Source organism: Malaclemys terrapin, chromosome 2, assembly GCF_027887155.1.
Source record: "Malaclemys terrapin pileata isolate rMalTer1 chromosome 2, rMalTer1.hap1, whole genome shotgun sequence".
In the NCBI taxonomy this organism is placed as follows: Eukaryota; Metazoa; Chordata; order Testudines; family Emydidae; genus Malaclemys; species Malaclemys terrapin.
In genome coordinates this window covers 223429183-223573361 of record NC_071506.1, presented here as the reverse complement: position 1 = coordinate 223573361, position 144179 = coordinate 223429183, and the positions used below count along the sequence as shown (strand labels likewise).

General features: G+C 41.9%; 2 protein-coding genes and 1 long non-coding RNA gene across 7 annotated transcripts; 1 reads left to right on the top strand and 2 right to left on the bottom strand.

Annotated features, from left to right (window-relative positions):
* The first annotated feature begins 21551 nt into the window (after positions 1 to 21551).
* Positions 21552 to 44309, top strand: LOC128832569 (uncharacterized). The gene is made up of 2 exons (XR_008444005.1): positions 21552 to 21660; positions 43818 to 44309. It is a non-coding gene; the product is annotated as an uncharacterized LOC128832569 (long non-coding RNA).
* Positions 35326 to 40786, bottom strand: TRIL (TLR4 interactor with leucine rich repeats). The gene has a single exon (XM_054020072.1). The coding sequence runs from the start codon at positions 40145 to 40147 to the stop codon at positions 37835 to 37837; it is 2313 nt and encodes a 770-aa protein (XP_053876047.1). The 5' UTR covers positions 40148 to 40786; the 3' UTR covers positions 35326 to 37834.
* Positions 44310 to 56274: 11965 nt separating the features above from the next.
* On the bottom strand, positions 56275 to 142161 carry CPVL (carboxypeptidase vitellogenic like). 5 transcript variants are annotated; one of them, XM_054020067.1, is made up of 15 exons: positions 141883 to 141990; positions 136194 to 136531; positions 127671 to 127791; positions 123627 to 123833; positions 121002 to 121120; positions 115925 to 116039; positions 111478 to 111536; positions 110778 to 110854; positions 108407 to 108473; positions 99264 to 99386; positions 98833 to 98964; positions 95448 to 95543; positions 94146 to 94319; positions 71036 to 71218; positions 56275 to 56524 (listed from the first exon to the last, which is right to left on the bottom strand). In XM_054020067.1, exons 4-15 carry the CDS (start codon positions 123814 to 123816, stop codon positions 56402 to 56404), a joined length of 1458 nt encoding a protein of 485 aa, XP_053876042.1. In that variant the 5' UTR covers positions 123817 to 123833; positions 127671 to 127791; positions 136194 to 136531; positions 141883 to 141990; the 3' UTR covers positions 56275 to 56401. The 5 variants fall into 5 exon arrangements, with proteins under 5 accessions (XP_053876042.1, XP_053876040.1, XP_053876039.1 ...); XM_054020065.1 differs by lacking the exons at positions 127671 to 127791; positions 141883 to 141990 and adding an exon at positions 142070 to 142161; XM_054020064.1 differs by lacking the exon at positions 127671 to 127791.
* Positions 142162 to 144179: the final 2018 nt, after the last annotated feature.

The following is a 144179-nucleotide window of genomic DNA, read 5'->3' as shown; positions in this document are numbered from 1 at the left end:
ATGGGCACACTGCACATATGCTGAGAGATGCTCAGAGTTTAACATCATCTTGAATGGTCAGCGGTTGGCACACAATCCAAGCCAGTGTATCTAGGGGTCACCCTAGATCATATGTTCACATACAAATACCAGCTCACTTAACAGGTTCAAGGGTGGTTTGGTTTGCTGTGCTATGACCAACCATGCCTGGGACCCCACTGTGCATCTGTGTTACTGTGAAGCGTGCTGCACACATGCTGGATGGTCGCTCTTTTTGTGTTGGGCTCCCTGGAGGTCCTATCAGTGGAATACTGCTGATTCAGAAGCCATTGACTGGCTCAAGACTATTTTGCTGGTTTTTTGTTTGTTTCTAAACCTAGCCTTGCTTGTCCTGCCCACTTCCACATTCTAGGGTGCAAACCAGACCAGTGAGAGGCTGTTACCACCTGTCCCATAATCTTGGGTGCCTCACAATGCTTTGCTGTTGTAAGCTCCCAACTTGGGTCACTCACAACTAGTATGCCAGCGTGCAGGTCACACCAAGTGTCTGTGTGCTAGATTTTTCTTGTTCAGCTGCTCTGACCCCAGCAGCCTGTCTACAGCCCCACACTGGCTTCACCAGCCATTAGTAACTGCAGGGTAACCCCCAATACAGTCCCAGTCCTGGATTTTCCCAAAAACATGTTTTCTGCAATGTCCAGCCCTCTCCTGGACAGTTCAGCTATAACGGTTCATTCCTCCTGTAATTCAACAGTTTGTTACTTTAACTGGAGTTACCAAACCATTCAGTTTAAACACAGCACTGGATTTGTTTTGATTAAAAATAAAATATGTTTATTAACAAAGAAGATAACTTGAATTCACTTCAAATCTGAAGAGATAAAGTTAGAAATAGTGACAAGCAAATAAGAGTGAAAAGGCATCTAAAAGTCTAAAACTTAATCTAGCAAATTTTGGTCAAGGCTTTGTTTAAGATGGTCTTTCTCACCCACGGTCTTCCAACAAAATGGTGACTGACCCTTTCCTTGGTCAGGATGTCTCACAGAGGCCCAAAGGTGCTGGTGCCTTTGTCTTCTTAGGTGAAAGAGATAAAGGGGCAGACATTCCAAGTTCTTTTATAGTCCAGTGAACCTTTGATGTAGATACTTCAGAAGGTTACCCCTGGAAGTTTATCCAAGCAGTGAGGAAGGTGATATGAAGTATGGTGGTGAAAGAAGCACCAGGCTCTTTCTTCCTCCACTGTGCCTTTGCTAAAATGCAAATTGTTCTGTATCCTGCCAGCATCTCCCCCTGCTGTTTTGAGGACCCTGTTTACTACTTATATGTAAATAGAGATAAACACACATTCCTTTGTTTAGGATAGGCCTGTTTAACAACTTTTGCCTAGCCAGGGCTGTCTGGTTTTGAACATGTCCTAATATCATAATACAGGGGAAATTCACAACTTTATGTATAATGTTGCTACATCATTTCACCAAGCTAGGTGAGTTTTGACCAGTGAGTTATTAGTCTTCAAAGGATACCTCAACAAGGGATATTTTATGCAAAGATTTTTACACTGGTGTGTAGGTATGAAAACAGGGGTGCTTTCAGTCACACCCACACACAATAACTATATATAAAAGATTAATTCTCTCCCATTGAAGAAACAGTCAAGTTAGTTTTCATCCTGTTTTCCTTGCAGTGATTACAATATAATCACGTTGAAGCTTTAAATGGAAATCTATTTTCTTACCAAAATTTGTTTCCCTTAAAACATATGCATACTAGTACTAGTTTGTTTTTGTAGGGTTGTTGATGGCATGCCAGCAATGAAGTTTGTTTGCTTTCAGAAATAAAGAACATCTGTTCTAAAATTTAAAAAAAACCATATACACACACACTTATAATTACATAGGATTTTAAACAAAATAGGTTATATGTGGATGAGAGGATGGCTGCAGAGATGAGCGATGTGGCTGGGTCGAGACTGAATAGATTAGGGGATGAGAGGAGGGAAAGACTGAGGGGATACTTAAGAAGAGAATAATAGTAATAGTTGAAGTGACCAGTTAAGAGGATTTGAAAAAAAGAGGGTGAGATCTATGGCTTTTTCTAAACCCCAGCCATGGGAGGTTGTGAGGGAACTGAATAACTTGTGATCTTTAAGCGGGGAAAGCAAATACAAGCTTTCAATCCTAGTGATTTGTTTGCATCAGTTACATTTTCCAAATCTATTTTTAAAAATGGCTAGACACTTACTTCTAAAAAACAAAACAAAAGCAGAGATTCTCCTTTCTATTTCTTCGCCCCACATATTAGAGAGCCTAAAAGCTGACTGCCTGGCTCCATTCTCCAATAGAGGCCTGTGGTGGATGTTTCATCGCTGTGACATAATACCTACTGGGACCAATGTGTGGGGCTAGACATCAAAGAAGCTAAAAAAGAAAGATAGGGGCTTTAAGCAAATCATTTTCTAGAAACCCTATTGGCACAGTTATTTAAGGGGCATTTTGCAAATAGTTCTAAAGGTGAAGGAATTCGGTTACTTTCTTGTGGAGGTTATCTTTAAACCTCATAGCTCCCACAGGGCTAGCACTCTGAGTATCAGGTCAAAATTTTAAGTTTTGACTCCTGTGACACACAAACCTTCTGAAAACTTAGCAAAAAAAGAAAAATGAATGAATGTAAAAGCTTTGTTGCCGAGGCACAGAAGATTCAATAGATCCTGAAAAAACAAACAAAAACATCATCATCACCATCACTCAAAATGTCATTTTACTTGTATTGTTTATATGATCAAAATCAATACCTTGCAGAGCATACACTTCATGAGATTTTGGACTAAATGGCTTCATAAAACTTCAAGGAAAATGTTTTTTTTATAAGATGAAGTAAAAACCAAGCATCTCAAACTTCCAAAGAATTCACCATTTCGAGCCTCTTTTTAGAAAGTGTTCAAGGGAAAATGTCTCATGTTGGCTCAGTGGTGCCTCTCCCCTCCGCTCTCCCACTTGTGTTTCCTAATGAGTGGAAAATTCAAATTAAATTTAAAATATTACACCACAATGGACTGGGAGGTGGTCATTGAAATTTTTAAAAAATGGAATAACTGCCTGCAGAAATGCAATACGTCTTCCAGAACTGAATATGTTAGCTCCCAAGTGACAGCTAAGGGGCGTGGATAAGTTTAAATACTTAAGACAAAATATATCACAGAGCCATTAAAAATTAGAGATGGAAAAATCCTATTAGATCATTTAGTCCACCACCCTGCTGGTGCAGGATGTTCCCTTCAGTGTGTTCTCCAGTCTTTGTTGAATTGTGTTTTAAATGACACAAAAAAAGAGAGACTTTAGTTCATCAGTCTTGAATGTTTTTACGTTTAGAATGCACTGTAATGAAGATGTTGCTGAATATATTTAATTAATTCATTTTGTATGTTACTTCTTAAGTGAAAACCATGCTTAAAATGTAATATACACTCATTGCTTATATTGTTTCCCTTTTACATTTCTCTCACCTTGCAAAATAAATAGATTAGTCAGCTTTATTTTCAGTCTGTTTCACTTCCTAGTTCTCATACACGAGCACAGCCCTGCAACAACTGCACAGGATTTTTAGTTATTTATTTCTATTGGAATTTTTAAAACGTTACATGAAAATAATTTGGTTTGTATCAGTTTTAGTAAAACTTTTTATCTTTAAAACCTAAATCTGAACCCAAATGTGAATGTAGACTGTCCTTTTAAAACAGGAAGTGGGAAAAACATGGTCCTTCTTCTGACCTGAGTCCCATGTGTCCCTGACATAAAAAAGGGAGAAATAGCGTCAGGTTGCAGGGCTCACAGTAACATCATCCACACAATGAAACTCTCCCTACAAAATAAAATATAAAGAGTATATTTCAGTCCGTGAAAAGCAGTTGCTATTGTACATGACTATTTACTGTTCTCTTTCTCTCTGCTTCTCAGGTTGGTTCAAGTTTTTTCACAGTTTTTTTTTTTTAATAACGCTTACCAAACACTATAAAACACAACATATTTAAGTATATTTTTCCTTCAATTCAAGCTTTTTGCTACAATCTGGGAAAATATGTTACAGTATCTTGCCCTTTGCAAAATTGTGCCCGTTATATTCGTAGAGGAAAAGTTGCATTTGCTGGTGGAAATGGGAATGATTTAACCTGAATGAAATTTGCAAATATCCATTAAAATTCCAAATTTGCAGATGAATGCATGTGAAAATGTCACATTTTGCATGAATGTTCAGAAAGACAAAACTCATGGTTTGACACACCTCTATACAGAAGTAGAGTGAATAATACCCTATATCTCTTTCTCTAGTCTGCTTTCACTGATTTCAGCACTGAAGAAACATTTAGCAGCTTAAGGCCTAGACTATTTCTGCTACTATATTCTTGGCAAGATTTCTCATGTGTTCTTCACTACCAAAGATAACGTCACATTATACTAAATAAATAAAAAAATCAGATTTACAAGAAAATGAGCTAAAACGTTTTTCAACACATGCAATAATTCCAAAACACACACGGTGGCACTAGCTCTCTTCAGGTGAAGTACAAACAAGGAATAAAGGATGGTCTTCCATAGCGATACTGAGGCGAAATAGCAGTAAAAAAATACTGAGTTTGCCCACAAATGAAAGGCCAGGGACCATTGTATTACTATTCACATGCTCCACCAGAGGCCAGTGTTGTAGTGGTAACTTTATACTTAGAAATACTTTATATTATGAACAGCACTTTGAGGTTTTCTGGACCATAATTTACTAGATGGTCACGGCTCATTTAGAGAACGGTGGTATATTGCACAAACAAACATTCTCTCGCTATTCACAGATCTGCTACAGTAACATAAATGTCCATTTAGTCTGCAAAGGGGCCAAAAATGGCATTGCATGGGTTCCATCTTTATTGACTTAGGTTTTGTCTACACTGGCAATTGAAGGACAAAACTTTTGTCGTTCAGAGGTTAAAAAAACATCCCACCCACAAAAGACAAAAGTTTTGTCGAGGAAAAGCGCCGCTCATTGGGGGTGGAAGTTTTTTTCTGCGAGAGAGCTCTCTCTTGCCGACAAACAGCGGCTACACTTGTGTGCTTTTTAGCGGCACGGCTGTAGCGGCATAGTGTAGACAAACCCTAAACGGTTTCCATTGTGGGGGAGGGAAGTCAGCTTGCAAGCAGGAAAAAAAAAGATTATTTTTCTAAATGCCGGCCCTGCAAACTCATCCTGGGATCTAGTAATAAAGCTGGGTCTCCTGCATCAGCACCACTTAGAGAGATTTGGCAAGACAAGTTATGCTTTCAGTTACACTTTTGCAATCTGGGTGTCATACCTGTGCAACCTCAGTGAAGCTAACAGCGTTGCACAAGTGTAACTAAGAGCACATTATAGCTTGCAGAAGCCTCATTACTGGTGATGTATGAGCCAGAAAGAACCTAGCTTCAAACTCAGAGCACAGGCTCAGTTTTTCAGGGCTATAAGTTACAAAAGGCATCTGGATAGACTGTATTTACTAGTAAACTGATCAAACGTGCTATTGAACCATTGAAACACAATAGATATGGAGCTTGTCTGTGTCTCCATTTAAACCCTTTAAAACAAGCAAACATTTATATTAACAGATTTCAAGGACAGAAGGGACCGTTGTGATCATCTAGTCTGATCTGTATAACATAAAACTTCCCCCAAAATAATTCCTAGAGCATCTTTTAGAAACACATCCAACCTTGATTTAAAAGTTGTCAGTGATAGAGAATCCACCACAGCCCTTGGTAAACTGCTCCAATGGCTAATTACCCTCACTGTCAAAAATGTACGCATTACTTCAACAGAAATTGTATCCCTATTAGTAATATTACCGCACAATCCTGAGATGTGCTGAGTACCGTTAATCCCTATGGAAGTGGATGGGTATTGAGAGTACCCAGAACTTTGCAGGATCAAGGACACTGATCTCAAGAGAAGGTGTAGTCCTTTTACAAAACATTGCTTTAACTATGTGAGCTTTCTAAGCCTGTAAACTCCAGACACCTGCAGGCTTTGGCTACACTGCAGAATGCATCCACTCTGCACAAAGCAGTCTGCTATGCGCACACGAAACCTGTGATCATCTCTCTGCCTCTGGCTCCCTGTTCATCTCAGAACATTAGTGATAATCTTCAAATACCTACATGTTTTGGGAGCTGGTTATTTAAAAGCCATGCCTTGTCCCGTATCCCCTCTCAGCAGCGTAGCCTGGCTGGGAGACACTAGCTGTCAGTAACAGTGCTTGAAATATCTAGGGCCAGCAGCAGGCTCTCTCTCTTCTCTTGAGTTACTACCAGAGCTAGAGCTGGTGGAGTTTCAGGACATGATTTAAGATGCATGTATGTGATTTGGCTTCTCTTTGATTGTTTTGTTCCCTGACAAAAGGACAGCAGCAGAGCTATAATTAATGCTACCCTCTGTGGGTATCTTTATTTAATTAGTACTGTTAAATTTTATAGCTAAGGGGCAACCCCGTTATCCCCTGTTTCATGCGTACAAAATGTCCCATACACAGTAGAAGTATTACTGAGAGGCAGGCTTTGAGCGTACACAGGGTCGTGCATCCCCCTTTAAACCACAGAGACCAGCTCCATAGGGGCTCTTTATGACTGCACACAGAGGTTCTTTGGAGCCAGGACTAGTGGATCCATCCCTTTATGGAATCAATGTCTATTGGTCCTTGGAGAGTAGGTCCATGAGAGCTAAAGACAGTTCTCCAACTCTTATGCTGGAGTACCAGCTCCAGAGCAGATTCCCTGCCTGGAATAGAGGATTCCTTCTGCTCCTACCCCTTCCACCCAGAATGATCCCCAGAGCTCAGTCTGGGGACTGGGAAGAGGACAAGTGCCCAATCAGCATGGTAACACAAGCTCCATGGATCATTAAAATAAACAGTAAATAAGTTTTTGGCATATGTTAAGCTTCCAAAGTGTATAATCTCCCCATTCAGTGTGGCCTCAGTAACACAGTAGCCTCTGTAAGAATGCATGGCATCAGTGTTGTCAGACAAAGCTCAGTGCCAGAATAAAATGGGGAAATAAATAAATGCTTTCTTAAAAGTTAATTAGAGATGTTGGCTATTTTATCACTTCAGTTTCCTTTACATCAAGCCAACTTTCTCTAAAAGGTATTTATTCTGCTCTGGTTGAAAACCACAGATTCTGCTCAAGCACACCAATTCCTTTTATTCTAAAACAAAATGCTACAATGCAAGACTTAAAATAAAGGGGTAGTGCTTCTCCATCTGGCAGATGATCCTCTGAACTGGAAAAGAAGATGTGCAAGCTTATGCTATTAAACTTTCAAGTTCAAATGAAATCCAGCTGGTTAGGATCCATGAGCACTCTTGCAGTTTTACTGCTCTCACTATGTATACTTCTAATCCCTTTATTTTTGTTTTCTTTAATTGTTGGGGCCTGAGATCATAAACGCCTTAGTGTTTCAAATCTGAAGCGTAGCTCTTGGTAATTTGTTCTAATCAACTGTAGTAAGAAATGTCTGCTCCATAACCTTGAATGCTTTTTTTATTCCCCTGACAACAGAAAATACTCCTTGCAAAAAATAAACATCTGGTTTGAATTGAACATCAAATTGCAGTTACTTTAAGTGCCAACTATTAAGTTACCTCAAATGTTTTATGTTTTAACATGATTTTTCAAGACAGCTAAATTTTTAACTGAAGCACAAATGTACATTTAAAATTACTTTAGAATGTTAATTCCCTGGAGGACACTTCTCCCCCCGCCCCTCCCATGCAGTACAACTTGGTCACTTTTTCCAGGCCTCAACTTGCAAAAAATGATTATTCACAAAGGTTTATTAACATATCTAAATACACACTAAGTTACTCACAGAAGAAAACTGTCATCTAAAACTCACTTGGGCCCTGATTCTGCTGTGTCTGTGTGGAATCCCATTGACTTAAGTCTGCATGTTACAAGTGGCAGCACTGGAGCCTAGATTTTGACCATAAAGATAAACGCTAAAACTCAAATTCAAGAATTTCCCTCAACATAAACAGTCACCCCCAACTCCTTCCCTAGTGAGGTCTTCTGGGCTGGAGAGCTATGGTGCAATTTTCATTACGATGATACCAACTCTTGCAATTTTATCAAAATCTCACAATATTTGGTGTTTTTAGAAGATCCAGTTCCTGGAGTCATAGGATTATGTAATAATCTTAGAGTTTTTTTTGTTTTTTTTAGTATGTTTCTAGGCTTCATGTTTTCAAACATCTCTCAGCAACCAGGAACTGAGAAGACTCAAAAAAAAATAGAAGGCAAATAAAGAGAACCCCAAATCTGTTATTTGTTTTTTTTTAAAATGTCATTGTCTTTAGACCTCCCCAGATTATGAGATTGGTTTAACTCGTGATTTTTGAATACTTGGGATTGGCAATACTGCTAAATCTTCAGAGGACTTAAAATGGATGTCTCACTCACTGCCAGAGGATTATAAAAAGGCTTTATTGTAAATAAGAACCAGGCCCCAGAGTCCTTCTATCTCCCTCACTCCTACATATAGAGGAACCACTTTACTCACCAATACAACCACTTCTAACGTTAAATAGGGCAACTAAAAACACTTAACAATACTATACAACAGTTTGGGAAAGGAAGTGACAAAGAATCCAAGTGAAACTGCACAGGAAATTGAGTAATAAAAGCAGTTATGACTACAGGTGGGCAAATTATTTGCAGTGTATTGGTGACTTCTAAGTAGGATGCTCCTTGGAGGTTTTATACAAATAAGCATTCCCAGAAAGTGAACATAGATTTTGCAATTATAAAAAAAAATTAGTTCAGGGAAGAAGCAGTAGTCCATAAGGTTAGGTCATCCAATCAAGGAACAAAAAATCCCATCTGATTTTAATGCTAACACTTGAATCTTGAATCATGAATACAGCGATATAGCAACCAATCTGTGAGCACTCCACGGGCTGAAATTTGGCTACAACAAACTTCCATTGAATGATTTAAAATTGCAGTCTGTTCATGGACAGTTCACAAAGCAGACATAAAGGCTGAATTTACTGAATATGTTGCTTGTTGAAAGTTGCCAGGCCAGTTATAACAATCACCTGGGTTGGAATTCAACAAAGACAGTGAAGGTAGCAGCCCTATTCATGCACAAAATATTATGAGATCTTTAAGGCACACAAGTGATGGAGGACTTTTGTTTTTTTATCTCAGCCAAAAGATAGAACTGGTAGCAGCACTAACACTGATATATTAATTCAGAGGAAAAAAACAATGCCCTCTGAACCATCAACAGTTCCTGTAACAACATAAGATTTTCCATGGAGGTCTCTCAGTTACAAGCCTTGACTCTATTTAGACTATGATCTCACAAGCTAAAATGGAACTGCCTCAGATACTACTGTCCAGTTTGGCCAATGTACATAGCAGAGGGGCATTGCTGGCACATGATGGCATATATAACATTGGTGGACGTGCAGGTAAATGAGCCGGTGATGATGTAGCTGATCTGGTTAGGTCCTGTGATGGTGTTGCTGATGTAGATATGTGGGCAGAGTTGGCATCGAGGTTTGTTGCATGGGTTGGTTCCTGAGTTGGAGTTGTTATGGTGCGGTGCGTGGTTGCTGGTGAGAATATGCTTAAGGTTGGTGGGCTGTCTGTGGGCAAGGACTGGCCTGCCTCCCAAGGTCTGTGAAAGTGAGGGATCGTTGTCCAGGATGGGTTGTAGATCACTGATGATGCATTGGAGAGGTTTAAGCTGAGGACTGTAGGTGATGGCCAGTGGAGTTCTGTTGGTTTCTTTTTGGCCATGTCTTGTAGCAGGAGGCTTCTGGGTACACGTCTGGCTCTGTTGATTTGTTTCTTTATTTCCTTGTGTGGATATCGTAGTTTTGAGAATGCTTGGTGAAGAGCTGTCTGAGGGGTTGGAGCAGATGCGGTTGTACCTCAGCGCTTGGCTGTAGACGATGGATCGTGTGGTGTGTCCGGGGTGGAAACTGGAGGCATGAAGGTAGGCGTAGCGGTCGGTGGGTTTTCGGTATAGGGTGGTTTTAACGTGGCCATCGCTTATTTGTACTGTGGTGTCTAGGAAGTGGACCTCCCGTGTAGATTGGTCCAGGCTGAGGTTGATGGTGGGGTGGAAGCTGTTGAAATCATGGTGGAATTCTTCCAGGGTCTCCTTCCCATGGGTCCAGATGATGAAGATGTCTTCGATGTAGCATAGGTAGAGAAGGGGCATGAGTGGATGAGAGCTGAGGAAGCGTTGTTCCAGGTCAGCCATAAAAATGTTGGCATATTGTGGGGCCATGCGGGTGGTCTGGAGGTATATATTGTCACCAAATTTGAAATAATTGTGTGTGAGGATAAAGTCACAGAGCTCAGCAACAAGTTGTGCTGTGTCATCATCAGGGATACTGTTCCTTAAGCTTGTATTCCGTCTGTGTGTGGGATGTTTGTGTAGAGAGCCTCTACATCCATGGTGGCTAGGATGGTGTTTTCTGGGAGGTCACCAATGCATTGTAGTTTTCTCAGGAAATCAGTGGTGTCACGGAAATAGCTGGGAGTGCTGGTGGCGTAGGGTCTGAGTAGGGAGTCCACATATCCAGACAGTCCTTCAGTGAGAGTGCCAATGCCTGAGATGATGGGGCGTCCAGGATTTCCAGGTTTGTGGATCTTGGGTAGTAGATAGAATAACCCCGGTCGGGGCTCTAAGGGTATGTTGATTTGCTCCTGTGTTAGTGTAGGGAGTGTCCTGAGTAGATGGTGCAGTTTCTTAGTGTATTCTCAGTGGGATCTGAGGAAAGTGGCCTGTAGAATTTGGTATTGGAGAGTTGTCTGGCAGCCTCCTTCTGGTAGTCAGACCTGTTCATGATGACAACAGCACCTCCTTTATCAGCCTCTTTGATGATAATATCAGGGTGGTTTCTGAGGCTGTGGATGGCATTGCGTTCTGCATGACTTAGGTTATGAGGCAAGCGATGTTGTTTTTCCACAATTTCTGCCTGTGCACGTCAGCGGAAGCATTCTATGTATAGGTCCAGACTGTCATTTCAACCCTCAGGAGGAGTCCATGTGGAGTTCTTCTTCCTGTGTTGTTGGTGGTCATTATGAATGACCCAGGCTGAAACACATATAAGTCTTCTCATCATTAACCTATCTTACATAACTTCCTTACTGACAACATGCAAAGACACCTCAGTGTATGTTAGATATGAGTAAATTGTGTTGGCCGAAAACATGGCTAAAAATACATTTAAAACATTTAAAGCGCTTTGAAAAAAATGGCATCATGGTACTTGGATCTTCAAGAAGAACTGGATGAGACTTTTAAATCAAAATTACAGCTACAGTAATGTAACTGTTTTAAAGAAGAACTACACACTGTGAAAATGCTGAGTGTATTATTAAATCCTGGAGATATCTCCTTGATTTTTTCCTCATCTGGTCTTTGGCACAGCCGAAGAACAGATTGACTTGAGAGAATCCATCCCAGGCTGTCAATCAAGTTCAGAGCATTCTGAGAGAGGATTTGGGAACTTTGTAAGTGCTGTGTGACTACTCAGCCTGAGACATGCTTAATAAAGTTTGTAGTGATTTACCTCACTATAGGTCAGCAAAGCGGAAAATTATATTCCCAAATAGTCATTCAAATGTCAAAGCTATTTTTGAACAAACAGAAACAGCAATTTTTTCGTGTCCACTTTCTGTGATCATTCAGCTACTTGACTAACACGAATACTCTCAGAAAAACAAAAAATAAATAAAACAATACCACCCCACTCTCATTTTTCATCTCAAATGCTTCATTATTCACTGAAAGCAGCACTGGTGCACATCACAGTTTACACTGAAGCACTACAGCTACATGAATGCAAATCCCCGTGTGTAGCTATGCCAGTGCTAAAAGCCCCAGTGTACACAGATCAGACCCTAAGGCACTTTCCAGTTTTAAGAGATTTTCATGTGCAGTTTGAAGGTCATGAACAGAGAGTTAGTGGAGTGGAGCAGAGCAAAGGGTGCAAAAGAGAGAAAGCCAGTGAGGGAGAGTAGAAAAAAACCTGGGGAGATAAGTGGACAGAAAAGGTGAAAGAGAGAGAAACAGTAGGAAGAGAAAAGAGAGGGAACCAGAAGAAAAACAGAGGAAAGGTGAGGGGAGTAAAAACCAAACGACAACAGAAGAAAAATGGAGCTGATGTCATTTCTTTGGGAAATAAAATGACCCTATTGGGTTCCGGGAAGTGGACACCCGCTCCAGCCCTGAAGGGGTTGGAAAAGCCCTGCAGAGGGCTGGGGAAGGAAGCAAAACCCCGGTTGATTAGGGGAAGTGGCTGCAGCTGGGGCCACGCCTCAAACAGACTGACTGGGTGTGACAATGCGGTTCTGGCGGAACCCAACTGAGAGTGCCAACTCAGGACAAATTGCTCAAATAGGGCAGCTACAGCCCCAAGGCCGGGGTTTTTCCACCTCTAAGGCAAACCAAACCAGCCAGACTAAGACTTCGGTCTCACCCCACTGGCTAACCGCAAGTCTCACAAGCAATCTCCTAAGACACTCCAGTTTCCCAGTATTACCACCAGTGCCACACGTTATGGGGACAAATGGTTATAAAACCAATACCCCAGTAAAAGAAAAAGGTTCTCCTGATCCCAAAGGACCAAGCCCCAGACCCAGGTCAATATATAAGTTAGACCTTACCCACAAATCACGCTACTGCCAATCCTTTAGAATCTAAAATCTAAAGGTTTATTCATAAAAGGAAAAAGATAGAGATGAGAGTTAGAATTGGTTAAATGGAATCAATTACATACAGTAATGGCACAGTTCTTGGTTCAGGCTTGCAGCAGCGATGGAATAAACTGCAGGTTCAAATCAAGTCTCTGGAATACATCCCCAGCTGGGATGGGTCATTCAGTCCTTTGTTCAGAGCTTCAGTTTGTAGCAAAGTCCCTCCAGAGGTAAGGAGCAGGATTGAAGACAAGATGGAGATCAGGCATCAGCCTTATATAGTCTCTTCCAGGTGTAAGGTCACCTCTTTGTTCTTACTGTGGAAAGTTACAGCAAAATCGAGTCTGGAGTCACATGGGCCAGTCCCTGCATACTTTGCTGAGGTACAAGGCGTATCTGCCTTCTCTCAATGGGTCCATTGTATAGCTGATGGTCCTTAATGGTCCATCAAGCAGGCTAGGCAGAGCTAATCTCAGCTTGTCTGGGATGTCCCCCAGAAGCATAGCATAAGTTTGCCATACAGACAGTATAGAGCCAATATTCATAACTTCGACTACAAAACTGATACATACATATAGACAGCATAATCATAACCAGTAAACCATAACCTTGTCCTAGACACCCCATTTGACCCCCTTTATACAAGATTTGGGTGCCACTACAGGACCTTGGTTGCAACAATGATCTATATGGTCCCAGTTTATGTCAATAACGTCACACCCCCAACGCAAAATTGATGCAGGAAGGGATGACACAAACATCACTGACTGCATCCCAAGAGCTCCCCATCCTGGGTTCTGTCTCACTACAGCTAGTATTGGGTTAGAAGCCGTACCAGTGTATAACAGAAATGGTTTATCAAAATCATGTTCAACCACATGATTGAACCTCTTTACAAACTCAAGGTAACACTTAGTTAGAACAATAGTGGATTGGATCTGCTCTGGCAGCATGGTTCCTGTATGTGCCATGTGATCTTGCCAAGAGCTAAAGAAGACTGCTACTTTATCCATACAAGCTCGGGCAAATGTTTGGAACCCAATTAACATCGAATAAATGCAGATATTAATGTTCTTCATAGTCCAGGAATCTTGGCATTTAGCCATGAAAGCAATATGGTAGTGTGCCTCAGTCTTCCTTTTCATACAGCACATTAGGTCTGGAATGTCTTTTCCCCTGTGAAAAGTTCCCATATTGTTTATAGGCATTACCTGTGAAACCCCAGTGTAACAAGGCCTTTTAACATAACGTGTGTTTTCATGTATTCCTTTTAACATGTTCACGGGATTCTCCAAAAGATTAGGCACATTGTTAATTACAAAATTTAGCAATAACAACAAGTTCATTGCAAGTGTCCATCTACAGTCATGTTTGTCATGCCACACCTTTGGCTCAATACCATTGGAGTTGGGGCATTTTAGGGTTAACCTGTGGCTTCCCTTTGCAAAATTCAGCGTTCTCTTTCCTCCTTGTCCTGCAGGATCAAACCCCGATTTCTCTTGCTTAACAGAATTCACTGGCTGATGGGGTGGGCCCTCTGTGCTAACAGCTATTAGCAAGTCCTTCCTTTCCCAGCCAGGCAAGTAATTTGCACTACCCCAGACCAGAGCCAGTCCACCAGTTTTCATATTCGTAACTGCTATCATCTCCAAGGCTGGACTCTGTCTTAAAGAGATACCACACAAATCCAAAGAGTCTGCGGGTGAGAGTTTGCTTGCTCTCCCCCGCATCCTCAAGCATTTAGCCATAAAACTGCTCTGCTCTGACACATCAGTAACCAAATCTGTCCTCAAACCCTGAAGCACAAACTGCTCATTTAAAGAATCAGAAAGGAGACATTCCTGTCCCAACACCATTGTCTCCCCAACAAGTTGGCCCCACACAGCCACTCGGTTATAGGGATGCCTCAATTCCTTAACAACTTTTACTTCCTCTGAGACCTTCTCAAAGCTACCCACACTGGATCTTTTAAAAGGAAAGTCAGAGGATCCATTCACAACAGACAATTTTTGGCTGCTAGGAACTGAAACTTCCTTGATTAAATCACTCTCACACCCTTCAGTTGCAGGGAACTGCTTGCACCGAGTACCATGAGGATTCCTTTCTCCAGGAGCTTTTCTAAGCAGCAATTCACCCCTCACAGAAATTCTGCCCTTACCCTCTTCACCTAGGGCTTGCTCTAAAGGCACACTTTCCTGAGCAACAACAGACTCTGTCTGGGTCTTACTTACATTCAGGATCACCTCTGGCCCATCAGGCAGATCTCTACACAATCCCCTTTCAGGTGAACCCATAGGCTTCCTAGTTAAAAGGTTAGAAATACTTCCCTTCTCTTTGCCACACACCAGCTTAGGAATTTTTTCCTTTTTGCTACAAGTTGTTAAACTGTCCGTAGGTAACACAACCAAATTACCTTTCTGCTCTCCTTGTGCCCTGGCTAGGGTATCACCCGGATCAGACAGAGTTGTTACACCCTTCTCCAACCACACATGAGCAACAGGCCCAATACAAGCATCAGAATTGTCTGGTCTCTGGGATTTTGCTAAGACACTAACTGGATGCAACCTAGCTACGGTGCCATTCTCCCCAGCAGATGCAAACTTAGGACCATTCCCTTCCTGGGCTTTAGTTGAATCCAGAACCAACTCTGAGACAACTAAATTACTCTCAACCATCATAGGCCGAAAGGCACCTTCTGTCTGCTCCACAGACAAAAAAGAGCTGGAGACGCATTTTTCTTTACTGGACATATAGTTTGGGATTTCATTTCCCTTGTCCCAGCACACCGGGCTGTTCACAGACAACTGCTTGGAGACTGGGGTAGCTTCCTCCATAGGCAAGTCAATACCCCTGACAGACACAGGCACATTTCCTTCACTGTCACTATTCTTCGCACAGGAAACAGACAAGGTATAGGGACACTCATCTTCCACTCTCCTTGCCTTCCCAAACTGCTGACTAGATAAAGCCATCAGCTCACAAGACTGCCTAGGCTCATCCAAAATCTCCTTGTTCTCCTCTCCCTTCGCTTGATCTAATTCCAGATTTACTTCTGAGACATTAGATAGATATTCAGAAACTCCATTCACAGCCAAACAGCTACTTTCCAAAGACAAACTTTTGGAGAAACCCTCCATAGGCACAACCTTAGGATCAATCCTCTCTTGTGCCTGGTTTGTATTAACTTGACTGACCATAGCTTTAATATCATTTCCAATCATAATATCCTTAGGGATTATGTCTTTTACTCCCACAACCATGGTGCCCTCCAATCCCTTCCATTTCAGGTGGATTTTAGCCAAAGGCACCCTGACAAAATACTTAGATAAGGCTACAACAGTTACATCTTCACCTGGCAAATAATCTTCCTTCCTGACCAGACTTGCTTTAACCAGAGTAATATCTGCTGCGGTGTCCCTCCATGCCATACACCTCACTCCATTTACTTCTGCACTGCTAATAAACTCTGCATTATTTCCCCCATATTTAGCTCTAATGTGAGTTTTAAGGTCAGATTCTTCCGAGACCACAGAAACAGCATTTGCACACAGGGCACCAATGCTGGGCTCTGTGTGGCTTGCCTGTGAGTTTACAACAACAGGGTTAGCATTGGCCGTGGCATTTGGGGTTGCTGGTTTTGGGCTGCCCTTCAGTGTCGGGCAGTCTGGTCTCATGTGGCCCAGCATATCACAGTGATAGCATGTAACCTGTTCCGTCCTGGGATGTGAGTTCCTACCCCCCGGACCCCCTTGAACTCCTTTAGAAGAGTCAGGTTTATTTTTAAATCCTTCCCTCCTCTTGAACTGGGGAGAATAGTGATCAGTTTTCCCCGGGGTTTTACACCCTTCTCGAGCCCTGTTTTGGGTATGGGCATCCGCAATCTCTGCTGCCCGTAGGACTGACTCAGGGTCCCTGTCACACACAGCTGCTCTCACATTGTCCGGCACAATGTCTAAGAACTGTTCCAAAGTTATTAAATCCAGCAGTTTTTCAAAACTCCCATGAACCTTGGCTCCCATAACCCACTTTTTAACAAAACCCATCAGCTTATGAGCACATTATACAAAAGTACAATCCTTAGACATTTTAAACTCTCTAAACTTAACTCTGTAAGATTCAGGAGTAACCTTGAACCGCCTTAACACAGAATCCTTAAACCGCTCATAATCTAAGGCTTCTTGTTCCCCCAAGTCATTAAACACCTCCCTGGCTTTTCTAGTCAGTCTGGTCAGCAGGACAGGCATTCGCTGACCCTCAGGGATCTGGTACAGATTGCAGAGGCGTTCAAAGGTAGACAAAAACTCCTCTATATCCTCAGTATCATTGTAAATGGGACACATCCTTTCCCAGTTTTTCTCATGGTGGGGGGGAATTGGAGTACCAGGTGGGGATGACTTTCTCCGCTCTTCCATTACTTGGAGCTGAAGTCTGGCCGTCTCCTGTTCCATCCTGTGAGTCTCCTGCTCAGCAGCGAGCAGCTCTAGACGTCCCTTACGAGCTCTCTCTTCTCTCTCATCAGCCTCCTTCTCTCTCTCTCTTTCTAATTCTGCTATTTTTTGCTTCTCCAGCAATCGAAGTTCTGCTAGCTTCTGCTCATGCTCAAATTGCAGTTTACTTGTCACCCTTTGCATCCTAATTTTTTCTGCATCTTCTGCAGCCTCAGGTAAGGGCTGTGCTCTTGCCCCCTGATCACTGGCTATTAACAGATTTCTCAGTTCTTCCTTTGTAGCTTTCTTTCTAAAGCATATCCTCTTTTCTGAACACAAATTTTCCAGGGCTTTTTTGCCAAGTCCCTCATATGCTCTTTGCTCAGCCATTGCAGCAGTTCTTTAACCAACAAAACTCTCAATCCCAAAACTCAAATTTGGACAGCGTGGGGTTCTGACCCAAAGCTTAATTGACCTGGTTCTGTGGATCCAAGCACGACTACGCCACTGTGACAATGCGGTTCTGGCGGAACCCAACTGAGAGTGCCAACTCAGGACAAATTGCTCAAATAGGGCAGCTACAGCCCCAAGGCCGGGGTTTTTCCACCTCTAAGGCAAACCAAACCAGCCAGACTAAGACTTCGGTCTCACCCCACTGGCTAACCGCAAGTCTCACAAGCAATCTCCTAAGACACTCCAGTTTCCCAGTATTACCACCAGTGCCACACGTTATGGGGACAAATGGTTATAAAACCAATACCCCAGTAAAAGAAAAAGGTTCTCCTGATCCCAAAGGACCAAGCCCCAGACCCAGGTCAATATATAAGTTAGACCTTACCCACAAATCACGCTACTGCCAATCCTTTAGAATCTAAAATCTAAAGGTTTATTCATAAAAGGAAAAAGATAGAGATGAGAGTTAGAATTGGTTAAATGGAATCAATTACATACAGTAATGGCACAGTTCTTGGTTCAGGCTTGCAGCAGCGATGGAATAAACTGCAGGTTCAAATCAAGTCTCTGGAATACATCCCCAGCTGGGATGGGTCATTCAGTCCTTTGTTCAGAGCTTCAGTTTGTAGCAAAGTCCCTCCAGAGGTAAGGAGCAGGATTGAAGACAAGATGGAGATCAGGCATCAGCCTTATATAGTCTCTTCCAGGTGTAAGGTCACCTCTTTGTTCTTACTGTGGAAAGTTACAGCAAAATCGAGTCTGGAGTCACATGGGCCAGTCCCTGCATACTTTGCTGAGGTACAAGGCGTATCTGCCTTCTCTCAATGGGTCCATTGTATAGCTGATGGTCCTTAATGGTCCATCAAGCAGGCTAGGCAGAGCTAATCTCAGCTTGTCTGGGATGTCCCCCAGAAGCATAGCATAAGTTTGCCATACAGACAGTATAGAGCCAATATTCATAACTTCGACTACAAAACTGATACATACATATAGACAGCATAATCATAACCAGTAAACCATAACCTTGTCCTAGACACCCCATTTGACCCCCTTTATACAAGATTTGGGTGCCACTACAGGACCTTGGTTGCAACAATGATCTATATGGTCCCAGTTTATGTCAATAACGTCACACTGGGCCTTATAAGAAGGCCAGGGCAGTCAAAGGCAGCAGTCTTTCCTCTAGCTGTGGAAGGAAACAGGTCTGGCTGCTGGAAGGTTGAGAGGTACAGGGGTGTGAGGCAAGGCTGGGGAAAAGCCAGAGGAGCAGGGGAGCTCCAGGCTGGTGACTCCCAGGCTGCAGGGCCTGATTCTGGGCCCATAGAGGTACTAGGGCTAGAAGAGGGCAGCAGATCAAACCCTCCTTGCCAGTGATGAGTGGCTTATACTGCAGTCTGCCCCAGGGAATGGGGGCTATTTGGTGACTGGCAGTAGCCTTACACTGAGACAAGGTGGGGATAGGGGGTGTGGAGACCCTGAGACTGAGAGGTTACTGCCAGAGGGGTAGCACCCCAGAGAAATGGACACTGGGGTCCTGGGAGGGACACAGGACCAGCAGTAAGGTGGATCACTGGCCTGCAGAGGGTGCTCCTGGCTGGAAAACTAGCTAATTCCCAAGGATGACCAACAGAAGGTGCTGCAGGGGTGAGTCCACACCCTTACAGACCCTCAAACCATAGTCTGAGATCCTCCCCTGAATATTCCTCTATCTTCTGTCACCCATAGTATTGGATTCTAAACCTTCATCAAATTCAACTATTGTCTCAGGCACTTTGTATTCATCTTTTCCCTCACCCCAATAACTTGTTCAGAATCAGCTGTATCCAAGCTTTTCTAAACTTGGGGGGTGTTCAAGATCTAGGGTTTTGGTTCATGGTCATGTCCGATTGTTACCATGCTTGGGGTTTATCCAGTAAACATTTTGATACAAAAGCAGATTGTAATGGAGATTGCGCTGTGCCTGAAGTTAATGGCCAGGCAGTTAAATGGACTTGTCCAGCAGGCAGAGTGCTTCTTTCCCTAACCCTTCCCTGAGTCAGAACTTACCATGGGTACATCCTGCATATCACCACAGCTCAAACAAGGAACCCCCAGATCTAAAGGCAGCAGCTTTTTCACGTCTCTCTCTAACTGCACAAGCAGCGATGCTAAATTTCTCTCTGCTGGGAGTTACTCAGATGCACTGACAGAAAAGACTTCAGGAAGAGCCAAAAAGAGAGGTAAAATGGTCCATCCTCTCCTGAATAGCAGCACAACCACTTCCTAACAGGGCTTCTGTACCTTCCATGTTTCTTGGGTGAGATGTTAGGATAAGAATTGATTATTATCCTTTTCACATATTCTCCCCCTCAATTCCCTACATCCCAGTATCTCCCTTCTAAACAAAAGAGCAACTTCTCTCTGAGCCTGTCCATGTTTGCAAATGGTTATCTTAGGACTCAGTCAGCATCATTTCTATGCCCTTGGAGGGACATACATATCACTCATTGATGCAGGTTTCCTGTGAGTCTGGCAGCTTTTAAATAACCAACTTTTTTTTTAATAACTGTAGGGTGATTTGGGGGCTAAGGTACATTTTACAGCTATTTATGGCTTTTTACATTGCCAGCAACAACAACTCTAAAAAAAAAAAAAAAAATCAGGTTCTCACCCGCCATAGGGTGATCAGAACCTGGTGTCCAAAGGGATGCACTGAGATATGCTCAGGGCAGAATGATTCTGAAACCAACATGAGTGCTCATTTACAAAGGGTGGAGCAAAGGCGGCAGTTGTGCTACTGGGCTTGTCTACGCTTCCGCTTAAATTAATGTAATTTACACTGCTCAGGAGTGTGAAAAAGCCACCCCCCTGAGTGACATAAGTTACATCGACTTAAAGCAGTGTCCACACCACGTTATGTTGTGGGAGATGCTCTCCCGCCGACATAGCTTCCGCCTCTCATTGAGGCGGAGTAATTATGCAGCTGTGCCAACATAGCCCGGTAGTGTAGACTAGCCCACCACACACCAGCTGAGCAGTTGCATAGACTGGTCTTACACATTTTTACCATTATCATGAAATTAGTGGACAGAAAAGGTGAATGAGAGAGAAACTGAGCAGGTGAGTCAGTGATATGAACATGCCTTTCACAGTGGAGAGGGGAAAGAAAAAAGCTACATAATCTCCCACTGTGCCTCTGGCAACCCAACCCGCAGGTGCAGAGATGGAGGGAAAGAGATGAAATGCTCTTATTCCTTCTCTCTTGGGAGAGAAAGAAGAGAGAGGCACTCACCAGCAGCCAGGAAGGAGAAGGGAGGATCAATCCAGTAGGCCAGGACAGCCCAATGAGCACCTCTGTCTTAAAATGTTCTTAACCCAATCAAAGGATTACAGTACTTTCATCATGCTGTAATCACTCTTTTCACAGAGCCTTTGCCTGGCTCTGCAGTTTCTCCTCCAGGCCTTCCTCTCATCCTTCCCACCCACTGACTAGAACACATCTCCTCTGCTGTGCATGGTCTTTCTTGGTGCTACAGTTCCTCCTATGGCTTGCTGCCCAGCCCCATATGCCAGCAAACCATCTTTTCCTCAGAGATGCTTTGCTGCCCTCTCCTCTTCTGGCTATGCTCTGCCAGGATTAGGCTAGCTCTACAAGTCCGGCCTTTCAGAAATCACTATGGCCTGAGCCCTGGCTGTGGGCCTGTTGCTATCCTCTTCAAGAGGGTGGGATGAGATCATATACTCTCCTCCTCCTGCCTTCCCCTAGACTGGGTTGCCAGAGGCCCTGAGGCTAGGAGCATCTTTTTCTCTCCCTTTTCCATGAGTGGGACTCAGCAGCACTTCCATACGACTGGGGGCATTTGCTCACTGCTCCACACATTGTCCAATACAACTGGAAGCATTGCTGTGATTGGCACTCCCTCAAACTCAGACCCAAACAAGCAGGATACGGATTCATGACCTTCACCACCAGGCTCCTCAGCGTGGGCTGAAAATACAGTACTGGCAACAGCGCGCTCACTTTCTGCATGCACCAAGCCTCCACAAGGCAGCTGTGAAGAGGAAAGCCACAAAATTAACCCAACACGGTAAATTCTGCAGCCAACATACTGCATTCATGAAATAATGAGTCTGTGCATAAGACAAACAAGTTAACATCCTCCATGGGCACAAATGCAAAAATATTGTCTGAGATATTTTCTTGCTGAGCAGTAGTGTGCAAAATTAACATGAAAATAGAGAAACAAGTGTTCCCCTCGTATTATTTACTGATCATTTGTTTTTCCTTCTCACCCTCTTTTTCCGTTGCCTGGCAGGCTGCTCTTTGTCATGAGAATCTAGATAAAGATGCTATTAGGAGACCTACAAACCTAGGAAGATACCTGGGGGGGGGTTTCTCACAGTTAGCTCTCCTTTGATTGCTGGATTCTTCTAAAGTTAATTACATTGATTCAACATGTTTTTGCTGGAACGGTTGCGCTGCTTTACTGTTTCCCATGGCCTCATGAAGGATGTGTGATTGCCAAGTGTTTTTTTCATTTTGCTTCATCCAATACAAAGGATCCCCTCAAGTATCCTTTTGTTATTATCTCTAGCTCTGAGCTCTGTATACAATAGGCAGCAACTCCAAGAAGGATGCATGTTGCTAAATTACTGAAATGTTAGTTCACAGGGATACAAGCAGATGTTTCCTTTTGGTAGTCTCATTTTCCATGTGATAATCCAAGATATATACTAGACCTAGCTGAATCAGAGATGAATATGTTCGAGACTAATTAATTTCACAGAGTGTCACAGATAATGAAAGCATATCCTCTCATTTACAGGAAAGAAATCAATAATTGGTCTGTTTAAATGTACTCATTTTTTTAAATTAGACTATCATTCCTTCCTAACACACTGTAAATAAAGCAGGGAATTAGAAAGAATGGGCCAGACTCAGTCCGGATATAATTCCATTGAAATTAGCGAAAGATGGTTTGCTTTTGAAGTCAATAGTGCTGCCCCAGGGATGAATTTGTCCTAATGTTATGTTAGTTATGTTGATTAACTAAATTACTAAAAGTAACAATTTAATGTGGCATATAAATAGTTACATCATGTTTTTATGTCTGTTCCAGTCTAATTTGTTTGATAATATAAACAGTCTCAACTACACTACAGCTGCCTGTTCTCCAAAACAGTCTCTTTTACTCAGTGATATATAAGTTTAAGTAATTTTAAATTGGTGGGCAATAAAGTCTTCTTTGAGCAGTTTGGGAGTTCCCTTCCTGGGGAAAATACATGTAATTTGGTCTATTACAGATTAAAATATTTGCTTTTTGGAAGTACATCTTTGAGTCAAGGAAAAAGTCATCTATGGAAAAGAAGTGTTAGCACTATCCAGAGAAGATCCCCTGTGCTCTGTTCTTTTCTTCAATTCACATACTGAGTTTCCTGTTAGTGGTTAACAGAGAAAGATATAAATTGTGTGTTTTGGCATGAAAGTAAAATTGTACATTGTAATTCTTGCCTCCAAAGGTCATTTTAAGGCTGAGACAGCATTTTCCTAAAGAAAGGCATCATATTCTAACTGTACAGGTATAAGTGTTTAAAAGCTGAACGTGGTAGAAAAGTAGGGGGCATGGTAGGGAACAAAAATGGGATTGGGGTGCAGGGGAACATGGGGTAATCCCAGCTGCACATAAAGGAGTGAGACATTGCAAGGAGGAGAAATGGAGCTCTGTGGGAGAAGGAATGCAGCTCTGCAGGGGGCCAGGAAGAGAAACAGGCATGTGCTGAATGCGATGGTAGACATCAGGTCTTCGTGACAGGATGTAATGGATTTGGACCTGCTCTGTAATAGTTTATGAATAATGTACGTTGGCCTGGTTCTTTGGATTTTTACTGTCTGAATATATTAGCTTAGCTCCATGGGGGGCTAACTGAAAAATAGGCAGGAAGGAAAAGAATGGCTCAAGATAGATACCTCTCAGCAAACACTAGTTGTTAAAGGACCGTGCCAGAATGATTAGCTTTAGCTCTGATGATTTTGTCTCCATCTCCAGACAATCCATAAAACTGGTTTTGACATGGGCAGGAAAAGATCCATAAACACAGAACAAAAGAACTCTGGCAGGAGTTGCTAGTTGTTCGGGGGAACAAGATGGGGGATGTCTGAATAAATTAGACCTGCCTAGATTATCATCAGGGGACATGGACATATGTGTAGACTACTTGTTTTAAAATCAGTTTTCCTCTTATGCTTTGTTCCTACTGAGAAATAACTAATTCTTTGGTCTAAGAAGGCTGTTTGGTCACTACATACACAACTGTTCACAGAATCCTGATGGGAAGAACCACAGATGCCCAAATGCAGTTCGACCTGTGGGAAGGCGCAGTTGACACATAGGTTGCTGTAGCCCAGGGTATGGTCTAAGCAAGGGAGAATGCAAAATTCCACCCCAGGAGAGAGACGCCTGAGGGAGTGCACTCAGAGAACAGAGTGCCTGATTGGGGTCGGGGGAGGGAATAGAGATGCAGCTAGCGCCGTACCCATTACAGGATAATATACGTATATCAAAGTGGACAGCTATCCAGGTGAATAATTATTAACATTTATACACACTTCTTAAAAACTAACTAGGAAATTTCCCACACAATTTTTTGTTAACTCTGAGTTAAGATTGCTAGGCTACATATCCCTCCAAAACAAACAAAAAAAAGCAACAAAATAAGCCGTTAAAGTACTATTCCAGTTGTTAACCCACACATCTCCACCTTCAGCCTGGACAAACCAACAAGGATCTCTAAGCTTTGACCAGATGTGTACACAGATATATGATCTGTATAAAAATACCAAATTTAGAACAACCACTAACAGATCATCAATTAACGTAAGCTTTTCTAAACAACAGAAAACATCCTTCAGCCACTTTTTGCAATCTCAGTTTGAGATCATGTTTTATAGATCATGGCAACTTTACTTCAATGTTAATAAAATTGTATAAGATTATATATGGAGGATGATTTCCCACTGAAAATTCAACAGAAAACAATAAGAGTGGCTGTCAAATTGAGAATTAAAATATATAGACAGTATATTACCCTACTGTGAGGAGTGACTAGTGCTTCCCACCCATCTGGAAAGCCCCCACGCTGAACAAGCTAGAAAACTGACGGGAAGAACCTGCATGTATTCAACCGCCTTCATCTGAAAGATCTCTGGAAATTTAGGGGCCATAATGTTTAAACTTGGATGCCTCAAGTAAGCTCATAAATCCATATTTTGTCTTCTGAATAAGGGCCCTGATTTTCAGAGGTTCTAAGCTCTCACTGGTCCATTGACTTCAGGGGGTGTTTAACATAACTGACCCCTTATTTAGGTCCATATATGACATTTTAGCTTGTCTTTTGGATGGAGATAGAGAAAATAAAATGGTTGGGGGAGCCAAAGAACACCCTGGAAAACAAACAAACAAAAATAGTAAAAATAACCTTTAAGGCCCTAATCAAGCAAAAGTAGCACTGCTTGTGTGTCATACAATCTTTCATGGCTTGGCATAGGCTTCTATGTGTGAAACAACGAAAGCCTAGTTTTGGTTAAATGAATTGGCCCCATTTGGGAGGCTGATAAACCTGTCAACTATCCCATTCCACAAACACCCACATACAATATAGTCAAGGAGCAAGGAGGTTAAAATGCCCCCCACCCCCTTTTTTTTTTTTCGGCCTCATACAGTGGCTGGGAGTTTAAAAAAAAAAAAAAAAAAAGCTGGAGGTGAGATTGACAGGAGTGTTTCAAATCATATCCTGCTAATGGGAATGGGAGACATAATTTTAATCTGTTATATCAATAAGGAATACCAAGCCATATAAATCAGCTGAGATGCATGAATGTCTCAAGAGGTATTAACAAACATAAGGCTAAACACCAAATGCACCCAGAATCCAGTAATTAGGTCTGTCTCATTATAAACCATCACTTTGGAATTCATTATTGTTTTCAAACTGCAAAATGTTCTAAATATGAACAAACCACAAACAAATATTTTAACTGAATAAAACTTTCCCTGTACGACGTGTATTAAGATATTGCCAGTGGCTTTCAATGAACCTGGGGCTAGTTCAGCCTGTGCTGAGTCAGCAATTTGTTTATTTGACGTTAAAGTGGCTGGTGGGGGGGAAAAAAGTAGGTGTTTTTCCAGAACTGCCGGTTTCTGAAAGCTGCTGTCTCATGTGCTTAGCTGGTTGGTTCTTGTTCACATGCCCAGGGTCTAACTGATCACCATATGTGGGCTTGAGAAGGAATTTTCTCCCAGGTCTGACTGATAGTTACCTTGGGGGTTTTTCACATTCCTCTGCAGCTTGCTGGGATTATCTGAGTATGTCTCTCTTAATCAATTCCCTGCCATTGGGAGGCCTTGGGCATGGGTGCACCCTGGTCCCTCCCATTCTCTGTCTGTGGCACATAATAATTTAGTCTCCTGTGGGCTCAAATACTTTGGTTGAATTTTGGTTGTTGGGTTTCATGTGCAGGTGGTTGGTGTGACAATGACCTCTGATATACAGGTAAGGTTAGATGATCTGGAGTCCTTCTGGCCTTAAATCCTATCATTCTATGACTCTTTAAGCTTCCTTTTTTTCTCTCACAGATCTAAAATCTGCACTGCATTTATACCTAAATTACATGACAAGTGAGACTCACTCAAATGAAGAGAATGGCCCTAGTTCTCAGTTGTAACTGGGCTCCATATGGTGCAAGAATGGAAGGGAGGGGTAACTTTGGTCTTATGCCACCTTTGTGCCTCTCCTTTGGCATAAAACAGAGGTTCTCAAACTGGGGGTCGGGACCCCTCAGAGGGTCATGAGGTTATTACATGGGGGGTCACAAGCTGTCAGCCTCCTTCCAAAACCCCGCTTTTCCTCCAGCATTTATAATGGTGTTAAATATATAAAAAGGTGTTTTTAATTTATAAGGGGGGGTTCACACTCAGAGGCTTGCTATGTGAAAGGGGTCACCAGTTCAAAAGTTTGAGAGCCACTGGCATAAAAACTCTTACCCTAGGATACTCCCTGCTGGGGAGACCTGCTGCCTTTACATTCTTTTTATAAGACTGGATTATATAAAGGAGCCAAACAGAAATGGAGAACCACGCTAATGACAAATTATTCCTGAATAAAATGACCTGTCTGGTTTAAAATCCCAGATTGAACACAGTAATTAATTAGCAATTTGTCTGAACCTTCTTCTGTTGAGAATGCTAGCTATTGGTAACAGCAATCGCCTCCTTTTAAATTAAATCAGAATAAAAGACTTTTCTTCCACCTGCTTCCAACTCTATTCCCCACTCCCACACAATGTAGTTTCAAGCCTGTAGATGAGTCCCTTAAATCTGCACTGATGATCAACTATTGTAGTTTAGCAAGTATATAAATAAAACACAATAGCAAACTGTGACGTTATCTGATTAAAATATGACCATATAGATTATTGTTGCAACCACTGTTATATATTTGCAGCAAATTTTCTACAAAGGTTGTCAAGTGAGGTGTCTATAAAAAGGTTATGATAATGCTATCTGGTTGCATGTATTATTTTTGTATGTGAAGTTGTAAGTATTGGCTCTATACTTGGATTTCAAAGTTTTGCTCCTGGGGTAACACCCATGAAGTATTTCAGAGTAGCAGCCGTGTTAGTCTGTATCTGCAAAAAGGAGTACTTGTGGCACCTTAGAGACTAACAAATTTATTAGAGCATAAGCTTTCGTGGGCTACAACCCACAATCCCGCGGTGGCCCCGGAGTGGGGACAGCAGGCCCCAGCCCTCCCCCCGTCCTGCTCGGGTCCCGCAGGCGAACGAACGGGGCTGGCCTGCTGATGCTTCAGCCCTGGGCCACCGCGGGATTGCACCAGCTGGGCAGCAGCCCAGCCGCGACTGGCCAGGGGCTGGGCGCAGCGTGCGCGCTGCTGGGTCCCTGCAACAGGCCTGGGCTCGGGGGGTTCAGGCCCGGGCACCAGAGGCGCAGCCGCCGAGCTTGGCCATCGGCCACTTCCTCCCCCTGTGGCAATGGGAGCTGCAGCAGCGGCTGCTCCCAAGTCCCGCTGCCTGGGGGGGAGAACAGACGCCGCCTGGCCCTGCGGGCCGCCCCCCTACTCTCCCTACTGCCCGACTGAGTCCTGCCTGCACTCGGGGCCAGGCCGGACTCTCACTCACCCCAGCCCCACGCTTCCCCTGCGTCTCCCGGGCCTGCCTCCAGTGCTTGAGGAGGAAGGGGGGGGGATGGTTTTTTGTTTTTGTTTGTTTTTTTTTGCCCTGCCCCCTCCCACCACACCATCTCCTCCGCGTCCCGATATTTGACTTGGATGATCTGGTCACCCTAGTTACAACCCACTAAGGCATGGTTAAACAAACAAACCAATCAAGTGTGCTGCATCAAACAGAACATCACTAATCTGCAATCATGCAAGAGGAGGCCCAGTATGGATTAGTGAGGTCTTTGAAGTAGCTCATGTTGAGAGGAGACAGTGGCATCAGCACCACAATTATAAGCAAAGTCCAGCATATGCTATAGCAAGCTTTAGCTAAATTCTGCAAGACTGGTGGAAACTCAGTGGTAGATTTATATAAATCAAAAATAGAGAGGAGAGTAATTGCATTATTCATTTTAATATTGAATTCAGTCAGTACAATAGCCTCTGTGTTGCTTGTTTTATGCTGTTCCTACATTTTCAACTTTCAATAGGCTGCAGATTTTGGTATTAATAATGCCAAACTGCATTATGGAAGCTGTCAGGGTCAGAAGTAGAAGGTTTTGACAGCTGAGTAAGGGATAAGTGGGTCTTTTCAATATTTAGGGAGGTACATAAGGCAGTGTTTGTGGGGTAAGCACATCAGCTGTAGGTTTCTGTAGTTATCAGCAATTAAATGGTTAATGTTTGGCTTTATGTTGCCATCTTTAGGTTTCAGAGTTAACACCTCATTATGATGACTGGGAAAATTCGCACATCTTAGCTACTGTTTTAGACTCTCTGCAAACTGTAACTGCATCAGTTTGTACTTGGTTCACATTTTCAAGCTGATCTTTGCAAACTTGAGGCCTGATTTTCTTTTTTAAATGAAAGCTCAGATTCTGGAGCACAATTCTGTGTCAAGGGAAAAAATTGGCAGAAAATTCCATGGCTGTGGAATCTTCAAAGAGGTCTTGATTATAAGCACCCAGGGCCTGATTTAGGACATTACTGAGTGCCCAGAGAGAGCCAGGATGTGATCATCTACTGTAAATGACAAATTAAATACATTTAACCACTACTTTCTTCTGCCATTTTTCATACCCATTTCACGTGAAACATTCAACACTAAAGAGAGAACAGGAGTACTTGTGGCACCTTAGAGACTTTATTAAAATTTAATAAATTTGTTAGTCTCTAAGGTGCCACAAGTACTCCTGTTCTTTTTGCGGCTACAGACTAACACGGCTGCTACTTTGAAACTAAAGAGAGAGTCCTCTGAGTATGCTTGTGTTCACTGATACATACACCACTGAAGTGGACCACAGAACTAAGTGCCGGAGAGAGCAAGCACAAGAGACATAGTTTATTCATTCTCATATTTTTTCCCCTTAAAAATTCAGGCATCACTTTGGGTCTGATCCTGTTTAGATTGGCAAAATCCCCAGTTACCTGAATGGAAAGAGGATCAAGCCCTTACAGAGTAAGTGATTACTAGGACAGATGCCCCGTTTTCCTCAGCAATATTCTAAGTTCTCTCATAGGCAAAACCTTGGGCTTTGTACTGTAATATACTTACTTGATATGTAGATCCTTGTATTGCAATATGGCATATACCACGTTATTCCTCAATTATAAACAAACAAAAAGTAGGAGAAATTAATAGTTTTTCTCCTATAATGCCTTTTCTGAGTATATTCATATAAAGGAATAATAAAACCCTAATGGTTTCTGACTCTTCTGATTATAGTGATATATATGCTTAGTATCAATTAAGATTGTTCAGTCTTCGAACTATTTCATATTAAGCACATATGGACTTCTATTGTAGTGAATAACAAAATCTCTTTATTCTACAGGTAAATATTAACCAGCATAAAAAGTAGTTGAATTTTGATGTTCAATCAAATAAGAGGTTAATAGCTATAGTCTTACATCAATTTTGAATACCTTCAAAACAAATATTTGGAAATATCTCCCACTATAGGAATGAAAAGTTCAACAGCTTTTCCGTGTAAACTAAAGGGAGCTGGATAGCCAGAAAAAATTACGCAATGGTTTCACAAAGCTTCTGCTGCAGACAAATCACGATGCATGCATATCCATAGACAATATGATTTGTTAACATCATACCCTCTCAATATTACAGTGAGGAGATAAACAACAGCCTTCCATAATTGTTTTCAGCCAACCAGGACAAAGTATTCTCTTTCTGCATGTACTGGTAAAAGAAAGAATATATTGTGTAGGCACTCAGCTTCACCTCCTTCCTTACATACAACACTCCTGAATTATTTATGTCACAAAACCATCCACATGTCTTATTATCTAAGCTACTGTGCAAAGTCCGTACTTAGATAATTCTTTTGTTTAATATCTAAATGATTGCTCAACAATCACAACTAAATGAACAACCCACAATAGGACATCTTATGAGCTGATTAGTGATATTGATAATAGGAGTTTTGTTATTAACTTCATTGGGCCAAGATTTCACCTAATGTCTTACAATGAAATGAAGAATTAAGTGGCCATAATCAAATCTTTTAAAAATTTCCATTCTCAAATAATAAAGATTCAGAGCTATACTATACTCTTGAACCATGAAATTCCTCTTCACACCAGTTAGGCATTATCCATAGAGAGAGGGCAAAAATATGGCCTTATATATACACAATACTATATAATTGCTCCCCTCACACGTTAATTTTAAAAAAGTAAACAAACTTCTCTCACAGCACTTCTAAGCAGCAATATTACTAATAAAAGCCTCAGCTCCTGCAAAGTGACATGCCCACATGGACTCTTGCACATGGGTGGAGTACAAATGATTTTGGTGGGATTGCGCAGACACCAAGATCTACATGCCCTCTACGTGGGTGGATCTCTAAAGAATGAAGGAAGAAACAGGTGGAAGGGAAAAAATAACTTATTTTTGCACAAACATATTCCAGAATAAAAAGATCTTAAGTAAAGTAAGTAGCAGTGTTTTACATATTTATTTGGGAAATTGTGCTAACTATTGGACTATTGTACCTGGAAGCAATTTGATTTGAGTATTGGAATGAAAAGTGATAATCTTAGGGTATGTCTACACTAGAAATGTAAGTCGCCTATAATAGATCAACTTATAACAACCACAGTTAATTACTGCAGCATCCTCACCAGGAGTGCTTCCACCAACCTGAGAAGGCCAGTGTGCAGAGCTGAGAGCCCAGTCTCTCAGCTCCACTGGCGGCTCCCGAGCCCTGAAATGGACAAGGCTGCCCAGCTCTTGGCAGGGAGAGGGGTCTGAAGCTACCAGAGCTTCTCAACTGGGAGTGGGGTCCAAAGCCACTGGGGCTTCTCACCCTGATTCCCAACTGGGAGAAGATCCATTCTCCCCACAGCTCTCAACCAGGTGCGGGGGCAGCTGGGCTCTAGCTGCCTGGCTTTGTTGTTGATTTCACAGCTCCAGCCATAAAATTGACAAGACAGCCAATGTCTACACAGACAGTGTCACCCTAACTACACAGACATAAGCCGTACGCCTCTCATGGAGGTGTAGTTATGATGTTGGTGCAGTAGGCCACTTACATTGGCAGGAGGAAGGCTGTAGTGTAGACACTGACATAATTAGGTCAACATAAACTGGTTCTGTCAACCTAACTGTGTAGTATAGACCAGCCCTTAGGAACTGTTGATAAGAGTAATTTACTAACTAACATAGAGTGGTTTTGTTTGTAGGCAGACCATTAGTTCTCTTTAAAATATATCTAAATTGATTAAAGTAAAAGAATCAAATATATATTACAATGGAAAAAACATGACTACTAATTTATTGCTGCCCTATAAATGTACTGCACATAATTACCATAGTAACTGGTGTGATGCTTTATAAAAAGAATGATAATCAAGTGTACACTAGTTACAATCACTAATGTATCATTGTTGCACAATTGCACTAAATCTGATAGTGTGTCTGATAAAGTAAAGTGTCAATGAACAAGTGTAATCTGTTAAATATGATAATCCTATTTACATGCATGTATAGTCTTTGTATTTGAAGTTATGAATATTTGCTATGTATTTGTATCTCAGACAGGTGTTATTCCTGGATGATACCTCCCCACACAAATTTACATTCAGACTAGCCCTCACTAGATTATAGGTCATCCATATGGTGATGGGCCATTGAAGGGAATCAGCTCTTCAATGAGCCCCTCCTGAGGACACTTCAGACAGCACGGAGCCAATGGCTACCCCTATGATTCAGCAAAGCATGCAAGGACATGTGATGAGGCCATGTGATCTAAGGCTCCATCTTTTACCAGTCACTTTCCATGCACATGTGACCCTGGATTCCATATTGGCCAGGAACTTTCCAGGCGCATGAGTTGGGCTATAAATTGCCAGCTGTGACATCACTGCTTTGTCTTCATTCCTGCTTCTCCTCTCTGGACTGGGATTATCTAGGAAAACTTTGAACACCGTTATTGAATGACCTCCAACCTGTTGGGTGAACCGGGGAGACTTATCCCAAGCTAGCAGATTTAACATCACTGATGATATCCTGACCTGCAAACTCAGAAAATCATTTGTAATGTATATGATTCCTTAACCATTTAGTAGCGCTTTCCTTTTACTAATAAAACTTTTAGTTTGTAGTTACTAAAGGATTAGCGATGAGCATGATTTTGGGGTAAGATCTGAGTTATATATTGACCTGGGGAAGTGACTGATCCTTTGGGATTGGAAAAACTTTATATATGATGAATCTGTTTTTCAATAACCTCTCATCATAAAGACAGGTTTCAGAGTAGCAGCCGTGTTAGTCTGTATCCGCAAAAAGAACAGGAGTACTTGTGGCACCTCTCATCATAAACTGACGTCTGTGTGGTGATAGGGGCTGGACGGCCTAAGGAGACTGTGTTTTTAGCTTCTTGTTAACCAGTATGGTGATATATACTGGGCTTATCTTAGTAGTGGCTGGGTGAACTCTAATGTTAAAATAATCACATTTGGCATGTGTGTGCCCTGCATTAGTCATTCTGACCCACACCAGGCACTCATCCACAACTGGTAATAAAAGTGGCTTATAAATGACTAAGGCCTATACAATGATATCTTACTGGATATTTTCACCAATTCACTTCCAAACCTACTTTATCAAAAAGTTTTAACGTTTTCATGTACTTTAAGAAGGCAGTTTTCTTCCAATGATTATTTATTCATACTGGACCAATCACATTCTGAATTTTTGTATAGCTTTTTTGTAATGACAAATGACAGATTTGTTTTGATAAAAGATCTCAAGGAGTAGTTATAGCAATACATTCATGGACAATTACATAATAAATGTTAGCAATTCAAAGACAACAGACTTTTCTTCTATAGGAATGAATGTGCATGCCTGAGAAAAATAAACATTTGAGAAAAACAAACAGCAATTAAAAAAAAATTGTGTCTAGGGACATTCTTCCAAAACTATGTTATATTTATGATATAACAAAATCTCTGCATTCAAATGGTATGCAGAATGGAGCCTTGCATTTTTAAGATACATAACAAATTATAGATCACCATTTCATCTGCAGCAACTCTTCTCAAAAAAGATGTCCAAACAAAGAATAAATGTTAATGGGTGCTGATGCATATTTGTTCAAGATTTGGGTGTTTTTTTTGCCAGCTCTGCAGGCCATATTTTTCACATGGCTCCATCTACCCCACAAAATAAGCCTATATCCACTGTGCAGACAAACCCTGAATTTTGTGTGCAGCTAGATGTTTGAACAGGTAAATGGGTAGCTTTCCTCCTACCTGCCCCTTCACCCATTACTTTTATTGCAAACACACTGGATATGTGTGAAATTTTGTAGGTGCACCTATTGCAATCTAAAGTGTAAAGTTGACTTATTAACCTATTAACATGCTGATTCTGACCCATTGCACCTACTTTATTTAACTTTGATAATTATTTAAAAGGTTATGCTGATGAAACTGCAAATGACATGATTTAGGGAGATAAACCTTGGTTTTATTTATTGGGCTTTTTAGGGGGACAGGAATGAGGAGATTTATAAAAATCTCTCTTTAATAGTTTAAACTGTGTTTCTACCCTGAAGACACTCTAAAATGGCATTGTGGGATTTCGTGTCTATTGTGTCTCAATTTCCATATCACACTGACCTCAGTATACAAGTAAAAGTGTTATTTTCTGCCAGCCCAGCAAACTCAACCCAGGCTCCAAAAGTCAAACTCGGTTGTGGTTGTTTTCTGTAATATCAGTGTAACAGGACAAATCAGGTTCTCAGTTACATCTGTACAAACCTATTCCGTTCAGAATGTGCCCTCCATGATGCATTTGCGACACCTGTTGTAATCAATGACTTTACCTAGTGGTAACTGATTTCACCTGGAGTTGGAACTTTTTAAACAATTCTGATGATTTACAGGCAAGTAGGAATAACATCCAGCTCACTCTCTCTGAGTTTTGTGGGTTCCTGCAGGGCCAAGAGCAGCAAAGGTCAATCAAAATGTATTTTTGTCACTAAAAGAAGCAGATACAACTCTGAATACAGATTGAGAACAGATCAATTCAGTTAGACTGTTCTATTTTACATCCTCCATTTTTAGAGAAGAACTGCAGTGGAGAAAAAAAGAGATGTAAATGCTATTATTTTACTGGTGAAACAAGATCTATGTAATTACATTCCCATAAGTCAGGAACTGACATTCCTCCTTGGTTGTTAGTCCAGGCCCATGGCACAAAAATGTTTACTGATCCTGAAAGAACTTGTATGGCTCTGCTAACCTGTTTCCAGCCCAAAGTTAAGAAACATTAGTGTTTAAAAATCACCCGTATCATTCTAACCAACCATCTTGGTTTTTTACCCATGACTTCCATTATGGCTTGGACATGAACTGCCAGAATTAAAGACCGATTAATACAAATTTATATAAGCCCAGAATTCTAGACGGTATGAACCGTTCATTACTATCTCTAGCAATTTTTTGGGATGGGCCATTATCAGAATTCAAGAAGAACGAACAAAATTGAATGACAGTTATTTTAGGGTCCAATAGGATCAGCCAGTCATATAAATAAATGCCTTCTACCCCTGTGAAGCTGGGACCCATATTTCCCCAACAGTAAAAGTATTTGTTGTTAACCCTAACGGTTCACGAGATATCAACATTAGAGATGACCACTTGTACACTGATCTGATAATACATTATCGGCAGAGGTCCAAGATGGTCTGTACCAACCCAGGAAAACCTCTAACCAGTATAATTATCAGTACTTGCATCCTTGGCATACATAAAGTGTTTCTTTACAGATATTAAAATATTTTGCTTTAAGCCAAAATCATCCTAAACTAACCCAACATACTATAACCAAAACAAAAGTATGGTACATTGGAAAAATATGTTGAGAAAAGATGATGACAGGAATGAAGTAACAGACAAGGTGCAGCCTTGGATAATGTAAAAACAGTTCAACTAATAAAACCAAACTGTGTATTTTATACTGTATCATTTTAAAATCAATCTGGAGACACTGCTTTTCTTTTAGCAAATGGGTTTATTGACATAACTGATCATAATTGTGTACAGTATGTATGCATCTCCTATTAGAAGAATATCCAGTGATAGAGCTAAACTAAGTGTGATATACAGTTTAATACTATGCAATCCCCATTAATTTTTAGCAATAACAATGGTGTTGTCCACCGATAATCACATGGGTCCCATAGCTATATAGATATTTGAAAGTAAACGAGCCAAGAGTTAAGACACTTAAAAAATTAACTCAATTTAAGGACTGATCCTGCATTTCTTCAATCCAAATTTCATTCAGCCCTGCATCTTAGTGATTTTAAGTGAAAATTTTCCTGCATATGGACTACAAGATTTTGTCCCTGAAAGATGCAGCTTCATGAAACTTTAGACAGAGGGTGAAATCCTAGCCCCATTGAAATCAATAGAAAAATTCCTACTGACGTCAATAGGATCAATATTTCACTCTGAAATCCTCTCTGCACATAACTGGTAAGTGTTAAAGCAAATTCTCCTAACACTCCCTCTTCACTGTATTTGGACCCTAATATTAAGAAACCATCTCCAGGATGTAAAAGGCTCATTCCCATTCAGTCACTGGACTCTCAACAAGGGTACCAATTACTATGGTGTCTTTTGTAAATATTTGTTCATTAAAAAGCAAACAGACACCACCACATAACTTAATTTAGGTTACTGAACAGTCATCAGACCATAAACAAAAAACTTTCTGGTCAGCACCAACCTAGGTCAAATGTGGACCAGTGACATAGAGATTGATGCCTCCATATATCATCAAACTCCTGAGCCATTCAGTTCCTCAAGAGTTCATTTGAGGCTCCAGGTAAAATGAATAGGAGCACAAGTAATATCAATGGTCTCAGGAACATACTGAACTCCTTCTAAAATATTTGCATATAACTGTAACCACAGTTTGGACTTTTTTTAAATTAGCTCATTTCTAGACCACGCAAAAAGAACTAATGTAAACTAAACCACCATGTTTAATAGTGGCAGAAGCACATTTTTGTAAATATTTAGGGAAGCAAAACTCCCAGAAAGTAGAGAGCAGCCAATCATAAAATGACTAACACTACTCAGAAAACAAAAATGCATTCAAATAAAAGTAATACACTACTGCAAGAGATTAACTCAAGATAAAGATTTAACTTTATCATTACTCAATTAGCTGAGCAAAACACTGAGAAACACAGATTAACATAAAAAAAATTAATGGATTTCACAGTGAGGTACAAGTACATATAAAACTAATTTTAGTACAGTAAAACTAAGAGAATTACTTATTGGCATAAGTTTGTTTCACATTTCTGAAATATCCTCCCCCTATTATTGTTAAAGAAGGAATGCATCTATGCTACCTATCAATCAATAATTCACCTTTGTATGCACTCAGGTAGCTACGAAGATGGATTATTTGAAGCTCAGTGATCCACTGACCAACCATGTACCCAGACAACTAAAACACACATTAAAGTGTAGAAGTACCAAACAGTATTTATTTAAAACACAATTTTGAAATAATTCCCTGTAAACATGTTACAAAACTTGTGTTAGTTTTCCCTAGTGGTGTCAGCAATATATTCCTGCAAGACTAAAATCAATTGCATTACTGTTTTTTATATAAAAAGGTATAAAACACACACACACATACACACAGTTGTCCTGCATTCTATTTGAGTTAAAACAACCACATCATTCAAACGCTCCATATTCCATACTGTTCAGATTACTTGCATGTTGCAGAATTCAGTATTGATGCCGTTCCTAAAAGTCTTATTTCAACAATATGCCTAGGAAGTGATGATGGGTTTAAAAAGTCAGTGTTCAGTAAACTTCAAACATATTTCTTGTATCACATCAGTGATTTGGATTATTTGTTTGACCAGTGAAAAGTAACCTGGACCTTCTTAAACACAGTGCAAGACGATTATCCTGAAAGACACAGTAAATAAACGGCTGGCTCTGAGAACAGAGTCCACCCCTGCTGCTATGTGCATTAGCTCCGATACTCTTCTGTTCTTCTTGACAGCAATTATTTTAAAATGCAGAGTTACTTCCTTAGGTTAGTGATTTTTTTTTTTAATCTTCAAGAAAGAACTAATATTTTTAAGGATTTCTTTATAATAAATGTGCCAGACCAAAACCAACCCCACATAACCCCTCCTGGTAACTGGGATGTGCCCACGAGAACTCCAGCCCCCTCCTACCTGCAGAAAGGAGCACTGATATATTGAGACTGGACTGCTGGAATTATGTAACAAGCTTGGGTCCCATCTGTTAAGACTCACCCACATGGAGCACCTAGGTCTTTACTCCAGGTGCCCCATCTCAACCCACTCCCCCTCTGCTTGGCAACAGCCTTAAGTTCCATACAGCCCCGCCCTCAGTGAGGTGACCGGGGGGAGGGAGGAACTACAACTCCCAGCAAGCCCTGCTGAACCGTGATGCCAGCATGGGGCCAGCTGGGAGTTATAGTTTCCATGGGCTACACTGCTAGTCAGCGAATCGCTGCTGCAGCAGGTGGTCCTCCCCGCGCCGGGCACTGCTGCTGTCTGCGAAGCGCTCGCAGGGGAACTCGATGAGGTCAGTCTCGCTGAGGGCACAAGCGACAGCGCTGCGGGGCGGGCGGTGGGACTGGAAGCCAGAAAAATCAGCGGAGACGCCAGTGCCCATGGAGCGGAGCGGCCGGCGGGTTGAGTACATCTGTCGCACATGCACCGGCGCTGCCTGCCGCCGCCCCTGCATTTTCCTCCGCACCAGGCGGGATACCCAGGCCGCCAGGGCCACAAAGAGCAGCAGCGCATTCACCGCCAGCAACACCAGTGTGAGGAGCTGCTGGTCTGGGCCGCCAGCCGCGCCCCCGTTGGGCAGGGTGACCAGCCCCACACAGTGGTCCCGCGGCGCCACCGGGCAGACGCGGCCACCCAGCACCCCCTCCACACAGACCAGGTAAGGGGTGTCAGGGTGCAGCTCCCGCAGGGTGGCAGCTGGCTCACTACGCTCCGCCAGGTAGACGAAGCGCTGGAACTTGACAGTGGCCCCAAAGCGGTCGAAGAGGAGTCTGAAGCGCACGGGCCCCAGCAGGCGGGGACTGCGGTGAGGCCGCACCCACCAGCGCACGGTCACCGAGCTAGTGCCCACCGCCTCTACTGACAGGTTGCACAGGAAGAGCTTGTTGAAGTCGCAGGCGTCAGATACCAGCGGGGCCCCAGCCGCAGAGGGGGCTAGGTGGTGCTTCCTAGCCCGCCGAGGCCACGCGGGGCCAGCCAGAGGCGGGGGTGGCCTGGAGCTGCCCAGCAGGTCAGGTAGGGAGGCCGTAGGGGTGGGCTCGGCTCTCCCGCTGCCTCGGGCTGGAGCAAACCCCTCCTGAGCATCCAGCAAGCGCATAGTGGAGGCAGAGGGCAGGGATCCGGGTCTCTCTTGGGCTGGGCTGCTGCTGCTGTTGCCCCCAAACCCCTCAGGGGCCAGGATCAGCTGCCACTGTTGCTCCCTGGGCCGCTGCCCTGTTGCAGGTGGCAGGGAGGGAGATGGGGAGGTCCCACTGTGGCAGTCGGCGCCGTCAGGCGGCAGCAGCTGTGCGTCCTGAAGGTAGTCGAGGTACTTGCCGGACAGGGCAGGTGGCAGGCGACACTGCACAAAGACAGTGAGCAGCCGTCCCTGTGAGTGCCGTGTGCCCAGCCAGCGCTTCAGGCCCCGAAGGCGGCAGTCACAGCTCCAGGCATTGCCGTCCAGCTCCAAGCGCTGAAGAGCCAAGCTAGAGGTGAAGAGGTCCCCCGGCAGCACGGCCAGTGCATTGTCGCGCAGGCTGAGCTCCCGTAGCTTGGGCAGGGGGCCGAAAGCAGCAGGGTGCAAGGCAGCCAGCACGTTGCGGCTCAGGTCCAGCGCTTCCAGGCTGCGCAGTGGCTCCAACAAGGTGGCGGGCAGGTGGCTCAGCAGGTTCCCATCCAGTCGCAGCTCCTTCAGTGCCCCCAGCCCAGCGAAGGCATCCGGCGCCAGCTGTGTTAGCCGGTTGCTGCTGAGTGAGAGCTTGGCCAGGCTGGGCAGGTGCTGAAAGAGGCCCCCACCCAGCTGCTGCAGGCTGTTGCCGGCGAGGAGCAGTGTGCTGAGTGAGCGCAGTGGCCCAAAGATCTCTGGGTGACGCAGCGAACTCTGCTGGTTCCCAGACAGGTCAAGGAAGCGCAATTTGGCCAGGCCAGCGAAGGCACCGCGGCTCAGCCAGCGGATGTGGTTGGACTCCAGGTGCAAGTAGAGTAGGTTGGGGAGTCCTGAGAAAGTGGCTTCGCCCAGCGAGGCCAGCGCATTGCCGTCCAGCCGCAGCTTGACCAGGCTGCCCAGGCCGGCGAAGGAGGCAGTGCTCAGGCGGCCAATCTCATTAGCATTCACGTAGAGGATGCGCAGCTTGGCCAGTGGGCGGAGGGTGCCCGGCGCCAGTGCCACCAGCTGGTTGTTGCCCAGGTAGAGCTCCTCCAGCAGCGCCAGGCGCTCGAAGGCCTTGGGGTGCAGCCAGCGGATGCGGTTGTACTGCAGGTCCAGGCGCTGCAGCCCCGCCAGGCGGTGGAAGTCGAAGGCAGAGATGTTGGCGATGAAGTTGCCCCCCAGGCTGTAGGTCAGGATGCCCTGGGGGTCGGCGGTTTTGGGCACCGCCCGCAGCCCCCGGTTGGTGCACAGGAGGTGCTGCTGCAGCTGGCAGTCGCATGGCTCCGGGCACATGGACTCCACGGGGAGAAGCAGCAAGAGGAGGGAGAAGCAGCCACAAACCACCCACGGCAGCAGCAGCATCAAGCCGAGCCTGCGAGGCGCCTCCATCCCGGGAAGAGCTGCGGCGGGCTGCTTCCCCCGCCGGCTTTGTGTCTCTCCAGCATCCCACCCCCCTTCCCAGCGGCTGCTACTCGGCCCCTCCTCCGCTCTGCGGGACAAGGTCTGAGCTCCGCCGGCAGCGGCCACAGCGCGCCCTGCCCAGCACCGGGGCTACTTGTTGCACTGGCTGAGCAGGGGGAGCTGTAGCTGGGCTCGGGATCCCGCCGCCGCAGCCCCTCTCAAGCCCGCCTGGCTGGCCGGAGGCTCCGCTGAAGTTGCTGCTGCCGGCTCCTTTCTTCCCCTGCAGCCGCGCAGCCCCGCGCCGGCCGCTCTCCCTGCCCGGCGCGGCTCGGGACGGGTAGAGTTGGTGTAGTCCCGAGTGACCCCGCCGCTCCCGCGCCTCTCGGCTCCGGCACAGACAGGGCGGAGTGAGGGGGGCGAGCTGGGGAAAGACCAGCTCGGAAACTTGCCGAGAAAACGGAGCGGAAACTCGGACTTCCCACACTTTGCCCCCGGGGAGCGGGGCTGGCGGAGCGGATGCAGAGCGGGAGGCCGGACCTCGCCTGGGAGGGGGGACATGGGCGGCAGCGGGGATAAGAGGCTAAACCAGGACGCGGCGGGGCGCACGCACCTTCTTGGAGCGCCGGAGCCGGCCCCACCCGCCCGCACACTGCCCCCGAGCCCCGCTCCCGCTCCTCCTCTCCCCCCATGGCTCCGCCCTCCCTCCGCCTCTTTGCGTCTCCGCCTCTCCCCCCAGACTCCCCACCCCTCGCGCCTCTCCGTCCCTTCCCCTCCGCTCGCTCCTCTCTGCTCCCTCCCCGTGCCGCTCTAGGAGCGCTAGGTAAACACACGGGCTGCAGATAAAGCGCTGTGGTTTTAATTTAAGTGGGGCGGGGGGGAGTAAACTGTCCCCTTCTACTTGTATTTAAAAACATGCCAAAGGCACTAAGCAGGGTTTAGCACAGATTAGGTTCCTATGAAACAAATGGGCATGAAAGGACTAAACCTCCCCTAGTACAGCAGGAAGGGAACGGAGCCTTTCTCTGCAACATGGTCAGTCCTCCCCTCACAGATGCTAAGGCACATGAAAATTGTCAGTATAGCATCATCAACAACACGCCAGGCTCTTGAGAAGGGTAATAAGACTTGGTCCTTGCCCCCCAAAGAGTTTACAGTTGGTAGGCAACATACCAATACAGGGAGATGGAAAGAAGGCAATAGAAAGCCACATACCTGAACATCAAAGTAAGGTTCCGTGTCTGGTTAGTTCCCTAATTTTTTTTAATCATGTGTTGGGAGGGAAGTCAGAGGAATGGTGGGAAGATTAGGGTTTGAAGGAAGACATGCATTAATAGGGTGACCAGATGTCCTGATTTTACAGTCCTGATATTTGGGGCTTTTTCTTATATAGGTCCCGATTTCCCCCCAACCCGTCCCAATTTTTCACATTTGCCATCTGGTCACCCTACATGCATATTAAAGGCAGGCATGGAGGAGAGAATGGGTACATGCAGGGGCGGCTCCAGGTACCAGCGCAGGCGGCGGCCTACCAGTCGCTGTGAGGGCGACCGTCAGGCTGCCTTCGGTGGCATGCCTGCAGGAGGTCCGCTGGTCCCACGGCTTAGGCAGTAATTTGGTGGCGGAGACGCTGAAGGTGCGGCACCGGCGGACTGCCCGCAGGCATGCCACCAAAAGCCGCCTGACTGCTGTGCTTGGGGAAGCAAAAACCATAGCACCGCCCCTGGGTATATGGCAGCTTGGTACTGAGAGAGGGATCCAAAGTGCATGGAGTAAGACATGAAATAGGAGTAGGAAAGGGGAGATGATTTCAGTGGAGTCAGGTGGCTGTGAAGAGCAGTTCGTGAGTTCGTGGCACACTCTTCCTTCTCTGCTACCAAGCGGCAGACTTGGCAGGGGGTGAGGGGTTGCTTGAGAGTCTTTTGTTTGTTATGTGTTTTTAATCAATTCATGAGAAAGCGGGGAAGGCTTCGGTGAAGATGGGGTGGCTGTTGCTTTTAACTTTGCAGCAAGGTTAATGATTCTTATTTCTTCTGGCAGGAAGGCCCTGTGCCCCGACCCCGCTCCCCAGCAGGAGTGCCGCACGGGCAGAGCGGGGCAAGCCTCGCACTCCGACTCCATTTCCCCTGGGGAGGCTCGGGGGTGGGGGGGAAACTGCAGGCAGAAGGGGTGGGGAGGGGCCCCCACTTGCTCTGGCCCAGGGCCCCACACTACCGTAATCCGCCTCTGCATAATCCTTATCAGTCAATGATTTCTCTGTTCCAGTGGAATACAACTGTTGTAGGAGATCACAGTCGGGAGGGCAGAGATGATCTTTCAGGTAACCGGGACCAATTCTGTGTAGGACTTTGAAAGCCAACATGGCAATATTGTATAGAATTGCCAACTCTGACTGAAAGTTATTCCAGGAGACTTTTTTCCCCAACATGATGTAATGTCATTTTCTTAAAATATCCTATTAAAATCTCCTGGATTGCTTTCAATAGTCACCGGGAGATCGATGCCGATTCTGGGAAACTCCACACCAATCCTGGAGGCTGGCAACCCTATCCATAACAATCCCATAAATCTGCATTTAATTAGTTAAATCAGTCTTCAGATGATCATCTGACCTGCCACACAGCATTTGGAGACCCAAATAACTACAGCAGAAAAAAAATTCACTGTCATCTGCAGTTGGCCAGATGAAAAAGTCTCCAATCTTATGGGAGACAGATCTAACCAAAATGATCCATAGATTTTTAATATCTAGGCTGGAATACTTCAACTCTCTTCATCAAGGAATGAAACTCCCTTCCATTAAAAATCTCCAGCTTGCTCAGAATACAACGGCCTGGCTGTCCAGCAACATAGGATGCCAAAAACATATAACTCTGATGCATTGCTGTCTGCAATGGCTCCCCATAGAAATCATGGAGTAGGAGAGTTCAGGGCATGTTTCTCTTCCTTCTAGCATCACTTCAGTTACATCCAGGTTAATTTTCACTAGCTGTTCTTTTTCCATGTGCCAATCTTGGAAAGCCAAAAAGAACTGGAATCACAAAGATGAAATAAAGGACAAAATTCTGAGAAGATATGAAACACTTTTAGCCCACATGATTGATCTCAAGTACAAATCCAATCAGCTAAAACTGGAACAGAAAGAATCAAGTGAAATATCGCTGATGGGATATAATGTTCAGTATTATATCCTCTTATATCCCTTCCTTCCTTTTCTAGCATTTTAAAACTGAAGATCCAGATTTTTCCTCAAAAATCTGTTTGCAAAGGAGATTTGTCACATCATGTTGCTTCAAAATGGAGCATTGTGAAAATAAACATCAGAACTCAGAATAGTTGAATTCAGAACTTTGTCAACTTTTAAAAGGTATGGACTCATGTCTAGCAATGTAAGTCATCAGTCAAGCATGGTTTTAGCAACACTTGAACTAATTTGGTTGAAACTTCATAATAGATGCTGAAAAGCATTTACATTTGTAGGATTATCAGTATCTAAGGATGGAAACGAGAGGCTTGTCTGCCTAAGTGAGGTGGGAGACTTAAATTCTTGTATTTTACTTACAGAATTGCAAGTTCTGTTTGAAGAATAAGTATGCTTACAAAGTGAATGTAATCTGTTTCATTTCATATAACTGTGACTTTTTTTCTTTTGTTTTCCCAGGTTGTGGAGAATAACCTTGTCCATCTTACACTGAGTCCTAACATCCCCAGTGAAGAGTTCCATCCCAGTTTTCCAATCTTGACCTCACATTGGATGTATTTGATTTCCAGTCTTTAATATCAAGTTCGAACAATATGAGAAGTTGGCCCATAAAGACTGCAGCGTTTGAGGCTTTCTTTCCTGGTTGTCAATTCTATTACTCTGCCTCTGAGGGATTTTTTAATTTTATTTTGAGGCAGAACCCAGTCAGCTGGTGGATGGATTTCTTTTAAATCAAATTGAGTCATTATACAGTTTATTTAGAAAAATTACTTAGAAAAATGACTGTGAAATGACATGTTTATCTATCCCTTAAGGATTTCCATCCCAAATGTGCTCAATTTACAAGAGAGGGGGAAAGCATCACTTGACTAATTATCATCCCTACAGACTCACTGTAGTTCCTTTCCTCTTCATACATCATCACAAGTAATAAAGATCAGATTATGCTTAGTGCAGTGCCTTTGCTTTCTTTCTATGCCTTCTGACATCTAGCCAGGTATTGTTTTCAGTGGGTTTGCAGAGATGTAACTGGCTGGAATTTAGTAAACAATGTATTGATGATGCTCAAGAAGGAAAAGAATCCATCATAGTCCTCTTTAGGCATGTGGGCTCTACACTGCCAAGAGGAGTAAAAAAAAGGGTAAACTTATTTTTTCCACTAACATAAGCAATTATGATTAAATGTATTTTAGGAGCATATCTGTTGAGATAAAAGATGCCAACTTTACTGTTCCTTTTTGGAGCTACAACATAAGAATGGCCATAGTGAGTCAGACCAATGGTCCATCAAGCCCAGTATCCTGTCTTCTGACAGTGGCCAATGCTAGGTGCTTCAGGGTGAATGACCAGAATAGGCAATCATCGAGTGATCCAGCCCATCGTCCACTACCAGCTTCTGGTAATCAGAGGCTAGCGACACTCAGAGCATAGTGTTGCATCCTTGTCCATCCTGGCTAATAGTCATTGATGGACCTATCCTCCATGAGCTTATCTAGTTCTTTTTTTAACCCTGTTATAGTTTTGGCCTTCTCAGCATCCACTGGTAACAAGTTCCACAGATGGACTGTGTGTTGTGTGAAGAAATACTTCATTTTGTTTGTTTTAAACCTGCTTATTAATTTCATTGGGTGATCCCTAGTTCTTGTTATGTGAAGGAGTAAATAACTTTTCCTTATTCACTTTCTCCACAACAGTCAAGCATTATATTGTTATTATACATATGCTTGGCAGAATTACATTTTTAAAAATTTTGACTGCTTTTTTTAAAACACCTTTTTATTTATTTAAATTTTCACAGTTATGAAAAACTTGGAGCAGAGTCAGGCAATAATTGTTTAATGACAGCAGATGTTGAGAGTCAAAAAGTAAAGTTTTAACTGTTAAAACACAAATTGTCAACATCAGATGTCAGAATATAGTGTCCTTAAATCAAACTCAAAGTTCTCAAACAGCATTTTTCTTACTTTGCCGATCTGTAAATTTCAGCTATCGATGGAAATATTTTTTCATCGGTTTGTCTGTCTGTAGAGATATCAGCCTTTACCGATATTTACCAATAAATCTAATCCTAATTATACGCAACCTCCATGGGTTTTAAAGAGATCCTTGAATTTGAAGTTTAAGCTATGTGGAGTGCTGAAAAGCGTAAACATATCTGACAGACTAATCTGTACAATGTGAGTTTTCTGGTTAAATATTCTCAAAGCTCACCAATTAAAGCATCTCTTGCGTGGTCAATTGTTTTCTTTGCTAGTGAGTATGTCAGTGTTCAACATCAGTGCCAATACTGCAGATACCATAAAGCAGAATAATGTGAGCATGCTGATGCCAAATGTGATAAATAATTTATTTTTTTCTTTGAAACTTTATGGTTTCCCTATGGAAGCAATTCATCTACCATATGTAGTTTATATTGGTTGAAATTACCACACTGCAAGACATTTTAAATAAGGGTAAACCTCTTTTTCTGGTGTGATGGCTTGCTTTCATTTAAGAATGGAATGTCACTTGAGATCTCCAACTCCTCTTCAGAAAGAAAGCATGATTCCCAGATTCACAGTTAATGTTATAAACCTTGTCTGCTCAGTGAAATGGAGGCTACCAGATGTTTAATAGATATCTGGATGTTTTCCTAGGGGGATCCAGACTGTAAAGCATGGCCTGCCAGTTACAAATATCTTTTAAATCTTTAAAGAATTAAATATTTGAGTAAAGGATTATTTAACATGTGGCACTAGCTAAAACATTCTCCTATAATTGTTTGTTTTCTCTCAGATACATAATCAAAAGCCACTGAATTTCTGCAAAATACTGACTGTAGTTGTGTTATTTTATTAGGGTACAGCTAGTTCACTTTTTAAAACATCCTTGTGCTTGGTGTTAGGTTTCACATTGATGATAGCAAGTGTAGATTAGTTGAACAAATGCATAATGTCCAAGAAGTGCCAGCCTGTTTCTTTAGCTGCATACTTCAACTATATAATCAGTACCATTGTAAATGTCAGTGATGTGATTCGTGTGTACTCATATACCAAATAACTATTGCTGGATTAAATTTAACTAAAGCAAAGCAACATATAATTAATCTAACTACAAAATCAGAGTATGGATACTGTTATGAGCATAAATATCCATAAAAATAAAGGGGAGGATTATGTACCTAATTTCACCTTTTAGAGTTCACTTACTCAGTGATCTTTGCCATTATGGACCAGTTATTAACTGGCTTTTGTCAATCAGATTGGTTACATGTTAGTAAAGGCCAACCCAGTTACTAATGTTTGTGTACTATCAGACCCTTCTATTTCATGGGAGATAAATACAGAACTTCAGATAAGTACACGGTTTCTCGATAGTCCAACATCTGTGTCTATAAATGAGTGGAGAACACTACTCCCATTAGGAACAGAGAGAGGCATAGGTTATGTAAAACAAATGCTTATTCAGGAAGGGCAGATTAATTGTAGCTGTGGCTGCAATCCTGTTGTATGGTTATCTGTTTATGCATTCAAACTTTGCAGTAGTATTAGAGCAGTTTTTCCATAACCATGTAGTTGAATTGGATGCTTTCTCCATATAAGGATACTTGGGATCATGGCAACTGATGTTTTGTCCTTTTACAATGACATCCATTTTTGGTGTTCTGGGGCATTCTTCGTTACTCCCAATCAACTTTAAAATGTATGGGTGGCTGTAACAGGTAGAGAATCCATAGGAGAAAGACCTTGAAACAAAATATGGCTCAGGCCAGGACTCCTCCTTTTGTGTCAAACTGCAACTAAATTATTAAATACACTCTGTTAAACATATGCTGTAAAGATAATAAAAGGTTTAGAATCCATTGAAAACACAGTGTGTTTAATGTATCTGCTTTATCCTTTATCTCAGTGGAAGTGCCTTTAATTAAATTACAAAGAAGTGAAGATTAAACTAGTATTAAAAATAACTTTCCCTATTTATCTTGATCAATTTTATCAGCTTTTATTTGAAGGGTGGCTATAGAATGCTGTTGTTGAATAAAATCTTTTAATTCTGAATAAATGTCCGAGGAAGACCTCTGGAATCATAAAATCTGCCGCATAACTAGTTTGCATGAGACTTAAGTGGTGAGATACTATTGGCTAGATCCTTATTTGGTGTAAATCATCATTGCTCCAATTAATTAAGTAAAACTATGCAGACTTGCATCAGCTGAGGAGCTGGCCCAATAGTCCTGATACAATAGTGTGTCAGGAGTTCCTCCCGTACTTTACGTTAGGCTTGTGTTGAAGTATTTTGCTGAACCAGGGCTTCTAAGCACTGCCCACTGCTGTGATAAGTACTTTGCTGGTCATGAATAACAAGATCAACTGCTTATTTCTAACAAAGTGGTAGTACTAAACTTAACTGAAAAATCTGCAAGAGAAAGCACTCTGCTGAATTGTCATATGCTAGATCTAGAAAGATTCTTCTGAATGAAGCATAATTTATTTCTGAAAATTGTCACCATTTCTTCCTGTACACACTTTGTAATACAGTATATGTAAAATTAAATACCATAGCTTTAAAGGACCAGGACACATCATAAAATCATCTGTCTGTCTTAATCATTGGATAGTCCATAATGTTTTAAATAAATTGACTTATAAATCTGTTCACATTTGTGGTAGTGGACTTAAACATCCTGTGTCTCTTAATACTGTGGACAATAAGCCTTTCAAGGTAGGGAGATTTTTTTTTTTTTTTTTAAATCCTGTAATGGAAATAGTTCTGTTCAGCCAATTCATTTATATAAGTTCTCTGATAAAAAATGTTTGCAGACTTCTTCAAAACATTTAGTAGTTGAAGCCAAAGGGCCTGGAAAATTAAATGAAAGCAGCATCATTATGCTCCTTGCATTCTTTATTTCTTTATAAATATTTGTACTTTGATTATACCGTACTACTTAGTACCACATGATGAAATGTGGTATTGGATCAAAGCTGCTGGCCATACTATAGGAGAGCTCTGTTTAAAAGGCTAATCTTAACATTAATGATATTCCAGTATGTTTAGCAGTATTACACCACAAATGATCTCAGAAGGATATGTGTCAATAAGCTAAAAATCTAGAAACAAGTCTTCTCATCCAATTGCTCAAACTAAAGTGAAATACCATTGTTGCCTGCCTTTTTTTTTTTTAAAAAACAGTAGTACCCAGTATTATAGGTAGAGATGGTAACAAAACAAAACAAAAGCCACATTAAGAACACTAAAGTTGCAAAATCAAGCACTCAAAAAGTTAAGAAATGCCAGTATTTAGGTTGCCTGTGAAACTTAGTTCAGCTTCTTTTCATGTATCCATAATCAGATAATTTTTCCATAGTATCCAGACCTCATTCAGTGCATTGCATGGACCATGCTTACCAAAGGGGCAGCTGTTGGTATTCTTTTTATTGTCCTCATTCAGTGTGGCCTAATGCCTTATTTACTGCTCACTGTCTAAACCCTGCTCTGAATGCTGTTTCCTTGTGTGCATTTCTGTGGGACTCATCATTGTAGTATCTGAGTGCTTCACGAACATTAACTTATTTTAACACCCTAGTAAGATAGGAAGGTATTGTCCCCATATTACAATTGGGAAACTGAGGCACAGAGCGATTAAGGCCAAAAATGTCAAATGTCCAACAATTTTGGGTGCTTACCACCTGATATCTAGGAGCAGAGCACTCTATTCAATGCACAGCTCTCATTAACTTCACTTGCAGCCGTGAGTGCTCAGGACTAATTTCTTAGCACAAAGCAATCCTATCCAATCTGAAAATATGGAGATCGTGCTTAAATAAAAGCTGTGTTCAGCTTGCATCTCTTAAAAAGCCAAATACTTACGTCAGTTTCCAAATGTGAATGTCTTCTTGAGGGAAAATATTGCTACTTTTTCTCTAGTAAGCATAAAATGCTCTCCTGCTTTGATTTTATTTTACCTCACTCCACCCCCTCATCTGGTATAAATCAGTGTAGCCCTATTGCTTCTGATAGTTATGCAGATTTATATCAGTCGAGAAGCTGGTCTAGGGACATCCAGAGGTTTCCAATCATTGTCAGTTTCCACAAACTATGGAGAATGATTCTTGTACATTGCAACAGGTATGAGCTCAAAGAATAATCCAGTGAAATTGAAGATTATGTTCAACAAAATAAATGCGGTTTTGTCAGTAACCATGGCTTTGATATAGATTGCTCAGATTATAAAAGAATAAGGAAGATGAACAGTAGATGTTGAAAGTGAGAGGGTCAGTTTTCTATATGCTGTTAAACCAGCATCTGTGCACTGACTTCACTGGGTGTCAGTCTGGCTTTGCATGAGGCTGAGCGCACAGTATAACAGCATTTAAGCTCTTGTGATAATACACGCATTGTTAGAATATTAAATATGAGTGGTCTTATCCAATAATTTGTTAACTTTAAAAAAAAGGGAATGTAGTTTATCTTTGTATCTGCTCCCCTAACTATTCACTTAGTGTGTCCCCCTCTCAGCTTTGCACTTTTCTTCAAAACTGCCCCTTACGTTTAGAACAGCTTTGCCCTTCCTGTGAGCCAAGTGCTCTCTTCTGCTTTAAAACATACTTCTTTTGTGAAACCTTAATCTGTATAGCGATCGCTGTATAGTCTACATTAGAGACTGTGATATCTTCAGAAGAGGGTCCTTGTCTTTACCTGAATGTAAAGAACTATGCATTTTATGGTCTTAAATAATAATGCCATAATTAAAATGTGGACACAATATACATAGAAAAGAGGCAAGTTTTTGACTGACTAACTCAAATATCAATCTCTAAGGGACAATTCAGTGATAGCAAAGAAGAAAAATATCTGAAATAGAACTTATGGAAGATTTTTGTTGTTGTTGACATATGCCATCTGTGCATAATTGTAGCCAGCAGTAATTGAAAAAGATTTAGAAACTTTGGAACTTGTCTATTTCAGTGGAGGACATCTCCAGGCTGGATGAGGCTATCGAGTCTATAAACAGCATAATGGCAGAGTTCTACTAAAAGTTTAGAAAGAAAAATACCCATTCTACTCCATTTTCTTGGAAGCTGAAGTAAGGAACACTGCAGTCTATTAGACTTGGACTTCAATCTCTTGATCACCGAAAATGACAGAGGCCTTCAGTTCTTGCATAATCATTTTAATTTTAGAATATTTTAAAAATCACACTTTTCATAAAATTAATTGAGATTATACTCCACCCTTTGATAGGTAGTTTGTTAAAAGTAAAAAATACACATCAGCAAACTTGAGAGCTGTATTTAAATTTAAGAGGGAGATTACGTACCCTGTAATTGAGATGCCTCTGACTACAGAAAAGATACTTGACAGACGAGAATAGGATGAGTTTCTTTTAAATGAAATTCTGAACCTATATATACACATTTTGGATTCAAATTCTAGTGCAGCATTGGGAGCTACATGTATCCAGTGGTCAGTGTTGTGCAACGGAAGAGCCTCAGTTCTACTTACGGAACATGATAAACATGTCTGGTCACCTCTTGTTTATCTTAGTTTACGAGAATAGCATAGCTGAAGTCGACATATCTTAGTTCGACTTACCTCGCATTCTCACAGTGCGGGGTCAATTGCCGCGACTCCCCCGTCGACTTTGCTTCTGCCTCTTGCTGAGCTGGAGTTCAGCAGTCAATGGGAGAGTGATCGGGGATTGATTTATCGCATCTACACTACACGCGATAAATCGATCCCCGATAGATCGATTGCTACCCGCCGATCCAGCGAGTAGCGTGGGCGTAGCCCAAGGCCTGCTGGTCAAAGCACTCAACTTGACCTCAAACAGTGGTGGCAATAGCATATGAAAAAAGAGTTTCTTAGATAGCCAGTTCCCAAACCAAATAAAGTTTTATAAAATAATGTCAAGAGCTTTCATGATACCTGGACGTAGAAAACAATCCAGTATATCTCACGTCAAGGTAAGAAATAGCTGATGCCCAAAGGAAGGTGCAAGAAACACTGTAGTAGGCAGTGGGATAATCTACTCTCCACATTCTAATGAAGGCCTCATCATACTCTCTAAACCTTGTGTTTTAAGTGTGAAGCACAAAGTTTTATATTTCTATAAAAAAATTTTTTAGCATAAACTGTAACTCTGGATATTCTTACTCACATAGATGTCCAATCCCTCCGAGTCTTGCTAATTATTTCATTTGAATATAAACTCTGCATCATGCCATCCCTCCTCCAGTAAAGGTCTGGTGAGGGTATGACTTCTGCACCCAGGGATGAACAGTACTCAGTCTTTCTGGCTACTAGACATTTTCCATTGGATTTTCACAACTGTTGCGTTTTACCCAAATATTGCCCTGTGATAAAAATTGCTACTTTCTAGAAATTTAAATTACTCCTAAAGCAAAGAAAAAACTGAAAGCTTTCTGCATCACCACTAGCAGTTTACTATAAAACTGCTCTTGTTCAGCCTGCTTAGGTATTTCTATTGGCACACAACAGTGCTGGAGTTTTGCCCAGAGTAGCACAATCTTCTTATCCACTGGAGACAAAATTACCCACTACCTCAGCAATCAGATACTCTGTCTTCTACTAGACTTGAACATATTTTTCATTATTTTTACTACTGCCACACCTCTGAAGCTCTATGATGTTCACACTTTATCATTTCATTTCTCTTGCCAGCACTTCTGTTTCCTCTGAGTTTATGGTTTTCACATGATTCTAGTGTTCTCTTCCAACTCTTCCTTTCAGTTGCTGCCTGCACTGACTACTTGCTTACGTTGTCATGCCAACTCCCAAGCTTAGAATCTCAACTTGAGTGCATGCCTTTTTTCAAGCATAGACTTCAGTTACCAAGGTGCGTGAACAGAATACATGAGCGTGGGCAAACAGCTAAACCAGTATGGGTTTGGCACAAATTTCCAAGTATCTATTTCTGTTTCAGGAGCACTCTTTGTCATTCTTGCCCTAGTCCCTGTTATTCACGCCCATGCCACTGAAAATAGGTAGATTAGAAGGGGACCAAATGGCGGGGGGGAATCCATACATCTTAGTGGTTAGCCACTGTTTTATTTTCCTCATTTAAGCAAAACTACTAAACGTATCAAGTGACCTAGATAGAACTAACAAGAAACCCATAAGTGACTAGTTTACTCAGTCTCTCTGAAAGTCAGATCTTATTTAATTTGATTTACATTTTATGCGGAGTCATTCAGGATATCTGTGTATCAATTTTCCAAATACCCAAGTGAAAAATTCAAGAAAAGTACAGGAAATTAAAAAGGTGGACTTTTAACTTTTTTATACCCAGGTCACATGTAACAATTGTGCCTTGTTCCTTTTACTGTATTTAACTAAATGGTATGTACTGTAGGTTCTATGAAACAGCCAGTGTCCAAGATAAACAATATTTTGAATAGCTTTAATATAACTGATAGCCACATTCGCAGATTAGTTCCATAATGGAACTAATGGAATCACCATTTATTAAAAAAATGGTTAAAAACTGTTAAGTGGAAGAAACATGGAAATTTCATCTCAGATTCTCTGTAGCTCACTGGCGATTTCTATAGGCGAGCATGCGCTGGATTTCATAGGATCCACGTGCATTAAAGAAATGCAACTGTATTGAACTTTGGTATTTCATGCACAGATCTTTGAAGATGGCTATTCACTTTCATCACAGCATATTTCAAGCATGAAGTTTTGAAGCAATGCATTACAGTTCCAGGTTGAAACAGTGCTTAATAGGGTGACTTATTCTTTTGAGAAAAATACATTAGAGAATAAAATAAGCTGATTCAGCCTTTTCATAGTGGGTTATTAGGAGTTCCCTTTTCCTCTAGTATATCAGACTAGTAGTCCTAGAATCATAGAAGATTAGGGTTGGAAGAGACCTCAGGAGGTCATCTAGTCCAACCCCCTGCTCAAAGCAGAACCAACCCCAACTATATCAGGGCTTTGTCAAGCTGGGCCTTAAAAACCTCTATGGATGGAGATTCCACCACCTCCCTAGGTAACCCATTCCAGTGCTTCACCATTCTCCTAGTGAAATAGTTTTTCCTAATATCCAACCTGGACCTCCCCCACTGCAACTTGAAATCATTGCTCCTTGTTCTGTCATCTGCCACCACTGAGTACAGCTGAGCTCCATCCTCTTTGGAACCCCCCTTCAGGTATTTGAAGGCTGCTATCAAATCCCCCCCCTACACACACACACTCTTCTCTTCTGCAGACTAAACAAGCCCAGTTCCCTCAGCCTCTCCTTGTAAGTCATGTGCCCCAGCCCCCTAATAATTTATTTTGCCCGCCACTGGACTCTCTCCAATTTGTCCACATCCTTTCTGTAGTGGGGGGCCCAAAACTGTACACAATATTCCAGATGTGGCCTCACCAGAGCCAAATAGAGGGGAATAATCACTTCCCTTGATCTGCTGGCAATGCTCCTACTAATGCAGCCCAATATGTCATTAGCCTTCTTGGCAACAAGGGCACACTGCTGACTCATATCCAGCTTCTCATCCACTGTAATCCCCAGGTCCTTTTCTGCAGAACTGCCGCTTAGCCAGTCAGTCCCCAGCCTGTAGCGGTGCATGGGATTCTTCTGTCCTAAGTGCAGGACTCTGCGCTTGTCCTTGTTGAACCTCATCAGATTTCTTTTGGCCCAATCCTCCAATTTGTCTAGGTCTAGGTCATTCTGGACCCTATCCCTACCCTCCAGCGTATCTACCTCCCCCCTTAGTGTCATCTGTGAACTTGCTGAGGGTGCAATCCATCCCATCATCCAGATCATTAATAAAGATGTTGAACAAAACTGGCCCCAGGACTGACCCCTGGGGTACTCTGCTTGGTACCAGCTGCCAACTAGACATCGAGCCGTTGATCACTACCTGTTCAGCCCGGCAATCTAGCCAGCTTTCTATCCGCCTTATAGTCCATTCATCCAGCCCATACTTTTTTAACTTGCTGTCAAGAATACTGTGGGAGACCATATCAAAAGCTTGACTTTAGCAAAGCTTTTGACTAGTAGTCTTGCTTTAAAATAACCTGCTCTGAAATACCAGGCTTGAACTTGAAGTCAGCTTAAGTTGGTTTTCATTTCAGATTCAAAAAGACAACAGAACTGAAGATGGCTGGAGGAAAGTTTGAGCCAGTGGATAGCTGTTGTGCATTATAGCTCTAAGGCCTTGGCTACACTGACGCTGTACAGCGCTGCACTTGCTGCGCTCAGGGATGTGAAAACGCCCTCCCACCCCCGAGCGCAGCACAGTAAAGCGCCAGTGTAATCAGCTCCTGCAGCGCTGCACGCTCCCTCGCAGCGCTGCAAGCTATTCCCCTCGGAGAGGTGGAGAACATACAGCGCTGTGAGAGCTCTCTCGCAGCGCTGGCGGCGCGACTACACTTGCGCTTCACAGCGCTGCCACGGCAGCGCTGCATCCCAAGTGTAGCCAAGGCCAGAGACACTGATCCTCACAAACTTGCCTGTGAACTACTTCCTAGTAAGCCAGCGTACTCTTGTCTCAGTAGTGGAGCACCTCACTTTTCAACACAATGAAACTTCCTGCTAATTGGAACCAACACCAGGACTCTGTTTCCAGAGACCTTGACCACTTAAACAAAAACATTCCTGTACTACCAGGTTGGAGGGGTAGAAAATACACACAGGAGGAGAGAAACAAACTGCAAAATGACCAGCAGAGATTGCCTGCGTCCTACATCCAACAAGTAATAGGAAACTGATACAAAAAGGCACAGAGAGAAACTTAACCAGCCATATTCTTCATGTAAAAGCTAGGATATTTTCACCTTGTTTGCTTCTTATTGTCCTGATATTGCTTTTCATGTAACTTGCACACGATTTGCTACAGGAAAGGTTTTGGACTGGGAGATGTCTTAGATGGGCCATAATCTTAAAAAAATATTGAGACCACGGCTCTGTGAGCCTGCCTTGTTAATGCTGTTCAATCCAATGGATTTTAGTTAGAAAAGGAAAACTTCTTTACTTTGGCCCTGGGGCCTCTGGATCATATGAGTGGAGATAACCAAGAGCCAGGGAATTTAAACTGGACAAAGAACATCTGCAAATGATGTTTTGTTAAAAGATGTTATCCCAAGAAGCTTCAGTGATGGTCTAAGCTTCAGTCTAGGCCGCACGTGCTGCATCCTCAGGGCTCATTCAGAAATCCACTGCTTTTGTTTTCACAAGCAGCAAGGTATGGAGATTGCTTCTTGTTGGTCTGAGGTAAGGATAAGCTGTTCAGAGTGGTTGTATGGAAACCTTTACTGAACTAATTTCAAAAGGTTGATTTAGAAGCTTGGCCAGGCCTTATCTGGCTGCATGTTGTCCCAATTTCTGTATGTTCATGGGCGGTGCGTGACTCCCGCATTTGGTGAGACTGGGCGTAAGCGCTGGAAGCTCCCTAGAAGTGTAGGGTGGCACCGGCACCCGGAATGTGACCCCACCCTCTTTTCTGTGTCAAGGCCTGACCCCGCTCAGCTTCCTCCCCTGGAGGCCTCGCCCATGCTCCACCCCCACTCTGCCCCAGGCCCTGCTCAGCCCCCCTCTCCCACCTGCGCCTCTCTGCCACCTCCCCCAAGGCCTCCCCCATCTGCGCCTTTCCCCCTAGTCTCCTGAGGCCTCCCCCAACTGCTGATCATGCCTCTTTGCTCCCTCTCCAAGCCCCTCCCTCGTGCCTCTTCTCCCCATCCCCTGAGCCCCCCCCCCCCCAATAGAATACATTCAAAATCTGGTAATTTCACTACTCAAGGGATTAAGTTGCCTACATTTTTCCAAATTCTAAGGATTTTCCGGGGAGAGGGGGGAGGAGAGGGGAAAGGGAGAGGGAAGCTTACGTGACTTCAGAAAGTTAGATCCATGTTGTTCTCTCACAGCATTTTACCAATGGAAAATTTTCAACAAGACAGACCAAGAACAAGGAACATTTATATCCATTTTATTACTCTCATCCTCAATTTCATGGTTTTTCCATATGGCAATATTTTCACTATAGTACATTCAAAACATTTCTGAAGCATTTGGAAAGGTAGTACATTTACACTGCATTTTAAGTTTTATTTTTGAATCCACTTGTCTTCCATCCTTCTCCAGAGATAAATCTGTCAATCATGTCCAATGATCTTTCAGGTTGGTCATAAGGTAAAATATGTCCTCCACCTCGAACAATTACCTTCAGGGTGCAAAGAAAGGATAGATTAGTAGTAAATCCTGAGCAACAAAAATCAATTTTGCCAGCAAAAATTAATTAAAACTGGGTTCTCTCATGTACGGAGATCTTAGTGTGCAAGCTGAGTCAGAAGGATGATTCTTTCACTCTAGTCAGTAAAATATAAACACACATATCCAAAGTCAAAGTCATGTGATCTTAGACCAGTTAATAATAGGATCAAATAACTAACTAAGCCTAATTGGTAATCTTTGATATTTAGACAGGCCTATCATGGATACCGTTACATCATGCTTTGATTGGATGCTTTGAGTCTTCAGAGGGAAACTAGCAGCAGCATCACCACCACATTGTCTGTGATTTAAATTGACTAGTCAAGTATTCATTCTACCGGCAAATGTTTAAAAGAACAGCACAAGTCTACATTGTATGATCTAATTTTGGAATCTGAATTTATTAGGAAACTTCAGGTCTTAAAATAATAGGTGCAATATTAGAATAATTCATGTCAACCAAACAGATGATGATAGATTATTTTCACGTTAGTTTCTAGTCCTCTACTTTTTGACTTCTCATTAGACATCTTTCCCCTCTTGTCTCTATGCATCCGAAGAAGTGAGGTTTTTACTCACGAAAGCTTATGCCCAAATAAATCTGTTAGTCTTTAAGGTGCCACCAGACTCCTTGTTGTTTTTGTAGATACAGACTAACACGGCTACCCCCTGATACTTCCCCTCTTGTGTATTCCAATTTTTGCTGAAATTCAGACGGGAGCACATGTGTTACTTTATTCTGAATTGAATTATTCTCATATAACTGAAGTGTGAAACTGTTTATATGATTCTGTTTTTCAAAAGCATCTTACGTTTTAGTGCATTCCCAATTTTCCTGTGTTCAAATTTTAAGACATTCCTTTTTCAGTGTATGAAGCTTGTTCCAGTTCATGGAGTATTTCTTCTTGCCCTCAGCCCCTCCCTTATGATATGCTAAAAGTAAACAACTCTTTGACAACATCCTGAAGTTATTCCAAAGAAGATCTTTTACTGGCGCCCACAATCCCAGTCTATAGTAGTCAAACAGAAAGTAGTAATCAGGGTTAAATCTTGGCCATTATCTGACAAAATGACTTCTGTGCAGACATGAAGCTGGACCGAGGACACCTAAACGAGTTATTTGTATGAGAAAATACAGCCGTTGAATTTAAAACATGTTTGGCAACCGGCAGCTGTTATCTGGACTACATCTCAACAGAATATATAACAGCTAAAAGTCACGGTCTCATATACGTTCCATTGTGCCCTCGACACCTCCACTGCACCACTAGTCTGGCTAGAGTTAAAAGATCTGTCAGTATATCTATTAAGCCCTTCCCTTTCAAGATCATCATCATTTAGGTATAGAAATTTGCAGCATGGCTTCATAGAACCAGGACATATGGTTTGAATAAATATGCATATTAAATGTTGATTAACAATTACATTTATATTCCTTTTATCCCCAAAAGGACCCTAGTGCACTTTAGAAGCCAGTTTATCAACTATACAGGGATCCACCACTGAAATACAGCAACAGCTTAATAGCACTTTGCTACCCTAAAGATCAGCTCAACAAGAAGTGAAGAATACCACCCTCCCCATTTGACAAAAATCCCTTTGTAGTTTCAGACGTAGGCAGAAGATAATGATCCAAATACAATTTTGGCCCATACAGCCCCCTCCTTTCAGGAGAAGAGGCACGTGTCCCTGCTTAATTTGAAAGATCTGACTGGAGCAAAGCACAAGGTGGTCTGGCTTGAAGCTTCTGAATTTCAGTGATTTGCCCATAGTGGTTTCTGAAGCAGCCACTGTGGGTAAGATTTTCAAAAACTGCCTAGTGACTTAGGCTGCTAAGTATCTAAATTACTTTTGAAAACCAGATTAAGGGGCTTTTGAAAGTTTTACATTTACCTCAGACATGTACCAACCATTCATTTTTTTTCAATTTTTACAAATTAAACCATAACAGCCCCCCTACAATTTCATAATATACATTAAACACAATAGCTAGTAAAGGCACAGCAACAATTATGAAGCATTAAGTAAGGTTAGCTCAGTGCAAGACTGCACACAGTTGCAGCATAATTAAATGCATCACTAAATACCAAGTGTGGACTGAAAGATTCTGCAGCTTTCTACAAAGCAGTGAGGAAAGTTGTCTTTACGATCAGTCACTTTTACTGTTGCACTCTACAAGGAAAGCAGAACCCACTAGGTTAAAAACATATCAAATGTCTTACTTTTAAAGCCTGGAATGATAGCTCATCTTTAATCCAGATTTCTGTCTTAAACAAAGAACTGCAAATTTTTAAATCTCAAAACAGGAGCTGGTTCAGTAAAATGAGTAAACAGCTACATCTCCCCTCCCCCCTACTCTGCTTCAAAAGAGATAAACACTGTTGGGGAAAGTAAACCAGCAGAGTTCACAGGCTTCAACTCTGACACTCTTGCAAGGAACAAAAGTAACAGTAGGATGCAGGATCTCTGCTTACATTTACTGTGACCCAAACTTCCTTTTTGACCTTGGTGTTATTAAGTAAGGAGGACAGTGGCTGTAGAATGTCACTACACTGTCTGGATGCGGACGTTCAGGAATTCCAGTGAGGCTGACCTCTCAAGCATGAAGGAAGTTACTCTTCAAGTCAGGCTGGACTTGAGTTTGTTTAACCATATTACTAGTACGCATGCAATTTGTTCTTTTTACGTTTGCTAGAAGTAGTGATTTTAAAAAAAATCCTCACTCAATTGTAGTTTTATTCCTCCATTGTACTTGGGTGACTCAATTAACAGATAACCTGAATCATGACATTTTACATCTATACTGCTATCACAGGGTATAACTGCAGCTTGAGTAGACATACCCGAGCTAGCATAAATCGATTTAGCTTGGATATTGGAGCAGCAAAGCTGAGCAGCACATACTTAATCATGGAGCTAGCCCATGCTGAATTACCCAGGGCTCTGGGTGGGTTTGTATAGTCCATGTTGATGGGTGCACTGCTTTGGCTTCATTACTCACTGCTAGATTAAAACTAGCCTCAGGTACATCTAGTCGAGTTTCAATCACACTATGAGACTGTGTATAGGGATACCTTAAGATCCTTGAGTGGAGAGTGCAATATAGACGCAAACAGTTGCCACCTGCAGTACATATACACCCAACTTAGCACATATAAGTACAAGCATTGATCATCAAATTGTTCAGATTCTCTTTAAATCCAGCTACAACATTTGACCGACAACCTGCCACAGTGAATTCCAAAGGCTGACTCCCTGCTGTGTGAACTGGTGTTCCTTTTCCCTTTATATTCACTTTCCATTAAAAGTGACCCTTTGTTTTTTTATAAATGGGACAATATAAAACAAGAGACTGATCTTCTTCCTATTTACTCCCGACTCCAATACCTTGGTGAAGTCCCCTCTGATGAATCTTTCAGTCGGTCCATATCAGCACCCCACCAGATCTGACTATCTCAGTTACCCTTCTCTGGCTGGACCTTTTCAGTACCTACAGCAAAACCTTGTTCCAGTAACGGTTGGTGTATTTGATTTGTTGGGGGTTACAGACAGACCTCATGGGAGGAACAAGCACTGAGGGCTTAGGATGGGGATTGGGGGTACAAGGAAGGAGCCAACTAGTGTACTTTGCTCAGTTAAGGAATGGGTACCGCATCACAGTTCCTTGGGTTAGTGGCTTCCAGAAGTCAAGGAATCATTGGCTGAACCTTGAAACTTTTTTGGGGACGTGAGAGAGAGCCATTTCCAAAGTCGTCCTTACAGTCACCACTGGAAGTAATTCCAGGGCTCAGGGAGAGTGAAGACGGTAGAATTGTTTTGAAAGAAGTTAAAAGGAAATGAGTTACCCTTTGATTTGTTTCCCAGATTTTACCAACATCTGTAGTGACAAAATTAGTATCCTGGTTATTGCTGTGATACAGAAATAAAAACTCTGTCCTCCAGAGACTCCTGTGTTAAAATGCCCCAATTGTTTTTGCTCCATTTTATTCTTTGCTGCTTTCTTTGTTGGCTAGTAGCTAGTTAAATTTAGACAAGTGGTTCTTTGTGGCTTAGTCTAGGATATCAATAAGCATGTACAATTAAGCCAGTGAGGGAAGTACTGCAAAACAGATGTGAACAGCCCTAGACATCATTGGGTGGGTAATCTGCAGGAAGCACCACGCACAGAAAGCCAAATCTTTTCTTGCTTTTAGATCTCTGGCAAGGCAGCACAGTTGGCTAATAGTTGGTTTTTTGAAGAAGCCCTGTGGCTTTTTGGTAATGCTCTGCAGTGTCACGCAGGAGACCAGCTGGATTCCTTATGTGGATTTATTTTCCCCTGGCTGGATTGTACTGCAGAAGCAGCATGCTCTGTGTTATCAGTATCTCAGACAGAACTTATATTGCAGGTGTGGCCAAACTGCAGCTCTTTTATAGTTAAAAAGTCACGGAGCCCCCCCATGTCTTCCCATTCTCTGACTACCAGAAGGGGTGCGGGATGGGGTAGAGCTCGGGGCTACTGCCCTGCAGTGGGGTGATAGGGCTAGGGGCTTCTCCCCTGCAGGAAAGGGATCGTGGGGCTTTAGACCAGTGCTCCCTCCCCAGAGGGCAGAAGCCCCGAGACCCCTCCGCATAGGGCCAGAAGCTCCTAGCCCCACCACTCTACCGCAGGGCAGAAGCTGCAAGCTTCCCCTACACCCGCCAGTCTGGTAGGCAGAGAATGGGGGAGGATTTGGGGGGCTCCAGGAAATATTTAAAGAGAATTTAAGCCCTGGTGAACCTAATAATGTGAGAATGAGACTAATAAAAAGAGAAGCTCGCACATGCGCATTACATCAGGAAATTGCATCATTCTGTATTCAGCCATTGTGCTGTGCAGACCTCATGAGTTCGCAATCTCCCTGCATTCCGCAGAATACAGGCTGTATTTACTGTTCACACGTCACATTTGAATAGTTTTAGATTTAAGTAGTGACCCTACGTTAATTTCGTGGATGACAATGACATCTTCAAATGTAAGAAACGCAAGTATGAAGAAGAAAACCAAAGTTTTAAGCCAGAACAGGAGGAAGATTTTGCATTCACTGCTAAAGGTGGCAAACCCCTGTGCCTTATCCGCAATGCATTGCTCACTCACTAGAAAATGAGCAACTTGAAACATCAATACGAAACGAATCACAATAACTTTTTGTCTAATTACTCTCTCCTGAATCAGAATTAAGGAAAAACAAGTTAACCACATTAAAATTATGCCTAAACAGTAAACAGACACTATTTTCGGCATTCAATAAGGAAGCTGACACAACAACTGAAGCTAGTTATGTTGTGTCATGGAATATCGCTTGTGCTAAACATTCATACTGTGAGGGAGAATCTGTTAAGAAGAATATTGCAGAAGTGATTGCAATTTTAGATCCAAGTAACACAAAACTTCAATGACTATTAAAGAAAATTGCTATTTCACGCCACACTACAGAGAGGTTCCTCTCCCACATCAGAGCTGATGTTGCAAGCAAGATGCAAAATGATCTAAAGAATTCTCTAGCATTCAGCCTAGCTGTCAACGAATCCACAGATATACAAGATAAACCACAACTAGAAATATTTGTTTGCTGTGTTTCTGCAGATGTAATTGTGAAAGAAGAAATGTTCTCTCTGTTAGTAACTTACGCGCTCTCTCTCTCTCTCTCTCTCTCTCTCAAAAAAAGAGTAGATTTACATCAATAAAGGAAAGGGAATAAGGGATGACATAACCAAAGTCACCATACCTCAAGATCAATGGTATCAAAAGCAGTGTCTATTCTATGGCAGCATTAATGGACCCTAGCTATTGATATAAATACCATTTATATTTGAATCTTGCTGCTATTTTCAATTGTGAAAAAAAGAATAAAAAAGTTTAGCAGCCGTGTGTGTGTGTGTGTGTGAGTGTGAGAGAGAAACACACACACACACACACACACACACACACACACACACACAGAGTCTCCTTAGCTAATTTTAGAACAAGGGAATTCATGGCTGGCCAGTTTGACCCTTCCTCCCAGCAGGGGTCACTGCAGGAGTTCTACACATTACAAGTTCTAAGCACAGTGCATACTATACATGTTACTACATAAGCTATTTGTTGTCGCTACACTTGTATTTTATAGATTGGTCATCAGCTGCATTGCTTGCATTCCAGTACGACCAACGTTCCAGTAGCAGAAGATTTCCTGATTATTGAGCCTATGATCCTGGGAATCTGGAGTTTCTAAGGCTATGTCTACACTAGCACTTTTGTCAGTAACACATATGTCGCTCACACATCCTGACAGACATAAGTTACACCGAGAGAAGCGCTGGTGTGGACAGTGCTGTGCCAGTGGGAGACGCTCTCCCACCAACACAGCTACTGTCACTTGTTGCGGGTAGTTTAATTACGCCAAGGGAAGAGCTCTCTCCCGTTGCCGTAAAGCGGCTATACTGGAGACCTTACAGCGGAGCAGCTGCAGCAGTACAACTGTGCTGCTGTAAGGTCTCTAGTGTAGACATGGACTAAATAAATTGAGGGTTACCAAGAACTGTATTTGGGATTTAAATCCATCAATATTAAATAGCTAACAAAAACCCTGCGTAGGCTTAATCTATTCATAGGACAGTCTATCAATGAATTATAGTTGGGTAAATAATATATTTTACACAAATACTGGTTGATTTCTAAAATTAATTCATTTCACCCATGATCATACCGACTTTATCGTCAAAAATATTTTTGAGACAATAGTGCCCAGAAGCTCCAATCAAGATTCAGGCCTCATTGTGCTAGGAGCCCTATAAACATAAGACGACGTTCTTCTTGCTTGCAGTCTAAGGTTGAGAGGGGGATACTCTGAAATATATATTAAAAATGTGCACACTTTTTTGCATTAATTCCGTGAACATTCCAGTAATCCTGCCAACCAGCACAGTTATTTGTGAAAGCAAATTTTGAAGTTAATTTTAGTATTTGCTTGCATGCTCACCCAACACAGAAACTGCAAAATCCTGTGACCCAACTGACCAACTGCAGCTAGGAAACAGCTAAAATAGAATATTCAGAATCAGTGAAAACTGAAATGAAAGGAAAAATTTGGAAAATAAAAGAGAAAAAGACATTGCGACTTGCTTATACAGATTCCACAAACAGAAAGTCTAAATTAATTAGTAAAACAAGTTCACTGCAAATTATTCACTCAGCACTAATACTGTTGCACTTCACAGGGTGTTAAGAACAATGCACAATGTTGTGACGCTCAATTTTAGGATAGCAAAAGAAGCCTCAACTATTATTGTCTTTGGTGACATCACAATACACAATAAAAAGGCAATTTTCTATCCAGCAATATCTGTGCAATCTCTCAGAAAACAGTGGGGTTGCAGGTGGATAAGCAGAATCTGACCCAACAGAAGTGTACTGGATGTTTGATTGAATTTATTTTTATTAATTAGATGTTTTCCTAAAAATATGGTCTAGTTCAAACAGAAATTAATTCAGCGAAGTTCTATGGTAGAAAGTCAAACTAGAAGATGACAATACTCTTTTCTAATCTTAAAAATCTGTGAATCTACAGATAGAGCTACAAATCATTTGTCACATTTGATTTTTACATTAAGAGGACAAATACTATTTTGTTTTGATCATATGGGAGTCACTTCTGCTGTGAAATAGATTTCACAGACTGGAACAGGCCACTAGTGATAATTTAAAATTTGGTTAAAAGGGGGAGAGGGGTAGGATTAAGGTGCTTCATTTTTTATTAAGCTCACTGGTTTCTTAATTTAGGAAAGATTTTTCTAGGACTGCTGATTCAATGTATATTGTATTACCTGAACAAAGAATTACATTGCTTAGTTAGGGCCAGTCTAATCTCACTCTGTAATACAGATAACAGAGTTTCTCAGTAGTGGATTCATAAAATAAATGTATGCTGTACATTCGAGTTGAAAGAAAAGTTACTGAAAACTAGAGTCTAATCAGTACCAAACATGTATACATCAATGTATCGCGTATGTGCATGGGCACAGATTTAAGAAGAATCATCAAATATTCAAAGGGATTGCACAATGCAGATATTAAATCCAGCCTCTCTGCAGTTTTTTTCCCCATGAAGAGTTGTCCCTGTGCCTGACAGCAGGAACACAGATATGCTCGTAACAGATTTTTTTGGTTCACTGGCAATTAAAAAAAAATAAAAAAAATCAATACATCCATTTTGGGTTGAACAAAACAGTTCATTTCAATTTCAAGTTTAACATTTTTCAACATTTTAAAAATACAACTGAAGGAAATTTCAAAATGAAAAGTCATTTGGAACAGTAAATTGAAATATTTCATTTAAAAAAAGTTGTAAGAAAACATTTTGACTTTTTAGAATTTTGCTTTCTTCCACTGCTCCCAACATGAACAATTAGGCAAAGCAGATGTGAATTTGCAACACATTTCAGTGTTGCTGAACCTACATTTTTTTCCTCAAAAAGAGTTTTGTCCCAAAAAATTTCACCTAGCTCTAATCAGGAACCTAGTTCAGTTGCTCTTCATGGCAGGAAGCAAGTGTTGTCTGCAGTTTAACACTTATAACAAAACCAAGTTTTTCTTCCTGAGAACTAGCTGTCCTTGGTAATAATTATCCCAAATCTACTTAGCAGTTTCTTTCTTCCATCAAAAACAACCTCTCCTTCTTTGCATGTTTACTGATATTGCTTACCACAATACAGCTACAGCAATCTATAAAATCTTCACAAGGACCCCAGATTCAGTAACATGCTTAAGCAAAAGTTTATCGAGTACAATGGGTCATAAGATTTAAGTACTTTGCTGAATTGAGGCCAAATATTTTTAAGTCATATCAAACAGTCTGTTTCTTTAGTAGAACTCTTACATTTTTAATTATTCTGATTAAATAATTTTTCCTGCAGGACTTGGATAAAATCAAGGGTACTGGCTTGGATTTTATCCAAGTTCTGGCCAATAGATATTTTAACCTGGGAGTAAAAATTACTGGCAAATACACTAAGGACTTGTGAATTTTTTTCTAGACAATGGAGATACAGGGCAAGAAGTTGGGATGTAAATTGCCCATCTGGATAATGATGTTCCCTCTGAAGTTGTTACAAATGGTTACACGAGGGCTCTTTTAATTTTTTTTTTTAAAATGATGGGACAGATCCTCTGAAATCAAGAGGACCCGATTCCCCCATGTGGCACTCATTTTTGGTTTTTGCTCTTCGGTTTAGTAGATTTAAATCTATTCTTGCTAAGAACAGCTAAATTTAGTGAACTAGAATTTGGAAGGAAATTAGGATTACATTTTCCAGGTATAGTTGTATAATTCCCATAGACTGAAAAAGGGCCTTAGCATGGGTGTTGCTTCTGTGTTAAGCTATTAAAATTTAGATTTTAAAAGCATTGTTACCATTTTATTTTTACATTTACCTATGTCTAGAACCACATCAGCATATGATAAAATTGTAACTATTCCCCATCTCTGCTGTGTCCTTGATTGGGATTTCCATGAGATTCCCATAGTCAGTCTTTAAAATACTATAAAAAAAGTAGACACTTAAGAGGTGTGTAGACTCATCAAATGTGATCAGATCCATATTCTTACACATATCAGTGGGTTTCAGCACCCAATATGAATGTTAAGGGAAGTTATTTGTTTTGCCCCAAACACCACACCATGATGTGCTGATCTCACATCTTCATTGACTTAAAGCTTTGGTGTTTGGTGAAACCTACATAAGTTTTCTTTGAGATAACTACAAGAGTGAAGCTAATGTATAAAGTCTATTGTCCTTAGATCTTCATCCCCTCCTTTCCTTGTCCAGGACCATACTATAAAAATGCACCAGTTTAACTAGATTAACTAAATCTATTTTAAAATCTAGTTAAACCGGTGCAAACGCCTAGACGTATACACATTTAAGCTAAACTGATTAAGCAACTTGTTTAAATTGGTAAATCTTAAAATTGGTCTCTTTAAATTAGGGAATTCCATTAGTTTAAATCAGATATTTTTTTTTAAATATATGTAGTTAGTATAACTGGTGTGTTTTCCTCCCTTCTAATTAATAGAAAGGATTCACACTGGAGTCTAACATACCATAGTTTAAGTTAAGAATCAGAGAGCTTGGCAGAAAATAAGGTTTCATTTTTGGCAGAGACACACGCTTCTGTTTTATGCAACTAATACCAAAGAGAAAGTCCATCATGATTATAGTCCATTTTTTCCATTACCACACACTTGTTATATGTAAGGAGTCTACAGATCCAAGTTCCACAGAGAATGCTTTTGTTACTGCAGAATAATTCTATTTTATAGTTGAGCAGTAAGAGGAGAGGATCTCTGCCAAAGTTTTAAAATCACCTATATAAAATGCGAAGACCTGGATGCAGAGTTAAACACCTCTTATTTATCACAAACACATGTGATTCTCATTTCTTTCACTGCATAGTATGCAATGTTAGACTATCTTTTAATCCTAGATGTATTTGATATTCATGGGAAGAGCAAATCATGTGCTGAAGTTTGCTGAAGGCCTTTGATTTTGGCATAAGCTACCTTTAAGTGCCCTTTTCTCCTTTAATTATGGTCTAAATTACATGAGACTTTCAGTACATTGGCCTTTCTGAAAAAAATACTTTATATCACGGAGCCTGGCAAAACACACAGGACTGGGTCAGACACATATACAAAAAAAGAATACAGAAAGGAGAACAGAAGGCATTCTAAAGCCTAACCTACAGAAGTGTACTGTGCCAAATACCATTTGTTCCAGCTAAAACACATCTACACACAAAAGCAATTCAAACAGTTCAAAAATGTGTTAGATGCCATTTGCGGTAGACTAAACTTCAGCAGGGCTAAATACCGTTTCTCTCTGAAGTATTTCAGTGCTAGTGTACATACACACTGGCTGAACAGTTCATCTAGTCCTCCTACTGCTGTCCCACAGTGCATCTGTGGCCTTTCAAAATCTCCCAGAATGCCACTAGTGTTACGTGTGGAACAGTGCTAGCATGAACACAGGGCAAACGTTCCAGTCTCCTTAACACAATTCAACTTGTGTAAGAGTGTGCCTCTCTGGAGTGCCCCCTGCTGGTTGTAGGTAGCTCTGCAGTGTCCTGCCTTAGCTTCCCCTTCTGCTTAAGGTCTATTAAAAAGCCCACACCATCCAGATACTCAAAACAAACCCCATTTCTGGCAACCAATTTATTAAAACCTGCACAAAGTCTTTCAAATCCTCCAGTCTTCCCACAATTTCAAAACTGGGCCCTGTCTTCCTGCTCTCCCAGTGTTTCTTGCCTGGAGTTTAACATTCTCTGCATTCTCCACAGATCTCCTTCTTGCTCGTGTCTTTACCCCTCTGACTCAGGGCCCTGGAGGAGCCTTCTTACTCCCTGCAATGTCTGTATGCATCTGCCGTCCCACCTGCAACACCTTCTCTCTCCAGGCATGTCTACACTTCAATAAAACACCCACAGTTGGCCCATACCCACAGACTTGGTCTCACAAGGTCATAAAATTACAGGGTAGACATCCAGGCTCAGGTTGAAGCGCAGGCATAGGATCCTCACCTCTAATGGGGTCCCAGAGCCTGAGCCTGGATATCTACACTATAATTTTATAGCCTCGCCATCTGAGCCCTGCAAGCCAGTCAGCTGACGCAGCCAGACACACGTGTTTTATTACAGTGTAGACATACCCTTCCTTATCTACCACAGGCACAAATGGGTCACCTGACCCAATAATTGATGAGGAGGTGTCAATACCAAGAGAGGGAAAATTGCTTTTGTAGTGAGCCAGCCACTCCGAGTCCCAATTCAAGCCCAAATGAATGGTGTTAATTTTGCAAATGAATTGTAGCTCTGCAGTTTCTCTTTGAAGTCTGTTTTTGAAGTTTTTTTATTGAAGGATGGCTACTTTTAAAATCGGTTATTAAATGTCCAGGGAGACTGAAGTGTTCTCCTACTGGCTTTTGTATGTTACCATTCCTGATGTCTGATTTGTGTCCGTTTATTCTTTTACATAGAGACTGTCTGGTTTGGCCAATCACCATCACTCACTTCTGTTTCCACTGTGGTCTGTTGTTGACAGTAGAGATTGAACTCGTAAGATGCTCTGCATATCTGCCAGTATCCTCCACAGATGGTCATGTCAAACACTTGGAAGTAGTCAATGAAACACAATCAGTGGGTGATTATACTCACTGCATTTTTCAACTATATGACAGATATTTACGATTTGATCACGTGTCTTGTCCGTCTCTGACACCAGCTTGTTGTGGTGGTAGTTCTGCTTCATTAAATCCTGAATTGTGTAGAGTGGCATTTTATTTGCATTCGATATCAGGGAGCTGGTATGATAATTGCTGCACTCTGTTATACCCAGTTGTTTGGCAAGGGCAAAAATATTCCCTTTGTCCAGTGGTCCGGCCAATTTCTAGTCATCCATATGTCACAGGAAATTTTCCACGAGATCAATACCATGGTCACCAATCACTTCTGGCAATCCTGCTGGTACTTTATGTACCCCTAGTGCTTTCCCAAGCTTCATTTTCATAGCAGCATACCCCATTTTCTCTTACAGGATAGATAGCTCTGGCTCTGTACTCCTTCTGTAATCCTGTATCATAAATGGCTGTGATGAGGCATGCAGATTATTGTGCCAATCTCTTTCTGCATTTGATATCACCTTCAGTAAGAACTCTGTCTTCATGGTCTTTTTTATGCTTGGTTGCAGGGAAAACTTTTTTAGTAAGAAGTCTGACCACTGTGAATGTACCTTCTTGTATTATGACTCTCTCTATAATTTTAAGTTCCTTGAATTTTACCCTGATGCATTCATTCGTCTTGTCTAGTCTGCTTTTGAATCTGTCTGCTCAATGTCTTGTATTCTCTCCAACATTCTTTAGTCTCCAAGCCACTCTCTTTCACTCTGCATTGCTTTTTTGACAGCTTTTAACATCTTCTCTGTTAACCCTGGTGCAGTCCAACCCTGACTTTTCAAAATGTGTGCTTTGGTAGCTTTGAGCATGATAGTTTTCATTTTATTCCAAAGTTCATTCACATTGTTCTCCTCTTTCACTTATGAAAATGACTCAATCTTGATCTGTACAGAAGTCATGTAGTTTTTGCTGATTTTTGACACGTCCAGATGTTGTGGACCTGCTGAACGTCTTATCTGTTTAAGTTGTAATTTTAGGTTTTAGGGCTTCAGGATAATAGCTGATAACCTAACCTGCAGTCTGAACTTGGGAAAGTGTTTATTCATTGAACACAATCTCCAGTATCCCTGTATCATTACATAGTCCATTTGGTTATTGGTCATGCTGTCAGATGACCTCCACGTAAATATACATCTAAGATGTTGGGTAAGATTGTGTTTGTAATGACCACATAATTAGAGCAGCAGAATTCAACTAAACACCTTTTTCTCTCATTTTGTAAATCCACACCATTGTTTCCCATTACTTCTTTTGAGTGCTTGCAACTCCAACTTTCAGGTTCAGGTCTCCAATTACGTGGTGTTTTAATGAGTCTTTCTTCAAACTGTTCATAGAACTCAACTGTGGTGGCTTGAGCTGCTTTCACAGAGGCATAAACCTGTATGATCTATTTATTAATTAGGTTTCTTGAAGTGAATCATAATGATTCTATCTCTGATTATATCCAAGTACACACTTTATTCTCTCCTTGGATAAGATACATGCAATTCTGTTTTTTCCTCATGGTCTTGGATCCTGAGTAGTACACCACATACCCACCCATTTCCATGAAACGAACCCTACCATTCCATCACAGCTTTGAGATTCCACATACATCAATCTTATTTATTTCCAATTCGTTGGTCACAAGGACAACCTTCCCTTCACACATACTCCTCACATTCCATGTTCTTACTGTGATGATTCATTTATGAAGGTTCAGATAATTCTTTTCCTTGGTGCAATTATCAGGCACTGTACTTCTCAAAGGATTTGGTGCAGCACCATTATAACTGCAACCACTTCTTTTACTGGCTGGAACTTCCTCCCCCATATAATTTGTTACACCTTCAGGTCTGTGGGGTGGGGTGATCTCACCGTCCAGCGCCACACGTGGATCATGCTAACTTTGTTCTTCCATGATAGTTCCCATTGTAAAAAGTACAGAGGCTGGCTTCCCATTGCCTTCCCACCAGTTTGTGGTTGCCATTGGTTAAACTGTGGTTTAACTCTTCTAACTTTCAGTGACATTTCCTCCACCTGGGATGCCACTACCTTCCTAAAATGCTCATTCATCCAAAGCCGTTGGCACTTCCTGAGGCCGTCAATCACAGGTGGTATCATCTATTGCCATTATAGTAGCAGGCTACTCTACAACCTGACCTGAAGGAACCTAAATATATAAGGTAATATTCTCAGCATAGACAACAACTGCTTATATAGAGTCCATGTCTCAAGAGCTTCCTTTCCTTACCTGATAGAATTCACCAGCTTGGCGTACATAACCAGCCACTTCCTTGTCAAGGGGATGGATCCTCCATATGAGTCTTTCAGCACTTTTGTATTCTTCCACTTTGCTCCATGGCACAGTAGGCAGAAAGCGTTCCGTCAGTGGAGCTGCTACTATGATATCAAGCTGCCCATTATATAACAGAACCTGGAAGAAGACGAAGCAGTCAATATTAAAGAAACCGTAAAGCTCACTTAAACAAAATTTAGCTCTGCAGTACTTTAGATTCAGTACATTAAGGCCTGGGTGGCCACATGAAACTCTGGAGTAGAGTAGTCTAAAATTTCAAAGACACAGACATGACTTAAAGCCATCTTTGCCTCCTACAACTGGAGCCCAGAAAGCTGCATGCGCTTTCCGGGCTGCGCAGAATTTCAGCCCTGTTCTCTCTCTTTTTCCAGGAGGAGATCAACCACCAACATCAACATTGCAGTACCCATACTATGCCCAAACTGGTGTCAAAAAGACCTGAGAAATCTAGACATTGCAAGATTTGTTTTCGCACAACTGTCTCAAAAGTCTTCCAAGAGTCAATCAAAACTGAAAGCTCAGCTCCTTAAGAAGGCATATTGATAGCATGTTATTTGACTATGAATATTTATATCTGCTATATGTGCATTTTGTATTTTAAATTACTGAAAGCCAATGCAAAAGCTCAATCTATGACTGAAGTTTAGAAAAGTAGGCAGTCCAAGACAGCCAGGAATTAAGATCTCATTTAACATTCTCAAAACTGTAGTTGAATCAGGACTTTAATAAAAATCCTATCAGCCATTATAACTCACTTCTGTGGAAGCAACAGAGCGGTAACAGTGATCAAGAATTACCACATCAGACATTTGTATGATGCACTTAACACCTCTGTTTGGGCAAAAAGGTATCATTTTCACAAGAATAGCAAAAAATGATTTGACTTCATATAATACAAAGTAAGGTACATAAAGATAGTGGTATATAAATAAAATCAGGATGAGAACTTAGTTAAAAATATATTTAGTCTAAGATTTAGTGTTTCCTTAAAAATACTGCTTACATAAAAAGTTTGACATATTAATAAATGCCATTAACCCTTTGACACTGGGCCTGAGCATATGCAGAAAGTGAATCATGATGGGAGCACTACTAACCACAAAGCAACAAACTACACATAGGTAGGTGTTCAAGCCAGTGGATGGCTTCTGAGACTCTCTGATGGGGCAAAGTTTTTTTGGTGGGGGAGGTTGACACACATATGACAATATCCGAGGTAAACCTTATGGAATTAAATTAAACCTTATTTAATTACATTTAATACCTCTGTGGTCCATTGTATTGAAATGTAAATGTTTTTGTACCATTGTGGGACTTCTTTAGGAGGAGGAAGGATTAATGCAATCTCCGGGAGATAAAGTGAACTTAAAAAGACTATGCTGAACAATGGTTGATCTTTTGGGAAAATACGTAAAGTGGAATTCCTAGGAAGTACTGGGGAGAACTGGATTGCAAACCTCCAAATACAAACAATTTTTGAAGCTTTGCTCTGAGGTGGGGGACCATTTGTCTGCTGATCACGGGTTATCAGAGGACAGTTCAATGACCTAATCTGGATTCTCCAGGGACCAACAGACAAGAAAGGACTTTTGAAAAAAATACCCTGAGTTTAAGCTGACTCAGGGCCTTCTTCCTGACCCAGCAAATGGACAGGACCTTTGGTCCATGGAGAGAAAGGTTAGAAGGACTTGGCCTACTGACACCCCATAGGACTGTGTGTTAGTTCTAAGCTGAGGCTGTTATGAACTTATGACCATAGAAGAGACCTCCTTTGCGGGGTCTGAAGGACTAATCACCTTCCAGAGCCCATGTTGGAATTGGGGTGAACTCAAGTAAGCTTCCGAGAATGCATGTGGGCTCTTTTATTGTTTTTAATGTTTTATCTAGAACACTTTTACCTAAAGAATAAATAAGCTTGCACAGAAAGAGCTGTGTGGTAGCTTATAACTGTTGCAATTCTTCTGTTATTACTCTCTGAAGAGAAGGCAAGAGAAGCCTGCTTAGACACCCTGTGTTTTGTTGGCAATAATACAGTAAAGTCAGGGAACTGTTCAGCCTGGAGTCAGAAGGGAAGGAGATACGTGTCTCCATCAAAGAAAGGTGATGGCCAAGGGAGCTGGAAGCCTGGAAATAGGTGCCCTTGCCGTACCATACAGGGGAATTAAGGTACAGTTGCTCTGAACTGTTACATAGGGGTTCCAGGCTTTTTACTTTCCCACTTGCCAGAGTAAAGAAAATTGGTTGAATCCTCAAATTAAATGTGCACATTACTTTAGGAAAGGTGTATTATCCGCATTTAAAAAAAAAAAAAGTTTCATCACTCCGGAGTAGGGTTTCTTTATAAATCCCATATTTAAGTAGTATTTACATTTTGTATCAATCAGCATCCAACAGCAGTCTGGTAGTGCTCAAACTAACAAAGACCTTTGTATGTCGAGAATATGAACACATTTCCTGTGTGCTATTTATTCCTTGTTACCAAAAATTTTGGTGAAGTTAAAAGCTTTTTTTATAAGGCTCATCCAAACTAGTTAAATAAAATAATTGCATTGTTTATATAAAGGAGCTTTGCCTCAAAGACCCTGATTCCTCATGGTCACTGCAAAATCTTCTGCAGCTGTTATATTAAACAGTATGGAAACAATTATATCTGTGTTGTGCTTCCGAGTATAGGCTAGAACACAGAATAGTATTATACAGACAAGATTATGCTTTAAACAACTCTGGTAAATCTTCTATAGAAATTCCACAAAGAATATTTTAACACAGAAGTTACACACAGTCTAAACTAGCATTAACTTGTCCCATTGCTTGTTACTGACAAATCTACTTCTAGGAGAGAAATAAAGTTTATATAGCTTTATCTACATAAAAAAAAAAACAGCAAAATGAACTTTTGTAATACAAATACCAAGTCTTTAGATTGAGTACAAATCATTACTTAAAATGACTAGAAGAATCACTGAGAAATGCCAAGTTACTCTATATAAAGAAATAACTTGCGAGAAAGGGAAGACTAATTGCTACTTTTATGTGCAGTCCCTAATATAGTAAGATTGCTTATGATTTTTTCCCCAAGAGAAACACAATCTCTTTCTAATGTTACGGTGGAAACCAGATTAAAGAGCAATCAATACAAGTGATGGTGAGGCAAAACCACAGAGGAGAAAAACTTTTCTCTGTAACTAATGACACTTAATTCATAGGAGGTTATAGCTTGCTTTTTAAATGCTTGCTTTTTACCACAATTTCACTCCTCTAAAACGTTATTATAATTTCTCCTTTTGCTCTTTCCTTATGTTTCTCGGAATTGGTTACCAGTTAGTCCCAGTAAATTGGGCCCGATTACACAGATAGTTAGGTGTTGAGCCACAGAAACTCCATCAGCTTCCCATATGAAAAATTCAGAAGACATTTTAATGGTGGTAGAGATATGCCAGATCCAACACTATGGCCCTGCCCCATCTCAGCCTTACAATTTTTCCTGCATCGCTAGCTGTTTAGGGCATATAGCGTATAGTGAGTTTGACTCTGTAGAGAATGTTGAGAGTCCATTAAATTCCTCCATGTGAAAGTCAGCTGTGAGGCAGACTGGCAAGAAGTCAAGATAGTCTTCCATAGTTTACAGAAATAAAGGCAGATTGAAGACATGTTCAGATTGCACTCTGACTGATGCCAGGTACTTAATGTTAAATACATCTAGGAGTTTGGCTAGCTGAAACAAGTGAGATTTATTCCAGACTTTTGCAGTAGAAACTTACTCTGTGGCCACAGAATCAAGGAAGAAATGTCTAATCAAAGGCCCGTGATCCTCTCTTTAGAGGAAGAGAAAACTGTTTGGATCCCCTCACAAAGTTTTCCCCAAAGTTGTTCCATTGGTGGGTGTAGTAGAGAGGAAATTCAGCATTTGTCCTCACCCAAGCAGAAAAGTGAATGGTTTGGCTCCCAAACTACTGGAGGATCCAGTGTCACAATATTCAGATTTTTTTCTTAAAGCACCAGCTCCTGGAATCATGAGAATCACAGCATCCATTTAAAAAAGTTCCTAGCCTCATGTTTGCAAAGAAAAGCTTGAAAATGAATTTTAAAGGCTCAGACACAAGAGGCAAATAAAAAGAACGATGAGTTTATTTTATTTTAGAAAGTCTCATGATTTTTAAACCAATCATGATATTTTGAATGCTTGATGGTGTACATCTTGGGGATCCACAAAAGCATGGGTGGCAGGTTTAATAGGAGCCACGGCCGCGGGCCAGCCAGAGCCGGGGCTGCTCAGAGCCGGTGCTCGCCAGGGGTCAGGTCGGCCGGCCAGATGGGGCCGGCTCAGGACTGAGGCCGACCCAGTGTTCCTCTGGCAGCGCGGGGTGGGAAATAGGGAGGGGAAAGGTGTCTCAGGGTTCCAGCTGGCCTGGGGCTTCTCCAGTTGCAGTGGCCTCACGGCTCCAGCTGCAGGGGACGGGGCCTTGTGCAGAAGGCGTGGGGCCATGGGGCTAGCCTCCCCGAAGGGGGGGCCCACCCGCCGCCCATACACATGAGGCTAGGATTATCAATTAAGGCTGTATTAACTTTGTACAGTGCTCTCCATAAAGTGCAGGACAGAGATTAGGGGAAGGGAGAGGGCCCTTGCCAGTATATATTTTTCACTTACTTTAAAAATGAGGGTGATAGAAAAACTTCACTGAGTGATTTTACCTTGAATAAAATGACAGACTAAATTTTAGACTGTAAAATTGCAGAAAATGTAATCTGTACCTTCCAACAATATACAGCTTTATCTTCTTTAAACATATGCAATGACATTTTAAAACTTCTTAACCACTGGAATAAATGGCAGTTTAGTCATCAAAACTGAAAGGCATGATTTCGTCTCAATTCTAAACATGGTTGGCAACAGGAAAACATTATATTCCCTTCTAATTTTTAGCCTTGGGGATAGTGCAGCCAACCCTCCAGGACTGTCCTGGTGTCTCCAGGAATTAAAGATTATGGCATGTGATGAAATCTCTAGGAATTTGTCCAACCAAAGTTGGCAACCCTACTTGAGAAGGAGGCAGGTAATTGGCCAAACCATGAATAAAAGTCACATCTTCCTGAATACTCCCAATTACAAAGTTATCAAAACAGCTAGAAGTTGTTTCAAGCTCACTGTTGAATGCAGAGAAAGTTGTGCTTTGCAAATCAGTCTTATTTTCTTCGTTTTTTTAAACTAGTTCCATTGCCATAGCTTGTCCTATTTATAGGACATCATAATACTTTGCAGACAAACTTGTGCTCCTTTCCCAGTGATCTAGTGACCTTACTCTCTAATATTTTGTGGTTTCCTGTTTGGGGAAATGATTTAACAGCAGCCTAAGCTGTTTCAGACTATGGAATGATCCCAATTGGCTGCTATCTATCTCCATTTTGAACACGTTCATATTCACCAACCAAAATGGTGAATAGATGTCAATAGATGTCAAGTTAGTGAAACATCTGCAAGGAAGTGCTGCATACTTATTCATTCGACTACTGGAGAATCCTAACCCGTAACATGTAGTAGTTTCTGCTTTGTGCAGTTTGGTGCATTATGGTTGTTTGCCTTCATACAATGTTGAATTTTGTCGAATTGTATAAGCAAATGTTCCAAAAATCCTTCCTTACAGAATTAAGTTAAAGCCAAAGAAGACACCAAGGACACAAGTTACTCTAAATTAGCTTTCAAGAAGTAACAGCAAACTGCATTTAGATAAATTAGTTTTTATAGCTCAGATTTTGACTGATCATGAACAAACAAAAGCTAAGACAAAGCAAGTCCCATTGATTTAGGATGACCAGATGTCCCGATTTTATAGGGACAGTCCCGATTTAGGCTCCTATTACACCCCATCCTCCCCATCCCGATTTTTCACATTTGCTGTCAGGTCACCCTACACTGATTGTACTTTTCATTCACCTCATACATTCTGTAGTTGCACTGCAGAAGAAGCAGATTCTCAATACACTGGGTTGTAAAATCCAGGAACCTGAGTTATCATAGCCTACTTTTAACAAGTTGCGATAGAAAACTACTATACATAGAGAATACACTAAGTCACTTGCAATACTTTTTGGTTACTTTTAGACTACTGCTTCCTTCTGTAGTAGAAGTAGTTGGTAGGAGTTTTTTGACACTTTTTTGTTGAAACTGAAACTTTTCATGAGAAAGGGTTCGTTTTGATGAATTTCTCAATGTTGACAACATTTAGAAGTTTTTTAAACATCTCTTTCACATTTTTTAAATGAAAAAAATTCATTTTTCTAGTTCAAAACAACTGCATTTCAAAATTTTAGCTAATACTATTACAACTTAAAAAAATTAAATGGTCAAAATCTAAATAAAACATGTTTTAATTATTGAAATGAAACCTTTTGATTGGCAAAACCAAAATTGTTGTTTTAGATTTTCATAAACTGAAAATCTGAGATTTCAACTTTTCATCCCAATTCAGGATGGGAAAATTTTTCAAGGTCTAAAATTTTTGTGGGATGGGAAAACCATTTTGCACCTTCTTCTAGTGAGATGAGCATGATGGATAAAAATTAGCTCTGAATAAGGCTTCCCCCTTCCATCAAGCCTCCAGGTGGTTTGCTTTTTTTTTTTTTTTTTTTTTTTTGCAACAGCGTTACACTGTTGACTCATATTTAGCTTGTGATCCACAATGACCCCCAGATCCCTTTCCGCGGTATTCCTTCCTAGGCAGTCATTTCCCATTTCGTATATGTGCAACTGATTGTTCCTTCTTAAGTGGAGTACTTTGCATTTCCCTTATTGAATTTCATCCTATTTACTTCAGACCATTTCTCCAGTTTGTCCAGATCATTTTGTATTTTAATCCTATCTTCCAAAGCACTTGCAACCACTCCCAGCTTGGTATCGTCCGCAAACAACATAAGTATATTCTGTATGCCATTATCTAAATCACTGATGAAGATATTGAACAGAACCGGACCCAGAACTGATCCCTGCGGGACCCCATTTGTTATGCCCTTCCAGCATGACTGAACCACTGATTACTACTCTCTGGGAATGATTTTCCAACCAGTTATGCACCCACCTTATAGTAGCTCCATCTAAGGAAGACTGGATGCAGTGTCTCCTGAGAGAAGCCATGGGCTACAAGCTCTGCTTATGCTTCCTCTAGAACAGGGGTGGGCAAACTTTTTGGCCTGAGGGCCACATCTGGGTATGGAAATTGTATAGCGGGCTATGAATGCTCACGAAATTGAGGGTTGGGGTGTGGGTTCCGGCTGGGGGTGCAGGCTCTGGGACAGGGCCAGAAATGAGGAGTTCGGGGTGCGGGAGAGGGCTCCGGGCTGGTGGTGCGGGGTTGAGGGTGCAGGAGGGTGCTCCAGGCTGGGACCGAGGGGTTCAGAGGGCAGGAGGGGGATCAGGGCTGGGGCAAGGGGTTGGGGTGCGGGAGAGGAGCAAGGGTGCAGGCTTTGGGCGGCGCTTACCTCAAGCAGCTTCCAGAAGCAGCGGCACGTCCCCCTCCAGCTCCTTTGTGGAGGCGCAGCCAGGCGGCTCTGCATGCTGCCCTGTCCACAGGCACTTGGGATGGGGGCAGCATACGAAGCCCCCTGGCTGACCCTACACGTAGGAGCCAGAGGACAGACATGCTGCTGCTTCCGGGAGCCACACAGAGTAGGGCACGCCCTGGACCCCGCTCCCCAGCAGGAGCTTGAGGGCCGGATTAAAACATCTGGAGGGCCGGATGCGGCCCCCAGGCCGTAGTTTGCCCATCCCTGCTCTAGAAAAACAAAGGTCACTTTCCCAATACTCCTGCTGCTCTCCACTGGTTTGGGGAAAGAGGGCCAAGATCAGTCTACTCTAGAGAATTTGGTATAATCATGCCAATGCTTCTGAAGCCCTAAATCCAGCTGTCTCCACATTATCTGCTGCCAATGCCCCTTCATGTGAGTAAGTAGGCAGAGTACACTCCTATTTCTTCTCTGGACAAGAAGAAATTCAGCTGCCTGTGAATGTAGATACACACCACACATTACCAGTTCCTCAGAGGCATTTGAAGACTAACGGAAAACAAAAACCTAAGAAGAGAGTGAAAGTCCTCTATTGTCTGAATGAACAGGCTGAAGAATCACAGAAACGGAGGGACATTTGTTATTTGTATTATGGTAGGGCTAGTAAAAGTCAGCCCCTGCCACAAAGAACTTACAATCTGAATAGACGAGACAGCCAAAAGGTAGGAGAGAAAACAGCGGCACAGGGAAGGGTAGGAGGCAAAACCAACACAGACCTGCTGAGCGATCTTGCCCAAGAGAGAGGAACAAGAGAATACAAGTGTCTTGGCACCCAGTCCAGGGGTCTATATAACAAACCACAGGGCATCTCATGCTCCTTATGTTAACAAATAAGCTAGTTCAAGAAAATCAGAAAGAAGCAAAACAAATAATTCTCCCAACCCTTTTTCTCCTTTGAGGAAAAGGAATATTTCTACAGTTTTGACTGGACTTTCTCTGCCTTGCTGGTTTACTTTTTGCGCCGATCCTCACAACCCCCCTCCCTTCATAGTCCCTCCATCGCAGCTTCATTCCATACCTACTCCTTACCCTCTTTTCCCCTGCTCTGTCTCCCAGACCCCCCCCACCCACCCTTCACTGTCCCCTCTCCCTTTCCTTTTCTTTCTATTTAACTTAGCCACTCCTAAATAAATCGATCAATAAAAATAAAATCATGGCATTAACATGCCATTTGCCACCATCACGTAGTTCATTCTGCTTGTGTGTTATACCTAGTTCCCCACCCTGCATCTGTCTTGTCCATTTAGATTATCAGCTGTTTGGGGCAGGGACTACTCTGTATTTGTGCAGTGCCTAGCACAATGGGCCCTGTTCTTGGTTGGCCCTTAGGCACTACTGTAATAAACATGATCAATCAATCCGTAAAAATAGTACAATCAAAGCTCATTTTCTGCTTATATTTGGATGCACAAACTGATACAGAGGCAGTGTCCTAACTATGAAAAGTAATATTGAGTAATACCAGTCTCATGAAAGTTATGCAAGACTGCTGCAGTGTGATTGCTTTCTCTAATGTACATAAAAAAACCCGCATCTTTTATTTTAAACATAAGTTGATTTAAGTATTTACAGCTCCGTTCACAATGTTCTCTCCTGACCTGGAACAATATTTTCAAAGAGGAAGAAAGAGGTTTTCATACAAAACTCTCTTAAATGGAGGGAACTCCCACACAAAACAGAACTTCACAGTTAAGATTTTTTAATCAAATAAATAGGCTGTGTTCTCACAGAATTTCAAAAAAACACCCCACAATATTTGTATATATTTTGGAGCAGTTAAATTTGTGCCTATCCTTTTCAGAGTAAGGTTTTAAGGTTTTAGCTAATGTATTGATAGTTAAAATAAGATGCATAATTGCATCAAATGTGTGGAGTGGGACGTCATAATGGCTTAACTAACTGGAAGAAAGAACCTGTCTCCGAATTGTTGCCCAATGACAGGAAAACAAAATAGAATTCCAGAACAGAGTGACAAGTTTAAAGGGAAATGTACAGTCCCAGGAAACGTACAGTCACAGTCTGTTGCACATCAGGGGGTTATTGTCTCTCTAAAAGTAATGAGCAAGGTTGCTGTGAAACACCTTTAACATTTTAAAGTTTATACATAAAGAATGGCAATAAAAGAAGGAAAAAGCTTCAAGTAGTGGCTGTAAACGTGGTTTAACTGATCTGGCATCGGGCACATCAGCTGAATTTTCCCTCAGGCTTGTAAGCTGCTGTGGGACTTTGACTCTGCAGTCTAACACAGAAGTCCACCCCTTCTAGGTTGGAACAAAATCCAAAGAAAACACACACAGTCCTTCTGTTACCTGGGTTTTCAGAAGGGGTAACTTAACTATTTCACTTCAGGCGGTGTCAGGAATAAATCAATAGGAACACAGCAATTCCATCTGATAAGATTAATGCAAATAAGCATGCTCTTATCTAACACTGCAGTTTATTAGATTTAAGCACACACAGACATAAGCAACAGGCTTAGAACATCCCAGATATTTACCTAACATCTGGAATGGTACTGAGTAATAAACAGTGGCCAGTTGCTCATCCACCGGGGAGAAAAATGTGTCAGGAAAAACTTCTCTCAAGTTGGCTTCAGAGGACTGCTCCAAAGTACACCCTATTAACTAATCTTTTATAATTAACTTCTACAAAACACATAGGTCATAATGACCCCCTACTGGATCATCACTTTTCTAACTTTCAATAAACTTTTAATATTAAAGTTGTCTAGATTCAAGGTTTTCCAACCACCAAGGTTTTCAGTCTCAGTTGTTTACTTGTCTGTTCCCTCCTCCCATTCTGATAGCTGAAACTGCCACCGAAATATGATTTTGCTTCTAAAAGCCTGTCTCCAAATTAACCCTTAACTATGTGGTGTTCTATTTCATTAATTCATGGTAGCTGAATGCACATAATATAGTTGCAATTGGCTTGATCACATTCTGGGGGTACATGCACCTCTCAAATCCAGGGTAACACTTCCACCCAGCTTCTTTTGCTGGGTCTCAGACCACTCCTGGAGGTCTGTCTCTCCCATTCTCCAGGGGAAAATAACGTTCCCCTTCCCATGAGGCTCAGTATAGTTCATTAGTTACTGCACTGATGCAGGGTGCCTGTAGTACCTTTCTCTCCATAACTATCATTAGCCATGCCTGGATTCAATTGTTCCTTGGCCATGCCCAATCTCCCATCAGTTCCTTTGTCCTGATGATGCAGGCCACAAAGCTCGCTCGGTCTCTCCTGGCTGTTTCTCCAGCTCCCTTAATGGAGCTCCAACCCAGGCCTCCTACTTGGCCCCTTCACAGTGTTGCCAACTCTCATGATTTCTTCAGGAATCACAGGATTTCGGCCAGCGATGGGGCCAGATGCAAGAAGCATCCGCTCTCTCACAAATTTCAGCTTTACCTTGGGGAAAGCCTCCTCTGACTGGCTGCCTTCCCCACTACCCTGCCTCCTGGGGAAGAGCAGCTAATTAAGGCTGCTGAAGGAAGCAGGCAAAGCTCACTCCTTTCTCCTCAGGAGCAGACATCACTGTCACTTGAGGGGAGGGGAAACGGAGCAGAAGCTTTAAAGCAGCCCCAGGCAGCTCTACTCCCTTCACTTCTCTCCCCCCGTCCCTGCAACACCTGGCCAGGGAAGGCGCAAGGGGGAGGGTGAAGATGCCCTGCAGCTGCAGGAGGAATAGAGGTGAGGCTGGGAGGTCACAACTGATGGGGGACTGAGCAGAATTAACTGCATTGATAACTGTGTGAGTGCTGACAACACTAATTGTCACACACACACGGTAAGGGGAATTCAAAAATCAAAAGACAGATGAAAACCACAATATAATCTTTTCTTTAAAATAGTCTCATGTTTTTATGGGATCTGACTCATCATTTTTGAACCTTTGGAACTGGCAATAGTGCCTGGAGCTCTTCCCAACCAAATGCCTCTCAGCTCTCCTAGACTCTCACTCTAGCCTACCACAGAGATATGCCCAGTACTTCCTGCTCCACGTTGGCTATACTTCTAACTACATACTACCACAGGCTTGCCTTCTACACTGGGGTCCTGTCACAGATAGTGACTGGTCATTGTTCCTAGGTCTATGTGTCTATGAGGCCATTGAAGCTCTAGTTTATAGGTCAATACTTCAGGAACAATGTGGCAGAAAAACAAGGAACATAGGCTTAAATAGGAATTTCTTTACCACAGACACCATAATCATTCTTATGGCTCTTCTCTGAATCCTCTCCTATTTATCAAGATCCTTTTGGAATTAAGAATAAGAGGATTAGAAAATATGTCTTATAGAGATGGATTCAAGGAGCTCAATCTATTTAGCTTATTAAAGAGAAGATTAAGGGGTGACCAAAGTGACTATATGGGAACAGAGATATGGTAATAGAGCAGGGGTGAGCAAACTTTTTAGGTCGAGGGCCACATCTGGATGGGGAAATTGTATGCAGGGCCGGGGCAGGGAGTTGGGGTGCGGTAGGGAGGGTGGAAGGGGGTGCAATGTGCGGGAAGGGGCTCAGGGCAAGGGATTGGGGCAGAGGAGGGGTGCGGGGTGTATGAGGGGGCTCAAGGCAGGGGGTTGGGGTGCAGGAGGGGTGCGGGGTGCAGCAGGGAGCTCAGGGCAGGGGGTTAGGGTGCACAGGGGTGCAGGCAGGGGGCTTAGGGCAGGGAGGGGGGCGAGGTGCAGGAGGGGTTCGGGCTCCGGCCCAGCGCCGCTTATCTAAAGCGGCTCCGGGGTGGCAGCAGCACGCACCGGGGCCAGGGCAGGCTCCATGCATGCCTGCCCTGTCCCCGTGCCACTCCAGGAAGCACTGCGGCCCCTGGGGGTGGGGCGGAGGGCTCCACGTGCACTGCCCTTGCCATGCCTCCAGGTACCTCCCCTGAAAAAAAAAAAAAAAAAAAAAAAAAAAAAAAAAAAATAATGGAGATATCCCATCTCCTAGAACTGGAAGGGACCTTGAAAGGTCATCAAGTCCAGCCCCCTGCCTTCACTAGCAGGACCAAGTACTGATTTTGCCCCAGATTCCCAAGTGGCCCCCTCAAGGATTGAACTCACAACCCTGGGTTTAGCAGGCCAATGCTCAAACCACTGAGCTATCCCATTGGCCGTGGTTCCCTGTTCCCAGCCAATGGGGGCTGCGGGGGGCGGAGCCTGGAGGCAAGGGCAACACAAGAGCCCTCTGCGCCCCCCCCCCCCCCCCCAAGGGGCCACAGGGACGTGGTGCCGGCCGCTTCTGAGAGCGGCACGGGGGGCAATCCCGTGGGCCGGAGGGGCCGGATTCGGCCCGCGGGCCGTAGTTTGCCCACCCCTGTAATAGAAGGCTCTGCAATATAGCAGGCAAAGGTATAACAAGATCCAATGGTTGGAAGTTGAAGCTAGACAAATTCAGACTCAAAATAAGGCAAAAGGGTTTAACAATGAGGGTAATTAACCACTGGAGTAACCTACCAAGGGTTGTGATGGATTCTGCAACCCTGTAAATTTTAAAAAAATGTTTTTTTAAAAAATAAGATACCCTCTAGATCAAATAGGCATTAGTTCAGGGAAGTCCTATGGCAGACTAGGTGATCATAAGGATCCCTTATGGCCCTATAATCTATTAATCTTTAAGTACACTACAGAGTTACAAATCTTGGTAAAACAAAATCCTGAATGCAGCTTTTGCTCCACCTCCATGTTCCATCTAATCTCACCCCCTACTGTTGACCTGGGTTTGGTCAATATCCTTAGGCCAGGCAGCCCTTCCTAGTTCTATCTTCTTGCATGTGGCGGTGGTTTGCCCCCCTTGCTTAGAGAACCAATCACCTTTTAAAACAGTGTCTTTCCCCATTTTGCTCATGTGCTTCAGATGGGGAGTTATGGGCTCCAGCCACATTCCCCTCCCCTTCAGTTTCTGTGTAGAATCATTCAAAGTCAATGGCCCTACCAGTAGAAAACGTATTATTCCAATCGGGGAGAGTCATTAACATCTACGGTGGCTCTGCCATAGGTTCTCAGACAGTCTTTCCACTTAGGTATTAAGCCTGTTACAAAATGGATGCTCTAATCCATAAAGAAGGTTACAGTACAAAGCAGAGCCCCTGAAAAAAAAAAAAAAAGGGTTCATCCAAACAATATGGAGTTCATAGTTTGACCCAGACATATCCCCAAGCTGTCACAGGAGTTAACTGTTTTTTTGGTAAAATAATTAATGCAAGGAAGAGGCAGCATCTTCAGATTTTCCATTCACAAAGCAAGGCCTAACAGTAATCAGCTGCAGAATGCTCAATAAGTAAACATGGAACCATGATGGGACCCCACCAATACAAGCATTACAAAATGGGTCCAAAAAGAACATTTTAGTCTTATAAAAAAAATGGGTCTCCGAAAGATTATCATTCTTCTCACTCATTATGTTAAATGGTCCTCTCTCCACTTCACTCCTCCTTTTGTTGAGGATTATAACAAGCAATGAAATAAATAGGTCTGAAAGATGATTTTTGACCTCTAGTACCTGATAAATTAATGCAAATTAACAACTAATCTGTGATTAACTGCAAAAACAGAGCAGAACATTTGTATTCCTGTGCAAAGCTACACAGGAATACAATTCCTCACCATCAATCAACAGAGGAAGGGAAAAGGGCTTCAACAGAGCTACAGTACAAAACAGCCAAATGAAGCTATCTTAGCTTTTCCCTAGGATTTTGGAACACAGCCTGATTCATTCCAGATGTAATATAGAAGTCTCATTTGTTTTGCTGATGGCTAGATAATGATACTTCATGTCTGTCTCGAGTACTAAGTGACTAGATGTTAAAAATAGAACTGTCATGCAAGTACTATTCACAATTCTGAGCAGGAGATCTAGGATCAGACTTCACAAAACTGTATCTTGTTCTATATCAGAACAAGAATGCTACAGCAGTGGTCTGATTTTGACTAGGCAAGTCTTATGTAGATCAGGAAAACATTCAGAGCTCTCCTGGGACTCTCTGTGTGACGTTGCCCAAGATCGTTTAACTTTTTTGAACCTTCGTTTTCCCATGCAAATGCAGATAATACCTATCTCACTAGGGTATGATGAGTCTAATTCGTTAACATTTGAGATAGAAGAATTAATAAACAGACGAATATTATACAACCACACTTTATGGCCAGTCAACAGAAGCCGAATGTATTCTTTTGAATAATAAGATAGTTTACAAGGGAAAAAATATGACCTTCCTTAAACAGATGCAAGTTTGACTCAACTCACCTCCAGCTTCTGAGGCGATATACCACAGGGAACAATAATTAGACATTTTAATTTTTGAAACATTTTGTAAATTTACAAAAGTTTGCCAGATAAAACAATCCACTGAAATAAATCCCACGTGGAAAATAAAAAAAAAACCCACCACTCCCAGTACACCTACAATATAAATCAGGATAACAAAACACAGGAATAATTTTAAAATGCCTTCATTTCTGCCTCACAAGAAGCCAGTGATGCACTACAACAGATCCCATGGGAAGAGTGTTCCACGGGTCCAAGACCTCAACAGGAAGAACTGTACCAAGATCGTCTTGGGACAATCAACAATTCCTATCCAGCCATCAACAACTGGCATCACCAACTTGCATGTGCAAATTGCCGTACTCTATTAGAGATTCAATCCGTGGATAGTTTAAGGGAAAGCTAAAATAAAAGTACTAGCCTAGTGGTCAGCCTCTCGCATCTAGTAGATTTTTATAATACGCCCAAACTCTACTGAGTTTTCTATCTTCCAAATTAGCTTACTTCTTGCTCCCACAGCCTCCATCTTTTTCATTACCCAGAATATAGCCATAAAATACTGAGCTCCAAAAACATCCAACCAGGTTAAATCTTAAGGGAATGGATGTAAACTGCTATGGACTGATAGCTCTCTCTCTCTAGTGAGCTCCTCATCCTGCTTGAAGGTAGATTCTCAGTTTTTGTCTGCTTCACCTGAAACCAATGACCACCCCAAATTATATGGCTCAACCAGAGTTCAAATAATCTGATGCAGTTTGACTTCACAGGAATTATTCTAAATTATTCTAAATTCATACCAAATACGATCCTCGTCAGAAACTTAATTCAACAAGTCTGAATTGCCTTATGCATGCTCTCTAACTGCAATTTTTTTTAAATCTGTCTATTGCTTATTTGGTTTGAGCTGTAATTTTATGTTAATTCCCCTAGCACTGATCTAGAATACTTTATCTGAGCACAAAGAGTGGTTTGAAAGATAGCTATTTGGTAGGCAGGATATTCTGAACACAATTTATCTAGTTTAACCAGTAGCAACATTTAGTAAAAAAAAAAATATGAAATAAAACACACTACAAATGTACACTTATTCTTTCAAAGAAAATTGCAAGATTACATTGAAAACTAGCAGACGAAGTTCAGCTAAGAAATGTACCAAATGGAAATTCATTTAAAAAGAAGTTTTGGGTCTTGTAGATCAAATTTGAATAATGGTTATTGAAAAGCAGAAAGTTCTGTAACCCCTAGGGCCAAAAGACAGCAGTTCTACAATTTAAGTGCAAATTGCAATTCCAAGTGTCCAGACTATATTAATTCCTAAGAAAATTTGTATAGCAGATCTGTGTCTGTTTTTTTCAAATCTAATGGTTTTTATATTTAAAAAATACTGTCAATTTAAAAGGATGTATGAGGGAGAGTAAGAAGGATACTTTTATCTGTTTCATTCTCATTCAGACATGACTAAAAGATATTTATTTCCTTAAAGGGAAAGCTAGGACAAAAGTAAGTGTGGCGTATTCACATCTTAAAAAGCCCTCACTACAATAAATAAAATAAAATAAAATAAAATGCTGGCATATTCTGGTTCATATACTGTTGCTGTAGCAAATAAACATGTAATTATGATCAACTCAATTATTCTTTGCTTTTACTCTGCGATCATTGTACGTAATAAAATAGTTCTATTGAAAGTCCAAGTTAGATGCTATACTTTTAAACTGAACACATTATGTATTACAGTGTGCTTTTGAGTTCAGGAGTTGGCAAAAGACTTTTTTGGATTTGGAAGATTACTTTTGGGATTCTAATGAACTATATGGATGTGATCCTCAAAGTGAATTCCCATTTAGATCAATTATCCATATGGTTTTACCGTATACATCTGAAATGTCTCTTCCATTGTCACAAGAGAGACATAGCTTGACTGTTTCCAGTATATTGATATGGTGCCAAAACAATGATAGGTGATTTAGAGATAATGTTCCTGCACCAAAGAACTTACAGTCTAAATAAACAATGTATGGACGAGAGAGTGAGAACTGCAAGTAGCAAAAAGGATAAAGAGGCAAATGTTTAGCAAACTGAAGTAGTGCATGGTGGCCTCAAAAAAATCCAATTTCAAATACACTTCAGATTAATAATTAAGTGATAAGCACTTACCTCGTGAACTTTCAGGCTACTGAACTGAATAAGCTGAGTGCAGTTTTCCTTTAATCAGAACAAGTTTGACATCCAAATTTTATGGTTTAGTGTAGAATAAACAAGTAAAATAAGCACAATGGTATGGATTTTAAACTTTCAATGTGCTAATTAGGCAGACAAACATTAAGACTTGAATACTGGGGAAGAGTGAAGATGCAATTAGCTGTGATTTAATGAGCTGTGTAACGATAAGTGACAGGGCTATGTAACTTTACAGCCACAATTTCCTGACTAGATGAACTCTTAAACACTGCAATACTAAGCCCTAACCCCAAGGCAAGTTAACCTCTCTAATGTAACTCTTCAGAGGTGATCAACAACATTCCAACACTGGCCTACAAAGTTTTCAGGGACCAACACGATATCTTGGCAACAGGAAATGCCTATGGTTTCATAGTAATCTTAGCTCCAATTAGAGCAAGCACCATTTTCCATTCTAGCCTCAACAGTATTCAGTTCATGATAATCTAGTTTATTAGATGGATGAGTTCATCTGCTGAAAAGAGAATCTTCTAAGTAGCCACCATAAGTGGATTTCAATATCTAGGGCATCCAACAATCAGCAGTCACAACAAATAAAGTTTGGATGATGAGAAAGGTGCATCTACAAAGAACACGTATTTCAAAACGTCTGATACAAACTGGAAGCATGAACCTTGAAAGAAAGCAAACCGCAGCACTGGAAAAATGATATTTGTAGCATTCACAAACATCAAGAAAAAAGTATTCTGGTTAAAGCATAAGCCTGGGAATCAAGAGATCGGGGTGGGGAGGGGAAGAGAGAGAGAGAGAGAGAATCTTTAATCTGTCTTGCCACAGCCTTCCATGTCACAATATCCAAGTCACAATCTCTCTGCATCCCACCTGAATCTGAAAGTGGGGAAAAACCACCACCTCTAAAATAAGGAGTAGTTAACACTTACGAGGGGCTATGAGATTCTTGGATGAGAGGCACTACTGGATTACTACTGCTCTCTGAAATAAGACAAGTTAATGTTGCCCACAGAATCTTAATCTGCCTCCTTGGATATATGAATTAAGATAGTCTATACTTGTATGGTTACATACCGTTGCCTCCTGCAGACCCCCAGCCTCATTCAGTGCACAGACTGGACAATGCACAGCAGGATAGGAGTCATGCAGACCTGTGCTTTATTTTTGGCCATATTCTATTTGCAGTTACCACAGGATAAATATGAATTTATGCTGCTGTTCAACTGACCACATCTAAACCCTCTGTAGAGCAGAATGTGTAATGAATGATATTGTGCAATTAAAGAACATAATCATGCTCATGAGGTAGAACTAAGACCATGTACGCAGCCATAGTTTTGGCATTTCCTGAGCTTTAAGTGTTCCTTTCAATATAATTTTTCATATGAACACAAAGTAATGGAAGCAGCATGGCCCAGTGGATGAGGCACCAAACTGGAATTCAGTAAAGCTACATTCTATTTATTATTCTACCACTGAGTAGCCGCAGGACCTTGGGCATGTCACGACATCTCTGCTTTGTTTCCTCAACTGCAAAATGAGGACAATAATGCTTGCCCACCTTTGCAAGGGCTTTCAGACCAATGGATGAAATTATTATGTAGATGCAGTAGTCCTTTCCTGGAGAGGGGACACAGATCTATGACAGTAGCTTTCTGCAGTGCAATTCGTTATGCAACGGGATGGGGGCATATGTAGATTCTGACATTTAAGATTACTACTACTAAACTTTGACCTTTTTCATTCATATTTCCCTCCTTGTAGTACAACAGCTTCCCAGAGCTACATATTCACCAAAATGAAAATTAAGTATTTACTTTATTCCTATTTATTTGCACATCTGTATTCAAGTGCACTCATAAGCACTGCATCCTCTGCAAAATGGCTCTATTAAGAGAATGGTGGACAACATCCAAATATGACAAATGATTTCAACAGCCACCTGATGTCCCAATTGCATAAATCAAGATGGAAAGCGAAGACCAGAGACCATAACCATAATAGCTAATCTTAATAGCATGCCAGTAACCATAATAGCTAATCTTTCCCAAATAACTGCTGCAACAGACAAAAAGACAGTTTGCCAAGAGACCAGAGAGCCAAAAGTAGCCCACCATAATTATTTGCCACACAAACACCGGGTTCAGATGATTCACAGCCATTGCGACACCATGAGACAAGCATGATTTGCCTCTTATGCAACATAGCAACTGTGCTACACTGTGTCTTGATTATCCTATCCCTCTGCCAATATCAACAAGTGGTACCAGTGGAATCTTCAAAATCTTGCTTAACAGGACAATTCACTAAATGAATGTCACTCTAAGAAGCTTCCATCTCATCCACTGATAGGGTTTTGAAAAATAGAGTGCACAGTGCATCTCTTATTTCAATTAAGAAAACAGCAGCCAACATCTTGAAGACCAAATATGCATGCGTTAGTTCCTGAGGTCTTTCCCTGGTTTCATAAAGAACAATAGAGCCAATGTTATAGGAGAGTACTGAAAGATGGTCAAGTTGCACATGTGCCATGTTTTACTTGCTGTCTGAACCTGTTGGTATAATATTTCCTTAAAAGTGACAAGATAAAACATCTTCTGGCAAAAGCTTGATAGAAGTCTGTAAACATTTCAGTAAAGTTCTTAGGCAGCTGCAAGAGGGGGAAAAGGTTACCCAAATTAAAGCAAGGCAGCTTGATAAAATCCCACTATTTGGAAGCAGTGTGGGGAATTGGAGCCAAAAACCCAAATGCATAGACAAGCATGTGTGCGCACACACAAATCAAACGCTTGTCCAGTTTGCAACTAGTGAAAATATTTTAGATAAGATTTTGCAGCCTTTGTCTTTGGTAAAAAATAGGAAACAGCAGTCGAAACCCTTTTCAGTCTTCTGGAACATACTAAATATCTGAGAAGAATCTGAAAAGAGGAAACAGCAAGAGATTTATGAGGTTCTGCTTCCCATGAGGACCTATTCTACTTTACTAGTCTGAGCTGTAAGCTGTTCTAGCCAACAGCCTTCCCAATGCATTTGAACTACCCCTCTTGTAATAGCAATCCATCAAAATAAATATGTTGACAGAAATTACCCATCTGGTGTTCCAGCAAGAATATAGTATGCAGATAAAGTGTCCATTTAGAATCACTCACTTTGCTTTCTCTTCACTTTTTACCAGTAATTCCAGTAGTCCTTCTGAAGCAAGAATTATATCGAAGAAGGGATTTTTCCCCGAAAACCTTTTGTACATTACTGTAATCATGTTGCATTCCTACGTAGTAAAGAAATATGTACATTGCTAATACTCCAGACTTCTGCAGAGATCCTCTGGCATCTCATTTTCTAAAAGAATATCACACTCAACAACCTTAACTCTGCCCTGTTTTGATGCCATGCAATAAGCATACAATTAGTGTTATCTTTTAGTGTTCTTATTCACAGATTAAACAGATTTTTTAAAAAGACAGATTTTTTTTCAGTTTCTATTGGCTATTTCCCTCCCAGTGTCCCTATAGGGCAGAGTTAAGTTGTTTGAGTACTTTTATGTTAAGATATGAAAATACATAATTTCTTTTAAGTTGAACCTGAACTCTGAATTTCATGGTTTGTAATACTTGTTTCTTGTATAATTATATCACTATACAATTTTAACTGAAATTACTGATATATTCACAACCTTAACTCCAATTTAATGTAATTTTTGTGGGAAATCCTGTTTTTAGAATTAAATATTTCATACATGTAGAATCCTAAAGAAAATGCTACAATGTGCTATTTAATTATTTAAAGGTATGTAGCATGAACATTACAACCTTTTTCTCCTTGAATTGTAACTTTCACGGTCTGATTCACCAGTAAGCTCTGGGTCCTGCACCCTAGTCTAGAGAAGCACAAAGCAGCCAGAACATACCGGGTAGTTTCCCTAGCTCCTGACCTCCACATTCCCAACCCACTAAAACTGCACTTTTCTCACCAGTTTTGCCTGTCCTGCTCTTCCTTTTGAGTAGTTCTTATGCAACGGATCATTTTGTTTTGCTTAAGAAATGTAAGATGTTATGTAACCACAAGTGCTGCTTCTGCAAAAGAGTTACAGGAGGTAGGCATACAATTAAACAAAAAAGGAAGCAAACAACTCTAGGTTTGGTTTAATGGCAAACTGAAGGTTAGTTGAGACACACAGGTATCCTTCAGAAAATAGAAATTCAGGCCAAGTGAAAGGAACAAGACATGGCAGGAAAAACAGAAGATGGGAATTAAGAGAGAAAGAAGGAATTTGAAGAGCAAATAGTTAAGGAGCTAATGAATGATAAAAGTACTGTAATGTATAAAAAACTGGCCAAGAGGTAGAAAACAAGGAGTAAGAATGAACAGCCTGTTTTCAGTATGGAAAAAAAAAAAATCATAGTGGAGCACCCCAGAGACAGATAAAGGAAACAGTGCTGAATCTACGCATTAGTGATCCAGAAGAGGGATGAAGAGTGAGGTGGCAAAATTTCCCCAAGGATACAAAATTATTCCTTAGTTGAGACTGGAGAAAATTGAGGAACTTCAGAGAGAACACACACAACTAGGCAACCAGGTGAAATTCAGTTTTGACAAATGGAAAATAAAGCATATTGTGCTAGGTTCTAAATTAGTTGTAACTACTAACACCTGTTGGGTATTACTGTGGACAACTCAATGAAAATATCTGCTAAATGGACAGCAATTGTCAAACAGGTAAAGTATATATTATATAAAGAATGAGATAGAAAGTATTGAAATCATCATATAATCAATTGTATACCTTGAATACTGTGTTAAGTTCCCAAGAGATATATAGCAAAAAAGAGAGCCACAGATGAGCAAAATAAATTAGACATGACAAACTTTCAGAGGAGGAGAGATTTAAAAACTGAAATAAACTCACAGGTTTTGTAACAAGTGCTTCTTACCTCAGACGACAGAGTTGAGGAAAATGACTACTGTAGTTTCATAACAAGAAATTTGCACTTTTTTCTGAGCTCACATCCCTTGGCATCACAGCTACATTTAAGAATCTTGGCCCAGCTCCTGGGATGTCATGAAGCTGTTTTGCTCCCAACATCACAAATGGGGCCAGAGCTCACCTATGCAACGCTGATCCCTGGCAGCCAGTGCAACTTCAAAGCAGCCTTCAAATCTGATATATTAGGCCAGAGGACTGAACCCAGTACAGGACTCGCCCAGGACTGAGGAACATAAAGGCCAGCTTTTCACTCTGACCTCTCCCAAACTGCACTGGGCCATCCTCCTCAGCCATAATGGATGATCTGGGCCCTCGACTTTTCAATAGGCTAGACAGAGCATTAAAAGCTTGATTTTAATGTTTTTTTTTTCAAATCAGATTATTAGTTAATGCCACGTTGTCAAAAGAAAAATGATAATGGTGTAACTAAGAATAGAGTGGGTGCTACAAATAATGGCTGTGTGCATTCTTGATACAATTCCAAGCGTCCAGTGGGAAAACACCAGGTATGTAGCTCTTAATCTTTATGTTATTATGCTCTGTTAAAGACCAGCTGGCCCCATTCCCATCACTACAAGTACCACATGGCATTCTTTTTTCTTCACATATCCCCCACAATAAATTATGATGTGTTAACCCCCAACTGTATTTCTAGGTGCATTATTGCTCACTTTATGACAATTCAGCCATGTCAGAGCTCAGATAGTTGAACAACTACCAAGACACAATCTTGTTTACCAAAAATTTACTGCTACAACTTTCATCTATTCATTCCTGATACCAAGCTATTTTTGATTCTTCCAATGGGCTACCAGCACTAGATAGACTACATCCTGCCTGCAAAGTGGGTGGGTTACAGTCTGAAGTGATAATAGCACCTGAGCTTTAGCTTAGACCCCAGGATGGACCAGTTAGCCTGGGCTGAAAGCACCAAACTCAGGCCCGAGGTTTGTGTGCACACACCGGAGCAGGTTAGGGGTAAGAGCCTGGGTTAATTCTGTAGTGAAGATATACCTCCAGAGTAGGAAGTTAGAAGCTATTACTTTCTTACCCTGTAATTATCCATAATTACAGCCAACCATGGCTTTATGGTCTTCATCACATCTTCAAGCAAATGCTTCTCAACTGTAGACCCATCATGGAAGGTAAGATTTCCTACATGGATAGCTTTCCTCACTTCTGAGAGTGATAAAAACGCTCCAAAATATTCCTGGTCAGCAGGCGCCTGTTACAAGGAAAAATTTGGGTGGGGAAAGCTGCATTAAACAAAGTTGTATGCACACATTTCTCAGTTTACACTTCAGCGGCTCTGCATCCGATCATGCAAAGTGTCACATAAAGGAGGAACGTGTTTACTGATGCCATAATTTCAATTTTAACTTTGAACTACTGAAGTAATTTGACATGGTTGATTGTATTCGTTTCAGGTGAGGGAACACCTTACTTCCCTCCCTCCTGCCCCCCCTTTCACTTTCTTACAGAACACAGGAGAGAAGCAAGCGATTTTTCAAGGCTATGAAATTGTTATGGCTGAAATAGCAGAGCCATAGTCATATCTCACTGCTTTACTACAGTAAGCTACATGGAACGTTCAGAAATCCCATGCCTTTAAAAAAAAGTAGTTACCAGGCTTTTGGGGGACTGTATTGCATTATGCCCTGAACTGGCCATTTCCATAAAATATTTTAGCATGCAAGCATCTCACATTGTACCAAAACCAGCATGCACAAGAGAGAATGATATTTTTCTCCTTTCTTGACCCCTGCCAACTCTTGTTTATTCAAGACATTAGCCAGTGAGTCCAATGATACTCTAAAATAAGCTACAATAAAGGGGAAGCCCCCCCCCACACCTCTTCTTGAGCATAAAGAGAAAACTGAGGGGGAGGTCTAAACTGACTTATTACCAGATATTTTAGTTGCCATATTGTTCTATTTCTGCTGTATATGGAAAGGAATTCAACTCCCATCAGAGATCATGTTCTATTACCAAACGTGATCGGGCTTGAAATTGTGAAATACATAGCAGTTCTCTAACACTGCAAAGTGCATTCTACAAAAGATGGCTTACAGACCAAGTGTTTAGCTGATCAAGGCCTTACTCAGGTTAAAGTATTTAAGTGCTTAACTTTAAGCATGTGAATATTTTCTTTGAAGTCAGTGGAACAACTCATACTTTGAGCTAAGAGTGTGCTTAGGTGCATGGGTAGACTGGCACTAAATTACATTTAAACACACCTTTACTACATTCAGGCAATTTCCTAACCCTGACATACAGAATAAGACATTTGCTTATGTTAGACAGTAAATTTCTTTTGTTTTGGGGCTTCTGGTTATTGCAATAGTAAGTTTACCTGGCATTGCAAAAAGTTAAAGTAGTTGCTACATCCTGTAACATTCTGAGTGTAGGAAGAATATGATTCATCACCATTCAATAGAGTATCAAATATCTGGAGGGAGACACCAAGATAAACATATGTATTTAAAGTACAAAACACAAAATCAAAACTGCTTCTCGATTAAACTTGCTCTTTATGTCATGTTCTTAATGACGTTTAAATATGAATTTCATTCCATGTATTAATATTAGAAACCTATTTAAGTTTCCAATGCTAAAACCACAATTATAAGAGAACAGAATCTTTTTCAGTCAATTTCAGAAATATACTTTCATGGTTCATGAATCTAAATTTGTCCCTAAATAATCTAAATATCTTTATAGTCTACACTTTTGTCTACGTGTATTGCTAAGGGAAGTCCAAAAGTTATCCATTTGATGATGAAAAAGAATACACTGCTATTTATACAGTGTATGGGCTTGTCTGTCTCTATTTATGATTACTTGTACATTTATTTATGGCTTCTAAACATCAGTTTTACTTTTAGTTTGCTATCAATGATTTCAGATTGGAATATGGGTTACATCTGAAAACCACTCAAATCTCATGCTGGGACAGATGCATTATACCTTTTCATTTAGTGTGTCATACATTTATCCTCCACAGACAGCACTGGCTTCCAGATGGTTTCTGGGTACAATTCAAGGGGTTTCCTTGAAATATTAAGCTCTTTATGGCTTTACCACTTTGAGCGGCTTGAATCTTCAGACCAATTGCTCCTGATTTATGTGCCCACGGTCAGAGCGTTCTCAAAGAGGCCTTCTGATTTGGAATTTGCCCCTTACCTTGATTCAACAATTTGAATCTGTTGCCCATCTAGTCACTCAATGGTGGATGGGATGGTGGGTTGATTGGAAAGGGTCTTTAGGTTTTGAAGCTTAAGGAGCTTTATTATTAACTCTGTGATATTATCAAAATTTAAAAGATATGACAAGAACTTTGAATAAAAAGGTCTTTTGCCTAAAAACCAGTTTAGTCCCATTAGCTAAAAAAAAAAAAGAAATTAGAACCCTAGGAATTTTGCAATCCGGATCCTTACCAGATTATTCTTGAGGCTTGTTCTAACTCCCATTAAAAATCCATAGAAAGCCCTTTAATACATAGCTTGATCCTTCTATTAAAAGGTTTAACCACTTCAATATGCATTCTTATGCAAAGTAAAGCTATTTTCTGTCTTAGAAGAATATACTGAAGAGTTAAATAGTTCAACATGTAATAAAGGCAACTACATATGCTTGAGAGAGAGAGAGATTATTGAAGCTAGACCCATGATAGTTCAGAGACCACTCTGCCCAACCCTCAGCCACCACCACTGACTCCCTGAAGTGGAAACTTTAATGTACACAAATGTAAAGAAACTAAAGCAAGATTCACATGTGCAGAACAAGAACTCCTGCCCCACTCCAACAGAAATGAATTTGAACTATTAATTTATAAATCATGTTGGCATCCCTCTGCTTTGTTATAAAAATAATTGTCATGTCATACTGACTAACTGTCATAAGCTTTGAATTCCAATTCATTTTAATATTTTATCAAACAAGAGTTAACCATAAGTGCTGAATTACTGTTTGCATGAAGGATACACTACAGAAGCAACATTATTCTTGACTTTGAAAGGTTTTTTTTAAAAAATCAGGTTTGAAATCTGTACCAACTGAAAGTTATCCTTAAGAAATGCATTTCTTTGAAATGTGCCACTTTGTCATTTAACTTTTGTATTTTTCCTTCTCAAAAATTCAAGTTGGGTGGAAGTGTAATTTATTCTAGTAATATACTGTAAACACATGTATCATTACATCTTTTACAAAATGTTCAGTCCTTCACTTTTGCTCCCACAGCCAGTCCTTCATGCTCACTCATTTTTAAAAGATCAGAGTTAAAGCTTGTTTCAACAATCAAAGACAGGCTCAAAACCAGTTTACAACATCTCACATTTCTCCCAAATTACTAGTGTCACAAATAAGGTCATTAAAGATGGCAGCCAGCAGCAACAGGCTCAAATATATATTCATGAGATGTGTTTATAACAAACATCTGCCCTGAACAAACAGGTACTGGTACTCTTAAAGAGATTGTAGTAACGGTTGTAGTAACTTGTATAGATACAATATGCAAGTGGAATATGCAGAAATGTTTCAAACATATTGAAGTGGATAGGTTAAATCTCTTCATTCACTTTGGGAGTGGACATGTTTCTTCATGTTCACTGAGACGAAAATTAATGGGCCGGATACCCAGCTGGTGTAAATCAGTTTCATGGCCTAATAACTTTTTACTGCAAGGTTACAAAAGCTATCATCAAAGTTTATTTTCCCTATGACCAATACACATGCTTATGTGACACCCTGGCCCTATTGACAAAATAGAAGGCTTGTTTACTTTCAGAAGTGCTTAACAATCCCTCCCACTGAAATCAAGGGAGCTGTGTGTGTTCATCTTTAAGTGTCAGGCCACTTCTATTTACATGCCTAAATATTGATTATAGTGCTTAACTATCAATCTTAGGTACTTATATGGCCCTCGGTATTGTAGTGTCTGAGTATCCCAGGAGTAATCCACTGCCAACCTACTTACCCAACCTCTGGGGAGATCTCTTCCCTAAAAATGTAATAATTTTCTTATTTTAATCCTATTTTGCAAACATTGTGAGAAGTGTTATCTGTGTAGTAAAAGTGTCTAACCAGAAAATATCTACATCATAAATATGATGCATATTCTCCCATTATAATGCTTAAATTATAAAAAAGAAAAGTTACCTATTTAAAAAACACAACAGAGATTATAAACTCAGAAGAGTTACTATAATGCTCGTCCAATGAGTTACTTCGTGTAGAGAAAATGTCGGTGTGCTGTAAACTTGGGATACCACCACATCTTTCAACATGGGAATCCACGAGCCACTAAGCAATATTCCTTGCAGACACCAATTAACTGCATCTATGAAATGCAGCCACTATTTTTTAATATAAAAGGTTTAACAGCATGTTCAAATATATGCAGCAGCTCTCTAGACAGCATTTCTTCTAAGTTCCATGGGTAAATTAAACCTTCAGGGCATACAAGCATTTAGTTAAAGAAACAAAAACAGTTAATGAAAGACAGGACTGTATAAACATATTCTAAAGCCCCTCTGTTTTAAATGAGGCCAAAACAAATTCTATGGACAGCCCTTTTCTTTCCTTTCATTCCCTCCTCCCTCTCCCCCACTCTGCCATGTTATAATGGGCACCTTCTCCAGCATCAAACTTCTGATCTTCATTATGCTTCTTTCTGACCCCTTACTCAGTTCAGATGGTTTTAATTGCTAAAGGCCAACGTGGGGGCCTCTGATACGTACTTCAAAGGCTTTCATCCACTTCTTCTGCTGGATATAAATTACTCCCAGGTCAGTCTGCTGCTGGACATATTCCCTCTGCTTCTCATCCACCAAGCCAATTTGGTACAGGAATTGTGCATAGCCACCCAGCATCTACCAGACAGGCACACAAGAAAGGAAGCTGATAGGTTAGGAAAGCATGTTTTACTTTTCCAAGATCGCCTTTTAAAAATTCTAAATCAGTCACTGAATTCAACTGAGTAAAATTTTAATTAAAAAAAAAGTGATCTAGTAACTTGATGTTTGGAAACATTTGGCAAATATTAAAGGCTTAAAGCCATTAGGAAGCCACTTGGGAAACAACTACCTTTTATCTAGATAGGACTGTAATATGAGAAAAGTACTCCATTTAATTAAGTACAAAAAGAATAGAAAAAATATGTAAAGTTTACCATTTCAGGGTCACAGAAACCATCACCAATAGCAACTCCTTTGAAGTTGATCTTAACTTTGGCTTTGGAACTATGGGTATGGATGTAGTAGCCAATAGCAGGCACATACTTCCCTGCATAAGACTGGAGAGAATGGAATGGTAGGTGATTCACTTTGAAATAATATTGCTTTATTGTGTATTGCAACTTGAATATTTCTACCTTAGACAGACTAACAATATTTTATTTCGCTTTCATAGAGTTACTGCAGGTTTCCATTTTTTATTTTCTACCCCTCACAGACATGCAGCTAATTTATTCCTGATGAACACACAGTTTAAATAAATTCATTATCAAAAGTGATTCAAGACATTAAGGTTGAAATAGTCAGACATCTAAGGGGTTGGAATCACCCGTTCCCATTATTTATAATGGAAAATGCACATCCAAATCCCATAGAAATCCCACCCTAAAGTAGTTTGCCTGCCACTGGTCAAGTTTATCCTTGGCTTGGACTGGGCTGGTAACTCAGAGGGCCATTTAAGATTGTTAATACTGATGTTTAAAGTTTTAAGGCCTGATATACACTTAAATTTTATAGGCACAGCTATATCAATCAGGGGTGTGATTTTTTTTTAAAACCAATATAGCTCTGCCAGTAAAAGCTTTAGGGTAGAGGTAGTTACACTAGTGTATCACAGTACATATGCCAGTTCAATGAAATGGCATAAGCTATACTGGTGTAAGCATTTTCATATCAATACAATTACAACCATACCACGGGATTTTCCTGGTATAACTTTACCAGCATAGTGTAGACAAGGTCACAGATTTGCACTATTTGCTGAGAGTGACATCTCACTTGGTGCCACAAGCAGGCGGTGTTTGGGAGACCTACTTTCTCTTTCAAGAAGAAACCAAGGACAAGGATTCCAGCAGAACCATTGGTCATACTCAAGCCCCATCAAGGGAGAGCTGATCTGCTAGCACAGTAGAGTTCATAGCATGCACAATCATACTGTGAAACTCTGCACAATCTACTGTGAGGGGCATCTCATTTTGGAGAGTCACAAATGGCTTATCTTGTAGGTGGAGCTTGGAAGAATTCCACAATTCTTTTCCTCCCAATTTGACCCCTGGATTCATCTGACAGGGAAGCACTGCCAATAGGCTCAATCATAATTAGATTAAAATAGACACAAATCATAGAGCAACTGTGAAATCTGTCTCTATCATAAACTTTAATTCCAAGTAGGGACTCCGTGACAATACCTTTAGTATATATGTTTAATAATAATTCCTGGTACTCTAACCACTCTTTCCCCTTCCCTCTCCCAGACCTTCCATCAAAAGCATCTAGATGTTTAGAATAGTGTGAGGACTCTAAATCATGTTAGATTCATCTCTCGGTTTAAATAATAATTAGCATCATCAGCTGCAAAAAAAAAAAAATAGCCTTTTGCCTTCAGCTTGCTAAGACCTCAGCCCTTCCTCTCAGACAAGAATCTGATCACAAATTGGGGCTGACACTGGAAGCAATGCAAAAGCGGTAGCCTTCCCCTTCAGGCAAACATATCACCCATTGGCTTCAATCTATTCTGTCTCTCAAAGCTTGATCGCCAAAGCCCATCACCAACTATGGTATATCAGCTATTCTATCTTCATCCATGACCTGGCAAGGCTCCTCCGTGACAACACAACTGACAACGCAATGGACTAAGTATGCAAGGTTCAAAGAAGGTATTTTCTCTGTTGAAGGAGTTTGGTTGTGGAACAAGCATTTAGAGGCAAGGCTAAACTGGAATCTGGCCACCATTAAGGCATGCTTTATGGCCTTCTTTTGGAAGAAGCTTTTCAACTATAGCAAGATTGTATGGGTACATTTAATGCCATAATGCTAGGGAAGGGGAAGAACAGAAGAGCCCATGAAGTACAAGCAAAAATTTAAATTCCATCCTACCTTCAGAGGAAGGAAGAGACAGAATGTCTCTCAAATCTAGGAATGTATTAGTCGGAAGTTTACTTATTCATATAAGCCTAACACTGCAAGTTCCTATACCACAGTTTCAGGTAGATTATAAAATATGGACTATTTCGTACCACAGTGGTACAGTGGTAACATATTTGTAGTGCCAGAAGGGTGTACAATGCTCTTCAGGCAAATGAGACAAGGTCCCTGATCCGGCAAGACTGATGTCTAATTTATGCTAACCCAATGAAACTGACAGCACATGGTGAGTAATGGGGGGTAGGCAAGTGGACTGACAGAGTATCTTCGTTTTTCCACAGAGAGCAGACTGCACCTTTTACTTTATGAAAAACACTTGTTTAAGTGTCCTCGGTGTCTTAGGCTGTATTTATTCACCTATTTATTCACCTATTCCTATGAAAACTGGAAGCACAAAGAATAATAAAACTAGCCTTCCTGAGGATAGTGACAGGCACGGTCTCACCCACACTATCCTGTAATTTTTTTTAACATAAACTTCTGCAGATTTATTATGCCCCTGCCAATTGTTATTAGCAAAGAAATGGCTTTCCCAGCTAAGAAGTCAAGCTGGAATCTGCCTCTTCAGAGACAAAGTAGTTGCAGATAACAAAACTATCATGAAAACGATGTCCTTTGAGCAGAATTACACATGAATTAGCAGTTACTATTGCTAGAAGATTTACTCTGCCACAGTTCTTAGATATAGTTAGTTACCATGCTGTCTATTTATATTTTACTAGACAAAAGAGCTATCTCTAAATATTACCTACCTACATAATGGACAGCCCGTGGGCCATAACTTGAATTACACCAATGCAAATCCTTGCATGGACACAAATCTGCTTAAATCTGGTTATGTCACTTTAGCTTGCCCCCGTAACAAGAGCAAGCTTAACTAAATTGGCTTAAATATAATACTTGTAGTCAAAGAGGTTCAACTTTATGTGTAGGCCAAGGGTAAAATCTTGGCTCTATTCAACTAAATGGGAGTTTTGCCATTGACTTCAGACAAGCCAGGATTTCACCTCAGACCTTTAAGACCAGACAGACAGTGAGGAAAATGGGTGGGGGGAGCAGGGAGAGAGAGATGTAATTAAAAATAGAGAAACTTTAGACAGAGAAATTTATAACTTTACAGCTTTATAATCTGAAAAGCCACATTGTCAACAAAGTTTGGGCCCAGACTATTTGGCATGAAATGTCACTCAAAATTCTTCAATTAAATGTTAAATGAAGCAGACATAATAGCTACCATATTGCTTCTTCTAGAAGGACCATTAAAATACATTGTGCTTGTTTATTGAAAAGCCAGATGGACTGTGCTCCTCCTGCTGGCTGAATAGTGAAGGGTTGGTTCCCAGAGCTATAATCTATATACCAGGGGTTCTCAACTTTTTTCGTTCTGAGACCCCCCACCCCCCCAACATGCTGCAACAACTGTTTTTCTGTATATAAAACCCAGGGCTGGTTTGAGAGGGTAGCAAGCTGGGAAATTGCCTGGGACCCAATTGCTCATGCTTCGGCTGCAGCTCCGGGGGTTTCAGCCCCACGCGTTGGGGCTTTGGCTTTCTGCCCTGGGCCCCAGCGAGTCTAACGCTGGCCCTGCTTGGGGCCCCCCCAAAACCTGCTCATGGCTCCCCAGGGGGCCCCGGACCCCTGGTTGATAACCACTGCTATAGACCATATAGCCTGCCAACACACTTGTATGTGCAAACAGATTTGTGCCCCCAAAAAGAACCTTGGGAAAAAAATACAGTTCAGCGAAGAGTAAAAAACAAACAAGCCAATGTACTGTCTGGTTTAGGCCCCCACATATTATTTACTACTGTATTACAGCAGCATTTACAGGGCCCAACTGAGATCAAGACCACTACCCCATTTACATACAGTCCCTCCCCTGAAGAGCATGCAATCTAAACAAACAAGAAAATATTGTTTAAGTGTTTTCCCCATAGAGAATCTCTCTAAACTTATGTTGCCAACAGATTTGTTTGAAATATCCCCTTTTCAATGTAGCTCGTGTGTGAATGACTGCATGTTCACAAGCACATGGCTTGCAAAAACCCTAAAAGCACTCTCTGCTCTGTGCATGCCTAAACAGACAAGAGAAGGAACAAGCAGAGAGCTCCTCACCCATCTGACTGTGGTTCATTTGAAGGTTGATTTGTTATAGCACATGACTAAGTTTGGTTTTCTGTATTCCTTTTCCCCCCACACTAATGAAAATAGCTTTCCATGACCCTTTTTAACTTTTATCCCATTATTCCTATACTTCTTAAGCTCATGCCTTTCTTTTACTTTTTTTTTAAGCAAGACTAATTGAAGCGTGATATGTTTATTTTCTCTTATGAAGTTACTGTAAAAAGGGCAACGCCAGCACTTTTACAGTTTATTTTCACTAAAGGTTCTGCGGCCTGCAATGCACAGGAGGTCAAACTAGATGATCACGATGGTCCCTTCTGACCTTAACGTCTATGAGAATATGGGAATTTTAGAAGTTATTGGCAATTTTTTACAAGTAGATTCAAGTATTATATTTTAAAAATAAAATTGCAAGTTTCCCTTAAATGCCAAAAAAATATTACAGCAACCAGCAACTAACTTATTAAAGCGTGACTATTCCAAGCAAAATTGGTGTCAGCACTTAGCTTTTTTCAATAATGCCAATGACTATAAAGTAGTCCAGTAACTCATACTGTAGGTACACTCCACCATTCATTTAGTACCATTTTCAAAAGGGCTATAACTTGAAAATTATATGAGCAAAAACTGAAGTATTCATGTAAGTTGCACTTCCGTGAAGTTTTAGGCATCCAGATACTCAATTTGCATGTGCAAAAATGTAAGCATGAAAAACTGCTCATACAAGAATTTGATAGCTCAGACTGTCTCGTTTTGAAAATCTGACCCAAAGATGACACTTCTTTTTATGTCCCACCACACACTTTGCCACTTTGTTTTACCTATTTCATATTTAATACACAGGGACTATAATCCACAAGAAAAACAGAATTTTGTCCTTTTGAATTTAAAGTGGACCTGGTACAGAATTTTAAAATCAGATCCTAGCAATAGTTAACAAAACTTGGCAAGCACAGCCACATTTAATACAACACAGCAATCTGTCATAGGCTCATGTATAGAGACAGCTTTCTGATTCTATTTAATTTAAAAGTTGAATCCTTAAGTGGCTGAATAAAGACTTAAACAGCTTTCAGAAATGATTCAGAGTCTGTAAGTAGTTTGAAACACTATTCTCCTTACATGATGCCTCAAGCTTTATGATTAAAGAGAATCAAGGCCAAGGCCAATCAGAAGGAACAGAGGAACAGTACAATATTAAAGTTCACTGAGTGCTTGTTGATAAAGGTGCCAGAGTAACAGCATTGAAGACAGTCCACATATAAAATACAGGCAGCGGTGGCACTGGATCTCTCATTCCTCACCTAGGAACCTCAAAGGTAATAGATGATTGCTTGTATTAGATGTATACTCAGCTTTTGGAATATGGTGGTCAACAGGAATGCAAAATAAGGTAGTTCATTTTGCAATGTCAGACTAATAGGAACTGGACTTCAGCCACTTACTCATTTCACAAAAGCCAGTCAAGAGCCATTAAGTGTGTAACCAGATTTCTTGCTGAAGGAAATAGCCACTGTTAGGGACCAGGGTCAAAAATTTTATCTTTAGCCACCCAAGTTCAGATACCTAGAGCCATATTTGAACATAATCGAAAACTACAATCAAATATAGCCCACACAGAGCCTCCTTAGTCAGGGAAGGGAGAGGAGCAGAAGACTCAGCCTAAAGAATTTCCCCGTGCAGACTTAATTTACCAGGGAGGTGCTGAAATGGCATGGGGTGTTGGTTCTGTCCAAGCAAAGTAATTGCAAATACCTAGCAGATGATCACAAACCATGACACCACAACACTATCTTTGTACATCATCATTAGTAATAGTGATTTTATTTAAATATGACATCTGCAATGCCCAACAGTGTCTGTACCAGAAAAAAGAGCAACAGAAAAATAATAGGAGTTACGAACTCAGAAAAGGTCACCAGATACAGAGGCATATCTGATCTCCCTTCCCAACCAGAGTGCCAGTTGGTTCACAGATGGTTACCTGCAAGAAGGGGATCTACGCCCCACTTCTTTCTGTATTCTGGAAATGTCTTGTGCCAATAGGCCTCTGAGGTTTAATTGCGATCTCCAGAAGCACAAGCAGCTTGGACAGAAGATGATGAGGCTGCACTTGGAATCTCAATTGTCTCTAAGACTACATACGGTCCTTGCACAAAATATCTACAACCAAGCCAAAAGATTTTACCTGCCTTCAGCAACAGACATTATGAAGAACCATGCACATGAATTCTTTAGGATATCAGACATTCAAGACTACCTCTTTGCTCCTCATCCTGATTAGTATCTACACTCACATACCATCCTTCTGTCACATCAGATCTCTCTGCCTGCCAACCTAATAGTGGAGGGTATAGGAATTTCAGCCTGGGAGAGTCCCACATTACTAGTAGTCTATTCTCTTCCTACTTTTAAGTGACAACTCAATGTTTTCTAAGGTATTTATTAATTTGACCTCACATGGCCCATGATGGGGGTATCTAATTCCCATCCAGAGAAAAGACCAGGTGCTTGCTATGAGCGTAGGGATTTGCAGAGTAAAGAGGCTAAGCCAGTTTGTGTTCCTATCAACATACCACACAAAGACGTGCTAAAGAGTTGGGCCTGGATTCTGGCAGCAGGAATTTGGAAGGTTCTGTTGGGAAACAGCTGGAGCTAAACTCACTAAAGTAAGGAGGAAAGGGTGATAGAGTTGGTTCTCTTCCATTCTGCAACCAGGATAAGATGAGCTAGGCTTTTGCCTTTCTTATACTTTTATCTCCATTTTGTCTAAGAGACTCCTGCTTTATTGGTGTTTGAGCCTTGAGGCAGGACATACACATCTTTTCGTTTTTATAAGTAAAAATATATAAAGAGTTTAGACCCTTTCCAGCTGCATGTCACAGCCCCAAGCACTCCTACCCTTTTTCTTAGAGCAAACCACTTCCCTCCAACAATTTCAGCCATTTTGAATTGTATGCAGGTGATTTTTCGATATGCAGCAGGCTTTCATGTATTTCACATTTTCAACTACACTGTACAGTGCTTCTGAGAATCTTCGCCATGGAGAGGAAGTGATTCACAAGCACATTTAAAAATAATGATTCCTGCAGATTAATTAAATGCAGATTGAACTCTTTTTAAGTAGGTTTTGTTTTTGAGCCCTGTGTTATCAGACACTTCTCTCTTTAATGACATTAAAACCAGCTGATGCTCTTGAAAAGTTGTTGTAGAGGAAAAGACTAGGAAGACAGACACATTTATTCATTCCTAGTCATTAAACTTAGAGGCATGCACTAATTAAAGTTCTGGTACATGTATCTTTATGGGTCATATATCAAATGAACAAAGGTTTTTGAAAAAAAAAAAAGCTACAAACTTTTTAGTTTAATAGATAAAAATAGTTAACCCCAAAGAAAAAAAAATTTCTACACACACACTCTTTCTTAGAAGTTGAACTAGCCATAGACATATTTTATTTTCTTGACCTATGTCTTAAGTTTTAGGCTGTTATAAAAAATAATAATAAATAAGGTTTGTTTAACATAGCTCAAGGGCAAATAAACTTCGACACAGCAAGTGCTGCACTGGCAACTCATCAGGTGTCATGCATGATCTGTAGAGTTCATGCCATCAAATAAACACACAATATTGGTTTGTACTTGCATCTTTGTTAACAGACTGACAGAAATGCCTGTTTGAGTTCCACAGCAATAAAACCTGCAGTTGATCAGTTTTTGCCTGATTTTGAAGTTACAGGACAAAGAAAGCCAGAGGCCATATTTGGTCCTCTGACTGCACTTTGAACAACTCAGCTGGCACATAATGGTGCCAGATTGAAGTGCATAGGGACACAGGATAGGACTTCATTCTACACACCTCTCTGATGAAGTAAGTTTTTACTATTTACTTCTACTGGGCACTGCAGAGCCCAGACATCGAGGGGAGAGTGAGCTCATGCTCAAGCTTTCTGGCTAATGCATCTGAATTGTTAGCTACATACCAATTACTGTTTCTGTTGGTTATGCACAAACCAAAGAAAGCAAGCAGGGCTTTTAGCTCCCTTGTGGAGTATGCAGGGCTGAAAGTTATGGAAGCCATATTTTTATTTGTGGACTGAGTAAGTCTATTATGAAGTCCTTTAGGGAAATTAAACATGGACCCCTCCCATGTCATTTTCAACGTTGTTTTTTCTGCATTTAAAATTGTACATTAGATTGTCAAAAAGCATCATCTGAAAATAAAGTTCACTAGATGCTTCCATTCAAGACTGAAACTTGTCTCAATGGAGCAATTAAAAAGTCCTGCTGCAAAAATGGGAAACTACTGTTACGAAACTGAAGGTGTTGCCAAAGTTTGCCATTAATTTTTCATGGAGTTAACGCAAAAATATGTCCTAGGAAAGCGCTGCAGTCAGAAAGATCAGATCCTTGCAGGACCCTAATCTTACTAGTATAAATCCAGTGCGTATGGAAACAATAAACCAAAGCTTTTCCATCCAAAAGTTATCTACAGTATGTTTTGGGAAATTGGCTGATGACCTGTTTCCATATACTTCCAAGAAAAAGATCACATTAACAGATTGCTTTTCAGAACAGTGTCTGGAAAGGGATATATAAAATTAAGAAAAGGATATACGTGACTACTGTTCCCTGGATATACATAAAGGAGAGATATACATCTTTTTAAAGTTACTAGTTGATCATCCTGAAGCAGTAAGGACAGAAAGTGAAGAGTGTACATTTAAGAGTGAAATATGCCAATAAGAAACAGATATTGGTATACCTAAAGAATTACAGTATATTTCAAATAGCTTATAGTCTGCTAAGAAAGACTACAAGCTTTACATGAGAAAGAGTGATTGCTTCACTTCACTCCTCTCCTGAGAACAGTCAATGTTTTCATTTTTTTTCCCCCTGCATCATTCTGCTCACTGGCCTCTAAGTACTCTGCTGTCAGAGTAAGGGCAATGAAGATTTATTCTTCATGCTCACAATTTATTATAAAATAAGACAGTTTTCTTGAAAATAAAATAAATGTTATCTCAACTCACTTCTCCTGTAACATAGAAGTCATTTTTCTGATAGTCTGGAAATAGCTGGAAAAACTGGATGAGTGCACTGAAATATAAATATAAGTATAAATCAGGATTACATGGAAATTAATTTCACCCCAATTAGCAACATATTTTAAAGTAAATTTACTCCAAATACACAGCAGAATCCCATATGGAGTTTTATAGGACATGTCTGTTAGGATTAATACTCTCTCCATGAGAAAACTCGTATCACTGGGGTCTATGTTTTTTTGTTTTGTTTTTAAACCTACTCTTCCTTTAATGAGCACGTCAAATATATAGTTCTGGACTGAGTAATCTTCTGCACCAGTGTATACAGATTTTCTGGAAAATGCAGCAGATTTAGAGATCACAGGTCATAGCATTTTTAAATTGACCCTTAGAGAATAAAAGGCTTTGAAACACCATGATATTTAGAAATTCCTGAATCACTTGAGAGAAGTTTGCATAATGTCCACCCACGCATTAAAATTTAACTAACTTTTGTTTTCTTACTTCAATCTCAGTGGAACTGCATTTTGACAGTTTCAACTGGTGAAGCTATAAACCATACTGTCGAAAGAAACAAAGCTGTCCTTTGAAAGAAGGCAGAAAGAGGAAACTGCAACTGTCTTTGACTTATGACCAAGCTAAGAAGGGTGCTGTTTCTCTCTGAAGCGGTGCCACAGAATAACCTACAGACACCACTGTGATCATAACTGGGCACCCAACACTTTCAAGGTACAAGGGTCCATTACTAAGATTATAAGAGTGGGTCAAGTTGCTAACACAGTAGGCAACTATCAGCAAACAACAACAACAAAAAACAAAAAAAAGAGAGTGTTGAGGTTTCACAGGCCGCTAAAAAATTGACCACTACTGCTCAATTTCCTGTAACTAGACCCAAATTTCTGATGAAGATTTTAGACTTTCCTTCCTTTCCCTCGCCTCTGAATTGCAGGAAAGGGGGTGGGATGCATGAAAAATGTGAAACCTATAAAAGGACAGCTGAAATCAGTTTTCTGCACTACCCTTTGATTAGCTGTTCCTCAGCTTGGAAAGCCTGAAGCTAAAAGAACTAAAAAACAGCTATAAACAATGGACGCTTTGAATTAGCTTCTCTTTATACATGTCATGCAAAAGGAGATGGGTCTCAAGCCTGCAGTAAATAGCCACATAGAAGGTCAGCTGGAATTTGTAACAAAGTCCTAGAGAAAAAGCTAACAACAAAAAGCAGTTCCAAAACTTATGAAATTACTTTTTGAATTCCATATTAAAGCCAAGATGCCTGCCAGTTAAACAAGTAAAATATTTACTATGGGAGTAACACAAACTAAAAGGTAAGTCAGTTTGAACATTTATTGCTTCAGAGGAAAAGAGCTAAGGCTCCATCATGCCAGGTGCTAAGCACTCTGGCCCAACTCAGCAGAGCACTTCAGCCTGGAACAGCAAAGCGTGTGCTTAAGTGCTTAGCACCCAATAGGATCACATTCTAACGCTTTGGAATACAGACAGAAATGCATCCCCCAACAGATTTTGTGGTAAAGCAAATATTCCTAATACAAGGTATTCAGTGTAGCCTTCTGCCCTTCTAAAGATTCTGTTCTGCAAAAGGACCAGTGGAAGAGGAGCATTAAATTTTTAGTCTATAAAAACAAACAACAAAAACTTCTCAGCAATAGGTCCTTCTCAACAGGGCAGGCCACCCATTTTGAATAAATTATTAAGATTGTCAAGCCCTGTTCCAGCATTGAAATTTGGAAGCCACTTTAAAGAGCGTGAGCAGAAATCAAGGAAACATTTAACCAAAAGTGGCTATAGAAAGTATAGGGAGCAAAGGAATGGAGCAAGACATGAAGAATAAATAAAGCTCAAGAAACTCTGTTATGGCCCCTATTTCCTGCATCCAGGCATTACAAGAATCAGGACAAGATACAGAAGCATACTCAGGCTGGCAATTTTTCCTCTTCTTTTTGAGTCCCCATCCCTCTCCCTCTGCTAATTTCTCCTTAAGTGCTTGGTTTTTTATTTTATTTTGTTAAACATACTGGTTACTGAAACAAATAAATGCATGCACTTAAAGTTCATTCCTTCCCTAGAGAGGAATGCAGCAATATTCCCAGTATGTGCTCAAATTGGGAATCTCTCTAGAACTAGAATGAACTGTAAGTGTATCCACTACATATGACCCTAATGTCAAGCAAAAATTCCTTGAAATAAAAAGGAAGAAAACAATTCTTTTCTGTAAATGCTAATCAAAATGGGTTTAGAAGCTGGCCAGAAGATGTCAGCAGTGCTAGCTTTGGGGAAATAAAGATGAACAGAAATGAACACAAAGAAAGAAATGGAGTAAGGTGGCACAATTTACCTGTATAAATCTCTTCCTACATCATCTTGGTTTACTGCATATCCAGTATCATCAGTAAAACTAAAGCCAGTCCCAACCTGATAATGAAATGAAAAATCATGGGATTTGAGAACAAAATTGCTTCTAGCTCCTTAACACTTTTTTTTGCCATGTGGCAAAATAAGTTTTAACCTAATTTACAGTTTTTTAATTGAGAGAAACCATATGCTTGACAGAATCTTATTAGGGCATTTAAAAGGTAAGAAACTTTATTTTTGCACTCAAGATAGACTACATTCTCTGCTCTGTTTTCTGAGGTGGTGATCTCACCAAAGGGTGAAAAATAAAACCAAACTTTCATCTTGGCAAGTAAGAGAAGAGTGGAATATATCCTTGATACTTTTATAAAAAACAAAATTGCTTTTAAGTACACATTGTTAGTAATTTGTAAATCATAGTCTATACTACACCCCATCACACTGTAGAATGAAGAGAGTCTTCCAGTAGCATACAAAGTGATGCGACTAGCATTTGTCACATGTAGTTCTGTCTTTCTTCTTCTACATGTCTAAAGAATTGATTACCACAAAAAAGGTTTAAAAATGGACCTTGAAAGCAGAATTATCAAGGCAACATTTTAGAAATACTGTATACATATTTAACTTTACAATATAAAATAGACAATACACCTACCACACACACTTGCATATTTTGTACTTACTGGATTGTCAATGTAAAGCATGGAAAATTTAGATGTCCAAGGAAACTTCCGTTTATACACTATTAATAGAAAAGGCGTTGCTGTCAGTCATAAAAACATAAGTTATATAATCAAGGAGTTATGCTGTGAAAAGGACTAGTAAATAGCAATACAAAGTTCTCACCATTCATCTCCATCCTAGATAAAGATAAACATGTTCCTATAACTCATTTCAATGGCACAGGTTGGAAACAGCCATAATACTGGATATTAATATGTCTGTGAAAAAAATAAACAAGCTACTGTATTTTGCCAGTATATTCTATATTATAGATGGGGCTGGTAGCACCACCTATTATTAAGGTTGCCTGACACTTCCCCATTATAAGTCCATGTTTTCAGTTGCTTATAACTTTGCCAGAATAACCATTCTGGCTGAAATTTTCATGCCCTGTGTTTGCCTGGGGCTGATGACAGAAAAGATCGATTCAAAAACACTCGGTCTAAAGTTTCAGACAAAACTGAATCAGTTGTTTCCAAGAACGAGGCTAGGAAAAAATACATGGTTTTGTCCATGTTAAAGAATAGGTTGTCCAAATTTTTTGACTAGCTCTAGCACCCGCATTTGGAATGGGAACTTGAAATTTGGCAGGAAGTGGTGAGTGTGTCAGGGATGTGCCTTTTGTCATCTCTGTGAAAATTTGCCTTTTAAAAAAAAAAACCCAACACACACAACGCAACTCACACATGCTCAGTAGATTTGAGCAGCTAAGACATGCTCAAAGCTCTCACAGCTCCTAGAGCTGACCAGATTGCACATGCACTACCCCCACAGAGCAACTGAGCATGCTCCCAGACAGCGATACAGGGGTGAAGCTGGACTTTCACTTTAGCGGCTGCTCTGGACCAGGCACTGGAACTGAGAGCATGGAGCCTGTCTCTCCTGTGTTCTTGGTGACCTCCCTGCTGGTACCCAAGCAGCAAGGAGGAGGCTCAGTCCGATCTGAATTTGGAGACGGCAAAAACCAAACCAGAAGAAGGGAAAGACATAGACTGGGAAAAGGAGTCTGGTAAGAGTGGGACTGGAGAGGGAGAGAGAAACTGAGGGCCAAGCAGTCTGGGACTGGGAGATGGGGGGCAAAGGAGGAGGAATCTGGGAGCCAGTTGCCTTAAGGGGAAGAGACAGATCTTACAAGGAGCTGGAGTGTGGCAGGGAGAACTAGGATGGGCTTGGCAAAGAGCAGGGCCGGCTCTAGGTTTTTTGCCGCCCCAAGCAAAAACAAAAACAAAAAACCTCCAGGAGCGCAACTGCCGAAACAAAACAAAACAAAAAAAAAGGTGTCTGGAATGCCACCCCTGAAATTGTGCTGCCCCAAGCATGTGCTTGGTTTGCTGGTGCCTAGAGCCGGAAGAGGGACAGGAAGACTTGTCCAAGGAGCTGGGAATGGGGAGACGGACATTGGATGAGGATCCCAGGGAAGGAGACTACGGGCATGTCTACAGTACTAGGTTAGGTTAGTTTACAGCCACTGCAGTAACTACTGCAGTGGCTGATGTCCACACTACCCTCCTTCTGTTGGTGGTGTGAGTCCACACCAGGAGCACTTCCACCGACTGAAGAAGGGCAGTGTGTGGGGCTGAGAGCCAGGGCTTCTCAGCTCTGCACTGCTCCCTGCCAGGAGCCCAGATGCCCCCCTGGGAGCAGGGGGGGGGGGCAGCCGCCTTGGCTTCTAAGCTCCTTGGGCAGGGAGCATATAGGCAGCAGTCCGGCTGGAAGTGGGGAGCCAGGGGGCAGCTGGGCTCTAGCTGCCCAGCTTTCTTGTCAATTGGAGCCATGAAACTAACAAGATAGCCAACAGCTGATGTAAGTAACTCAGTGTCTACACAGACAAGCCCTGGCCCAAACTACACTGACATAAGCGCTACACCTCTCGTGGAGCTGGAGTTATTATGTCAGTGTAATATGGCACTTACATTGGCGGGACAAGGCTGTAGTGTGTACACTGACATAATTAGACTGATGTCAGTTGTTTTACATTGACCTAACCGTGTAGCATAGACCAGGCCTACAATGTGGATAATACCACCCCCTCACATGGGTGCTGGAATTAGGTTGCTGGGGGTGCTGCAGCACCCCCTGGCTCAAAGTGGTTTCCATCATATATAGTGTTTACAGTTTGGTTCAATGGCTCTCATCACCACCGCTGTACAAATTGTTCCAACGCCCCTGCCCCCTCATCTCACAGGGGTGTTGCAAAGATAGATTAATTAATGTCTGGAAAGCCTCAGTTACTATACTGATAAGCATTATAGAAAAGCCCATGAAGAAATTAATAATTCTGTTTTCAGAGCAAGGTTTAATAGGGTGCTGTATATCTGGCACAGGGCCACACATGGACCGATGAGAATAAAACACAGTTTTGAATAACTGCTCATTAAGTAAACACTCTCCATCATGTGCACTGAATAAAGCAGAGGTCCTGGGGTGAGGAACACATGATCATGTAATTAAAGACAGTACCATAGTGCATAAGCACAAAGGGCCCTAAATAAGGTTGCAGAGGCCTCCTTAGTTCCAGCATTTCCTAACTTTTGAGTGTTTGACTTTGTAACCTTAATAATGTTATTTTAACGTAGTTTTTGTGGATAATTTCAAATTGAGTATAGATATGCTGTGGGGTTTAGGGTAATGTAGGAACAAGAAACTGTAGAACTTTTGTAAGGTGGTTGTTCATTATGAGCTACATTGACTCACAGAACAGATTGTGGGACTGCTGACTTGAGAAGCACTCAAGCCACACAAGTGATGTGAGCCTTTGCATAAATACACTAGTTTAACCTGGCCAAAATTTGGCTAGCCTTTTTCACCTATAAACTATTATAGTTTAATACCAACTGGAAATCCAGCTTTATAGCACAGCAGTATCCAAATATGACCAGTATTTCCCATTGGGGGCCAGCTACAAGGAAGTCAACCCACTAAGAGGGTATCCTTTTACAGGTTTTAAAACACCAAAGTTCATACTATATACATTAACTTTACGTAAATGTAAAGATGAGTATTTTTCTTAGAATAATTTTCTCTTTTTTTTGCTCAGAATACAAGTTACTTTTCCAATTTCATATTCCTAATATGAAGTTCTTATACATTCCATACACAATATAGCATTAAAATGGACTGGGGAATGAAAAGTAGTATGAAAAGTAATGTTCCATTAATGATGGGGGTGAAAGAGAGTTAAGTGCTCAAACATCAGAAAAGGCCAAATATTAACGTTGTGGGGTAAAAACACATCACTCTGCCATGCTGCAAATCACCTGTATTTCAAAGCCTAGAATAGTAGGACATTCCAATTTTTAAGTAGTTAAAGTAACCCAATTTTTTTTTAAACAGTTTCATATGCTTCTGCCCATGTGGGAGAATCAAGGAAGTACTGCAAGAAGGGATGTTCTTAATCCAATCAAATCATGTTACAAGTCTGAATCTCACTAGATCAATCAGATTTCCAAAGCATACAGGTCTTCTGCATTTTCTGTCCCTGATCCAGCAAAATACACACTTAGCTCCATTGGTTTCAACAGGACCATGCACATGTGTTGCTTGATCAGGGCCTATGTGAACCAGCGTTTTTGAGATTTAACTATTTTCTACCGTCATCCTTCCAAAGAAAGACAATTGCATACACTCCCATTACTTTTGTATGTTCAGGAGTTAAGCTCAGTGCAACTCTTCGCGTATCATGCTGAAATCTAAGCCCTTACCTTTAAAAAAAAATTAGTTCAGTTCTACTTCCCCTCTTTTCACTAAATAATGGTCATTTTCATGCTGAATGAAAAGAGAAGGCTTATTTTGGTAGCAAGATGACCAGAAAGTCACACATTTTAAAAAATATATATTCTTAATGTTTCTTAAATCTTTAGTTAGCTTCTTGTGTTAAAATAAAATACACACCAAAATATGTACAAAACAAATAGTATCAGAAGATAAACCAAATAGTTTTCAAATTGCCTCAAAAGGACAAATTAAAAATTGCTCCAGGTCACACATGCACAGCAATAAGAATACAGAAAAAATAAAATAATTCCATGCCTATAAGTATGTTAAAACTCTTCACTGCAAGGCATAAAGCGAAGGCTATGTCTACACTATAGAGCCTATGCTGGCATAGATATGCTGGCAAAGCCCCCTAGCGTAGACACAGTATACACCAACAGAAGTAGTTTATTCTACCAGTGTTGGAACACCACCTCCCCAAATGATGTTAGTTATGCTGACAGAAGCATTCTTCTGTTGGGACAGCTGCATCTACACTGGGGGTTTTGTTAGCATATCTTTGTCAGTCAGGGTTGTAGTTTTTTCACACCCTTGACCAGATAGCTATACCGATTTAAGTTTTAAGCGTAGACCAAGCCTAAGTAATAGGGAAAAAAAAGACTTCAGAATTCACAGAACCCAAGCAATGCTTACATGTGAGATTCTTGTCAACAACATATGGGCCATGTTCAACAAAAAGCCCAAACATTGATGTTCCTCCTGGTCCACCTTGGAGCCAAAGAAGGACCGGGGCATCCTCTGGCTGCACCTGTTTAAAGAAGAGACAAAAGAAATAGACGCCATTATACTATGGGCTGATCTACACTACCACTTGAGTCAATGTAACTTAGTGCTCTCCCGTCAGCATTCATCTTCACCAGACACACCGCATTGGTACAGCTGCACCTATGCAGTGCAGTAATGTAGACTTGTCCTATGTGAAAAGAAATACACATTATTTGTTAGCCTTTTAGAATCTTTAAGGATCTGTCTACACTGCAGCTGGGAAGATGCGATTCCCCATGCATGTAGACAGACTCGCACTAGCTCAGCTCATGCTAGCAAACGGAGAATAGAGTAGTGTGGTTGTAATAGCACTGGTGGCATCTTGGGCTAGCCACCTGAGCTCAAATCCAAGGTGTTGGGCAAGCATGACTCAGGTGGCTAGTGCAAGCCACCATCAATGTCACAATGTCCACACTGCTATTTTTAGCAGGCTAGCTACAGCGAGGCTAGCACGAGTCTGTCTACCCGGGCTGGGAATCATACCTCCTAGTTGCAATATTGGCATACCCTGAGTATCTTACAAATCTCTCTGTATGCATGATTTGTCTCTGGGGGTGCTTGCCCCAAAAATAGCTACTGCTAGGGAGAGCTAGACAATCTCTCCCCACAGTCAATGGGCAAGCTTCAGAAATGGTGAAGAGGAAGAGGCAGGTTTCAAAGTCTCCCATTCCAGAAGTAAAGAATGATTGGGACTTATGTTGGGAGCAGATGGAAAAAACAGAGACTTGATAAGTAGCCAGGATATAGTGGGTTGCAGAAAAACAGAGTTGTGGGAGAGAGAATTGAGAGTAGTTATGATTATTTACGATTTGCACTGCAATCCTATCTAGTGGCTCTATTCATGAATCAGGGCCCCATTGTACAAACACAACAAAAAGTCAGTCCCTGCCTCAAAGGGCTTAAAATCCAAGTATAAGACAACAGATCAAGCCAAGAGGAGTAAAAGAGAACAATAAGAAAAGAGTAGTCAGTGGTATGGCACAGAGCAGCAGGTGATGGGAACTGAAAAATGCTCATTTTAGTTTCACTTAACTGTTCCTAGCTGATTTCATTTTATTCACACTAGCAGAATATTTACTGCAGGAAAATGTTTAAGCTTTTTTCAATAGAGTTTTAATTTTTTTTTTCTTTTACGCAAAATCTTTCAAAACAGAAGCCATCATGAGGTCTCACTCCCCCTTCTGTGTTTTTGAATGGTTTACAGCAGACCATCTCAATTTAATAGGAATAGGATTTCTGAAAACGTTTTCTTGATCTCACCAGAACTCCAGCATTAAGAACAAATTTTTCAAAAGTGCCTAAATCCCATTTTCAAGAGTGACTTAAACCTAGGAGCCTAAGTCCCGTTGACCTCAAAAGTGCCTCTTTGGAAAATGGGACCTAGGGCAAAAAATATTCCAAGGTGCCTAAGTCTACCATTTCTTTATCAAGAAGGTCAGTAGAACCTAGAAACACACTATGAAATGCCAAATACATTAATATCTTTTAATAAAGTGTCTTCTACCAACAGAAAAAACATCATTTAAGGACAGCTACTGATGATATTAATAAGTGTATATTCAATTGGACTTCTGTGATAGCTGTTCTCTGAATTCTTCTGGTGCCCCCTACAGGCCATTTTTTTAATTTGCTGAAAGCAAAAAAAAAAAAGTTTAACTATAGATAGTTTTAAAAAAACTACTGAATACATTTTTCTTTCACTCTGCAGCACTAATTTGCTTCTTTTGTGTAACAGGTACAAAGAACTGTTAACTGGTTTCTTCAGTCTTAAGTAGCAACCCTCTGTGAGAGACTCCTTCTCGAGTCAGTTCTGTATAAATAATGATATCCAAGTAGGAAGATCAGGAATATGGCAGGTTATTTAACAAGAGTATTGAATATAGAAACAGTGGGGCTGTCACAACAGCACCCAGGATTAGTGGATTTAAAGCCATTTTACAAGTTAATATTGTTAGAGCACATCCTTCTTATAAGTTGTCTATTGTTAGTAACAGAGCAAAGTTCTCTTTCCCTAAGACATTCCGAAGTTAACTCATACTAATAAAGGCTTAAAAAACCATGATACAATGGGACTTGTCGGCCTGATGGCCTCAATTTTATCTCCATTTAAGTTCACTGTTCTGAGATTTCATTATTTGTACTGTTTTCTGAAATCCCTCCTGACAGGGGCTTGCTAATGACCCATAAGCCGTTTTTCTTGTATTATACAGAACTGTCTTTTTGTAAAATATTTTGAGTACTCATTGATAATTCTTTTCAGAGCTTTTTAATGCCCCATTTTATAGACATCCAGGCCCAATCCTCAGCTGCTGTAAATTGTCTTCATGCCATTGCAGTCAATGGAGCATTTCAAATGTACATCATCTGAGGATTTGGCCCCTGGTTTGTATAACTGGACAGTGCCTCTAAAATCAGAAAGTTAGTATGGGAAAAGCTGATTTCCCTGAAGGCTTTGGGCAAAATCTTAGCCCCACCAAAGACCATGTCAAAACTCCTATTAACTCCAACTGGGTCAGGATTTCACCCAATGGGTGGGTGTTGATTGTGCAACAATATATGCTGGAACTTTCTTTCGCAGAGGTGCAGCCCATTCTATTCCAGAGTCTCTTTGCACCTTCCCCCACATCCTTTTGAAGAATCATATGTACAAAAAAAAAAAAACCAGAAAGCAAAATTTGCCAATTTAAGATTAACTGACTTGCATTAGACCAAATACCCCTCATGTTATCATGCTGATCCAAGAATGAACTTTTTAGCTTTTTTCAGCCACATTCTATGTTACCTCTTTAGGAAAGAGGTTTCTCTTGGTGGTGGTGAGAAGCCTTACAAGACTTGAATGACGTTTAGTAATTTTGAGAGATAACATTCTTTCCACACTTCACATATTATTACTCCTTCACAGTGGAATAGTAGGCATTTTAGAGGTGTTGGCATAACTGGCCCATTTAATTGCTTATTAAATACCCAAGAGGTGAATAAAACTGGCAGGTGTTTAAGTCTTAGTGAGGTCCAACAACAGAACAGGGACTATTGGTTGGCACAGAAAGAAATTAACTTAAGTAAAGGGTGGGGAAAGATAAGAGAAAGGGAAATGCCAAAGGAAGAATAGTTCGCTGAAGATTTTGAATTTGGGAATGAAGAGAACAGGTAACACCTGAAAAGCGAAGTTTATAAATATGTAAGGCAAAGCATTTAGATACCACTTTTCCTAACTTTAGTGAAGTCAACTATTCTATTAATTCTTCCCTCAGTTCCTTCACATCCTCTGTAGCAGAATGTTTTCCTTGTTTCAACAGGACAATCCTCTGATACCTCAACCTCTTAACAATGCTTTCTTGATGACAGGAAAGATCTTAATACACACTACTTGGCACCCCTGTACCTAAGGAGTATAGCTCTCTAAGTAAGTTTTATTTACGTAAACTCCTGAGACAGAGACCAGATGTCTGATCAACCACCTGAAAAAGTCAAAACAGCTAGATATTATTTTGTGAAGACCCAGCTATATAACACAACAAGGGCAGCTAGAGCAAAACAGCCAAAGTGCACAAGGCCAAACATAATATGCAAGAGTCAGACTAGTCAGTTACATCAACGCATGGAGCCTAGTGATTAGACAAATAAATAGCTATCTAAAATGGAAGATTCTAAGTAGTTGTAGACACTAACTTCTTTTCAACAGCGACAAAAGTGTGGATAAGCAAACTTTCTGAAATCAGTCAAATCCCTACAACTACCACTAACTATCACAGGTCCATGCTCTGAGATACTTAACTAATCTTGGGGCTATCACCTTGCCTTATGTCTCAAAGCCACTTCCCCCTTTAGACAGAGGCATAATTTAAAATGCCATTATACAAGCTGGTACAGCACATCAGTATCCTCTCAGAGAAGAAAAATATAGCGTGATAGAGCTGGGCTAGCTGATTTTAGGGTTTTTTTTTTTATTTTTTTTTTTATTAATGAACTATATATACCTGTTGGAGATTGCACACATCATACATCCTCACAATGGATTTATTTTGCTAACAGTCTGGAAAATATCAGCTCTCTAAGGTTCAATACTATATTTCAATACAGCTTCCCCTACATTCTCTAGTAATTTCAGAATATTAAATGAATCCCCCTGCAATCTAATAGTTAGAGCAATACTGAACGCCAAGATTAGAAAGTTACACTGGTTTTCCCCGTTTTTAAAAAAAAAGTCATCCAAGATTTATTTTTGAGAACAAAGTTACGATGACAAGCTTTCTATCCTATACATGATGAAATGGGCATAATTAGAGCTTGGGATAATTCTCAGCTAAGGAACAGATTGACAAAAGTCCAATCTATACAGGAGACATAATAAGGAAGAGGCAGAAGGTTACAAACAAGAAGGCTAGGGAGATCAAGGACAAGGACGAGAATAGCACAGTGTGGGTAAAGATGCAAGAAATGAATTAGCAATAACAAAAATGATAACCATTTAATTCTCACTGTTGCCTGTTTCTATCAAAAGTTGCTTAGGAAAACCCCTCTAGACAAAGCTTCCCTACATTACAGCAACTTTACACAAGTTTAATACACACAACCAAACACACACACACACACACACACACACACAGCACACTGATCTGAGATCAATTTTGGACTTCTCAAATCAGTCTACAGCCATTTCAAGCCAACCTGCAGCCACCTAGAATGTTGTGGCTGGGGAAAAGAAGGAGGTAAAGTACAAGCAATCCTTTCAAGAGGAATTTATTGTGTTGTCTGGCTACCATTAAATAGATGTTCACCCTTATTAAATAGATGTTCATGTTTGGCTTGTGTTATGCCTAGCTTTCAAGGTAAAGTACTGCTATTCTGTAGTCAGCTTTCTGTTGTAAATACACTAAGCAATGCCATCAAGTGGGGCGGGGGGGTTAAATGGCACAGGAGTATTTCATCTCAATAGTACGTTTACCTCAGCAGGGAAGAACCAGAAGAAGAGATTGCTGTTGTGAGTCTTGTTCACTGTGAGATAGCCAGAGTAACTCTTCACATTTACTCCTTGGAGAGGCCCAACCAAACTTAACTGCCTTCCTAGAGAGAGACAAAAAAGATTGAAACAAGCATTAATAAAGAGAGGGGTTGTGACGTTGTGCAGTCTATATGGTTTTATAAAAAATAAAAATGAATATAATGTAACTGGGATATGCTTCATGCAAAAGGTCTCTTGTAAGGTATTACAAAGCTCATAATCTACTGAGTGTGATCATCCTATTTGTAGAAATGTGCCACTCTTGTATCTAAAACTAGAAATATAAAACATAACTCTGAGGGCCTATTGTAATTATGTAAAGTGTGGGCCATTAAGAATGGTTTGGAATCTTGATGACTCCCATTGTCTGCAGATGACTGTATTTACCTGTGAGTCTTCCTGTATATGGGTGTGCTGGCAAGTGAGTAATGAAGTCTTGCAGTGACATGTGATCATGTCACCTGAACTGGAATCCATCTTTAACCTGGTGCTTTTCCAGTGAGGGGGGGCGGAAACCCAGAGGGACAAAGGGTTCCCGCCTTATGCAGAAGACATATAAAGGGGTGAAAGAGAACAAGGAGAGAGAGGAGTCATCATGAAGAATCCCCTAGCTATCACGTGAACTGCAACAAGAGCTGTACCAGGGGAAAGAATTGTGCCCAGGCCTGGAAGGTGTCCAGTCTGAGAAAAATCTTACAGAAGCATCTCTGAGGGTGAGATTATCTGTATTCATCTTGATTAGGCATAGATATGCGCATTTTATTTTATTTTGCTTGGTGACTTACTTTGTTTTGTCTGTTAGTACTTGGAACCACTTAAATCCTACTGTCTGTATTTAATAAAATCACTTTTTATTTAGTAATTTACTCAGAGTATGTATTAATACCTGGGGGAGCAAACAACTGTGCATATCTCTCTATCAGTGTTATAGAGGGCGAATAATTAATGAGTTTGCCCTGCATAAGCTTTATACAGGGTAAAATGGATTTATTTGGGTTTAGACCCCATTGGGAGTTGGGCATCTGAGTGCTAAAGACAAGCACACTATTGTGAGCTGTTTTCAGGTAAACTTGCAGCTTTGGGACAAGTGATTCAGACCCTGGGTCTGTGTCTGGAGCCAGACGGGAGTGTCTGGCTCAGCAAGACAGGGTGCTGGAGTCCTGAGCTGGCAGGGAAAACAGAAGCAGGGGTAGTCTTTGCACATCGGGTGGCAGCTCCCAAGGGGGTTTCTGTGATCCAACCCATCACAGGGGTATTCAAGTTAACATGTCTGTCATTACAAGGAATAAACCCAGGGACATGCAGGTCCCTTACTGACCAGAGAAGAAGAGAACAGGGAGGGAACAACCCACTACCCACTCCCCTCCCATAGCAAATACTACTCCTCAAGCAGCCATACTTCCTGGAGCCTACCCTTTCTCCATGGGATCTGGAATGGGACTTAATCACTCTGAAGACCTCAGTTGTGAATGAGAGGCAATATCCAAAAGCGCTTCTGGTTCTCAAAATTTTCATAGCCTGAATACAGAAATGCCTCCCTCTTCCTCAGCGTTAAGTATATTAGTGGGATTCTAAGATGCAAAGCTCCAAAACTGAAATTTCCCAAAGACTGGGATGGTTCAGATTCTGTGTGCCATGTCTAGAGATGAGCCTGAACTTAGAATTTACATATATCTCAATTCTACATTTACTACAAACACACCCGTACAGCAGTCAGGGCTCTATCTGAAGGGGAAGAACACTGATCCCCTTACTAAAAAGCAACAAGTAAAACAGATACAAGAAAAGCAATGGAGTTTCTCTCATCAATCAGGCCCTCTCTAGGATGCAACTTTTCTTGTATGAGATGCAACATCTGAACATCAGCTTAGTCAGCTCCTACATCCATGTCATTTGCCACATTTGTACCAATTTAATTGAACAATTTTAGAGGTGTTAAAATGAGATTGCGCTTTAACTAGTAAGATTTTACTCATCAAAATTCTTATTCTTCTATCTCTGTACTTCTCAAGCCACTTTCATAGCAGAGGGCTATAGTTAGGCCTCAAGTTTCTAATACCTCAATTCTTTTAAAAGACTATTTTACATTATGTTTAGTAGTATTTTATGTAGCATCACGGCTAACTAAATCTGCACTTGCCAAGTGAACAGTTCATTATGCTGCACGATCTCCTTATTGTTCAATGTCTACACGGGGATAAAAGCCCCGCAGCACAGCTGCAGCTAACCCCGGTCAGCTGACTTGGGCTCAGGCTGCCAGACTAAAATTTGCTGTGTAGAAATTCAGGCTCAGGCTGTACCCTGAACTCTGGGACCCTCCACCCTCACAGAGCTCAGGTGCCAGCCCAAGCCCAAACAGCTACACTGCAATTTTTCATACCCGGAGCCCGAGTCAGCTGACCTGGGCCAGCCACAGGTTTATTTGTCTTTGTGTAGACATACCCTATAGCTTCCAAGCTTCAGTAATCAACAGCTGTTCCCAGTCATTAGTGCAAGTTAGTAAGGTTCTACAGAAAGTTTAGAAAGAGGTAGGTTTTCTAGGCAGGTAACTTGTAAACGTCTTCTTACCTTCCTCAATTCTCCCACTTTCAATATAAGGGGTAAGGAAGAGTGGCTGCCCTGGGTCTCCTCTTGATGGTGTGGAACACAGGATTCTTTTAAACATGTTGCGAAAGACACTCCATTGTTTATGAGCACAACCTAGCTTGAAGGTCAGACTCAGGCTCAGCAAAGTCAGCAGAACAGTCACCTTCCTCATTTTGTCATTTAATCCCCCTAGAAAAGAAAGCGTACCACAAGTCAGACACAAAAAGGAATTTGCTGCTGCAATCACTTTGTTTTGCTTAATGGGTTGTCATGTCATATAGTTTTATCCCCATCTTAACACATGTATTAGGAATCCTCTAAGCACCCATTATCTAATGCAGAACAAAGCACTTTCACTTCTTTAAGTTGTTCTCACTTCCACAGCAATAAAGCAGAAGTATAGAGAGTTGCTGCTGTCTTACAAGCACAAAGCAGACAACTTGCACTACTGAGGGGAAACAGGAAAGCTGTCACAAATATTCTTAAGAGGCGAGATCCGACATCAGTAATATTATTCTTAAACCAGAGAGCAGCCCAAACTACAGAGTACAAGTTTTGCTCTTTAGTATCTTGAACTTTGGAGTTTTTTTCCCTCTGGAAACGTGACATGCTGGCGAGACTCATCGGCATTCTCCTCAGCATTTTGGGCTCCATTTCCCGCAGACCAAAACGGAACACAGACCGCACTGCACAGAAACCTTTAAAAGATGGCGTTGAAAGATGGTGCCAAATGTGGACGGAAACACAGGGATTATTGGGATGCGAAGAGATGCATCACACAGCGTTGGGACAGGACCCAGAATGCCCTGCACCTCCCCCACCCTCTTCCCACAACGCCAGAATGGGAAGAGGTGCTCTGGGGGATAGCTGTGGGATAGCTGCCCATAATGCACCACTCCCAATGCCGCTGCAAATGTGGCCACGACAGTGCGCTGGCGGCTGTCAGTGTGGACAGACTGCAGCGCTTACCCTACTCCGCTGTACGAAGACAGGTTTAACTCACAGCACTGTACAGCTGCAAGTGTAGCCACACCCTAAATCCCCTAACACGTAAAACGTCCATCTGGCATTCTCTTTCGAAAACAGAGCTGCATTATCATAGGGGGTCAGCAAGATCATCGCAAGCACTGGAAGTAACTTGGGTAGGAAGACGTGGTACCCTTTGGCACTTCAAACTTAAACATGGCGTTCTGAGAGCTTGATGAACACTGGAAGCTTTCTCAATCACAGGCATTTTTAAATGCCTCTTTTCCGTAGAGTGGAGTGCAGTAAATGTTAAACCAATTGTAAGGGATACTGATGATTTTTCTCCTTGTATAAGAGATTTTTCACTAGGCTTTATGACAGGGGTGGGCAAACTATGGCTTGCGGGCCACATCCAGCCTGCGGGACCGTCCTGCCCGGCCCCCGAGCTCCTGGCCCAGGAGGCTAGCCCCCGGCCCCTCCCCTGCTGTCCCCCTCGCTCGCAGCCTCAGCTTGCTTGCTCCGCTGCTGGCGCAATGCTCTGGGCGTCGGGGCTATGAGCTCCTGGGGCAGCGCAGCTGCAGAGCCTGGCCTGACCCGGTGCTCTGTGCTGCGTGGTGGTGGCAGTGGCGGTGTGGCCCAGCTCCAGCTGGGCGACGCGGCTGTAGCGCTGCCATCCACCGGTGCTCCAGGCAGCATGGTAAGGGAGCAGGGGGGGTTGGATAGAGGGCAGGGGAGTTTGGGGTGGTGGTCGGGGGCAGGGGTGTGGATAGGGATCGTGTGGGAAACAGGGGGTTGAATGGGAGCATGGGTCCCCAGGGGGCAGTCAGGAAGGAGGGGGGGGTTGGATGGGGCAGCAGGGGGCAGTCAGGGACAGCAGCTGGGATTCCGGGGCCAGTCAGGGGACAGGGAAAAGGGGTGGTTGGATGGGACAGGGGACCGGGGTGGGGGGCGTCAGGAATGAAAGGAGAGGTTGGATGGGGCAGCGGAGGTTCGGGGACAGGGAGCAGGGGTGTGTGGATGGGGCAGGGGTCCCAGAGGGGCTGTCAGGGAACGGGGTGCGGGGGGTTGGATGGAGCAGGAATCCGGGGGGTGGGTCAGATAGGAGGTAGGGGCCGGCCCATGACCCCCTCCCTTAACCGGCCCTCCATACAATTTACGAAACCCGATGCAGCCCTCAGGCCAAAAAGTTTGCCCACCCCTGATCTATGAACTTATTTCACATTGGAAAAATTTGAAGTGTGCTTAAATGTTCTTAAATTCTGAGGACTTCCTGTGTGTTATGATTAGTAGGACTTTTTTATTGGTGTCTGCCTTGCAGGAAGGTCACAAGAACATTGAAGTACATGTACTTAAAACAAATATATTACGGTCTTTACAGCGGCGGCTCCAGGCACCAGCGCTCCAAGCACGTGCCTGGGGTGGCAAGCCGCGGGGGGTGCCCTGCCAGTCCCTGTGAGGCCGGCAGTCAGGCAGCCTGCAGCGGCATGCCTGCGGGAGGTCCTCCGGTCCCACAGATTCGGCGGCAGTTACGCCAAATCCGCGGGACTGGCAGACCTCCCACAGACATGCCACCGAATCCACGGGACCAGGGACCTCCCGCAGACGTGCCACCGAAGGCGGCCTGCCTGGCGTGCTTGGGGCGGCAAAAAAGCTAGAGCCGCCCCTGGATCTTTAAATGAATGACTTAAAATAGTGAAGAAAAACTTGAATTGAAGCAGCTACAAAAATCCAAGCAAAAGCATCAGTTTTCTTGTGCGTGATTTTCTCCAGGGCTAAAACTGGAAAGAAGAGCAAGAGGAAACATTCTGAGGTCATTCTGTTCTTAGCAGAGATGTATGTGACAGTAAAGGTTCATTTGTCATAAATCTGCAATACAAGAAAATCAATTTAGAGCTAAGGCAAATAAATGCTCCAACTTCTTTTACGTTGGAGAGCAGTTCTGTTGCTGCATGATCTCTGAACACAACTGGAATTATCATTGGTTTACTTTGGTCTCTTAAGCCTTGTCTATATTTACAGCGGGTCTGTGCAAAGAAGCAGTATATCTTGCTATTTTAAACTGCAGCTTCTAACATGGCTCCAGCCCCAATGTGGAAGGGGCCCTAAATGTAACAGGTTGTGTAAATATTTATATCTTTACATGTATATTAACTTTTCAGTAAAACAGAGACAGAGGGCTGAAATGTTTGCACTTCCTTATGTTTTGTTTCTTCTGTGATGTCTCTGTGAAGTAACACTGATTTTAATTCCAAGGGATACTGGGGGGAGAAGGGGAGGGTAACCTGTTGTAATGGGGCTCCTGAGATACACTACATGCTTGTAAGAGGGTTGCTGCCTCTGCTTAATCTTTTTAGATGTACCACTGCCTCAGTTTCCCCTTTGTATATAACAGCATGCCACAAATCTTAGTAACATATAAGATCTTCCTTCTGGGTCTTCAAATACCATTCAAAATGGACCCCACCCTTTACATAGCTGGGTTTCTCAAGTCTCTCCCCTAAGTCCTGGGCCCATCGCTTAATGCGAGAGTTCCAGGCAGCTGGTTCACTGCTCAGCTACAAGGGTTCACATGATCTCCAGGCTGTCCCTGGCTTGCTTACCAGCTTCTTGCCCCAGCCCTGTTTGGGCGCACTCTGTTTATTGGACCCTCAGTGAGCTCATGCAGCTCTTTTTCCTCTTTGGTCACAGGATTTAGTTCTTGGCCCAGCTTCTCTTCAGCTATTTCCCTGGGCTCTGCCATGAGGGAAGTAACAGCTCTTCTCCAAGCTTCCCCAGAGAGAGGCTTTCAAGCAGCCCCTGCTTCTCACACAGGCCCTCTTCCAGACTGGGCAACTGGGCTTGACTTTTATTGTCTGCCTTGCTTACATGATTCCAGGACACTTCAGTTAGTCCAGGTGGACTACATCCCTCAGAATCCCCAGCTGTGCTGGGCCACACCTGCACTTCCAGGACCTAGTGCCCTGGTACAGTGCTGTACAGATAAAATCCCCAAATCCTCAGCGTGTAGGCTTGACAACTACAAATACACTATAAAAATAACAGTTGAAAACTTTCTCTTACCTATGAATTGCTCCCTTCTCCTCCAATGACTGACGTCAGAAACACCACAAGGAAGTAGTAGAATGATTAATTTATATCACAGTAGCGCCTGTAGGTGCAGATCGGGGATTGCGCTTGGCACCTTGCACACATAAGAAAAAGATGGTCTCTACACCAAAGAGCTTAAGTATTTAAATACTGGGTGTCTTCAGCTCCTTACAACTTATAAGAGACTCTTGCCCTTTGCAGGCCTTCATAAATCTTTCTAGCTTACCCTGGGAGTTCTCTGCACTCTGTGTTATGCTCATACAAAGCACACAGGATCTTTATAGAGGAAGGTAAATACGCAGCATTTATTGAAAATACAACAGTTAGCATATGCTTTTCAGTCACGCACACACAGTCCTGCCAGTGATGTTCATAGTTACCTGTCTGTTCTAGCTCGAGTCAATCTAATGGCCAGTTAGATTGAGCATGAGTGTGTTTTCTCCTAAAGCTCCAGGAAAAAAATCACAGCCAGTGTAAAACTGACTGTCCAACACTATCTGTAATGGGGGGGGGGGTGTCATAACTATAAAGGAAAGGGTAACAACCCTCCTGTGTACAATACTATAAAATCTCTCCTGGCCAAAAACACCAAAAGCCTTTTACCTGTAAAGCATTAAGAAGCTCAGGTAACCTGGCTAACACCTAACCCAAAGAACCAATAAGGGGACAAAATACTTTCAAATCTTGGTGGGGTGGAGGCTTTTGTTTGTGTGCTCATTATTTGGGGGGGGGGGGGGAGGTTGCTCTTGGAACTAAAAGGAGCCAGACATCAATCCATGCTCTCCAAATCTTTCTAAACAAGTCTCTCATATTTCAAACTTGTAAGTAACAGCCAGGCAAGGCGTGTTAGTTTATCTTTGTTTTCTCAGCTTGTAAATGTTCCTTTTGCTAAAGGGTTTACCTCTGTTTGCTGTAACTTTAAACTTAAGGCTAGAGGGAATTCCTCTGGACTTTTTAAATCTGATAACTTTACAGAGTAATTTTCCATCCTAATTTTACAAAAATAATATTTACCTTTCTTTAATTAAAATTCTTCTTTTAAAAACCTAATTAATTTTTCATTGTTTTAAAATCCAAGGGTTTTAAATCTGTGTTCACCAGGACTAATTGGTGAGGGTATACTCTCAAGCCTACACAAAAGAGGAGTGTAAGGACTTGGGAGGGGGAGAAATTAGTCTCAAATCTGCCCAAAAAAGGGAGGGCTTAAAAATTTGGGAAATCTTTGGGGAAAAGCGAAGTTTCAAGTGGCTCTCCCCTAAAATTTAAAACACACTTGGTTGTGGCAGCTTACTGTAAACTTAAGCTGGTAAATAAGCTTAGGGGGCTTTCATGCGGGTCCCCACATCTGTACCCTAAAGTTCAAAGTGGGGAAGGAACCTTAACACGGTACAAGAAGCAGGTAGGTAGATGGTTCCTTAAACTTTTTCACTTCTTAGCAATGTGCAAGAACATCCCAGTTATGCAGTTCAGTAGCACCAAGACTATATTGTAAAGCTTAGAATGTGAGGCAAATTAAAAAGATGGAACTGAAAGTAATGTGTTGAAGTTAAACTTTACACTTTCACCGTAACATGAAAAACACACCACTTAAAGTCAGTCAGTCAACCATTTAGTGAATACACTGCCTAATTACGAGTTATTTCCTTTTATGGATTTAACGAGGAAGACAATGTTATTCAGCAAGCCCAGTCTTGGGGAATGGAAACTAGCAAAAAGGCAACCTGAGTGACCATGCAGGATGCAATTTCACTCTTCAAACCCTACTGATTCAACTTTGTATGGTGCAATACAGCCAAGCCAGTGTATTCCACGGACAGCTAACCCTAAATTCTACAGTACCGTTGGAGCAGCATACTGGAAAGTGTGGTAGAGTTATTTAATTATTTTTAAAATAAAAAAAAAAAAATCAGTACAGTAGACCATGCTACTCCTTTGGTGGTTTGAGGGGCTGGGGAAGAGAGAGATGGAACTTTCAAGGCATCTGCAGAGGGAGTTCTGTGCTTGTACAGTGCTAAGCACAAGGTCCACGATTGGAGTTCCAAGGCATATTTCATTTAAAAAAAAAAAAAAACACTCTACTTTTAAATTTAAATGAAACTGCCACACATTTTCTAGTCTACTGCAAAAGGTTGCTGAAGAACTCACGGAGCTTATTACATTGTTTCCACTGAGGGGAGCAGCAGTGAAGTAATTAACAATGTTATCATCTTTAGGGGAACTAGCATAATGTATGTCAATATTATAGCTCAGGGGTGGGCAAACTACAGCCCGTGGGCTGCTTCCAGCCCATCAGACATTGTTATCCAGCCCTCAAGCTCCCGCCATCCAATTCATTAACTACAGATCATACTTTCCTTATTTTAATAAATCAGTTTAAAAAAAAACATTGATAAGAAAAAAGTTTATGTATGCAGCATATTTAAGGTACTTTTATTAATAAATATTTGAATTCTGTTTGTGCCTTTTTGATTGACTTTGAATTTCCATCCAAATAACGTTTACACAAATTACAAGTTAAACAATCAAAGAAATTCATCATGCACCATTTTCTAACATAATAAATGTAAAAAGAATCAGAATAAATGTATATTAAGCTACATAATTGCTTAAATAATTGTGTATAATAGTGTATCCTCCTGGTTTGCAACAAGAAGCCACAAATTTAGAAGAATGAAGTCATGTCATCGCAATGGGAAATGGAGTGAATGAAGATGGAGGAGGAGGAGAAAACAGGGTTTAGGAAAAACAGGAGAAAAAGAGTAAGCATCCTCCATCTGGCAGGATGGAGGTGCTGCTTCCAGAGAAGCCACATCAGAAAATGGCAAGAAAGTCAGTTTTCTCCATGATCAATGTCAGTTTTCTCACCTTGGGATAAAAAAAAGTGACAAGTAAATTTTGTACTTTTTAAATTTAATTGAACTATAAAGGTTTTCCTTTTGGCTCTAAATATACTTGCCAATTAAGGACCAAGATTTTGCCACTTTTACAATGCATAGTACTGCTGCTGCATTACAACATGTGCAGTCCCGCTGACTGACTGCAAGGAGCTGTTTGCAGAGCGAGGTGCTACTCACTATGATCGAGTGGCAGAATCTGGAATTTTAACACTTTCTTCCCCCAGCAGTGGATCTATGGAATCAATCTCCCCACCTACCATTCCAATCCCACAAACTACATCTAGGATTTTAAGTAGTGCAGAAGAGTCAGTTCTATAGTTATTTTCTGCCTCTTCACCGCCCCCCCCCTCTTATTTCTGTATGAATGTGCTGCAATGCCAGCCCAACAGTACCTACTGAGGCAGGCAGGTTTATGAGGAAAGGAAAGTTAATCCATTATTCCTCCCATCACTCTGATTTGACATCACCCTCAGCTCAATAAGGCTTTTTTGAAAAATCGTCCCCAATGTTTTCAACCTAAGTGCTCCTTCTCAACCACAAGTGGTCTCTGCAAAACAGAGTTGAGATGCTTGCTTTGCTGCTATTCACGTTCTCGGAATAAAGAGGACTTCAGTTCTAAATCTCAGCAATGGTGGTGCTAGGTCAGCATTTAAGGAGGATCAATTAATTGACTTTCAGGAGTTCCTTTCAGTTCCTTTGCTGTGGCTATTCAATGACGTGCAGGTGCCTTCCTTGAAATGCTATTGCTGCTTTGGAGCCCTTGCTGGAAAGTAAACCACAATATAGGAAACTGATGCAGTTGCCCTACATAGGTCTTTCTTCTTGATGACATAAGTTCTACACCGTTAAGTCTAAAGCTAAGAATGACACACATTAAGTGCTAAAAGGGTGCATGATGCTCTGTACTGTATAGGAGAGCTATGCCAAACAAGTAACAGCGTCCCTATTCCACTTCTTAAAAGCACGAGGTGGCTCTACTTATTATTGTATATATACAGAGAATGGCAATTATCGACAGAGTGGAATAGGTGGATCTTTAGAAATTCTGTAAGGAAGTAGAGAATGAGAATTTGATAAACAAGGATGTTCCAGTTGTACAGCATAAATGTCAAAGGAGTCTCACAAAGTCAGGCATGGGCAAAGAAAAAAAATGAGGTTAGGAGAGAAATCTGGGTAAGGTGCAGTGATTTGAACTGGATACAGTAGAGCAGTGGTTCCCAAACTTGTTCCGCCACTTGTGCAGGGAAAGCCCCTACTTGGGCAGGGAAAGCTGCTGGAAGCAGCAGCCAGTACGTCCAGTGATGAGCTGCCAAAATATTAACAACCAGTTCCCTCCTCCTCACCCCACGAGGGGGTTGTGCCCCCCTCTTCCCCCCAGGACTCCTGCCCCATCCAATCCCCCATGTTCCTTGACACCCCACCCCTGCGACCCCTGCCCCATCCATCCCCCTTCCCTGTCCCCTAACTACCCCCTGCCGCCCCATCCAGCCCCTCCTCTCATTCCTGATGGCCCCCCGGGACCCCTGCCCTATCCAACCACCCCTTTTCCCTGTCCCCTGACCACCCCCAGAACCCTTGCCCCTGACTGCTCCCCACTGCCACATCCAACACTCCTGCTCCTTCCTGACTGCCCCCACAGGGCCCTTGCGCCCATTCAATTCCCCTGTTCCCTGCCCTCTGACCACCCCGAGTCCCGACCCTAATCCACCCCCCGCCCTCTATCCAACACCCCCTCCCTGCCCCCCTTACCGCGCGGCCTGGAGATGGGGGCTGTGCCCCCCAGAGTCAGTGCTGGGAGCCACGGGTGCCGGGCTGGAGTTGGGGGCCGGGCCAGAGCCGTGGGCAGTCCCGGAGTTGGGGCCAGGGCCGATGCCACTGGCCGGCCTGAAATCGGGGGCCGGCCAGGAGTCGGAGCCACTGTCCAGGCCGGGCCGAAGTTGGGGGCCGGGGGCATGAGCCGCAGGCCAGCCCAGAGCCGCTGGCCGGCCCGGAGTTGGGGCTGAGAGCCGCTGGCCGGCCCTGAGTCGGGGGCAGGCCCGCTGGCTAGGCCGAAGTCGGGGGCTGGAGCCACAGGCCAGTCCAGAGCCGCTGGCCGGCCCAAATGCGGCGGCCATCCCAGAGTCGGGGCCGGGGCCGCCCGGAGCCCTCCTCGCACCTCCCGCCCCAGCTCACCTGCAGGAAGCTGCTGCTTCCTTCTCAGCCCTCCCAGGCTTCCCGCGCTAACAGCTGATTTGCGGGAAGCCAGGAGGGGGAGACTTCACGGGAGGTGGCTTAGGCGGAGCCGGAGCCAGGTGAGCTGGGACCGAGGGCAGGGCAGGGCAGGGAGCTGCTGGAGCTTTTGTTAAATTTAAAAGCCCATTTCGAACCGGGACAATCGGTTCTAAAAGTGCGTCTAAATTTAACAACCAGTTCCTGTGAACCGGTGGGAACTGGCTCCAGCTCACCACTGAGTATGTCCCTTTGCCCGCACCACTTCCAGCAGCTCCCAGTGGCCTGGAGCAGTGAACTGCGGCCACTGGGAGCCGCGATCAGCCGAACCTGCGGACGTGGCAGGTAAACAAACCGGCCCGGCCCAACAGGGGCTTTCCCTGCACAAGTGGCGGAACAAGTTTGGGAACCACTGCAGTAGAGGAATGTAGATAGCGGTATATAGTACTTGGAATTAAAGAGGAGTGTCTTGAAGGCAAGTGGCATAGAACTGGGATGATTGTAAATATATTTTACTTTGATTCACTTCTCATTTTTCTGAGCGGGACAATGTCTCAAATTAGAGCTACCACTATGTCAGTCTAGCACTTTTCATTAACACTAAAATCACTCTTCAGTGATCTGCAGAATTCTTGCAAGAAACTGATTTACAGATCTTCAGATTTATACTACCTTCCCAGCCACAATAGCTAGATACAACAGCCTTTGGTTTATCGTGTAAATGTATATTCATTATTTAACCTTCTAGTGAAAAATCTGCTCAGAATGGATTCTGCACAATGAAAAATGGAGAAACATGTTCCACTGGAATCAATTTATGACCACTGCTTTAATGCTGTTCTATTCATTTAGCAGCAGAGTTCTAAATTATACAGTTCAGTTTATAATTCAACCCACAACTTTGGAGTTTTATAGCACTTTAAAGCCATCTCCAAGTTACTTCTCAGAGGTGAAAAAGGATTCGAACTCCCATCAGGCATGTGCACTGATGCAAATACTCTATTAATCATTTAAGGGAAGGATGGTTTTGTGGCACATCACTAGGAGATGGCAGCAGTATCACATACCTTTGCTCATCCAGAAAGTAATTCATTAACCCCATAGTTCTCTTATCTTTACAGATTGGGAAAATTACCTACCTCATGTTAAAGCTGAATGTTTAGTTCACCAATGACACCCATTGCAAATAATACAGATCTTAACTCAAATCACAAACCAGAGAGCTTCAAAGATTGGGAGACCCAGGGAATACACACAGTTGGCCAGCTATTCAGTAAAGAAACTTTTCTAACTTATTTTGAAATCAAAAGTAACTTGAATTGGCCCACTCTCCCCTAGTACCAGTACTTTCAAATCAGGCACTGTGTGTCTCAATTTTCTAGAAACCTGTTTTATACAGAAAGCTAACATCATAAATTAGTTACTTCTTTGTTTGACCAGATTAGGAAACAAACAAATAATCAGGAAACAAAACAAAAAAAGTCACTAATTTATATCAATCTTTGCAGACAGCTTTCCTAACCCCCACCCCCACCCCAAAAAAGTGTCCATGTATCACACACTGGGAAAAGGATGCAGATAGAAAAATCACACTAGACGAATGGGGATCGATCGGGAAAAGAGCATCAGCAACCTCAGTCTGTAGTACAATAAAAGAAAAATTCTTTAAGATACTGTTTCAATGGTACCACACACCAGACAGGTTAAAAAATAAAGAGAGATTGAATGCAGAAAAATGTTTAAGAAATTGTGGTGAAAGAGGAGATTTTATGCATATATGATGGACATGTCCAGCCATAAGAAAATATCGGGATGCAATCCAGAAGCAAAAGTATAAATTGTTGGATATTTATTACTATATGATCCTTTGGTAATCCTCCTGGGGCTTCCTAGTGAAAATGGTCACACAAAAGGAAATGAAGAATTAATCTCTCATCTGCTAGTAGCTGCTTGGCTACTGGTTCAAACAAAATATGGGAGGCTGTAATTATGGAAAAATTAAGACATCAGTTATGTACCAGCAAAACAGCGGACAGATAGATACTTAGACATTTGGTTACTTTTTATTCAGTACTCAGAAAAAGTACATTCATCTGCCAAAAATAAATAAATATATAGGGCAGCATGCCTGTCCTCTTTTTTTTTTTTTTTTTTGAAAAACATCTGACAGCCATATCTGGCCTGTTAAGTGTGTGTGTGTATAGAGATTTCACTTAACTTAATAAAAATCACTGAAAACAACAAAGGTGTTGTAAGGATACTCATTCTGTAATATCGTAACACCCTGTTAAATAGAAAGATCCGATGACTGTATTTCTGTGTAATGTCTCTAAACAAAAGAGAACTGTTATGATTGTTTTGTTTCTGATATTTACATGACAAAGATTTGTAAACTTGTTAAAACTTCCTACATAAATAGTTAAAGAAAAGCTGAATGTTTGAAGTGCATTGAGACTATCTGATGGAAGTCCTTACTATTTGACCCAGAATTATGTAATACACTAAAGCAGTTATCAATAAATACTAAAAGCAAAAACAGTTTAAAGAACTGGAGTTGTCATTTAATTTGAAAGCCTTTCACTTTGAGATTGAGTGTACTAAATATACACATTATGTTGCTTTGTACTTCTAGGCAGGCTAGGAAAGTGTTACTACACTACCACTAATACAAGCGGACAGCCAAATTGCCATGTTTCAACGTATGCCTGATAACTAGATTATGCTTGATGCTCAATCTAATTCTTAAACAAGTCTCAAACGGTTTCTCTATTGTACATCACTGACCTTTGGAACCCAGAGTTTAAAAAAACCTGGATTTGGTTATAAATTAAGTAAATGTGGTGGACACAAATGTTACTGTAGATTAATTGCAATGAAAAAGGGTGAATGTATTATAAAGTCCTCTATTGCAAAACATTCCTAGCACATAGTCCTTTGCTTTGTCAAACAGTTTTAACATGATAGTGCACATGCATCTCAATTATAGTGAAGCTAAATTTGCAAAGTAGAATTATTTTAAACCATTACAAGTTAAGAAAGGAATCTTTCTGTACAATACTTCAGAATGGTACAGCATTCCCATTTTGTTCGGCAAAGACTCGTGACCCCTTTAGCAAGTAGTGAAATCAATCGCTCTTAGTAGCAACTATCAAAACACAAATGGAGGCAAAAAATTTTGTTGAGTAAGTTACTCAGTCACAGCAGCCAAAAATTCATTAATAGACAGAACCACACTGCAGAGATACTTATCTTCAGCTGCATTATTCATAAAAAGCATTAAAAAGAATCAGTGATATATTTCAACATTTCCTGGTTAGTTTTGGGTTAAGTGCACAGCATATAAATAGCTCACCCAAAACGACAATGAAGGATATTAAAAATGAGTTCTTACCTGTTAAACTGATTACCCCAATTCTTGCTTTACAAGCACCAACAAGTAGGAATTTTATTCACAGTTCCTACAACAACCGGGTGGAGCTATTTGTTAATCACAGCCTTGAAATTATTGCTGTACTATGAAGAAAAGTTTTGAAGGAAACTTGTTAAGCAACAACCAGATAAGCTGCTGGCACAGCTCCACAGAGAACGCTAGCTGCTTATGCCCACAGAACGGCAATAACTCTGATGGAATGGGCTTCAGCTGCTGGCAGGCCTGCAATGCAGTAGGTTCATAAGCTTCTCAGATGCTCTCTGTCTCCAGGAGGAAGTCCTTCTAGATCAGACGCTTCTCTAAACTCATGAACAAGAAAAAGTTTATCAACCACCCATTTGTTTTATTTATTTTTTTAAAATAGCTAGATAGATTCTTCAGATAGTTTTAAATGATCTTTTTACATCAAATTCTGGATTCGTCTCTTTAAGAAACATTTGGGTGCAACATTGGTAGTAAAACATCATGACAGAGAGAAAAGGTAGTGCCACATCAGCCAGGAATGTTGGCACAATGCTTCATGTCACCGTATCTTTGTGGAAAACTAGGTCACTAGCCACTTGTCTCAGCAGATATAGGACTTCATAATGATGTATTGATCACAACTGCACTTTAAATTGCAATAGGGGTCCTGACAATTACTCTTAGTGGAGTACATAATACTGAGGTATAATAGCAAATCTGTACATAAGTTTGCAATAAGATTCCATTATAGGTTTTATATTTAGATACACATCCCTATAACTATGGCTAGGTACAATTGGTTTAGCCTCAATGTTACATTTACTCTGAAGGCTAAATATGCAGGAAGTTTTTTTTTTTTTTAAATAGAAAAATGTTAAGAATTTCATACACTTTTTCAAATTAAGATCATTAATAAAATGTTTATCACAATTTCTTTCTGTCCCTCTGGCACCAAAATGGCTTGTTATTACCCATTCAAGCTTTCCACACAGTTACATTTCTTTGAACTCCTGCAAAGGTCATATATGAAGGAGAGAGGTTATGACTATTGCTGGACAAGATTTTTCAGCCAAAACTTTTTTTTGGATGAAAAATGCATTCAGGTTGATTGAAACATTTCACAAATTCATGTCAATTTTGATTAATTATTTCAAAGAAAAGGAAGAAATGTAGGAAATATCTAATTGGGGGTTCATTTTAACTGAACTATTTTTTTCGGGCTAGAGTCACAACACCAAGGAGGAGGTAATAGCAGTGCCACCCGCACCCCACTGTAGTTAGGGCACTCAGTCACCTGGGATATGGGAGACCCAGATTTGAATTCCGCTCTGGAGTGAGGATGGGAATCCAGGTTTTCCCCCTTCCCATCCCGGGTGAGTGTTATCATCACTGGGCTATAGGGTGTTCTGGGGGTGGGTCTCTCTCAGTCTCTCCTGTTGAAGTTCATTGTGGGTGGGAAAGAGAGAGAGAGTGTGAGTATCTTTCTTTATTGCCTGGTGGTTAGGGGACCCACTGGGGAGACACCCAGGTTTCAGTCCCTGGTCTGATACATATTTACACAAGTGGAACAGCTTCAACAGGAGAGACTGAGAGCCATGGCCAATAGTTCATTAGTTAGGGCACTCACCAGAAAGAGGAGAAACCTGGGTACAAACCCCTGCTCCTGGGCTGGGATTCACCTGATTCTCCCACATCCCAGATGGCATTCCTACCTTCGTTTTGTGCATGCCAGAGGTGCCTAAGTCTCTTGTGAATAGAGCACTGTGCTTTTATCTTTAAAAAACAGTTTTAAATAGCCAAAAAAAAAATTCATTTGGCAAGCAAAATATTTTGTTCAACATGAAACAAATTTTTTTCCCAACTTTTCAATCAGCTGAAAGTTAAAAAAACAAACAAAAAAAAAACCACACACACCTCTCTCCTGCTCCCCTAAACATCATTTCACTTGTTTCCTAATTAGTTGCTTCATTTAAGTCACTCAGAGTTCTAGGGGAGTGCATTAGTTCGGCTCCTTCTACACACAAATTACATTGATTTCTAAATGGATTTGGTAAAATCAGTGGGGCTTGTAGAGCCCAGATTGGAGCACTCAAGTTGCCAGCAGCCCAGTAGATGGGGAAGGTTTCCTCTGGTGGGCAAAGACAAGGGTCTCACGCTGTAAGCAGGGGGTAGTGATTCTTTCCAGACCCATCAGGTAACCCCAAAAACTATCACAGCTGGAGACTCAGAAAAACGTTTGTTTGGAAGATTCTTCACATTTTGAAGCTGCCTCCCCACAGTGCTCTCTTCTAATCTGTGAGCGTCTAGTATAATCGCTCTCTTCCCTCATCTACATCTCTCCTACTGCAGTCTTCTGTAATAGCTGAAGTCAAAATATCATCACAGGACTCAGAAAAGTCTGTCAACTTCTCTACCGGACCCGTAGTGTTGGTCAAGTCACCCTGGACTAACAGGGGCTCGAATCCTTAACAAGATCTTTTAAAAGCTATCAAGACGACTATTTAATAAAAAGCACATCAGTATCTCTACATGTTCAAGGCATTGCTGCATACTGATCCTTACAACATCCTTTTGATGTGGGAAGTAGAGTTCCTCCCCTGCTCTGAACAATGTATACAGAGAGTGTATATAGTCCATACTAAAACCAAACTCCAGGAGGGGCACTGTAGGTAACAGGCATCAGAATATAAACCTCAACCTAAATTTTCCTCCCCACTTTAACTGTTTGGAGTGCTTTCTGAACAGCTATCCACTCTGCCCATAAAGACACACCAATACTTTTCTAGCCTGGTCAGAGCTAACAAGAACCACCTATCAGCATGTGTAGGAACTTATTCTGCATCTTCATGCAGGGTTTAGGCTTGATCTTGGAGTAGCTGAACAGAGGAGCTCTGCATTCCTATGCAAAATTCTAGGAACTCCCAGCCTATTGTGGCAAATATATAGTGACCAGATTGTCCCTGAACACAAAGGATGTCTATTTCAGGGTCTGTCCTGGTGTCCCAGACAGCTCTGTAAGAAATAGCATTTCATCCCCAACTGAGCTGCTGAAATTAACAGAAGACTGCCAAGAGCCTGTGTACCTCAGCAACCATCTAACATCAGGCCAGCCATGGAAGGCCACCCTTCCTCTCCTACTCAAAGAGTAATGGGTCCAGCTGCCCTGGAGAAAACCCCCCGCAGAAATCTGTATGTTTAAGCAAGGATTATTGATTCCATCTCACTCTGTAAAAGATAAAGTGACTTATCCAAGGTTACACGGGGTGGCTGTGGCGGAGTCAGGAACAGATCTCCTTAGCCTGGCTACATGAGTTTAGTCACAAGGTCATCCTTTCACCTATGGCACCATAATGTCTACACTATACACCACTTTCAGCAGCATGTAGGGTATGCGTAGCCACTTGCCACAGTGAAAAACAGGCTGCGTCCACAGTGCCATGGGTCGCTACACATCAGTGAAAGGCTCTGGAAGGGGGGAGGCAGTGGGAAAAGCTTCAGCAGCAACCTTTCCCCTGCCAGAACCCTTCCCCATGGCCAGAGCCTTTCCCTGCAGCAGGGAAGGGCTCCAGTGGCAGGGAGCTGGCAGAGTCTTTGCCAGCTGCTTCCCCACCACTGGAGGCTTTCCTCACTGCTGGAGTCTTTTCCTTCCACGGGGCAAGGCTCCAGCAGCAGGGAGGCAGTTGGACACAAAACAGCTAAAAAAGAACAGGAGTACTTCTGGCACCTTAGAGACTAACAAATTTATTAGAGCATAAGCTTTCGTGGGCTACAACGATGCATCCGAAGAAGTGGGTTGTAGCCCACAAAAGCTTATGCTCTAATAAATTTGTTAGTCTCTAAGGTGCCACAAGTACTCCTGTTCTTTTTGAGGATACAGACTAACACGGCTGCTACCCTGAAAACAGCTAAAGACAGCAGCATAGACAGAAAAGGCTGAATAGAGAGCCCTATTGGGTATGTACTTGGGTACACAGGATTCAGGCGTTTCTTTACCGGCCTAAGCAGTGCCTCACTCTCTACACTGCTCCTTTAACCCATGTGTGTGTGGGGGGGTGTGGGGGCGCTACCCAAGTACATACTCTACATGCTAATGAAAGAAGTCAGGAATGTAGCCTAAGGCTCACAGGACTGTACACAAACTCACTTCCTTCCTCAAGTTCTCCTGGTCACTAGACATCCCTCTGGTGGGCAGAGCTACCTGCCGCCTTCTCCTTCCTTCCTTCCCCAGCCTGTCCCCTACCCCAGACCCTCCCCACGTCTCTCTCTGAAAACTCCCCCTCTTCTGCATCCCCCCAATACTGCAATGCCACCAGCCCTCTGTAGCCTACCCTGCTACTGCATTCTCCCCAATACCCCCTCTGCCGCTCCTGCTCCAGCCTCGCCTGCTCAATAACCCGACCCCCTCCAGCAGCCCCCGGCTGCAGGGGCAGTGAGTTCTATGGGCCCGTGAATATTCAGGGCCCGGGGCACCAGCTCCACCAATGTTCGGGGCTGGGTCTCTCCCCTGGCCCTGCCTGATGCCCCCACACGCCTGCCTACCCCTCCAGCTCCCCTGCCACCATCACCGGCAGCGCACTGGGACTGCCCACGTTACAGCACAGCTGCAGCAGCACTATGACATGGGCAGTGTTGTCATGCTTTATCGCTGGGGAAGAGCTCTCCCAGGGATTAAAAAAAATAACCACCCCGAACGAGCAGTGGGAGCTTTATCGCTGGGAGCATGGCTCCCAGTGATAAAGCGCTGTCTAGACTGGCGCTTTTCAGTGCTAAAACTTTTGTTGCTCGGGGTGTGTTTTTTCAGACCCCTGAATGACTAAAGTTTTAGCACTGAAAGTGGAAGTGTAGACACAGCCTAAGGCAGCTTCCTGCCTGCCCGTTCTGCGCCACTCCAGGAAGCAGCCGGCACATCCCTGCGGCCCTGGGGGCGGGGTGTCTCCACGCGCTGCCCCCGCTCCGAGCGCCAAGCCACTGCCAGAGGGGTGTGCAGGTTGCTTTCAGGAGCAAGGCGCCAAATCCTTGACTACCTCCTGTACCCCAACCCCCTGTCCCATCCCAGAGCCTGCACCCCACTCCTAAACTCCTTCCCAGAGCCCAAGCCCTCACCCCTCCCACACCCAAACGCCCTCCCAGAGCCAGACCCTCACCCCTCCCGCACCCAAACTCTCTCCCAGAGCCCGACCCTCACCCCTCCCGCACCCAAACTCCCTCCCAGAGCCCGACCCTCACCCCTCCTGCACCCAAACTCCCTCCCAGAGCCCGACCCTCACCCCTCCTGCACCCAAACTCCCTCCCAGAGCCCGACCCTCACCCCTCCTGCACCCAAACTCCCTCCCAGAGTCCAAACCCCCTCCCGCATCCCTATCCCTGCCCCATCCCAGAACCCACACCACACTCGTAAACTCCTTCCCAGAGCCTGACCCCTTCCCCCTCCCACACCTAAACTCCCTCCCAGAGCCCAACCCTTCCTGCACCCACCCTCCCAGAGCCTGAACCCCCTCCCGCATCCCTACCCCTGCTCCATCCCAGAGCCTACACCGCACACCTAAACTCCCTCCCAGAGCCTGACCCCTTCCCCCTCCCACACCTAAACTCCCTCCCAGAGCCTGAACCCCCGCCCAGAGCCTTAGGCGGGGGGTGGAGAGAGAGACTTGGACCCTTTCTGGGCACCACCAAAAATTATCCAAACCTGCCACCTCTGCCTGGCTGTGGAAGGCTGCGAGCCCCTGCAATGCCCACGGGAGCCGCAGATCCGCCCGCCCGCCCGCAAGCAAGAAGGGGGCGAACCCCGCTGCTCCCTTCCCGGCGTGCAGAGCCGCCGCGAGGCCAGGCGCCCGGCAGGCAGCAGCCCGCACTCCTACAACCGCAGTACTCACCATCTCCCGAGTGTGGGGGGCGGGGGAGGCGAAACCCCTGTCACACGCACCCCGCGAACAGTCTCCACCAATCACAGCCAGAACAACACCCTGAGGGCGGGGAGGCACAAGGGCAGCACTCACTTTAAACAGCTGACCCCAAGCTAGGCTCTTGCAGTTCGTATCCAGCAGGGAGCAGCAGGACCACAGCATCCTATAGCAAACTGGCGGGGTCACAAACTTTGTAAACGAATCTGTGTATTTGCATCCCGTTTTATTTGTGGCTGTAATTCTGCTGGATGCCTTAGGAGCTGGGACGGGGGAAATGTGCAATGCAGTGCGAGCCGTTCTGCACTGCACAACTTGTTTGTGTTTGCTACTCCATGGGAAAATGGAGGCCCCTCTGCTTTCATTCTGGTCATTGAAGAGTTATTACCCAGTCTCTTCATGCACTGCTTTGCCAGCAGTCACTTCCCCTTTTTACTTCTTAAAGGAACCACATTGGAAAGAACTGAATAGCTGATATGTCCGCAAATATGTGAATTTTAAAAAACCAGTTAAAAATCATGTAGCTATTTTTTACCAAAACTTTGTACTCACAATAAGGCCAATATTATTGCAAATGAAAAAAAAAATTCAAGCTTACTTTAGCACAGGGGTCTCAAACTCAAATGAGGCCCGAATCACTGACACCCACCCTTTGCTGCCCCTGGGTGCGGCAGGGGGTTGGGTTGCAGGGTGTGGCAGGGGACTCAGGGCAGGGAGTTGGGGTGCAGGAAGGTGTGGGATGTGGCAGGGGGTTGGAGTGCAGGAGGGGTGCGGGGTGTGATGGGGGCTCAGGGCAGGGAGTTGAGGTACAGGAGGTGTGCAGCGTACGGCAGGGGGCTCAGGGCAGGGAATTGGGGTATGGGGTGCAGGAGGGGTGAGTGGTGCAGCAGGGGGCTCAGGGCAGGGAGTTGGGGTGCAGGAGGGGTGCAGCAGGGGGTTGGGGTGTGGCAGGGGGCTCCGGACAGAGGGTTGAGGTGCGGGCTCCGGCCCGGCGCCGCTTACCTAGAGTGGCTCTGGGGTGGCAGCACAGAGCCTGCCCTGGTCCCGCTCTGCTCCACTCCAGGAAGCAGCTGAAGTCCAGGGGGGGCAGGGGAACAGTGCCATGTGCTGCTCTTGTGCCTCCAAGTACTTCTCCCAAAGCTCCCATTGGCTGCGGTTCCCCGTTCCCGGCCAATGGGAGCTGCGGGGGGCAGTGCCTGAAAGCGAGAGCAAGGAGACCTCTACCCCCCCCGCACACACACACACACACACACACACACACCCCCGGGGCTGCAGGAACATAGTTCCAGCCACTTCAGGGAGCGGTGCGGGACTCGCGACGCCACAGGGTAGGCGGTGGGAGCTTGGCGGGCTGCACGAAAGAACCCTGCGGGCCGCATGCAGCCCGCAGGCTTGAGACCCCTGCTTTAGCACTTAATCTGTTTACCTTTCTGTTTCCCCCAGCCTGAAATATAAAAACTGCTTCATTTGTTTCACTCTAATTTACAGTCACTTTTCTTACAGTGACATACATGTGAGCAAGAGCTCACAGCAATTGAGTGCTAACACTTCTGAAATAAAAAATAAATCTTTTGTTGTGTTTCACTTGAACAAATGTAACCCTTCTGCCAAGTGATTAATGGAAGCAAAAAGGGCCAGATTCAATAGCTCTGGGGCACCTTTTAGAAAATAACCCACCCACCTATCACCCAGAAACCTGAGAAAACTATACACTCCCTTCCTGGGTGCTCTTAACTGGCAGAATTTACCCCACTCACAAAGGCTCCAAGACTTGTGTCTGAGGCTCACGCAAGGAAATCTTTATTAGGGGAAGGGAACATAGTCATAAACTTGAGAAAACACAGCAACAGAATATATTTGAAAATAAAAAGTAAAATTAACCCCCTCCCTCAGTAACTTTGGCAGTAGTCCATCTAACTCCCTTCCCTCCTGCCAGTGAGAATACCCCACAGGTAATACTCCCTTGACAACACCACTGCACCCATCCAACAAACCCACCTGTGGTTGGGATCAGTGAACAGCAGTAGACCAAGTGTCTTTTTAAAGGTCTGTCTACACCCAAGAAACTGCTTGTCTGGCACGA

Coding starts and splice junctions, on each gene's coding strand:
- TRIL (XM_054020072.1), bottom strand. CDS start 40,147: ATGGAGGCGCCTCGCAGGCTCGGCTTGATGCTGCTGCTGCCGTGGGTG.
- CPVL (XM_054020063.1), bottom strand. CDS start 124,298: ATGGAGCCCAAAATGCTGAGGAGAATGCCGATGAGTCTCGCCAGCATG. Junction 123,834..124,066: donor AAGTTGTCTGCTTTGTGCTT/GTAAGACAGCAG, acceptor TTTCTTTTCTAG/GGGGATTAAATGACAAAATG. Junction 110,855..111,477: donor TGCTTTACATTGACAATCCA/GTAAGTACAAAA, acceptor TTTCATTATCAG/GTTGGGACTGGCTTTAGTTT.